Source organism: Astyanax mexicanus, chromosome 2 (assembly GCF_023375975.1).
Source record: "Astyanax mexicanus isolate ESR-SI-001 chromosome 2, AstMex3_surface, whole genome shotgun sequence".
NCBI classification, from domain to species: Eukaryota; Metazoa; Chordata; class Actinopteri; order Characiformes; family Acestrorhamphidae; genus Astyanax; species Astyanax mexicanus.
This window is the reverse complement of record NC_064409.1, coordinates 44,841,284-44,961,620: the sequence shown is the minus strand read 5'-3', so window position 1 is coordinate 44,961,620 and position 120,337 is coordinate 44,841,284. Positions and strand designations below refer to the sequence as shown.

The 120,337-nt window shown below is 37.8% G+C and overlaps 6 protein-coding genes and 2 long non-coding RNA genes across 13 annotated transcripts in view; 3 read left to right on the top strand and 5 right to left on the bottom strand.

Annotated features, from left to right (window-relative positions):
• Nucleotides 1–3,444: 3,444 nt before the first annotated feature.
• LOC125798984 (uncharacterized) lies at nt 3,445–18,785 on the top strand. 2 transcript variants are annotated; one of them, XR_007437771.1, is made up of 2 exons: nt 3,445–3,684; nt 18,693–18,785. It is a non-coding gene; the product is annotated as an uncharacterized LOC125798984 (long non-coding RNA). The 2 variants fall into 2 exon arrangements; XR_007437772.1 differs by lacking the exon at nt 3,445–3,684 and adding an exon at nt 5,390–5,591.
• A 6,085-nt stretch (nt 18,786–24,870) lies between these two features.
• Nucleotides 24,871–34,879, bottom strand: fbxo7 (F-box protein 7). Its single transcript, XM_007235056.4, has 10 exons — nt 34,782–34,879; nt 32,577–32,699; nt 32,142–32,385; nt 30,248–30,544; nt 28,589–28,733; nt 28,403–28,486; nt 27,854–27,949; nt 26,734–26,910; nt 26,221–26,267; nt 24,871–25,528 (listed from the first exon to the last, which is right to left on the bottom strand). The coding sequence occupies exons 2-10, from the start codon at nt 32,696–32,698 to the stop codon at nt 25,211–25,213; spliced, it is 1,530 nt and encodes a 509-aa protein (XP_007235118.3). The 5' UTR covers nt 32,699; nt 34,782–34,879; the 3' UTR covers nt 24,871–25,210.
• Nucleotides 34,880–35,955: 1,076 nt separating this feature from the next.
• On the bottom strand, nt 35,956–37,900 carry LOC125798983 (uncharacterized). Of its 2 annotated transcripts, none has more exons than XM_049474355.1 (2): nt 37,406–37,900; nt 35,956–37,237 (listed from the first exon to the last, which is right to left on the bottom strand). In XM_049474355.1, exons 1-2 carry the CDS (start codon nt 37,883–37,885, stop codon nt 36,554–36,556), a joined length of 1,164 nt encoding a protein of 387 aa, XP_049330312.1. In that variant the 5' UTR covers nt 37,886–37,900; the 3' UTR covers nt 35,956–36,553. The 2 variants fall into 2 exon arrangements, with proteins under 2 accessions (XP_049330312.1, XP_049330311.1); XM_049474354.1 differs by having other exon boundaries at nt 35,958–37,405; nt 37,574–37,900.
• A 2,702-nt stretch (nt 37,901–40,602) lies between these two features.
• On the bottom strand, nt 40,603–51,374 carry LOC111189722 (uncharacterized). The gene is made up of 10 exons (XM_049474352.1): nt 51,290–51,374; nt 49,311–49,415; nt 46,828–46,908; nt 46,533–46,643; nt 46,229–46,339; nt 45,924–46,031; nt 44,587–44,694; nt 44,175–44,389; nt 43,770–43,929; nt 40,603–40,934 (listed from the first exon to the last, which is right to left on the bottom strand). The coding sequence occupies exons 4-10, from the start codon at nt 46,606–46,608 to the stop codon at nt 40,837–40,839; spliced, it is 876 nt and encodes a 291-aa protein (XP_049330309.1). The 5' UTR covers nt 46,609–46,643; nt 46,828–46,908; nt 49,311–49,415; nt 51,290–51,374; the 3' UTR covers nt 40,603–40,836.
• A 5,155-nt stretch (nt 51,375–56,529) lies between these two features.
• Nucleotides 56,530–62,837, top strand: LOC111190872 (uncharacterized). Of its 3 annotated transcripts, none has more exons than XR_002649240.2 (3): nt 56,530–56,815; nt 58,549–58,633; nt 62,555–62,837. It is a non-coding gene; the product is annotated as an uncharacterized LOC111190872 (long non-coding RNA). The 3 variants fall into 3 exon arrangements; XR_002649239.2 differs by having other exon boundaries at nt 56,757–56,845; XR_002649238.2 differs by lacking the exon at nt 56,530–56,815 and adding an exon at nt 56,898–57,035.
• A 6,389-nt stretch (nt 62,838–69,226) lies between these two features.
• rtcb (RNA 2',3'-cyclic phosphate and 5'-OH ligase) lies at nt 69,227–81,742 on the top strand. The gene is made up of 12 exons (XM_007235055.4): nt 69,227–69,429; nt 70,532–70,610; nt 70,706–70,773; nt 71,109–71,208; nt 71,375–71,531; nt 73,322–73,478; nt 73,611–73,770; nt 74,963–75,138; nt 76,487–76,675; nt 79,248–79,358; nt 79,554–79,673; nt 81,284–81,742. Exons 1-12 carry the CDS (start codon nt 69,337–69,339, stop codon nt 81,389–81,391), a joined length of 1,518 nt encoding a protein of 505 aa, XP_007235117.2. The 5' UTR covers nt 69,227–69,336; the 3' UTR covers nt 81,392–81,742.
• A 2,733-nt stretch (nt 81,743–84,475) lies between these two features.
• xpot (exportin, tRNA (nuclear export receptor for tRNAs)) lies at nt 84,476–106,686 on the bottom strand. Its single transcript, XM_007235052.4, has 25 exons — nt 106,552–106,686; nt 103,562–103,718; nt 102,228–102,310; nt 101,593–101,649; nt 100,669–100,738; nt 100,358–100,576; nt 100,085–100,269; nt 97,883–98,051; nt 97,552–97,788; nt 97,426–97,464; nt 97,271–97,333; nt 95,766–95,890; nt 95,492–95,636; nt 95,243–95,362; nt 92,906–93,000; nt 92,723–92,792; nt 92,388–92,626; nt 90,227–90,512; nt 89,622–89,811; nt 89,231–89,347; nt 88,559–88,674; nt 88,416–88,463; nt 87,686–87,757; nt 87,502–87,558; nt 84,476–87,382 (listed from the first exon to the last, which is right to left on the bottom strand). Exons 2-25 carry the CDS (start codon nt 103,649–103,651, stop codon nt 87,356–87,358), a joined length of 2,919 nt encoding a protein of 972 aa, XP_007235114.1. The 5' UTR covers nt 103,652–103,718; nt 106,552–106,686; the 3' UTR covers nt 84,476–87,355.
• Nucleotides 106,687–116,509: 9,823 nt separating this feature from the next.
• Nucleotides 116,510–120,337, bottom strand: part of pthlha (parathyroid hormone-like hormone a) — a 15,598-nt gene continuing 11,770 nt past the window's right edge. For both annotated transcript variants that reach the window (XM_007235053.4, XM_007235054.4), the window contains exons 3-4: nt 118,167–118,694; nt 116,510–117,323 (exon numbers count right to left, since the gene is read on the bottom strand). In XM_007235053.4, coding sequence (XP_007235115.2) covers nt 118,190–118,694 — 505 coding nt within the window. In that variant the 3' untranslated portion in view covers nt 116,510–117,323; nt 118,167–118,189. The remainder of the gene's footprint in view (nt 117,324–118,166; nt 118,695–120,337) is intronic.

The following is a 120,337-nucleotide window of genomic DNA, read 5'->3' as shown; positions in this document are numbered from 1 at the left end:
ACATGGCATCTCAACATATGAGCTAAATGTGGACCATGCATTGTGAGCCTTATTTCTAAGCAACCGACAAGAGGAACGAACTGCAGTCAACAAGCCATCATGGTTGCCAGATTGTTACATTGGTGCCCAGCCAAAACGTGTTTTGAATCAATCCAAAATGGCATAGAAAATCATTAACTAAACAGCCGATGTTCAGCCTGGCAACATTATATGACTGATTTCAGTATAGTGCTTATATCCTAAATTTGTAAAAATCAGTAAAGATACAAATAATATATATTTATATGTTATATAAATATTAATATATATATATATATATATATTGCATTTTCTAAATAAAAATAAATAATGACCTTTGCTACTCATACATAATAACTAACAATATCACCAGTGATAGTATAGTTACTTTAAAAAGTAATCTGATTACTGATTACCCCTTTAAAAAGTAACTTAGTTACTTTATGGATTCCTTGATTAAAAAAAAAACTAAGATACTTCTTAAGTTACTGCCACCTCAACATAACAGTTTGCCAAAACTCACTTCACTGGAAACTTCGCTCCACTTGTTGACGTTGTGTTTTCAAAGCTAGGTAGTACAGAGTCGCAGCACAGGGTGAACAACCAATTCATATTGATCATCTTTAACCGAGTCAAGTAGGGCTTTGGATCCAATCACATTCTTAAAGATTATGCATGTGAGGTTTCAGGCACCAATGTCATTCAATTGCCCAACAAAATATAAGCAGCAAGATCTAGTCTATTCTAGTCTGTTCAGAGTACTTCTGCTTAGACATTTCAAGACTGAGAGATTAGCTCTGCAACCCATGGATTGCATATACCTTTTCCTCGCTTTTAACAGCACTGCACAGCATGTGGCTTGCCATTAGGCTCTTTGTGCAATCAGGCATTGGAATTTTTTTTTTCACTTTTATACATATTCTTTTTAGTTTTGCAACCCATGGGTTGCAGGGAGGAATGTCCGGCGCGAACAGAAGGCCAAGTGTTTTTCGGCCAAACTTTTTTCCCCTTACTTATCTCTACTTTAAGCTGCTTATTTCACAAAAAAAACCTACATTTTGTACATTCTTCAACACTTTTGCGTCAGCCCCTGTAACCTATTGGTTGAAAGAAAATCCTGCAATACTTAACTTAACGTCCTCTACAACATATCTTGCTATCAGGGAGGTTTATTAAGTTTTCAGAAATGTACAGCTGTTCAAATGTGGCATGGCAGGCCGCATTTACGGGTCTGTATATCTGGTTCCTCTAAACCAGGGGTGTCAAACTCATTTTGGCCGAGGGCCACATTGGCATATTGGCTGTCCTCCGAGGGCCAGATGTAACTTATAAATGTAATAAAATGTAACCAAATGTAATATATGTAAATGAATGTAATTACTCCTTAATGTTAAATAACTCTCAATATATTATTTATTCAATCAAATATTACAGTTGCATGGAAAAAATGTTTGCTTGTTGCTCTATTAACATAAATCCTTTTAATTTGTCATGTCATGAAATCCAAAAACTCCATCAATCAAGAACCAAACTATTCAAGTGAATAGAAATGACATCAAGTTATATTAACTTTGAAATTATTAACTGAAATAAGGCTTAATAAATATAAAATCAAAAATTGTGAGCTGTTAAGAACATAGCATTTCCTCAGATTTAGCAGTTCCTCATCCAACCACTAGTGGGAGCTGCAGCAGCAGCACCACAAGTCCGCAGTCTTTACTGAGTCAGAGCTACAGCCCAGCCACGGGCTACAGGGCTCAGCTCAGCCAGTCTGGAGCGTTTTTAAAATTTTTAAGTTCTTCTGTGTATGAAATAAAGATTTTTGTAACCGAATAATACAGCTCTCTACAGTTCATCTTTCAGCCCAATCAGCTAACAGCAGCCGTTTAGAGCATGAGTCACTGCTGGGATTACATTATAAACAGGTCAGTTATCGCGCTGCTAACCTCAGGATGTTTATAACTACGGAGTTTAGTGGACACACCACGGCTGCAAGGTTAGACTGTTGAAGGCTACTGAAGACTATTAAAGGCTATTGGAGGTTATTGAGGGCAGAAATTAGTAAAGGCTGGTTAGATAAGTGATTCACGTCCTCGTACTTTGCTGCGGTGAAACTGCGACTAGCGCTGTCACAGTGATGTTTATTAACGTCATTAAAACAGATTTTGTCAGCTATTGTCTTATAAATGTTTACACAGAACTTATATCTCTCCTAAAAAGCGTTTATTTTGGTCAGTAACACTCTTCGTAACACAAAAGGCATACCGGTCTTTCGCCTTGAAGCACAGCCGTCCGTCTGCATCAACTTTTCTTTTTCTGGACATTATGGGATAAACATTTATATGTCTCAATTCCACCCGCGAAGTTACACCTTCCCTCCGGCAGGGTTTCCACATCAATGACTACACTGCCGTGTAGTGTCAGTAAGCCGTAACTTTGCGGGTAATACAATCGACAAGCATTGTGGGAAATGTATTTTTTGGTCAAAGAACGCTTCTGACTTATTTATTATAGACACTAAGATCTTACAAGCTCTCGCGGGCCACATAAAAAGACGTGGCGGGCCACATTTGGCCCGCGGGCCTTGTGTTTGACACATGTGCTCTAAACCAATAAAGACAACCAAGGTGGCATTGGAAAGCCCTTGAATTCTTTTAGAACAAATCCTGTAGATCACGACTGTTTATATGCGGTGGAAAAGTGGCGTTCTCTGGACGCCTGTGGTGCACTATTTTCAGATGCAATTTTGCAGAATTTAGGGGTCTGTATCTCGGGTTCTACCAAACCAATAAAGGCAATCAAGACTGAGCAGGCAGTGTCTTCATTTCCAGCTAGAAAATGCGAATCTCTCTCTTATTTCTCCAGTTTTTGTGTCGATGTGTGGTGTTACGTGTGTCGTATAGGCCAAACTTCATTCCCTCAGACACAAGAAGAAAGTAGAAATACTGTAGTGAAAATATACTTTTTTTTTATTAGCAACACACAAAACAAAACAATATACAATAATACAAACTCTTGTAGAGAATAATATAGCTACAATTTAGAAGCTAGGGGAGGCATACACAAACAAACAGAACAGAGAAGCAAGGTTATACAATGATAAACGTAGAACAAAAGGTTACTAGAGATCTGGTGTGAGATGATTCTAGCAAATTTCCAGTTTTTAATTTAACTAATGAAGAATAATACGACTTAAATTCGTTCATGAAGCAGGTGAAAGAGCGCTTATTACCCTTCTATTTACTGCAGTGAATGTGGTATTTAAGTAAAATTATATTTATGGCGTCAGAGTCATCAGTTAAGTTAGTGAAAATATACTGTAGATGTGTGTGTGTGTGTGTGTGTGTGTGTGCATGGAGTGTATGGAGTGTATGTAATTCTCGCTGTGTCCTCCAGGTGACAGTATATAGTGAGTGTAGTTCTGGTGGTTAAACGTGCTTCAGATCCGCTCTGCTCTCGCCGGGCGCAGTGGCGCGCGCCTGTAATCCAGGCTACTGGGAGGCTGAGGCTGGCGGATCGTTTGAGCTCAGGGGTTCTGGGCTGCAGTGCACTATGCCGATCGGGTGTCCGCACTAAGTTCGGTATCGATATGGTGCTCCTGAGGGAGCTCGGGACCACCAGGTCGCCTAAGGAGGGGTGAACCGGCCCAGGTCGGAGACGGAGCAGGTCAAAGCCCCGGTGCCGATCAGTATTGGGATCGCGCCTGTGAATAGACGCTGCAGAGCAGCCTGAGCAAGATAGCGGAACTCAGTCTTTTAATACTTACAGAGCTCTCAACTCATCAAATATACATTCTGTACATTACACCATCTTCTACACGCCTCCACCACCTCCATCTCCAACTCTTTATATTACAATCAACTCATCAAATATACATTCTTTACATTACACCATCTTCTACACACCTCCTCCATCTCCAACTCTTTATATTACAATCAACTCATCAAATATACATTCTTTACACCATCTTCTACACACCTCCACCACCTCCATCTCCAGCTTTCTCTTTATATTACAATCAACTCATCAAATATGCATTCTGTACATTACACCATCTTCTACACGCCTCCACCACCTCCATCTCCAACTCTTTATATTACAATCAACTCATCAAATATACATTCTTTACATTACACCATCTTCTACACACCTCCTCCATCTCCAACTCTTTATATTACAATCAACTCATCAAATATACATTCTTTACATTACACCATCTTCTACACACCACCTCCATCTCCAACTCTTTATATTACAATCAACTCATCAAATATACATTATTTACACCATCTTCTACACACCTCCACCACCTCCATCTCCAGCTTTCTTTTTATATTACAATCAACTCATCAAATATGCATTCTTTACATTACACCATCTTCTTCACACCACCACCGCCTCCATCTCCAGCTTTCTCTTTATATTACACTCTATAAAACACACACTAATTAAACCAACCACACACACGTCTTCTCCTCAGCAATTCTCACAGAGTACATTTAATCACCTGGATTTAGGATTTTTTTTGATAAAGGAAAATTATCAACTCTAGAAATGTAAACGAAAACTTAAAAACTCTATGAAAATTTAAATTAAACTGATCAACTTTATACAAATATAAAATAATCTTATGAACTTAAGAAAAATGATGAAGTAAAGTTATCCGTAAAAAAAACAGATATATAAAAGTGAATAAATGAAGGATACAGGTGAATGAGATGCTGTATTTTTGTTAAAAAAGTAAAGTTTTATTTCTTTTCGGATCCTGGTTCAGTTCCCCAGCTGTACTCAGTAGAGTCTCCTCAGAGGGTTCTGAAAGTGTAGTGCTGTGTGAACAGTGCTGAAAGGGCTTCTGTTTCTACTCCATTTCAGTATTTAAAAACAGGAGCTTCATGTTTTTACCGTGAAGAAGAACAAGACAGTTTGGCCTGGAGAAATGGGAGTGGTGCGCATCCAGCCAGTCAAGGTAGTTCAGCATCTCCACCTCTGAAAAATACCCTGAAAAAGACATAATGAGAAAAGCACTGACAGACAATTAGTGAAAATCAGTGAAAAGTAGTGAGAATAAGTGAGAATTAGTGAGATTTAGTATAAACAACACATTCAAACCTGAATTATCTTCAGTGATAGAAAAAATTGTAAAAAATCTGTTTTTGTCTGTAATAAAAACTCTAATAACCTGCTATAAAACATGTATAGCAAATAAATCCAATTAACTAAAATATTGAATATATATTTTTATTTCCATTGCATTGGAATGTGTGTGGAGTGTGTGTAATTCTCGCGGTGTCCTCCAGGTGTCAGTATATACATATAGTCAGTTTAGTTCTGATGGTTTAACGTGCTTCAGATCCGCTCTGCTCTCGCCGGGCGCAGTGGCGCGCGCCTGTAATCCAGGCTACTGGGAGGCTGAGGCTGGCGGATCGTTTGAGCTCAGGGGTTCTGGGCTGCAGTGCACTATGCCGATCGGGTGTCCGCACTAAGTTCGGTATCGATATGGTGCTCCTGAGGGAGCTCGGGACCACCAGGTCGCCTAAGGAGGGGTGAACCGGCCCAGGTCGGAGACGGAGCAGGTCAAAGCTCCCGTGCCGATCAGTAGTGGGATCGCGCCTGTGAATAGACGCTGCAGAGCAGCCTGAGCAAGATAGCGGAACTCAGTCTTTTAATACTTACAGCGCTCTCAACTCATCAAATATACATTCTTTACATAATTAAACCATCTTCTACACGCCTCCACCACCTCCATCTCCAACTCTTTATATTACAATCAACTCATCAAATATACATTCTGTACATTACACCATCTTCTACACGCCTCCACCACCTCCATCTCCAGCTTTCTCTTTATATTACACTCTATAAAACACACACTAATTAAACCAACCACACACACTTCTTCTCCTCAGCAATTCTCACACAGTACATTTAATCACCTGGATTTAGGATTTTTTGATAAAGGAAAATTATCAACTCTAAAAATATAAAAGAAAACTTAAAAACTCTATGAAAATATAAATTAAACTGATCAACTTTATACAAATATAAAATAATCTTATGAACTTAAGAAAAATGATGAAGTAAAGTTATCCGTAAAAAACAGATATATAGGTGAATAAATGAAGGATACAGGTGAATGAGATGCTGTATTTTTGTTAAAAAAGTAAAATTTTATTTCTTTTCGGATCCTGGTTCAGTTCCCCAGCTGTACTCAGTAGAGTCTCCTCAGTGGGTTCTGAAAGTGTAGTGCTGTGTGAACAGTGCTGAAAGGGCTTCTGTTTCTACTCCATTTCAGTATTTAAAAACAGGAGCTTCATGTTTTTACCGTGAAGAAGAACAAGACAGTTTGGCCTGGAGAAATCGGAGTGGTGCTCATCCAGCCAGTCCAGGTAGTTCAGCATCTCCACCTCTGAAAAATACCCTGAAAAAGACATAATGAGAAAAGCACTGACAGACAATTAGTGAAAATCAGTGAAAAGTAGTGAGAATAAGTGAGAATTAGTGAGATTTAGTATAAACAACACATTCAAACCTGAATTATCTTCAGTGATAGAAAAAAATTTAAAAAATCTGTTTTTGTCTGTAATAAAAACTCTAATAACCTGCTATAAAACATGTATAGCAAATAAATCCAATTAACTAAAATATTGAATATATATTTTTATTTCCATTGCATTGGAATGTGTGTGGAGTGTGTGTAATTCTCGCTGTGTCCTCCAGGTGTCAGTATATACATATAGTCAGTTTAGTTCTGATGGTTTAACGTGCTTCAGATCCGCTCTGCTCTCGCCGGGCGCAGTGGCGCGCGCCTGTAATCCAGGCTACTGGGAGGCTGAGGCTGGCGGATCGTTTGAGCTCAGGGGTTCTGGGCTGCAGTGCACTATGCCGATCGGGTGTCCGCACTAAGTTCGGTATCGATATGGTGCTCCTGAGGGAGCTCGGGACCACCAGGTCGCCTAAGGAGGGGTGAACCGGCCCAGGTCGGAGACGGAGCAGGTCAAAGCCCCCGTGCCGATCAGTAGTGGGATCGCGCCTGTGAATAGACGCTGCAGAGCAGCCTGAGCAAGATAGCGGAACTCAGTCTTTTAATACTTACAGAGCTCTCAACTCATCAAATATACATTCTTTACATAATTAAACCATCTTCTACACGCCTCCACCACCTCCATCTCCAACTCTTTATATTACAATCAACTCATCAAATATACATTCTGTACATTACACCATCTTCTACACGCCTCCACCACCTCCATCTCTAACTCTTTATATTACAATCAACTCATCAAATATACATTCTTTACACCATCTTCTACACACCTCCACCACCTCCATCTCCAGCTTTCTCTTTATATTGCACTCTATAAAACACACACTAATTAAACCAACCACACACACTTCTTCTCCTCAGCAATTCTCACACAGTACATTTAATCACCTGGATTTAGGATTTTTTGATAAAGGAAAATTATCAACTCTAAAAATATAAAAGAAAACTTAAAAACTCTATGAAAATATAAATTAAACTGATCAACTTTATACAAATATAAAATAATCTTATGAACTTAAGAAAAATGATGAAGTAAAGTTATCCGTAAAAAACAGATATATAGGTGAATAAATGAAGGATACAGGTGAATGAGATGCTGTATTTTTGTTAAAAAAGTAAAATTTTATTTCTTTTCGGATCCTGGTTCAGTTCCCCAGCTGTACTCAGTAGAGTCTCCTCAGTGGGTTCTGAAAGTGTAGTGCTGTGTGAACAGTGCTGAAAGGGCTTCTGTTTCTACTCCATTTCAGTATTTAAAAACAGGAGCTTCATGTTTTTACCGTGAAGAAGAACAAGACAGTTTGGCCTGGAGAAATCGGAGTGGTGCTCATCCAGCCAGTCCAGGTAGTTCAGCATCTCCACCTCTGAAAAATACCCTGAAAAAGACATAATGAGAAAAGCACTGACAGACAATTAGTGAAAATCAGTGAAAAGTAGTGAGAATAAGTGAGAATTAGTGAGATTTAGTATAAACAACACATTCAAACCTGAATTATCTTCAGTGATAGAAAAAATTTTTAAAAATCTGTTTTTGTCTGTAATAAAAACTCTAATAACCTGCTATAAAACATGTATAGCAAATAAATCCAATTAACTAAAATATTGAATATATATTTTTATTTCCATTGCATTGGAATGTGTGTGGAGTGTGTGTAATTCTCGCTGTGTCCTCCAGGTGTCAGTATATACATATAGTCAGTTTAGTTCTGATGGTTTAACGTGCTTCAGATCCGCTCTGCTCTCGCCGGGCGCAGTGGCGCGCGCCTGTAATCCAGGCTACTGGGAGGCTGAGGCTGGCGGATCGTTTGAGCTCAGGGGTTCTGGGCTGCAGTGCACTATGCCGATCGGGTGTCCGCACTAAGTTCGGTATCGATATGGTGCTCCTGAGGGAGCTCGGGACCACCAGGTCGCCTAAGGAGGGGTGAACCGGCCCAGGTCGGAGACGGAGCAGGTCAAAGCCCCCGTGCCGATCAGTAGTGGGATCGCGCCTGTGAATAGACGCTGCAGAGCAGCCTGAGCAAGATAGCGGAACTCAGTCTTTTAATACTTACAGCGCTCTCAACTCATCAAATATACATTCTTTACATAATTAAACCATCTTCTACACGCCTCCACCACCTCCATCTCCAACTCTTTATATTACAATCAACTCATCAAATATACATTCTTTACACCATCTTCTACACACCTCCACCACCTCCATCTCCAGCTTTCTCTTTATATTACACTCTATAAAACACACACTAATTAAACCAACCACACACACTTCTTCTCCTCAGCAATTCTCACACAGTACATTTAATCACCTGGATTTAGGATTTTTTTTGATAAAGGAAAATTATCAACTCTAAAAATATAAAAGAAAACTTAAAAACTCTATGAAAATATAAATTAAACTGATCAACTTTATACAAATATAAAATAATCTTATGAACTTAAGAAAAATGATGAAGTAAAGTTATCCGTAAAAAAACAGATAAATAGGTGAATAAATGAAGGATACAGGTGAATGAGATGCTGTATTTTTGTTAAAAAAGTAAAGTTTTATTTCTTTTCGGATCCTGGTTCAGTTCCCCAGCTGTACTCAGTAGAGTCTCCTCAGTGGGTTCTGAAAGTATAGTGCTGTGTGAACAGTGCTGAAAGGGCTTCTGTTTCTACTCCATTTCAGTATTTAAAAACAGGAGCTTCATGTTTTTACCGTGAAGAAGAACAAGACAGTTTGGCCTGGAGAAATGGGAGTGGTGCTCATCCAGCCAGTCCAGGTAGTTCAGCATCTCCACCTCTGAAAAATACCATGAAAAAGACATAATGAGAAAAGCACTGACAGAGAATTAGTGAAAATCAGTGAAAAGTAGTGAGAATAAGTGGGAATTAGTGAGATTTAGTATAAACAACACATTCAAACCTGAATTATCTTCAGTGATAGAAAAAATTGTAAAAAATCTGTTTTTGTCTGTAATAAAAACTCTAATAACCTGCTATAAAACATGTATAGCAAATAAATTCAATTAACTAAAATAACGAATATATATTTTTATTTCCATTGCATTGGAATGTGTGTGTGGAGTGTGTGTAATTCTCGCGGTGTCCTCCAGGTGTCAGTATATACATATAGTGAGTTTAGTTCTGATGGTTAAACGTGCTTCAGATCCGCTCTGCTCTCGCCGGGCGCAGTGGCGCGCGCCTGTAATCCAGGCTACTGGGAGGCTGAGGCTGGCGGATCGTTTGAGCTCAGGGGTTCTGGGCTGCAGTGCACTATGCCGATCGGGTGTCCGCACTAAGTTCGGTATCGATATGGTGCTCCTGAGGGAGCTCGGGACCACCAGGTCGCCTAAGGAGGGGTGAACCGGCCCAGGTCGGAGACGGAGCAGGTCAAAGCCCCCGTGCCGATCAGTAGTGGGATCGCGCCTGTGAATAGACGCTGCAGAGCAGCCTGAGCAAGATAGCGGAACTCAGTCTTTTAATACTTACAGAGCTCTCAACTCATCAAATATTCTTTACATAATTAAACCATCTTCTACACGCCTCCACCACCTCCATCTCCAACTCTTTATATTACAATCAACTCATCAAATATACATTCTGTACATTACACCATCTTCTACACGCCTCCACCACCTCCATCTCCAACTCTTTATATTACAATCAACTCATCAAATATACATTCTTTACACTATCTTCTACACACCTCCACCACCTCCATCTCCAGCTTTCTCTTTATATTACACTCTATAAAACACACACTAATTAAACCAACCACACACACTTCTTCTCCTCAGCAATTCTCACACAGTACATTTAATCACCTGGATTTAGGATTTTTTTTGATAAAGGAAAATGATCAACTCTAAAAATATAAAAGAAAACTTAAAAACTCTATGAAAATATAAATTAAACTGATCAACTTTATACAAATATAAAATAATCTTATGAACTTAAGAAAAATGATGAAGTAAAGTTATCCGTAAAAAACAGATATATAGGTGAATAAATGAAGGATACAAGTGAATGAGATGCTGTATTTTTGTTAAAAAAGTAAAGTTTTATTTCTTTTCGGATCCTGGTTCAGTTCCCCAGCTGTACTCAGTAGAGTCTCCTCAGTGGGTTCTGAAAGTGTAGTGCTGTGTGAACAGTGCTGAAAGGGCTTCTGTTTCTACTCCATTTCAGTATTTAAAAACAGGAGCTTCATGTTTTTACCGTGAAGAAGAACAAGACAGTTTGGCCTGGAGAAATGGGAGTGGTGCGCATCCAGCCAGTCAAGGTAGTTCAGCATCTCCACCTCTGAAAAATACCCTGAAAAAGACATAATGAGAAAAGCACTGACAGAGAATTAGTGAAAATCAGTGAAAAGTAGTGAGAATAAGTGAGAATTAGTGAGATTTAGTATAAACAACACATTCAAACCTGAATTATCTTCAGTGATAGAAAAAAGTGTAAAAAAAAATCTGTTTTTTTGTCTGTAATAAAAACTCTAATAACCTGCTATAAAACCTATATAGCAAATAAATCCAATTAATTAAAATATTGAATATATATTTTTATTTTCATTGCATTGGAATGTGTGTGGAGTGTGTGTAATTCTCGCTGTGTCCTCCAGGTGTCAGTATATACATATAGTCAGTTTAGTTCTGATGGTTAAACGTGCTTCAGATCCGCTCTGCTCTCGCCGGGCGCAGTGGCGCGCGCCTGTAATCCAGGCTACTGGGAGGCTGAGGCTGGCGGATCGTTTGAGCTCAGGGGTTCTGGGCTGCAGTGCACTATGCCGATCGGGTGTCCGCACTAAGTTCGGTATCGATATGGTGCTCCTGAGGGAGCTCGGGACCACCAGGTCGCCTAAGGAGGGGTGAACCGGCCCAGGTCGGAGACGGAGCAGGTCAAAGCCCCCGTGCCGATCAGTAGTGGGATCGCGCCTGTGAATAGACGCTGCAGAGCAGCCTGAGCAAGATAGCGGAACTCAGTCTTTTAATACTTACAGAGCTCTCAACTCATCAAATATACATTCTTTACATAATTAAACCATCTTCTACACGCCTCCACCACCTCCATCTCCAACTCTTTATATTACAATCAACTCATCAAATATACATTCTGTACATTACACCATCTTCTACACGCCTCCACCACCTCCATCTCTAACTCTTTATATTACAATCAACTCATCAAATATACATTCTTTACACCATCTTCTACACACCTCCACCACCTCCATCTCCAGCTTTCTCTTTATATTGCACTCTATAAAACACACACTAATTAAACCAACCACACACACTTCTTCTCCTCAGCAATTCTCACACAGTACATTTAATCACCTGGATTTAGGATTTTTTGATAAAGGAAAATTATCAACTCTAAAAATATAAAAGAAAACTTAAAAACTCTATGAAAATATAAATTAAACTGATCAACTTTATACAAATATAAAATAATCTTATGAACTTAAGAAAAATGATGAAGTAAAGTTATCCGTAAAAAACAGATATATAGGTGAATAAATGAAGGATACAGGTGAATGAGATGCTGTATTTTTGTTAAAAAAGTAAAATTTTATTTCTTTTCGGATCCTGGTTCAGTTCCCCAGCTGTACTCAGTAGAGTCTCCTCAGTGGGTTCTGAAAGTGTAGTGCTGTGTGAACAGTGCTGAAAGGGCTTCTGTTTCTACTCCATTTCAGTATTTAAAAACAGGAGCTTCATGTTTTTACCGTGAAGAAGAACAAGACAGTTTGGCCTGGAGAAATCGGAGTGGTGCTCATCCAGCCAGTCCAGGTAGTTCAGCATCTCCACCTCTGAAAAATACCCTGAAAAAGACATAATGAGAAAAGCACTGACAGACAATTAGTGAAAATCAGTGAAAAGTAGTGAGAATAAGTGAGAATTAGTGAGATTTAGTATAAACAACACATTCAAACCTGAATTATCTTCAGTGATAGAAAAAATTTTAAAAAATCTGTTTTTGTCTGTAATAAAAACTCTAATAACCTGCTATAAAACATGTATAGCAAATAAATCCAATTAACTAAAATATTGAATATATATTTTTATTTCCATTGCATTGGAATGTGTGTGGAGTGTGTGTAATTCTCGCTGTGTCCTCCAGGTGTCAGTATATACATATAGTCAGTTTAGTTCTGATGGTTTAACGTGCTTCAGATCCGCTCTGCTCTCGCCGGGCGCAGTGGCGCGCGCCTGTAATCCAGGCTACTGGGAGGCTGAGGCTGGCGGATCGTTTGAGCTCAGGGGTTCTGGGCTGCAGTGCACTATGCCGATCGGGTGTCCGCACTAAGTTCGGTATCGATATGGTGCTCCTGAGGGAGCTCGGGACCACCAGGTCGCCTAAGGAGGGGTGAACCGGCCCAGGTCGGAGACGGAGCAGGTCAAAGCCCCCGTGCCGATCAGTAGTGGGATCGCGCCTGTGAATAGACGCTGCAGAGCAGCCTGAGCAAGATAGCGGAACTCAGTCTTTTAATACTTACAGCGCTCTCAACTCATCAAATATACATTCTTTACATAATTAAACCATCTTCTACACGCCTCCACCACCTCCATCTCCAACTCTTTATATTACAATCAACTCATCAAATATACATTCTTTACACCATCTTCTACACACCTCCACCACCTCCATCTCCAGCTTTCTCTTTATATTACACTCTATAAAACACACACTAATTAAACCAACCACACACACTTCTTCTCCTCAGCAATTCTCACACAGTACATTTAATCACCTGGATTTAGGATTTTTTTTGATAAAGGAAAATTATCAACTCTAAAAATATAAAAGAAAACTTAAAAACTCTATGAAAATATAAATTAAACTGATCAACTTTATACAAATATAAAATAATCTTATGAACTTAAGAAAAATGATGAAGTAAAGTTATCCGTAAAAAAACAGATAAATAGGTGAATAAATGAAGGATACAGGTGAATGAGATGCTGTATTTTTGTTAAAAAAGTAAAGTTTTATTTCTTTTCGGATCCTGGTTCAGTTCCCCAGCTGTACTCAGTAGAGTCTCCTCAGTGGGTTCTGAAAGTATAGTGCTGTGTGAACAGTGCTGAAAGGGCTTCTGTTTCTACTCCATTTCAGTATTTAAAAACAGGAGCTTCATGTTTTTACCGTGAAGAAGAACAAGACAGTTTGGCCTGGAGAAATGGGAGTGGTGCTCATCCAGCCAGTCCAGGTAGTTCAGCATCTCCACCTCTGAAAAATACCATGAAAAAGACATAATGAGAAAAGCACTGACAGAGAATTAGTGAAAATCAGTGAAAAGTAGTGAGAATAAGTGAGAATTAGTGAGATTTAGTATAAACAACACATTCAAACCTGAATTATCTTCAGTGATAGAAAAAATTGTAAAAAATCTGTTTTTGTCTGTAATAAAAACTCTAATAACCTGCTATAAAACATGTATAGCAAATAAATTCAATTAACTAAAATAACGAATATATATTTTTATTTCCATTGCATTGGAATGTGTGTGTGGAGTGTGTGTAATTCTCGCGGTGTCCTCCAGGTGTCAGTATATACATATAGTGAGTTTAGTTCTGATGGTTAAACGTGCTTCAGATCCGCTCTGCTCTCGCCGGGCGCAGTGGCGCGCGCCTGTAATCCAGGCTACTGGGAGGCTGAGGCTGGCGGATCGTTTGAGCTCAGGGGTTCTGGGCTGCAGTGCACTATGCCGATCGGGTGTCCGCACTAAGTTCGGTATCGATATGGTGCTCCTGAGGGAGCTCGGGACCACCAGGTCGCCTAAGGAGGGGTGAACCGGCCCAGGTCGGAGACGGAGCAGGTCAAAGCCCCCGTGCCGATCAGTAGTGGGATCGCGCCTGTGAATAGACGCTGCAGAGCAGCCTGAGCAAGATAGCGGAACTCAGTCTTTTAATACTTACAGCGCTCTCAACTCATCAAATATACATTCTTTACATAATTAAACCATCTTCTACACGCCTCCACCACCTCCATCTCCAACTCTTTATATTACAATCAACTCATCAAATATACATTCTTTACACCATCTTCTACACACCTCCACCACCTCCATCTCCAGCTTTCTCTTTATATTACACTCTATAAAACACACACTAATTAAACCAACCACACACACTTCTTCTCCTCAGCAATTCTCACACAGTACATTTAATCACCTGGATTTAGGATTTTTTTTGATAAAGGAAAATTATCAACTCTAAAAATATAAAAGAAAACTTAAAAACTCTATGAAAATATAAATTAAACTGATCAACTTTATACAAATATAAAATAATCTTATGAACTTAAGAAAAATGATGAAGTAAAGTTATCCGTAAAAAAACAGATAAATAGGTGAATAAATGAAGGATACAGGTGAATGAGATGCTGTATTTTTGTTAAAAAAGTAAAGTTTTATTTCTTTTCGGATCCTGGTTCAGTTCCCCAGCTGTACTCAGTAGAGTCTCCTCAGTGGGTTCTGAAAGTGTAGTGCTGTGTGAACAGTGCTGAAAGGGCTTCTGTTTCTACTCCATTTCAGTATTTAAAAACAGGAGCTTCATGTTTTTACCGTGAAGAAGAACAAGACAGTTTGGCCTGGAGAAATGGGAGTGGTGCGCATCCAGCCAGTCAAGGTAGTTCAGCATCTCCACCTCTGAAAAATACCCTGAAAAAGACATAATGAGAAAAGCACTGACAGAGAATTAGTGAAAATCAGTGAAAAGTAGTGAGAATAAGTGAGAATTAGTGAGATTTAGTATAAACAACACATTCAAACCTGAATTATCTTCAGTGATAGAAAAAATTGTAAAAAATCTGTTTTTTTGTCTGTAATAAAAACTCTAATAACCTGCTATAAAACATGTATAGCAAATAAATTCAATTAACTAAAATAACGAATATATATTTTTATTTCCATTGCATTGGAATGTGTGTGGAGTGTGTGTAATTCTCGCGGTGTCCTCCAGGTGTCAGTATATACATATAGTGAGTTTAGTTCTGATGGTTAAACGTGCTTCAGATCCGCTCTGCTCTCGCCGGGCGCAGTGGCGCGCGCCTGTAATCCAGGCTACTGGGAGGCTGAGGCTGGCGGATCGTTTGAGCTCAGGGGTTCTGGGCTGCAGTGCACTATGCCGATCGGGTGTCCGCACTAAGTTCGGTATCGATATGGTGCTCCTGAGGGAGCTCGGGACCACCAGGTCGCCTAAGGAGGGGTGAACCGGCCCAGGTCGGAGACGGAGCAGGTCAAAGCCCCCGTGCCGATCAGTAGTGGGATCGCGCCTGTGAATAGACGCTGCAGAGCAGCCTGAGCAAGATAGCGGAACTCAGTCTTTTAATACTTACAGAGCTCTCAACTCATCAAATATTCTTTACATAATTAAACCATCTTCTACACGCCTCCACCACCTCCATCTCCAACTCTTTATATTACAATCAACTCATCAAATATACATTCTGTACATTACACCATCTTCTACACGCCTCCACCACCTCCATCTCCAACTCTTTATATTACAATCAACTCATCAAATATACATTCTTTACACCATCTTCTACACACCTCCACCACCTCCATCTCCAGCTTTCTCTTTATATTACACTCTATAAAACACACACTAATTAAACCAACCACACACACTTCTTCTCCTCAGCAATTCTCACACAGTACATTTAATCACCTGGATTTAGGATTTTTTTTGATAAAGGAAAATTATCAACTCTAAAAATATAAAAGAAAACTTAAAAACTCTATGAAAATATAAATTAAACTGATCAACTTTATACAAATATAAAATAATCTTATGAACTTAAGAAAAATGATGAAGTAAAGTTATCCGTAAAAAACAGATATATAGGTGAATAAATGAAGGATACAAGTGAATGAGATGCTGTATTTTTGTTAAAAAAGTAAAGTTTTATTTCTTTTCGGATCCTGGTTCAGTTCCCCAGCTGTACTCAGTAGAGTCTCCTCAGTGGGTTCTGAAAGTGTAGTGCTGTGTGAACAGTGCTGAAAGGGCTTCTGTTTCTACTCCATTTCAGTATTTAAAAACAGGAGCTTCATGTTTTTACCGTGAAGAAGAACAAGACAGTTTGGCCTGGAGAAATGGGAGTGGTGCGCATCCAGCCAGTCAAGGTAGTTCAGCATCTCCACCTCTGAAAAATACCCTGAAAAAGACATAATGAGAAAAGCACTGACAGAGAATTAGTGAAAATCAGTGAAAAGTAGTGAGAATAAGTGAGAATTAGTGAGATTTAGTATAAACAACACATTCAAACCTGAATTATCTTCAGTGATAGAAAAAAGTGTAAAAAAAAATCTGTTTTTTTGTCTGTAATAAAAACTCTAATAACCTGCTATAAAACCTATATAGCAAATAAATCCAATTAATTAAAATATTGAATATATATTTTTATTTTCATTGCATTGGAATGTGTGTGTGGAGTGTGTGTAATTCTCGCGGTGTCCTCCAGGTGTCAGTATATACATATAGTCAGTTTAGTTCTGATGGTTAAACGTGCTTCAGATCCGCTCTGCTCTCGCCGGGCGCAGTGGCGCGCGCCTGTAATCCAGGCTACTGGGAGGCTGAGGCTGGCGGATCGTTTGAGCTCAGGGGTTCTGGGCTGCAGTGCACTATGCCGATCGGGTGTCCGCACTAAGTTCGGTATCGATATGGTGCTCCTGAGGGAGCTCGGGACCACCAGGTCGCCTAAGGAGGGGTGAACCGGCCCAGGTCGGAGACGGAGCAGGTCAAAGCCCCCGTGCCGATCAGTAGTGGGATCGCGCCTGTGAATAGACGCTGCAGAGCAGCCTGAGCAAGATAGCGGAACTCAGTCTTTTAATACTTACAGAGCTCTCAACTCATCAAATATACATTCTGTACATTACATCATCTTCTACACGCCTCCACCACCTCCATCTCCAACTCTTTATATTACAATCAACTCATCAAATATACATTCTTTACACCATCTTCTACACACCTCCACCACCTCCATCTCCAGCTTTCTTTTTATATTACACTCTATAAAACACACACTAATTAAACCAACCACACACACTTCTTCTCCTCAGCAATTCTCACAGAGTACATTTAATCACCTGGATTTAGGATTTTTTTTGATAAAGGAAAATTATCAACTCTAAAAATATAAAAGAAAACTTAAAAACTCTATGAAAATATAAATTAAACTGATCAACTTTATACAAATATAAAATAATCTTATGAACTTAAGAAAAATGATGAAGTAAAGTTATCCGTAAAAAACAGATATATAGGTGAATAAATGAAGGATACAGGTGAATGAGATGCTGTATTTTTGTTAAAAAAGTAAAATTTTATTTCTTTTCGGATCCTGGTTCAGTTCCCCAGCTGTACTCAGTAGAGTCTCCTCAGTGGGTTCTGAAAGTGTAGTGCTGTGTGAACAGTGCTGAAAGGGCTTCTGTTTCTACTCCATTTCAGTATTTAAAAACAGGAGCTTCATGTTTTTACCGTGAAGAAGAACAAGACAGTTTGGCCTGGAGAAATCGGAGTGGTGCTCATCCAGCCAGTCCAGGTAGTTCAGCATCTCCACCTCTGAAAAATACCCTGAAAAAGACATAATGAGAAAAGCACTGACAGACAATTAGTGAAAATCAGTGAAAAGTAGTGAGAATAAGTGAGAATTAGTGAGATTTAGTATAAACAACACATTCAAACCTGAATTATCTTCAGTGATAGAAAAAATTGTAAAAAATCTGTTTTTTTTGTCTGTAATAAAAACTCCAATAACCTGCTATAAAACATGTATAGCAAATAAATTCAATTAACTAAAATAACGAATATATATTTTTATTTCCATTGCATTGGAATGTGTGTGGAGTGTGTGTAATTCTCGCGGTGTCCTCCAGGTGTCAGTATATACATATAGTGAGTTTAGTTCTGATGGTTAAACGTGCTTCAGATCCGCTCTGCTCTCGCCGGGCGCAGTGGCGCGCGCCTGTAATCCAGGCTACTGGGAGGCTGAGGCTGGCGGATCGTTTGAGCTCAGGGGTTCTGGGCTGCAGTGCACTATGCCGATCGGGTGTCCGCACTAAGTTCGGTATCGATATGGTGCTCCTGAGGGAGCTCGGGACCACCAGGTCGCCTAAGGAGGGGTGAACCGTCCCAGGTCGGAGACGGAGCAGGTCAAAGCCCCCGTGCCGATCAGTAGTGGGATCGCGCCTGTGAATAGACGCTGCAGAGCAGCCTGAGCAAGATAGCGGAACTCAGTCTTTTAATACTTACAGAGCTCTCAACTCATCAAATATACATTCTGTACATTACACCATCTTCTACACGCCTCCACCACCTCCATCTCCAACTCTTTATATAACAATCAACTCATCAAATATACATTCTTTACATTACACCATCTTCTACACACCACCTCCATCTCCAACTCTTTATATTACAATCAACTCATCAAATATACATTCTTTACACCATCTTCTACACACCTCCACCACCTCCATCTCCAGCTTTCTCTTTATATTACACTCTATAAAACACACACTAATTAAACCAACCACACACACGTCTTCTCCTCAGCAATTCTCACAGAGTACATTTAATCACCTGGATTTAGGATTTTTTTTGATAAAGGAAAATTATCAACTCTAGAAATGTAAACGAAAACTTAAAAACTCTATGAAAATTTAAATTAAACTGATCAACTTTATACAAATATAAAATAATCTTATGAACTTAAGAAAAATGATGAAGTAAAGTTATCCGTAAAAAAAACAGATATATAAAAGTGAATAAATGAAGGATATAGGTGAATGAGATGCTGTATTTTTGTTAAAAAAGTAAAGTTTTATTTCTTTTCGGATCCTGGTTCAGTTCCCCAGCTGTACTCAGTAGAGTCTCCTCAGAGGGTTCTGAAAGTGTAGTGCTGTGTGAACAGTGCTGAAAGGGCTTCTGTTTCTACTCCATTTCAGTATTTAAAAACAGGAGCTTCATGTTTTTACCGTGAAGAAGAACAAGACAGTTTGGCCTGGAGAAATGGGAGTGGTGCGCATCCAGCCAGTCAAGGTAGTTCAGCATCTCCACCTCTGAAAAATACCCTGAAAAAGACATAATGAGAAAAGCACTGACAGAGAATTAGTGAAAATCAGTGAAAAGTAGTGAGAATAAGTGAGAATTAGTTAGATTTAGTATAAACAACACATTCAAACCTGAATTATCTTCAGTGATAGAAAAAATTGTAAAAAATCTGTTTTTGTCTGTAATAAAAACTCTAATAACCTGCTATAAAACATGTATAGCAAATCAATCCAATTAATTAAAATATTGAATATATATTTTTATTTCCATTGCATTGGAATGTGTGTGGAGTGTGTGTAATTCTCGCGGTGTCCTCCAGGTGTCAGTATATACATATAGTGAGTTTAGTTCTGGTGGTTAAACGTGCTTCAGATCCGCTCTGCTCTCGCCGGGCGCAGTGGCGCGCGCCTGTAATCCAGACTACTGGGAGGCTGAGGCTGGCGGATCGTTTGAGCTCAGGGGTTCTGGGCTGCAGTGCACTATGCCGATCGGGTGTCCGCACTAAGTTCGGTATCGATATGGTGCTCCTGAGGGAGCTCGGGACCACCAGGTCGCCTAAGGAGGGGTGAACCGGCCCAGGTCGGAGACGGAGCAGGTCAAAGCCCCCGTGCCGATCAGTAGTGGGATCGCGCCTGTGAATAGACGCTGCAGAGCAGCCTGAGCAAGATAGCGGAACTCAGTCTTTTAATACTTACAGCGCTCTCAACTCATCAAATATACATTCTTTACATAATTAAACCATCTTCTACACGCCTCCACCACCTCCATCTCCAACTCTTTATATTACAATCAACTCATCAAATATACATTCTGTACATTACACCATCTTCTACACGCCTCCACCACCTCCATCTCCAACTCTTTATATTACAATCAACTCATCAAATATACATTCTTTACACCATCTTCTACACACCTCCACCACCTCCATCTCCAGCTTTCTCTTTATATTACACTCTATAAAACACACACTAATTAAACCAACCACACACACTTCTTCTCCTCAGCAATTCTCACACAGTACATTTAATCACCTGGATTTAGGATTTTTTTTGATAAAGGAAAATTATCAACTCTAAAAATATAAAAGAAAACTTAAAAACTCTATGAAAATATAAATTAAACTGATCAACTTTATACAAATATAAAATAATCTTATGAACTTAAGAAAAATGATGAAGTAAAGTTATCCGTAAAAAACAGATATATAGGTGAATAAATGAAGGATACAGGTGAATGAGATGCTGTATTTTTGTTAAAAAAGTAAAATTTTATTTCTTTTCGGATCCTGGTTCAGTTCCCCAGCTGTACTCAGTAGAGTCTCCTCAGAGGGTTCTGAAAGTGTAGTGCTGTGTGAACAGTGCTGAAAGGGCTTCTATTTCTACTCCATTTCAGTATTTAAAAACAGGAGCTTCATGTTTTTACCGTGAAGAAGAACAAGACAGTTTGGCCTGGAGAAATGGGAGTGGTGCGCATCCAGCCAGTCCAGGTAGTTCAGCATCTCCACCTCTGAAAAATACCCTGAAAAAGACATAATGAGAAAAGCACTGACAGAGAATTAGTGAAAATCAGTGAAAAGTAGTGAGAATAAGTGAGAATTAGTGAGATTTAGTATAAACAACACATTCAAACCTGAATTATCTTCAGTGATAGAAAAAATTGTAAAAAATCTGTTTTTGTCTGTAATAAAAACTCTAATAACCTGCTATAAAACATGTATAGCAAATAAATTCAATTAACTAAAATAACGAATATATATTTTTATTCCCATTGCATTGGAATGTGTGTGGAGTGTGTGTAATTCTCGCGGTGTCCTCCAGGTGTCAGTATATACATATAGTGAGTTTAGTTCTGATGGTTAAACGTGCTTCAGATCGGCTCTGCTCTCGCCGGGCGCAGTGGCGCGCGCCTGTAATCCAGGCTACTGGGAGGCTGAGGCTGGCGGATCGTTTGAGCTCAGGGGTTCTGGGCTGCAGTGCACTATGCCGATCGGGTGTCCGCACTAAGTTCTGTATCGATATGGTGCTCCTGAGGGAGCTCGGGACCACCACTTCGCCTAAGGAGGGGTGAACCGGCCCAGGTCGGAGACGGAGCAGGTCAAAGCCCCCGTGCCGATCAGTAGTGGGATCGCGCCTGTGAATAGACACTGCAGAGCAGCCTGAGCAAGATAGCGGAACTCAGTCTTTTAATACTTACAGCGCTCTCAACTCATCAAATATACATTCTTTACATAATTAAACCATCTTCTACACGCCTCCACCACCTCCATCTCCAACTCTTTATATTACAATCAACTCATCAAATATACATTCTTTACACCATCTTCTACACACCTCCACCACCTCCATCTCCAGCTTTCTCTTTATATTACACTCTATAAAACACACACTAATTAAACCAACCACACACACTTCTTCTCCTCAGCAATTCTCACACAGTACATTTAATCACCTGGATTTAGGATTTTTTTTGATAAAGGAAAATTATCAACTCTAAAAATATAAAAGAAAACTTAAAAACTCTATGAAAATATAAATTAAACTGATCAACTTTATACAAATATAAAATAATCTTATGAACTTAAGAAAAATGATGAAGTAAAGTTATCCGTAAAAAAACAGATAAATAGGTGAATAAATGAAGGATACAGGTGAATGAGATGCTGTATTTTTGTTAAAAAAGTAAAGTTTTATTTCTTTTCGGATCCTGGTTCAGTTCCCCAGCTGTACTCAGTAGAGTCTCCTCAGAGGGTTCTGAAAGTGTAGTGCTGTGTGAACAGTGCTGAAAGGGCTTCTGTTTCTACTCCATTTCAGTATTTAAAAACAGGAGCTTCATGTTTTTACCGTGAAGAAGAACAAGACAGTTTGGCCTGGAGAAATGGGAGTGGTGCTCATCCAGCCAGTCCAGGTAGTTCAGCATCTCCACCTCTGAAAAATACCATGAAAAAGACATAATGAGAAAAGCACTGACAGAGAATTAGTGAAAATCAGTGAAAAGTAGTGAGAATAAGTGGGAATTAGTGAGATTTAGTATAAACAACACATTCAAACCTGAATTATCTTCAGTGATAGAAAAAAGTGTAAAAAAAAAATCTGTTTTTTTGTCTGTAATAAAAACTCTAATAACCTGCTATAAAACCTATATAGCAAATAAATCCAATTAATTAAAATATTGAATATATATTTTTATTTTCATTGCATTGGAATGTGTGTGTGGAGTGTGTGTAATTCTCGCGGTGTCCTCCAGGTGTCAGTATATACATATAGTGAGTTTAGTTCTGATGGTTAAACGTGCTTCAGATCGGCTCTGCTCTCGCCGGGCGCAGTGGCGCGCGCCTGTAATCCAGGCTACTGGGAGGCTGAGGCTGGCGGATCGTTTGAGCTCAGGGGTTCTGGGCTGCAGTGCACTATGCCGATCGGGTGTCCGCACTAAGTTCGGTATCGATATGGTGCTCCTGAGGGAGCTCGGGACCACCAGGTCGCCTAAGGAGGGGTGAACCGGCCCAGGTCGGAGACGGAGCAGGTCAAAGCCCCCGTGCCGATCAGTAGTGGGATCGCGCCTGTGAATAGACGCTGCAGAGCAGCCTGAGCAAGATAGCGGAACTCAGTCTTTTAATACTTACAGAGCTCTCAACTCATCAAATATACATTCTGTACATTACACCATCTTCTACACGCCTCCACCACCTCCATCTCCAACTCTTTATATTACAATCAACTCATCAAATATACATTCTTTACATTACACCATCTTCTACACACCACCTCCATCTCCAACTCTTTATATTACAATCAACTCATCAAATATACATTCTGTACATTACACCATCTTCTACACGCCTCCACCACCTCCATCTCCAACTCTTTATATTACAATCAACTCATCAAATATACATTCTTTACACCATCTTCTACACACCTCCACCACCTCCATCTCCAGCTTTCTTTTTATATTACACTCTATAAAACACACACTAATTAAACCAACCACACACACTTCTTCTCCTCAGCAATTCTCACACAGTACATTTAATCACCCGTCTTTATGATTTTTACCCTCAAAATATAAAAAAACACAGTTTATGAAGCAGAAGCTCTGTTTAATCTTACTGCTGTTTGTTAACCTGTTCTATAAGATTAAATCTGTCTGTAATTTACTGCCTCCTAGTGGAGAAAAACAGAAGTTACAGACCTTATTCAAACAGACTCTTTCACCAGAAGGAGGCGCTGTTTTATCAGTTATATATTTATCTCCAGATTAATATTATTTTTAATATCCAAAGCTTTCCCTTTTTATAAAATTCTATAAAATAAATTAAAAACGGGTATATTCTTATTTGTTTTCTATTTGCACTACACTTACACCTATCAGTCATTATATACTCAATGACAGGTAAAAAAAAAATAATAATATTCATTATCTCAGTGATTTTGAAGGGCCAGATTGTGAAGACTAGACAACTGTTTCTGAGTATCTTCAAAACCCCCAGATCTTGTAGGGTTTAGATCTTGTTCTTGGTATCTACTGGTTATTTGGGCACCAAAGGGCCACTGAAGTGAACAGAGGTTCCACCTCACAACTTACAGAACTTGTTCAAGGATTGGTGTCAGTTATTTACAGGACATTTTCAGACATCTTGTGGAGTTTTTGCCCTGGTGGCTCAGAGCTGATGTAGCAACACCAGCAAGACCACTGCAGAATTAAGTAGATTTAATGTAATGGCTGACTGGAGTAGTTAGAGCTTTAAGAATGGTTACTGGATTGAGAAAGACAGAACTGAATTGAATTTGGATTATTTGGATAGGTGTTTTCCCGTAATAATTTAAAATCATGATTTTCCATTTTTACTCAGGTTATATTTGTCTGATAAAGTTGGTTAAGTTGAAAAATGTAAGTATGACAACTGAAGCAATAATTTTAGTGCCTAGTGCTAATGCATGTTAGTAATATAAATGTTATCTCCAATGTACAGCACAAATATAACAAGAAAGTATAGATTTTTAGTCTTTTTAAGTTTTTATTATATTATTTAAGTGTAGAAATGGAAAAAGTACACACTTCGGAATGCCTTTTCAAAGTTGCAGGGAAAACAGTTAAATGTGTTTTGTGTGAGTGGAGCCAGATCTAGGAATAAGAAAGACTTGTATAGACCAATGTTTTTATATACTGACCAATACTATTGGCAGATGATCCATATGTGGCTTCCTTCTAAATCAATACTAATACAGAATAAAAAAAATATATGTGGTGTGTTACCCAAGTAAATACACAGACTAATGAAGAGAAATGTATAATTTAATATTTATTAGTTGGTCATTTGTCTGTTTTTATATGCCAATAAAACAATTTCTGCCACACCCCTGCTAATCCAGTGAAAACCTGCTAACAAATACAACAAATTCTCATTTTCAGCTGGTATATCTGCTCTGCTTGCTGATTATGCTAATCTGTGGTTAACAAAATTACATGACCTATCTGTGAAGCATGTGTAATGTATCAAATGAAACCAGGTACTTTGTAGGTTGTGACTTCAGGCTGTTGTTTGTTTGCTTTAATATGTCATAAGTGCTCATTACTGTCTTTAAGACGTAAAGCAGAAGCCATTCAGTTGGTGCATTCAGATGAAACCTCTCCTGATATCTGCTGGTCGAATCCCACTGGGTCTATGTGAACGTCGGCCCATGGGAATTCCCACACCCGGCTCATGACCCGGCAGAGGGCCAATAGGGTCGTAACGTGGGCGGGGGAAGATGCCTTGTGGGATGGAGATTCGCTCGTCGTACTCTCCTCCGATGATGCCGGGAGGGTGGAGGGGAAAGGGCACAGGGGGTGTTGGGGCTGGTGCCAGAGGGAAAATGGGTTCTATGATGTAGGGGTAACATCTCATCCTGCATCTGCTCAGATCCTTCTTCTGCTTATATCTCTTTTTGTAAAGCTGGGGGAAAAATAAGAATAGTAATATTATTGGGATTAACAACCTTTTTTTTATTAAAAAATCTAATCAATGTAAATGTCTGGGTGTCCAACCGGGCGGTCGATTGCTGAATATTTCACACTGTAGATAATGTATCGCAGATACCTTCTGTTAAATGGCCCTGAAGTTCTGCACTCAAGTAGATAGCCTGGCCTTGAAGTTCACACAGAAGGTGCTAGGTGCATTAATGGAGGTTTTGTATACACTATGCAGCATTTCCAATTACAAAACCCAAACAGTTATTATTCCTGTACAAGAACTACTGGGGGTGTATGTCTGTACACCATGCTAAACTTATGAAGTGATTTTGTATTTAAATTTTTTTTTTTTCAGAGAATGGTAATTTATTCCGCTTTAACGGAAGATTACAACACTCATTATTAAGTCCATGGGCACTTTTTGTGCATTTTGTGTATTCACATTAAAAATGGTTTATGTGTTAAGTGAAGTTATGTTCCAGAGGGAGTATACATTTTTACAATTATTACCTATCAAATTAGTTAAATCTAGTGGCAGCTCAGGTTTATGCTTATTGTTTGATAAAGACTTATTTCTTTCAATAGTTTTTTTCAATATGTATTCAGCCACTTCTGGTTCCTGAGCCATATTTTTTAAACACATTGTTTTTTACATTTATAGCACTGTGTCCTCACCTCCTTCCAATCCGTGTCTCTTTGCTCACTGTCAGGTCGAACACACACTAAAAAGAAAAAGTCTGTATTAGTAACATGGCAGTTACACATACAGTAGCCTTCATCTACCATCTATCTTATCCAGTACTTTTTAATCACACTACGATTTATAGTTAAAATAGTTTTTAATTTCTTATAAAAGTTTATAAGCAGATTTCTTTACAATATTCTCATTACAGCAGTTGTTTTTACACTGTAAGGCAAGTATGTTCACTAACAGGTTTAAACACAAAACAGGCTGGCTGATTTGTTACATTTGAGTTAACTGACAAAGGCTTACAACAGATGAGATCATATTATGTAATTAGAGACTAAGTATGAATGCCACTATTTGGACTACTAAATGCTTGTCCTAGTTGTCAGCCCTGACATTGTTTTAGTGGGAACATAAATTACAGGTCTGGAAAAACTCAAAGAAAGCAGATACAAAAGACTGACTGAACTATGCAGCAGGTGTATAAAGTGTGTTGGTACCTCTGAAGTCACGGTGCAGAAGATGCCTCCAGAGTATGGGATCTTGTGTGGCAGACTGCAGTTGAGTGCACACTGCAGACACTGAGAGGACAGAATGAGCGTCCAGCAGCCGCAGGATCCTCAGCAGGAGCTCAGGAGGCAGCACAGCCAGACCGAAGAGTGCAGGCAATCCCAGTGCTGCTCCAGCAGGAGAAAAAACAAGAAGTGTTCAATAATAAACACACAAAAGAGTCTGCCCATATTGAGATCTTCAGGGGTCCTTACTAGATCTTCTGTTGGTTCATACAGTCTACAGTCTAAAGAAGAAATCTGTGAAATGGACTTGGGGTGTTGTGAAACATGATAACGAGTTCAAACTATTGTTGAAGAGCCCACCTCTGTTCACACCCAGCATTCTGAAATATGCTCCCATGCTCCAATGCTCCCAACAGACTTACAATAGGGGCATTGCATTGCCCACGTAAATAAGTTTTAACGCTATATTTACACAATTAACAAACTCAAAAACGAGAACTCTGAAAATGCATACCTAGTTTATACACTCTATGTAACTATATGGAAAGTGAGTCACAATAATTCAACTGACAAACAAAATTACAGCTCGTATTAGTTTTGGATTGGAGATGGCCCGAAATGTGTTGGCAAATATAAAATATAATATATTATAATATATTGCATGTTATCTAAATTAATTTTGCAATCTGTTCCTGAATCCTACCTATTTGTACATGCTTGTTAGTCTTTTTGAATAAACAAGATTTTACTTTAAACATTCTCAATGCCTTGTTTTAAATGTCAGGGGCCTCTATGTCAGGGGCCTGGATTCTACCCATGAAGTGTGGAGAGATTTCTTGACATACAGAATTTACAAACTTTCCATTCTTAACAGATTTAAAGCTATTAATATAAACTAATTTTGTCACCATTTAATGCAATTTTTGTTTTACTTCAATTTTTATTGTGTTTTACTGCAAGAATTATGGTGAAGAAGAATTTACAAATATTAGATCTTTAGAATTTTGCAGAATGTCCATTTCATGTAACTGGATATCAGTCTACCGTGTGGAGTGTCTATAGAGGTTTCCATATTACTAACACTAAATTTGAATTTAGATCGTACCTTCTCTGGCTGTTGCAATAAGTGGGTAAGCCAACTGGTCCTTGAAAACACGAGACAACTTCTGCAGTTCTCTATAGGCAGTTCCAGCTTGTCCCCCTACAGTATAGAGAACATATTTAATCACAGGGGGTTGGAAATACTTTAGTTTGCATATATAAAATTAGATGTTCTACAAAACAATATACACAGTCACAATATTATGACCACCTACATGTTTCTTTAATCATTTTTAGTCCATTATATCAGCTCTACTGATCTTATAGGAGGACTTTGTAGTTTTATGAATACAGACTGTAGTCCTTCTGTTTTTTTCTGCATAGTTTATAATCTTATTTTCACCCTTTTCCTTAATGGTCAGGACCCCACAGGACCACTGTTACACACTAACACACCAGCACAACATCACTGCACTGCTAAGTCTGACCCACCATCCCAATCAATACCTGCTCAGTGGAGCTGATAAAATGAACAGAGTGGAGGTTGTTATAATAATGTGACTGTGACTGTGACATCTGTTACAGTGTTTTTTTAATTTTAAATGTTCTTGACCTGCCCACTCCTCAGTCACATATGCCTCTGGTTTCAGCACCAGCTTTCGTGTGCTCTCCAATGCACTGCTTGTCTTCAGTACAACTGCAGGGTAAACAGAAAAAAGACAACATTCAAACAAATACAGCAATAAAAAGTGCTTGTTCAATGCATGTAATATCAACTATATTTAACTGGCGGGTATACCATTAATGACGAGAGTTTGGCCCATTGGAACGGCAACCACAGATGCCAGGCAGTTCTCGCAGTGTGGATGTGTGTACTGAAGTCTGTAAACACCTCCTGCTGTTCGCCAGCCCCCAGGCATCTCTCCAGCCCTGACATCACCACCCTGTACACATTGTATAATAAGCCATACAGAGTAAAGGGATTTAAAATATGATAGTATGGAAAAACAATACTGATAATTGCAGCTTTGTTCTGCATGCTGTCCTACAGTTGTGGGGGAGCCTTATTTTAGCCCCAAAAGGCACAGGATCACCACTGGAGCACCAATGATCTAGAAGGTATGCTCACTTACTGCTTAAATTTACAATTCACTTTCATATTTTTATTATTTTTTACGACAGAAAAACTTTTCAAAGCAGCAGTTATAGCTGATGAAACGTAGCTTATGTTTATAAATATATAATACTGCCAAAAATATCAGATCACCTAATCAAATAACTGAATATTAATCACTTCCATGGGCACAGGTGTATAAAACCAAGCAGCTAACGGTGCCGTCGACTCACCCCTCTAAGAATTAGTAATTTTTTTTTAGGCTAAAGTACAGCTAAAGACCAAGCTTTATTACAAGATGTTCACAAATTAATGCATGGAGAAATTCTGAGCTACAGTCAAACATACATTTATTTTTATACATTAAATTAACCAATAACATACCTTGTGGGAAGGAAAAATTATTAAATGAGCCAATAACATATCTTGTGGGAAAGGGTGAATTAGAGAGCAGTGCCCTTAATAGGTGGGGTTTCCCTGCTCCTTCTTTTTTTATTATGTCAACTTTTTTTTTATGGATTTAATGGCGACCAATGCTGCAAGTTTTCTTTTTAAAAAGAAAAAAACTGACTACAACCACCACCTGGCTCTATCTTAACTAACACAATGAGCTCAATGTGTCTTATCTTATATTTCTGATACATTTGCAGCTAGCAGTCCCAGACAACCTTGCGCAAATCAGCTTTTACTATTAACACACCGCAGGTGCCTTTCACAATTCTAACATAAGACCCATTTTATGTGCTGTCTAAGGCACCTACAGTTCTCCAACTCATCCTAGGTCAACAAGTTTGTGCTTCTGTCTTTAACTCTCAAACTACCACAACTACTAAATATTTCACATTCAACTGACATTAGTCAGTGATATTATATCAATGTGGTCACCAGCTTTTTGGAGAATCAATCTCTCAGAACACCATGTATCTTTCAGATCAGCTCAAGAACAATGTTTAGAGAGCTTCATAAAATGGATTTCACTAACCGAGCAGCTCCATCCAAGCATTACATCAACAAACGCAAGGCAGGGAGGAGAATACTTTTGGCAATATATATTGTAATTGTAAATATATAAGGAATATATTGTCCTGTAAATTTTGGCCACATCGTCCAGCCTTATCTGGTCAGTAGCTGAACTCAAACTATGCATTACTGACCTATGTTATGGTCACTTATTAAATTTGAAATATTAGTCAGATCTTACTATCTATGGTCAGTTTGAATTCTTTTACATTTATCTTACACTGCTTGCGTTGTATAGTGTTCCCTATACCATACGATATAATGTATGAAAAAGGCTAGCATCACAGCCTCCGTGCAGTGAATGTGTTCTGTGTGAGCTCTGACCTGTGGCAAGAAGCCTGTTTCCAGCAGCAGTAAATGTGCTGCCACCAGCAGGCAGTCTGTGGGGCTGTGGCACTGTGCAGCCTGGAAGAGCATCTCCAGAGAGTGAGGAACCTTCCCCTCCTCAGCTTCACAGCACAGCATAGGCTCAGGAACAAAAGGCCCCACTGCCTCCTCTTCATTCTCCCCTTTCTCCATCCTTTCTTTTGCTTCTGGCTTATATGTGCTATCTCTGCCCTTGTGGATGCTGCTGCTGCTACTGTTGCTGCTGCTGCTGCTGCTGCTGTTACTGGAACCTGCCTGAATGAGTAAACACAGTTGAATAGCCATGCTGTGGTGTTTGCAAAGCTAAGACGAATAACAACTGGAGAAAATGCACAAAATATTGTTTCAGCATCGCCATTGCAATGTGCATATGTGCAAAAGTCACATCAACGTCACATATGGCAAACTAAATCATACACATTTTGCTTCTTTTTGATGTTTGATACGTACAGATGATACATTGCAGAACAACAAAATATCTAAATGTCAGATTTTTTCGATATTGTGCAGCTCTAACAACAACTTAAAACATTTTGGTCAAAACAGACTCAAAGTTTAAGCAAAGACCTTGAGTTTATTTCATCCTTTAGTTTCTTGGCCGTACCTGGTACGGACAGCTTGCCCTCAGTTCAAAAATAAGCATTTAATATTTTTTTTTATAACAAGGGAAAGTTTGGACATTATGGTAGAAATATTTGATTAATCACTCCTGTGCTGAGGAGGGAGTGATAATATAAATAGTATAATAGTCAGCTGTGAATTTCTGAGTGTTACTGTGTGCATGTTGCAAATGTTGTGTATATCAGAATGGGGTAGTCTACTCTCAAAACCAGAACATCTTGTCCTTTAGACTACTGCAGCATGACTGTAAGACAAAAGTCATCAGAAATATTACAGTAATAGACATTAATTAATACACAAAGTGAAAATGCTGTGCTCTGATTTATGGGAAAGCATCACAGCTGTGTCAGGAGTTCTACAGAAGCAAAGTAATTCCATGGATTTCACTTTCATTTTAGTAGAACTCTTAGCTTTCATTCTTCTCTAAAATGAGTGAGTGTATAATACAGCTCTGGAAAAAAAGAGACCACTTAACATTTTTTTTGAGTTTACCAAATTAAAAAAACTCTGGAATATAATCAAGAGGAAGATGGATGATCAAAAGCCATCAAACCAAGCTAAACTGCTTAAATTTTTAAACCAGGAGTGGCATAAAGTTTTTCAAAAGCAGTGTTTAGACTGGTGGAGGAGAACATGCCAACATACATAAAACTGTGATTAAAAAACAGGGTTATTGCACCAAATACTGATTTCTGAACTTGTTTTCTTTGCATTATTTGAGGTCTGAAAGCTCGGCATCTTTTTAGTTTTTTCAGCCATTTCTCATTTTCTGAAAATAAATGCTCTAAATTGACAATATTTTTATTTGGAATTTGGGAGAAATGTTGTCCGTCGTTTATAGAATGAAATGTTCATTTTACTCAAACATATACATATAAATAGCAAAATCAGAGAAACTGATTCAGAAACTGAAGTGGTCTCTTAATTGTTCCAGAGCTGTATGTATAATTTTGCACATAATTTGGTTACATTAACACTGTACAGATGATTATATTTTACTCATTCAAAGTTTAAAAAGTATAAAATATATTATTTACATATAGTCAAGTGCCAAGTTTTACCAGATTCCACAAACCACATATTTGATTCAAATCTAGAAACACTTTAACCTGACCCACATCTGTCAATTGTTTAAATGCCTCTTTAATGTGGACAAATCTATATCAGAACATGTAATAACATTACACAGATTTGATTTGATCATATCTGTCTGACAGATAACAGTACTCACCACTTGACTGGAGCTTTGCATGGCTGATACAGTGTGACTCTGACTCTGCTGTTTGTTCAGCTGATCTGTTGCTCTGTTGTGAGTCTGAGAAGTAGAGGGCTGTGGCGGGGCGGAGTCAGCAATGCTCTGAGGCAAAATCACACTGATCATGTCTCCGGACACCACCCCACACGAGGACAGCGTCTGCCCAGTGTCCACCAGCGACTCCTTCCCATTCAGAGACAGACTGAACTCTGTATCAGCACTGCATGAAGAATGAACATGTGCATGAATCAAAGGAGCTTTATACTCAGCACTTATGCAAATGACTGTGACCTTATGAAACTCCGTTCAGCAGCCAATGCATTTTGGTCATATCACACAATCAACAGTATATCTACCATTTAAAAGACAAAAACATTGAAAATGTTTACTGTGGCTATAAAAGGCACTTACCTGAAACCGATTGAGGGCAACAACACCTCCTTCACTTGGATACTGAGCTCAGTCAGTGTGGGCTCTGCTTCTTCCAGCTCCACACGGCTGGTCTGCTTGTTAATTCTCACCCTTAACTTCATACTGTACAAAGGAAAATTACATTAAAGTCATTGACAGCTAAATTGAGAAGACAATAACCATTTTTTATCAATATAATCACTTACACAGTACCAATCAAACATTTGGACACACATGTGTTTTCTTTCTTTTCTATAACATCTGAAATTATTTTGTAAACAAAAATGGTTAAACAAACCAGAATATGTTTTATACTTAAGATATCCTAAATATCCATATTTAGCTTTAAGTACAGATTTGCACACTTTGTTTTTTTATGTTATTATCAGTGAATTTATGAGGCAGGGTTAGCTGGAATCGTTTTATAAGCATCTTGAAGGAGTTTCTGGAGGTGCTGAACAATAGTTGCTGCTTTTGTTCTCCAGCTCATCCCAAATCATCATCTCAGTTAGGTTTAGGTCAGGTGAGGCCAAACACTTTTATTGTTTACCATGTAATTCCATATGCGTCTCTTAGTTGTTTTAATGTTTTAATAAGAATATACACCTTAAAATTAATGAGAATGTGTGGCCAAACTTTTGACTGGTACTGTAAATGTATTATCGCCTCACTTAAACCTTATTCACCCTAAGTGCAAGACTGAAGACTGTAGACTGAAAACATTTAAATTTGACACTAAAAGATTAGAGAGAAAAAAATCTACATTTTAACTTTTATTTCCAAGTATTTACATCTAGATCTGGTACATTGCATAAATATTATCCATAGCCAGGACAACTTTCCTGCAGAAGAAGTCATCACTGGTGTACTAAACAACATAGGATAAACAGGTAGAACAAGCAAAAAACACAGCAGTTGACGGAAACATTTAGAGAGCTGTAAAGACAACCACTTAAAGAAAACCTCTAAAACAACCTTTAGTGACATCAGCAACAACCTCCAGAGGGCGGAAGTGAAGGTATCACAATTTACTGTTCACCGAAGACTTTGTGAACAAAAGTATTTAGGCATCACCAGATAATACAAACCACTATTAATTTGTTATTTACCAAGCAGTACAAAGACACTCCTATGGACTGATGAAACAACGATTAACCTTTACCAATGTGATGGAAGGCTAGTGTGGAGAAAGAAAGTATCTAAACATGATTCCAAACATACCAGCTCATCTGTAAAACACAGTGGAAGTAGTGTCATGATTCTTGTTCATTGATGTACAATTAAATCAGAAGTCTACAGAAAAATGTTAATTTAAAGAAAGATGAAACCAAACTGTTTGGGAGAACCTTCATTATGCAACTAGATAATGACCCAAAATCCACTGCCTGGAAAGCGAATGATTTGCAACCTAACATTAAGTATGTTTCACTTTAATTGACTTTAAGTTTATCTGTTCCAATATTTTTGCTCACAAGAAAAATGTGTGGGTTCAAACAGAAGACGCTATCTTCTGAACTGTGTACTGAACTGTATACTTGTGGAGGGCACTGTATATAAAAGACATTAATGAACACATATGCAGTATACATAAAAAGACCCTTACACAAAGAATTTTTTTGTTTGTCTAACACGTTTTGGTTTGGAAATAATGGAACTCAAAAGAGTGAAGTTGGTGGGGTGTACCCAAAGAGACACAGGACGTCCTACTAAACTCAAGGACAATAAAATGTTAGCTGTTTGAATTCAATGTGATGTTTCAATGTTTTCTAGTAAACAAATACTGTAGAATTAATTAACTATGTAACGCTAGCCAATGTAACTAGCTAACCCTAGCTTAGCTCATTTGAGAAAGTGGAGTAACGTTAGGCGTGTGGAGATGAGCTTTCCTTAGGATTTGTCTGAGTATCACACAACACATACAGCAGCCTTGCTCTCTTTTACCAATGTTTTATCATTGTTATATCTGAAGTCCTGTGTGGTCTGCGTTATTCTTGTCGTTCTGTAAAGACTGACATGATTCTGTCACATTCACTTTACACAGCAGCGGGGGTTCACTCGATAAACAGTTTTTTAGCTAAGCTAACTAACTAGCTTGTCGAAGTTGCAGCAGATTGATTAGCTAAAATTGCGCCGTTCTGTCCGAATAGACCTAAAACTCTGTTACTCGGGTAGATTTACTGTATCGCTAACATTAGTTAACATTACCTGAAGTGTGTTGATACAGACGTCACTGTGCTGAGAGCCTGCAGGCGGAGATGGTTTTGGTTTTGTAAGTAACCGGTGTTTTTCAAAATAAAAGTCCAGCGTCGAGTTGACGTACGTGGACAATGTGTCAGCAATATTTAATGACGTTCAGCTCTGGAAAAATAAAAGAGAGCCATTTAGTTTCTCTGATTTTGCTATTTATAGGTATATGTTTGAGTAAAATGAACATTGTTGTTTTATTCTTTAACCTACGGACAACATTTCTCCCAAATTCCAAATAAAAATATTGTCATTTAGAGCATTTATTTGCAAAAAAATGAGAAATGGCTGAAATAAAAAAGCAGAATTTCAGACCTCAAATAATGCAAAGAAAACAAATAACTCTGGTTTTCGATCACAGTTTTCATGCATCTTGACATGTTTTCCTCCACCAGTCTTACACGCTGCTCTTGGATAAATTTATGTCACTCAAGTCACTTTTTTATGAAAACTGGAATCATTTTATTTTAGTTGGTCAACTACTTGAATCAAATAGTAGACCATACAGTTATATTGACCTAATTAATAAATACAAAATTGACAAGTACTCTACAGTGATAATACTCTACAGTGATAAATGCTATACCAGTTGGTGCAAATTTACTGCTGAGAGGTGTAAACTTTCCTTGTCACTCACTTGTATGCTTTCAGCTAAACACCAGCAAAATAATAAGCTGATAAGAGAATTATTTCAGAAAGACATTGCTACAATTCCTTAAGTAATATCATTTTGGAATAGTATTATATAGTAGAGTGTATAGTGTGGTCTTTACCTTTAAAATATTTAATTTCTAACAAAGTGAGAGAAATTAGGCTGAAATTAATATATAACATTTTCTTTTAAAGATTTTCTTTTAAAATATAAGTGTGATATGGAAACTGACCGCTAATTTTGTAAACGTGCTTCTGAAGATGTTACTTCTTGTTGCTTGCTATGGATATTTCATATCCATAAATGATATGTAAAAAAAAGTTTGGGAGAAGGACCACACCCAAACTCCACGCTCTAACTCCACCTCTTATCAATAAACCACCCTATAAATACCTGCTCTAACTACCTACTTTTCGTGACAAAAGTTTGCATCCCACCTTCGCCCCAACAACCTCCTGGTTGCTCATTATCAGCCTTTGTCTCAGCTTCTGTAGCAGTTACATCTTTTACCTTAGTTTCCTTCCTCTGTCTCTGCTGGGTCAGTGTCCAGTAGCAGGTTGGAAGCGTTTGATGCCTCATCCATAATGTGAGAGGCCTGATCTTCCTGAGGGCAGTGAACTCCTCCATCATCCACCAGTGTTTGGCAGCTTCTGATGCCTCATCCACAATGAGAGTGGCCTGGTCTTCCTTTTGGGGGCAGTGAACTCCTCCGTCTTCCACCACCAACTACATCACAATCGCGCAGAGTACAGGCTCCACTATCACCTCAGCTTCAGCCAGGTTGTTATGGTTGTTTTTTATGTAAACCTTTTTTATTTATTTATTTATTTTATTTAAGGGTATTTTTGTTTGTTTTTTTGTGGTTGATTTTTTATGTAATATTTTTTTGCTTGTTTTCTCATATTTAATTATTTTTGAGGTTGTTTTTTTTATTCTTTTCTGGAGTGTGCTACTGTACTTCACATACAAGACTTCAAAAGGACTAAAAGACCTAAAAAAGACCCCTTACACTGTAAATTTTGATTTATGCAGATTTATTTCTATTTTGCGTTGACACAAATCCACTTATTCCTACACTGTCCTACTTATACAGCCTCTTTCCTCGTTTTCCTAGTCTTCCTCGTCTTCGTAGTCTTCCTAGTCTTCGTAGTTTTTGTGATCTTCCTCGTCTCCCTCGTCTCTTATGCTTCTTTTTGGATTCAGCTTCGGGTCTGCATTCAGCCTCCGTCTCGGCTTCCTTAGTCTCTGCTGGGTCAGTGCCCAGTAGCAGGCTGGGAGCTTCTGGTGCCTCATCCATGATGAGAGTGGCCTGATCTTCCTCTTGTGGGCAGTCAACTCCTCCATCTTCCTCCAGTGTTTCCACCACACTCTCACAAAGCTCTGTATTAAAGGTCACCTCAGCTTCCTCTGACTCTGTTAAATAAGTGACCTGTAGCAGGCTGGGAGCTTCTGGTGCCTCATCCATGATGAGAGTGGCCTGATCTTCCTCTTGTGGGCAGTCAACTCCTCCATCTTCCTCCAGTGTTTCCACGACACTCTCACAAAGCTCTGTATTAAAGGTCACCTCAGCTTCCTCTGACTCTGTTAAATAAGTGACCTGTAGCAGGCTGGGAGCTTCTGGTGCCTCATCCATGATGAGAGTGGCCTGATCTTCTTCCTTGGGGCAGTCAACTCCTCCATCTTCCTCCAGTGTTTCCACCACACTCTCACAAAGCTCTGTATTAAGGGTCACCTCAGCTTCCTCTGACTCTGTTAAGTCAGTGACCTGTAGCAGGCTGAGAGCTTCTGGTGCCTCAACCATAATGAGAGTGGCCTGATCTTCTTCCTTGGGGCAGTCAACTCCTCCATCTTCCTCCAGTGTTTCCACCACACTCTCACAAAACTCTGTATTAAGGGTCACCTCAGCTTCCTCTGACTCTGTTAAGTCAGTGACCTGTAGCAGGCTGAGAGCTTCTGGTGCCTCATCCATGATGAGAGTGGTCTGATCTTCCTCTTGTGGGCAGTCAACTCCTCCATCTTCCACCAGTGTTTCCACCACACTCTCACAAAGCTCTGTATTAAGGGTCACCTCAGCTTCCTCTGACTCTGTTGAGTCAGTGACCTGTAGCAGGCTGAGAGCTTCTGGTGCCTCATCCATAATGAGAGTGACCTGATCTTCTTCCTTGGGGCAGTCAACTCCTCCATCTTCCTCCACCAACTCCATCACAGTCTCGGAGAGTACAGGTTCAACCATCGGCTCAGCCTGCCTCTCCTCCACCGTTTCAGGGTCTCCTTCCACTGGAGTGACCGTAGTCTCCTCCGTTGTCGTCGGCTTCTGTGTTCTGGATCGGTACAGGTAGTAAAGCGATCCACCGGCAGCTATAGCTAGAGCTGCAAGGCTGGCTGCTCCTAGTATCCCTCGAACTGCACACATGTTGTCGCTGCGAAGATCCGTTGACGACTGAAGTTTTTCGTGCTGCTGAGCCTTTTATAGTGTTGAACAGTGACGTCATATTTATATCCACAGCAGTAAAACTGTGATGTCATTGACATGAACGTTCCAAAGTAATAGCAATAAGCCAACAAACAATAAAAAAAAAACACATCCAAGTCCAAAATCTGATTAAAAATATCTACCAACTTTTTTTTTTATTGTAATCTTTTATTTTTTTGTTTTTAAAATGTAAATATTTATGTGGTTATTTTTTTGAGGGGGTGTTTTTTTATGGTTGTTTTTTATGTAAACTTTGGTCGTTTTTTAATATTTATTTTTTGAGGATTTTTTTTGCGGGTAGTTGTTTTATTTTTAGTTGTTTTGTGGATGATTTTTCATGTAATCTTCTTATTTTGCTTTTTTAATATTTGATTATTTTGTGGGGGGGGGGGGGGGTTTAGGTTTTTTTTATTGTTGTTTTTTAACGTAGTAGACTGATGCCAACTATGTTTTTTCGCTTTTTAAAGTTTAATTTTTTTGTGGTTGCTAAAACTATCCGGTTTATTTGTATTTTTCATAATTTAATATATCTATTTTTTATTTTGTTTAGATTTTTTAAAGAATCTTTTTATTTTTTAATTTGAATTATTATTATTTTTTTAAAAAAGCTCCAAATCTTTTTAACTTTAAGAGGACAAATCCGTTTCCATGTTGATTAGAATAAAAAAATAGATTGAATATTTTTATAGTTGATAAAAAATAAACAACAAACTGTGCTGAATTCCTCACTACTGCTGTAACGCGTTTTACTTCACACATGACAACAGTTTAGTTTTAACTATGTGTAACTATAAATAAATAAAATTTAAATAAAACAAAAGAAATGCTTTTCCCAGCTAACTAAAAAAGGTTCGCCAAAAAGTTGCAAGGGACGTTCTTATTGAACGTTTGTAGGACCACCAATAAACATTCAGAAGACTATTATGCGATGTTTAAACAAACATATTTAAACGTCTTTTATGGTCTTCCGTCCTTTAAACGTCTCTAATAATGCTAAGTTAAATTCTATCGTTTATTAGATTGTGGCATATAATAAACACAAGTAGATGCTGCAATCTGCTGTTTTTATTAAATATGAAAAGACATATTTCTCGTGTATTGCGATCAGGGCCGCCGCTCTGCATACGCAGACAACGCAGCCAGCGTTAGGCCTCAACCATTTTGCAGTTGCAGGGAGCCAAATTGACTGAGAATGAAATGTGTTGAAATTATGACATTATTAAATTTAAAACCCAATGTGAATTATTAATGATACGCTCATCTTTTTTGTCTTTAAACATTGCATGGGGCACCTACTCTACTACTTAAAAGCGGCACGTTATTATTTTTGTGCATAATATAATGCCCCCACCCCTATTGCCTGAAATGGCACGGCTCGGTTTGCTCTGTTGGTTGTTGCCAGATGTCACATTGCCCAGTCAAATAAATAATCAAAAATGCATGGAGGCGCTAAATCTTGCGCATGTTTAACAATTTTTAAAGTGTATGTGGCCATTCTATACAAAAACTCGTCCAGTGCAATATTTGTGTAAGTTAAAAACTTAAAATAAAATAAACAAATAGGATGAAAAATCGTAACTTATCTGGCAACCTTAGTCCTGACTAAAGTAGCAACGCTACTTGAGTTTGGCAGGAGACAAGTTCACCGCGCGAAGTTGCTACTAAATGGTAATTCAACTATGAAGCGACGGTTTGAGTCTGGAGCTGAGAAGAAGAAAAAGAAGCAGAAAGATGAGGCCCATGCATCCCTTTCTGGTAAGTAACTTCGATGATAAAGGTTTAAATACTTTTGATTACTTCATGTTCAGTGGTGTTGCCTGAGCTAGTTACGTTGGCTTTGCTGATTTGGTAGCTTTAAACGCTTAACTAGAAACTAATCTTGGTATTGCAAGGCACGTGGCACGTTTGCAAATAGTAGTAGTGTAGTTTGAAGATTTTTAGTGACTGATTAATAAACAGAGTAGCCTACCTATTGACTAATGCCGTCAGTGCACTATCCAAATGGTCTGTATGACAGCAGGATCAGACAGCTCTATAGATTTTGACAGGCTGATATAAATACACCACGAATATAAACGATAATTTCATAACCTTTAAGGCTGGCTTGTGTAAATGACGTGTCCACTGCTTAAAATAGACATGCATTTGTTGTTCATTGTATTTATTTTATTATCATGAAGTCTTTATCCCTGATAGCACACATGCATCTCTAAGACGTCTCTGGCACATAACCGTGTTGGTCTCGACAACGTATTTAAAAGAGCGTTTGCTCATCTGCACTAAATCTCTGAGACGTCTCTGGGTGGTCGTGGGTTACCTTTAGCCGCTGCGTTCCAGACCGACTCTTACTACGTCTGAATCTCGCCCGCGTACCAGAGACGCTTATGCGATGTGTTCCAGACCATTTCATAGAGCGTTTATTCATCTTTAATACGTCTTTCAAACATCGTGGGTGGATGCAGAAAGGACGTTTAGACGCTGCACTCCAGACATCAGCTGTGTGTATGCGTGCCTGTGTGTGTGTGTGTGTGTGTTCGTCGCGGCATACATCAAATTACTATAATAGGTCAAGTTGCTTTAATAAGAATAATGGTTATTAATTAAATATAATAAATATTAAATAAAAATACTCACAAAATAAACTGAAAATCTATATTTAACAAGTTTATTAAATGCCAATTTAACAATAGAATAAATAATATGATGAACACAAACAGAAAAAAACAATAACATTAGATATTAAACAAATGAATGATTAATTGTCATGAAAAATAAAAATTAACTTTAAACTAAAATAGTGATTATCTGTAAGAATAATTTAAATCAACTTTAAACAAAAATATTTATTAACTGTAAAAATAATTAAAATGAATTATAAACAAAAATAGATATTAACGCCTCCCTGGTGCCAGCCGCAGGTAGTCTTTTAAACATTTTTCGGCATCTGCCTCAGTCGGCGCTGGTAGAATTGGGTTTTTCATGGCTGCACCTGTATATGAAAAGTATAGCTTGTTATTAAAAACACAGTGTTAGGAGACACAAAGTAAGTAACGTTACTACACTTGGCTCTATATGTAAGTTTTAAAAAAAATCAGTCGGACCTTGTTGTGAGAGTAATATTTATTTCTATGAGGAAAATAGAAATTGTAACTGACATTGTATTTTTTCCCCCTAAAACATTACACCCATTTTAAGTAAAATTGATTTTGAAAAAATATATAGACATTTTTATATGTGCCTTTAATACATATGAAAACTTGTTGAAAGTAAAACTTATGACTCAAGGCAAGCATGAAGATGGAAATCAGCTTTCAAAATGGCGGCTGAAGTTGGAGAAAGGTAGGTTTCTATTTGTATAAGTATTTGTAATTATTATTTTTATTATTATTATTATACTTGTATTAAACATCAAACTATAGGTATAAATCTATGTGAATGTAGTTTGAGCAGGTTAGTGCCATTTTCAGGCTAAATAAGCTGATGCGTGATGTTATTTACCAAGTAAGATAAGCTTAGCAACGTTGTTACCACGTGTAAATGGTTGCAAGACTGTAGTTTAAATGAAGGTGGGGAAAACATTTATTGTTCTGATATTTATTTTTACTCTATTATTTGGAATAAAGGAATTGTTACCAGATTTTCCCATGATATAATTCACATTGTGTGTGTAGGGCTGGGCTGTATAATGGTAATACGGTATGCCACTATATTAAACTTGTTTAAAAATTGTTTAATAATCTCCAAAGAAGGATGGAATTTAATGAATATGACGTGGCAAATTTCAACTCTGTGTATAACAAAGACCAACATAGCTAATTAATCCATATGCATTTGGGAAGGCCACAGCATGGGGGCGCTCTCTTAATACCAGTAGTAGAGATTGACACAAAGGTTACGTATACAGACAGACAGACAGACAGACAGATATGAATTCATCACAGAGCATGTAATTAATTCGGTTACATTTTTTTATCAACTAACTGCACTACTAAAGGCATATGCAGCTAGTTTATATGCAGCTAGTCTTAGTTGTAAGCTGTTCTTAAAATGTGTAAATATATATATATATATATATATATATATATATATATATATATATATATATATATATATATATATATATATATATATATACAGTGTACAGGCCAAAGGTTTGGACATACCTCATTCACTGTGTTTTCTTTATTTTCATGACTTTTTACATTGTAGACTCTCACTGAAGGCATCAAAACTATGAATGAACACATGTGGAGTTATGTACTTAACAAAAAAGGTGAAATAACTAAAAACATGTTTAATATTCCAGTTTCTTCAAAATAGCCACCCTTTGATCTGATTACTGCTTTGCACACTCTTGGCATTCTCTCAATGAACTTCAAGAGGTGGTCACCTGAAATGGTTTTCAGGTGTGCCTTATCAGGGTTAATTAGTGGAATTTCCATCAGTTGTGTTGTGCAGATGTCAAGTTACTACACAGCCGACAGCCACATTTGCCCAACTGTTAATATTCATATTATGGCAAGAACCAATCAGCTAACTAAAGAAAATCAAGTGGCCGTCATTACCTTAAGAAATGAAGGTCAGTCAGTCAGGAAAATTGCAAAAACTTTAAATGTGTCCCCAAGTGGATTCGCAAAATCCATCAAGCGCTACAACGTAACTGGCACACATGAGGACCGATCCAGGAAAGGAAGACCAAGAGTCACCTCTGCTTCTCAGGACAAGTTGATCAGAGTCACCAGCATCAGAAATAACAAGTTAACAGCAGCTCAGATCAGAGAACAGTTGAATGCCACACAGAGTTCTAGCAGCAGACCCATCTCTATAACAACTGTTAAGAGGAGATGCAGCAAATCATGCTCAAATAGCTGCTAGGAAACCACTGCTAAGGAGAGGCAACAAGCAGAAGAGATTTGTTTGGGCCAAGAAACATAAGGAATGGTCATAAGACCAGTGGAAATCTGTGCTTTGGTCCAAATTTGAGATCTTTGGTCTAATCGCCGTGTCTTTGTGAGATGCAGAAAAGGGTGAACGGATGGATTCCACATGCCTGGTTCCCTTTGTGAAGCATGGTGGAGGAGGAGCTGTGATGCTGTGGGGGTGTTTTGCTGGTGACACTGTTGGGGATTTATTCAAAATTGAAGGCACACTGAACCAGCATGGCTACCACAGCATCCTGCAGCGACACACCATCCCATCTGGTTTGCATTTAGTTGGACGATCATTTATTTTTCAACAGGACAATGACCTCAAACACACCTCTATGCTGTGTAAGGGCTATTTGACCAAGCTGCAGCAGATGACATGGCCTCCACAGTCACCGGACCTGAACCCAATCCAGATGGTTTGGGGTGAGCTGGACCACAGTGTGAAGGCAAAGGGGCAACAAGTGCTGAACACCTCTGCGAACTCCTTCAAGACTGTTGGAAAACCATTTCAGGTGACCACCTCTTGAAGTTCATTGAGAGAATGCCAAGAGTGTGCAAAGCAGTAATCAGGGCAAAGGGTGGCTATTTTGAAGAAACTAGAAAATAAAACATGTTTTCAGTTATTTCACCTTTTTTTGTTAATTACAAAACTCCACGTGTTCATTCATAGTTTTGATGCCTTCAGTGAGAATCTACAATGTATTTAGTCATGAAAATAAAGAAAACGCGTTGAAAGAGAAATTATTTTTGTGCTCTACTGAGTTTATGTTCATGCAGCAAAAACTGCATGAACATTACAAAAACTGTTCTCTATTTGCTGTGTTGCTAACAAAATATCTGCCTTCCTAGGAACATTGTAAATCTTCTAAACATTATGTATTGTTTACATGACTTACCAATAATCATTTGTCCAAATAAAGTCTTCTTTAGACCTCGCTTGTTCCCCCTGCCACACCAGTTCAGGTTTTTCGCCAGGTCAGCGGTTAATAACTTGCTGGCAATTCTCCAAATAGTTTTTTGCATGGAAGCTCCTCCACTAAGTGACAGCATGCTAATCTGAAATATTGCAGAGTAGTAGAAATGTATTAATTACCAAACTGACCTTTTCATACCTTTTGTATTTACTATTGACTAATGAGCATTTTATGTTAAGGTTTTATTTTTTTAGTTGAGTAATGCATTTTCCAGTCAAACCAATCACATGCTTACATATATAATCAACAGGAAATGTTTGTGGACACTTTGTGAATCCATTCATAGTCTTATCTGATGGAAAACTGTAAATAATAATAAATGATTACCATCCTTTGCCTCAGTTCATTGTTCTGAAGTCTTTCTTCCATATTTTCAAGGTCTTCAATTGAATTTAGAGGAATAAAATTAACCTCTTCTTCGCCTGCAAGCTGTTGTGGGGGCAGAATCCGGCGGCCACCAATGAATGACTCAACAAGTGATGTTAAGTAACCTATTTTGAGGTCGATCTCCCGCAGTGCCTCCAGGACAGTCCTATCTACAGCTGCAAAATTAATATTTTTTATTTTAGGTCCTTTTTCTTTTCATGCTTATTAGATTGTATGGTTTATTTAAATTTAGCATTTTAGTGACCTAGAGAATTGTCCTACATATTATATTTATGAATTAATTGTATTAATGCATTTTATCTGAAACCTTTGATTCCTGCTTCAGTAAGATATTTTCTCCTTCAGTACTCACCACTGACATGAGGAAGGACACCTTGGGCATGTCCTGTTCCCTGAGAGGATTCTGCCCATGTGGACTGGTTGGACCTGGGCCACTGTAATGTTTCTTTTACGGTAGGTGCTGTTTACAGAGAATAAAAAAATGCTGTGAGAATACTTGACTGTGAAGTTTTTAGGAATAATATTCATGTGAAAATACGTTTGAGTTTCTATGAATGATTTTTAAAAATTGTTTGTAGAAACAACACTACACAATGACCAGCTAATGCCTGGACCTAACTCAAAAGGAAGTAATTTAGTTGTTGATTACAAACAAGTAAGAATGCTAAAGTTTTAATAACAAATTAAAAATGCTTTAAACATACTGCACTTTTTCTCAAGTAGCATACATCTACTGTAGTAGACTTACCAAATAACAGGCAGTACTAAATTACACATTACTGTGTGTGGGAGCCTGATTTAACAAATGACCCAGAACTCACATTTGTAAAATAATTTATTGAAAGACCATGTACTTGTGATAGAAAATACTGAAAGTACACTGCACTTTGTCAGATTAAAGATAGACTCACCTAGGTATATACATTTTTTTCTCAGCTGCTCTGGAGCACTCTCAAATCAGAATTTAATTTCCCATAACTATTTGTTCATCATCTAATCACTTGTGCACATTGCAGAAGCTGTTTCTCAACATTTTATACAAAACAAAAGAGTGTGCTGAGTATGATTTTAGAAGACGTTCCTTTATAAATGTGTAAAATATGTCTATCTCTATATACCCATACAGATCTATCCAGCAATGTGAAGTGTTAGTATACAGTATTAAAGTACAGAGTGCATTGTTTGAACATCTGAATTATTGACCTCCTAACATTTTCAACATGCTCACCCAAAAAGTCTAATAGAAATGTATAAAATCTGCTTCACATGTCTTGACCACTGGTTTAACTAACTTCAGTGTAAGGATGTAGTGAACTAATGCCTAGATGTTTGGTGGGGTAAGAGAGTGAAGTATTACATTACATGCATTACATTACATTACATTTAGCAGATGCTTTTGTCCAAAGCAACTTACAATAATGATGTCCATTTACTTATAAAAGACATAGAAGTTTAAGTAAAGTAAAGTAAAGTGATTTATCATTTGGGAAACAGCAGTGTGTTGTACAACAGAGTGTTGTACAAAATAATTTGCAATATAGGACTTATTTGCAACAAAGCATTTACTATTTGTATAAATTAGTTTTGAGAAAATAAAAAATTGATCTAAGAAATGCTCAAAAGCAGCTGAGAAAAATTGTAATGTACTGATATTCAACTAAATAGTTGCTTTTCTCCTTCAGTACTCACCACTGACATGAGGAAGGACACCCTGTCCATGTCCTGTTCTGTGAGAGGATTCCACCCATGTGGACTGGTTGGACCTGGGACACTGTAATGTTTCTTTTACGGTAGGTGCTGTTTACAGAGAATAAAAAAAATGCTGAGAGAGTAATTGACTGTGAAGTTTCTATTACTAATATTCATGTGAAGATGTTTTTGTTTTATTCATGTGAAGATGTTTTGGACTTTAGTTGTTTGCATTTCAGCGTCTTACCTGTATTATTAATGAGTTAATACTCAACTAAAGTGCTTTTCTCCCTCAGTAAACTCACCACTGACATGAGGTAGGACACCCTGGGCATGTCCTGGTCCCTGGGAGGATTCCACCCATGTGGACTGGTTGGACATTGGCCACAATGACGCTTCGTGTTGTACGGTAGGTGCTGTTTAAAGGGAATAAAAAACATTGCTGAGACAATACTTGACTTCTGTGAAGAATATTCATGCAAAGATACTTTTGAAAATGCCTGACTTTAGTTGTTTGCATTTCAGTGACCTAAGTTGTTATTCATACCTGTATTATTATTGTGCTAGTTATTAACTTTAAAAAATGCTTTTCTCCCTCAGTAAACTCACCACTGACGGGAGGTAGGACACCCTGGGCATGTCCTGGTCCCTGAAAGGATTCCGCCCATGTGGACTGGTTGGACATGGGCCAAAATGACGTTTCGTGTTGCACGGTAGGTGCTGTTCACAGGAAATAAAAAACATTGCTAGAATATTCATGCAAAGATAATTTGAGAATTCCTGCATTTTAGCGACCTAAGGTATCATTCTTACCTATTTTTAATATACTAATACTAATTGTAATCAAATCAAATCAAATCATTATTAATGTACTAAAATTGCTTTTCTCCTTAAGTTAACTCACAATAAGCTAGAACATGCTGTCCATTTCCTGTTCCCTGAGAGGGTTCTGCCTGTGTTGACTGGTTGTCTTGTATGTTAGGTGCTGTTTACAGGGAGTAAAAAAATATATATATATATGTATAGTTAAAAAATATAGACAAGAGTTTTGTTTTGACAAGACAGAAGTCGACTGTTTTGGTTATGGTGACTACGCCCAATCCTGCATGTCCCTAAACGTATCTTGTTGTAAATATCAATAGGAATAATTTAGGAATTTGTGTAGAACTATATTTAACAACTTGTGCATGTGGCTGAATGGTGGACGCTGTTAAGAAATTCAAAAATGTCGCTACAGCAGGGGGCATGCCTGAGAATAAAAACAATAATGCTAAGAAATCAATCCCACAATGAAAGCAGGAGTGGGTTTTCCAAAACATTCGTAACTCTTAAGCAATTCAAACCTTGTGCTTAAGCATTCAGTTCTACTGTGTTCAGTTTTAAGCCTAATTGTATATAGCACCTTGACAAGGCTAACCTAGGTTTCTCAGATTCAGGTAGAGATGCCTCTTGAGTTCATGTCATTTGTTTATCTGACTACTCAGAAACTGAAAATTCAGACACGACTCCAGATTTCCAGATTTTAATGGCAGATTGTTCTAGTTGGTCAAAGGTGTAGGCTATTTAGCAATAATAACAAGAATTATAAAAAAGCATTAAATCACTCATTAATAATAATATTATGCAATTAACCCTTTCAGACCCTGTGTCCATTACAGTGGACAATTAAGGCTTTTGGCTTCTGCTCATTTTCTGTATAAAACTATTATGAGAGCATGTCCAATTGTGGATATTAAAGAAATTCTGAACATCTGCACAGGAACTGAGAAATGTATCACAAGTCCTAAATGTACGCAAGTCCTAAAAGTAGATAAAGAGAACCCAGTTAAACAAATGAGACGAACATATTATACTTGGTCATTTATTTATTGAGGAAAATGATCCAATATTACATATTTGTGAGTGGCAAAAATATGTGAACCTTTGATTATAGTTAAGCAATAATACACGAGAGGGAGTGCTATAACGGGTAATATTGGCACTGGTGTGTTGATCTACGGTTCCGGTATGACAGTCTTTTATTCGATTTTAAGATAAAGAGGACAGGAAAAATACGATCTGTGTGTTTATCAGCCTTCCGCGAGGTAAAATAGTTCCATTCACCCCGGACTCTCGGCTCTACACGCCGGCCAGTGAACGACTGAGCGCGGCTGTTTCACCCTGGAATCTCGGCTCTACACGCCGGCCAGTGAGCGACTGAGCGCGGCTGTTTCACCCCGGAATCTCGGCTCTACACGCCGGCCAGTGAACGACTGAGCGCGGCTGTTTCACCCCGGAATCTCGGCTCTACACGCCGGCCAGTGAGCGACTGAGCGCGGCTGTTTCACCCCGGACTCTCGGCTCTAGGAAAAATAGTTCCATTCTGTCAGACGGTCCGCTGCTAACACCAGACTATAACAACTATAACTTATAACTATAACTCTCGGGTCGTTGCTAAGTTACGCGTGTGTGGCGAAGTGATACACAGAGCGCTTCGGTTACAGTGCATTATCGTGTAATAATGGCACTCCTACAACGCCTCTCAGCCAATCACATTGCAGGGTCGGAACTAACTGTGGTATAATATCTGGTATGACCCCCCCTTTGCAACAATAACTGCAACTTAACATTTCCAGTAACTGTTAACCAGTTATGCACATCAGCTTGGAGGAATTTTAGCCAATTCTTCTGTACAGAACAGCTTCAGCTCTGGGATGTTGATGGATTTCTTCCTAACTGCTTGCTTCAGGTCTTTACACACCATTTAGATTGAATTATGGTCAGGAATTATGGTCAGGACTGTATTCTTCCTTACCCATTCTATAGTACAACGATTTGTTTATTAGGGTGGTTGTCTTGCTGCATGACCCACCTTTTCTTGAGATTTAGTTCTGACATCTGTCTGAATGTGGAACACTTTAGTGATGTTTTTTTAACCTTTTCCAGCCTAATGCGCATGTGTTGTGAAGAGCAGAGTTTGATAGATCCCTATCCTTTAAATATAACAAGCTCTATCCTCTCACACCGGATTGTCATCCTATTAATTGGGAAGACACTAATTTCACCTTTAAATGAACTGCTAAGTAGGTTTGCCACTCACAAATATGTACTACTGGATAATTGTCCGTAATAAATAAATGACAGAAGGATAACGTGTCTTATTTGTTTAACTGGTCTCTCTTTGTCTACTATTAGGATGTGTGTGAAAATCTGATGATGTATGAGGAAATATTTATGCAGAAATATCAAACAATTTACAAGGTTTACACACTTTCAAGCACCACTGTATGTACACACAGTATATATACATACACAGACAACCCCTTTTTTATCATTTGCATTTCACCAACCTCAAGTGTCATTCTTAAACAACTAAAAATTGCTTTTCTCCCTCTTCAGTAAACTCACCATTGAAATTAGGTAGGACACCCTGGGCGTGTCCTGGTCCCTGTGAGGATTCTTTCGATGTACAATGGTTGTACCACCTTGATGTGTCCTGTTGTATGGTAGGTGCTGTTTACAGGGAATAAGAAATATTGTAATATACTTTGTAATTTTACAGTTTTGCCATAGCACCACCCCTAAACTGTATTCTTTTTATTTTATTGTGTTTATTTATTTATTTGTTTACTTATAGGTTATTGTGACCAAGCATTATGAGACAATTAGCTTGGTTATGACAAAGTAACCTGGGTCAGTTACTTATTGCTTCCAATTGCAGTAATAAGATTGTCTTAACTAATAAGGAAATGAGTTAGTGTGATGCAGCAGTTAAGATTGGAACACTGATTTGACAATCATATTCATGCTCTGTGTAGATCAGGGTGGAACAAACCGTGATATTTTGTACTGCAATATATGTGGCTGGTGAAGGTGGTGTTAAATTGGCCCTAGGCAGTTCACCTAAAAAGATAACCACTATGGCTGTCCAGTCAGAATCTGGGATAGATGCACTCAACACCTGTATTAAGGGTGTTTATTGTAATACATATACACAGTTTCCTGTATTAGTTAATAATCGTTGGATTGTCTCAAGTTATTCTTTGCCTTTCCTATAGTCTGATGGCAGAGAATTAAAAAGTTAGTTTTGCCATATGTGTGTAGTGCTTTGTCATTACAGCCCCATTCGATTAAATACAAGTGTTGATGTTTGCATGCTGGCATTTATTTTTCTGAAAAGTCCAAAATAGATACTAAACAAAGTCAAAATGTAGGTTCAATTTAAGGCTCACTCTGCCCTTGGTAACACCAATAGAAGGCCTTTCACTGGTGAATTGAGCAGCAGCAAGCCGACCTGCTTCATACCGCAAGTGTTAGCACAGCACAGCATTGCGAGACTACAGTTTGAGAGCCGCTGATTTATTGTAGATGCAGATGTGCACATTCCTTTTAAGGTAAATTGAATGGATTTCAGAAGGGTAAAGTCACTATGAATTTCTGTTGATATAAAGCTTGTTAGTAAACCCAAAGTCTTTGTTTTAAATGTTGAGTAGTGTATAAAATCGCAAATTAAAATGATGAAGCTGAATTTCCCAGTAATCTTTGGTCACTGAATGAAAATTCAGGAATGCAATGTCATTTTGCATAGTACAATTTGCAGTTTGCATATGCCTATACTTCCCATAAAAACACACTTTCTGAACTGGTTCTGATATCCACGGTCATCATTACAATGCTTTTTATCTGATTTGTATTTTTTTATAGAGAATAAATAGCTCTGGCTGAGGAGGTAACCTGCAGATTAAAAGTGTTTGTCTAAACTAGTCAGCTGAACTACACACTAACAAATGTAAGTTGTTGTGATTTAGTATACGTACTACACATTAATTGTCAAGAGCTTTTGCTTACGTTTTTATTTAGACATCTGAAGTACTCTTAAGAGGTGAGTTTTTCCAAATATTTTCCCTTAAAAGGTGAGTTTCTTTTATTTCATTTTTTCTTAATCATGTCCTCTGTAAATAGGTTAATTCAACATTACAATAAGGGAATAATGGATTTTTTTTTTTTTTAATTTACAAGAAAACGTACTCTGCTCTCAGTTAAATGTAGGCCTTGTGGTTAACTGACTATTATCCACAATGAAACTGATACACAGATAAGTTAAAAAGTTTTGAAATGTTCCATTAAATCTACCTTTAGGAATGTTTCAGACATTAAACCTTGAATATCTGACAGATTGTTACACCAATCCTGCTTTGCTCTTTTAGGCTGAAAGGTACTGGTAAGTTCTAAGAATTCATAAAAGTCTTAATTCAGAGCTTTTATAGCTAAGGGTGTATCGATGCTGTCAAATTATTGAAAGAGGATATACACTGTGGTTGTTTCATCCATAAATATGTGTCTTGTATGTGTGATGGTATCCATTTTGTAAACATTAAATACAGTACCATTGTGTTTTGAACTGTGTTGTTTCTGTCTTTGAGGTGGGGCAGGGGGTCTTGGTGCATTTGGCAGTCTTTTTTTGACAGGTGGGGTTTCTTCCTCCTCCTCTTCTTCTGATGATGAGTATGATTTTTTTCTACGAGAGTACAATAATAAATAAGCAATTGCTATACGCTGCTAAATTGTTTTAAATTATTTATAACACGTTATACACAGCTTACTTCCTGACTCTCTTTCCCAGAATTTCTTTTCCAGAGTTTCTTAACTCAGTTTCTGAGTTAAGATCTGACGTGTAGCAAGACTTCTTCCAGTTGGTGACAATGGTGTCAAATGATTCTGGGTAAGCAAAATAAAGAATGCATTATATTTATATGTGTGTGTGTGTGTGTGTATGTATATATATATATATATATATATATATATATATATATATATATATATATATATATATATATATATATATGGTCACCAAACTTTTCTAACCTGATTCATGAAGTATTCGAACACTGTGCTTGCTCCACCCTTTTTCAGGCTGTGGGACCTCTGCTTTCCTAACACTTTTTAGGAGTCGTTTTTCGTCTTTGTAGGGAGGCCACCACGAGAAGCCATCCTCATACCAAGATTTTGCCACTGGTCCTGTTTGCTCCTCCCCAACAAACTCTACTATGAGATACATTGCTGGAGCTGCACCATGCCCCAACACCCCGCCAAATGAATTTTTTGAAGGTTTTGTAATTGAAAAATCTCATAAGTGATATATACATGGTCAAGTCAGAATATTATGTCCACCTCCTTGTTTCTACTCTGTCTATTTTTAAGCTTCACTGAGCATAGAGGAGCATGTTTTACTTTTGCTTCGTTGCATACTTTATTGTCCTCCTTTCAACCTGTTCTTCCATGGTCAGGACCACCACAGATCAACTATTGTTTAGGTAGTGGACCATTCTCAGCACGAAGTAACACTGGCATGGTTGGGTTTGTTCTGGTGTGTGTTGCACTGGTACCAGCAGTACACAGCAGTGCTGCTGGACAATAGTCCACCAACCAGAAAAAAATAATAATATCCAGCCAACAGGGTCCTGTGGGCAGTGTCCTGGATGGTGACCAACGCAAACTATGCAGCAACAGATGTTCTTCTGTCTTTACATCTATGAGGTGGAACAGCTACGTAAGAGTGTGTAATACAGTGGACAGTGAGTGGACACAGTGTTTTAGAACTCCAGCAGCACTCTGTGTCTGATCCACTCATACCAGCACAACACACCCTAACACACCACCACCATTGCCAGTGTCCCTGCAGTGCTGGAAATGACCCACCACCCAAATAATTGCAGCTCTTTGGTGGTCCTGACCATGAAAGAACAGGGAGAAAGTAGAATAATAAAGTATGCAGAGAAACAAAGACTACATTCTGTCAATTTAGAACTAGAAAGTGATCCTATATGCTTAATGGACCTGGATGTAGAAACAAGAAGTGGTAATAATATTCTGACGTGACTGGGTGGATAGAAGTACTAATAAATGATCGGTTTAACATATGTATTACTGTCAAGGTTGGAATCAGTTCAAAATATGTCATTGTAATATCAGTCAATATTAATCTAGTACAACTGTATGGGTTTCAATTAGAAAGCTGCCAATGTAGCAAAATGTACTGTGTCTGTGTTGATCCATGTTGATTTAATTTATTCAGTATTTTGGGATGTTGACATAAACAATTTGTGATACAAAGTTTCCAACTTTTAAAGTCAAATTTGAGTTTTATATGTAAAATATTTATTATTGCTTGTGATTCCAAACTGGGCGGTAGTTTCTATTTATTGTGTTTTTGTATGCAATAGTGGAATTGACACAAATTTGTGTTTATATCGAATAAGGAAGGCCTTCCCCTCTATCTGATCTGCTTTGCAGAAATGCATCGTTTGACCGAGCCCATGGACCAAATATATGTTGAGCGTAGATGACGGCAGTGGATAATCAAAGAATGATTCTTGCTGCTCAAATCTGCTGTATGCCAGAAATACCTCATTCCTGCTAAATATTATATTTCTGACCTTTACAACATTTCCCTCAAGGTAAATGTAACTGTTGGCTTGGTCAAGCTTGATGGTGAACTGTGGTGTCACCAGCTTTTTGTGTTGGGTTGCTCCATAAAATGGAGGAGGGAGTGGACCAGATATGGTTGGTCCCAATACATTGTTTGTCTTTTTCTCTGGACATTCTCTCTGTGGTACTTCTGACAGTCTTTTTACAATTTGACTGAGTGGGCTGCTAGGTTTTCTAATCATTCTTTTCATTTTACTCAGGTGATTTTCGTATTGGAAGGCACTGAAGCTGTCAAGAGTGCCATGATTTTGAACATCTTGTGCAAGATGCGCTAGATTGTGAACATTGTACGATACAAATTTAGGGCCATACAGCTCTCCAAAATGGCAAACAAAAAGACCTAGGATGTTGTTGGCATATTCAAGATAGTCCTCGAGAAGAAGTCTGTTGCTAAGGATGAAAATTCCCACAAACAGCAGTAGAAAATTGTGATACACTTCAGTGCTCAGTACGTCTTTTAGCAAAACAGGGCCAGTGTACAACAAAAATTGACGAAACTCTGTGGCTTTCCACCGGTCAATTTCTCTCAGAGCCCTTGGTCGACGTGCAAACTCGACAGGAACGTAGCTTTGGGCATCTAGCAGCTTTTCTGACAAGACATTTACCTGAAAGCCAGACAGCCTACAATTGAGCGGACCTAGTTTAAGCCAAAGGTGAACAAGGCGCCGCATGACACCTAGGCAAACAAGGTGCATATAATCAAGGGGAAAACCAGATACCATTCCCAGAGCTGTTTTTTCAAGAGCTGAAACGCCATGGTGGTGATCCAAATCTGTCTTTTCCTTGAAGCTTTGATCAGTTCTTAATGGCAGGTCTGCTCGAGGATACGTCATCCTACTGTCAATGTATACACCTTCCTGTGTGCATTTCTCACACCCGTGATACCCTGTGTGACCTTTGATGCACTTGATAAAAGCACGGGCTGGAGCATCACAGACCATTGAGGAGAGCTGCACAGTGTACCTGATGCCGTCAAAGTCAAATCCTTCTGCAAGTTTAGCTACCTCAACTGCAAAGTCATCAAGAAAGATGTTTGGGCAATTAGGCTTTTTCTCTCCACAAAACAGCCCAATTGTGACTGGCTCATGATGTGGGAGGTTAAGGAGAGTGCCAAGGATAGGCCACAACTGTGTTGTTGAGCTTTTGAAAAGTGGTAGCCCATCAATATTGACTTGAAGTTTGAGGTCTCTTGTATTACTCAGTAAACCCTTATTTTTCTGCAGTATGGGTGTAATTGATTGGAGCACACCAAAGTAGTGGTACTGACCACCAGCCTTCTCTTGAATGGAAATATCATTTGATCTTGCTGTGCTCAACAATGTCCTGGCATCTTTTGGCAAGATTGGATGATGCTTGCCAAGGACATCTAGTAGTGCATTTACTGCAGTGTGTGTGATGTGGTGTTGAACTGCCCATTTTGCAAGTTCATCACGCAATGAATCCTGCTCAGATTCTGACTCTGATCCCGAATCTAAGTCATCACAAAATATCAAATCATCAGTATTGTAACTGAGGTCATTATCACATACAGCAGATTGGCAATTCGTGGACTTGTCGCTATTATTTTCATCAAGTTCAGCATTGATTTCTGTTTCTACATCAATCATCTGTGCTCCCTCTGCCTGAATTGTCTCTAAGTCTCTATCCACCCATAATTTTGCTTTTCTCCTAAGTGTCCAGTATGATGGTTTTCTGCATGACATTCTATACGAAAGACACAAAACAAAATCATTGCCACATTTAATACATTCAGTGCATCAATAATATAAACAAAATAAACAATTTCCGTTCAATACGTACCTTTCTTATACAGCTCTTTTCTTGCAGGTAAACCTGAAAACAACAATACAGCTGTGAGTATTTGAATGAATCAATACTCATTTAATAAGGGTACACTCTTAAAATGATAAATCTTTAGTGGTTCTTAAAGTAAATGAGACTATTTAGTGCCATGGGCATTAGGACCTTTGTGGAATAGAGAATACACACACACACACACACACATATGTATGTATATATATATATATATACATACATATGTGTGTGTGTGTGTGTGTGTGTGTGTCATTTTAAGCTGTCTTTGTATGTATATATATATATATATATATATATATATATATATATATATATATATATATATATATATATATGGTTCTACAAAGAACATTTTTGGAGATGGTTGATAATAGCATCAAAGAGTGTTTGTTGCAATGCAATGTAAGCCATTGTGGTGCTATATACAAGCATATACAAAACCAATTCACCTATTAAGAATAATTTGATTCTGTTATATATCTCATTCTTTAGTAAAATCATTTTACTAAAGAACCTTCAAAGAACCATTTTAAGGTTTATTGGTGGATCACATGTTTTTTAATGAATAGTATCCATCAACATTTTTGTTTTGTAACTTTTTTTTAAAAGAGTGTACCTTGATTTGTTGTTGTGTAATTATGTTTATAACATTTAAACAGTTATTTTGATTGTAAAAGATTCAGTTCTAAAAAATTAAATCACTTTCAGTTTTGAAAGTTTTGTCAGTTTAATCAGTTTACAAAATTTACAACCTTGTGCACTTTTTAGGAGACTTGTGGATTTAAGTCACATAATTAACAAAAAAAAAAGCACTGCTTCTGAAGTGAAATGGCCTTGTATTACAAAAATATGTTTGGTCTATTTTAGCATTTTCTGTGCAGAACCAAAACAGAGTGCAGTATGTTCATTAAATGAATACAATCTATAGGTCAAAAACATTAACAAACATGTATATAAAACTAGCAAGAGAGCAAACCCTGACACAAACCCCTGTCCAAGTAGATCAATTGTTTATGATAAACATAGTTTATCATACAAAGACAGCTTAAAATTACATTACATAATTTTCTATAGAGCTGTCTCTGAAGCGTTTGAGCTGAAACATTATTTAACACTTTTTAAATTTCATAACAATAAACTATGTCTTGTGATGCACAACAATGGTATTGCAGTATCATTTTCATTTTTTTTGTTTTAACTTAATGTGATAATGAAAAATTATTTAATCTCAGTTGTATATGTAGCTAATTTATTTTTGTTGTAATAAATACAAACTTTACAACAATGTATAAATAATGTAAATATAAAATAGTGTAATTAATGTTAAATATTAAAATGCTGTTACATTGGTGACTTGTTTAAGACTCTGACTTGACTTTCAAGACTTGGGACTCATGTCAGAACAATCAAATGTGCTCATGTAGCTTTAACCTAAAAGGAAACCGCCCCTTTTATTTATCTGGCTGAAACCTCCAACCAGCCATCACAGCTTTGAATGGAGAGGCGTGACTAAAACGCTCACAACTGAAAAGGAGGAGTTTGGTCCTAATACAACCTGTCGCCTGTAGTGCTGCTGTGCTGTTAGTGCTTCAGAAACTGTGGGTTCTCACGTAAGTGTGGTGGAATAGGAGTGCAATTGGGTATGTTTACTGCTTAAATGCGCCAACACAGGACTTATACTAACACTCAGTAACGTTAGTATTTTTACTGCTTAAATGAGCCAACTTGGGTACACTAACGTTTACATTTTATTAGTATGGGCATGTTTCATAGTGTTGGCTATAGCTAGACTGGTTAATGCTAGCAGGCCAGATCGTCCGTTCGTCCGCGGTAAGTTAAGTTAGCCGTGACCACACGGTTTATGTTAATGATGTAAATTTGCTATATTATGCGAGGTTAAGTAACACTGCAGTTTGTAGTCGGTAGTGCGTCTATATTGAGTTGATATTGTGGCTAACCAGTTCATTTTTATTAATAATATAATACATTGACACACGCCAGTGCGTTCGTGAGGCGGTATATAAGTTAAGCGGTGACGCTACGAGTTACGTTATTAATGTAGCGTTAGCTAGTTAGCTAAGCTAGCATTTTGAAATCTTCAATACCATATTGCTAAGTTAATAACTCAACTAGCCTGCTGTTTTTATACAGCTGTAGTAATAAATTTATACATTGCTGGCTGTAAATACCTAAACTATTTTAAAATTATGAATTTAGAGCAGGTAGCTAATGCGTTAGCTGTCTTGCTAACTTGACTACCTGACGTCAGTTAACGGTAGCAAGTTAGCTAGCTAGCCAAGTCCCCCTGTTAGCTAGCTTTAACCTACTTACTTTAGTTAAATTGTGTGTCAAAATGTAGACAAAGAAAAATAAAAAGCACTATAAACAAATACAAGTTAACTAGAATTGGTTGGTCGGGTAGGATAGGAAGGTCATTGGTGTTTCATAAGTTACTTCACAAAACCGTCGAGTGTCCGCTAACCGGCTAGCTAGCCTTTTTAAACCGCCACGAGCTGTCTGACATAAGCTCGCGCACATCAATGTCACACATAAGCTCGCGCGCATTACTGCCTCGTGCTTAAACACATTGGCGCTCTAATGGACATGCTTTGCTCTGGTAATGTAATGTAAAATGTGGTATGTACAGGGATATTGGTCTCTAAGGGTAGAATGTGCCTTTTCATATTCTCTCCCACTGATTTAAAGTAGAATGCTTTAAGTTAGCCCATACGTCTAATTACAGTCTTATGAATGGTGTGAATGTAGATTTTCACATCAGTTAAGCAGAAGCTGGTTCCAGTTGGTCTCATTGAAATTTAACTGGTAGCAAGGAAGGAAAATCAGATACGCTTTTCTATGACTTTGAAAATGCAAACCTACAGCTACACTGCCCCTGTGAGCATAACTGTCTGAAGTGTTTGCATGCTTATTGTGTGGGTCATGTTTTTATTTTATGTATTTAAATTTTGTTATTTATTGACAAACATGCATTTCTGGTAAAGAACAAGCTCTTTTCTGTGCTTATCATCATGATATTTAAATGAAAGTTATTTCTCTCATATGATCCTATATTATTCAAATTAAACATCCTAATGAATATGTTCAATTCAATTGTATTTATATAGTACTTTTTACAATACAAGTTGCTGCAAAGCAGCTTTACAGAGAAAATGGGTCCACGCCTCTTATGAGCTAAGATGGACCAACAAAAACAAAACTGTTGATCAGCCTTATTTCATTTTTTATTAGCAGTCAGCAGCTCACTTTACTTGTGATAATCAAATGTCATGTTTTCTAATGCTCAAACCATCATGTGTGCAATTTTTCTGTGTCCTGTTTGCAGAATTGAAGTGTTTATGGAGGCCTTTTCCAGACGTCTTTCAAGTAAACAGACCTCTCAACAGAAGAGAGAGAACCTGGCATACAAGGTGCATGCATATAGTATCATTCAAATTCGATTTTGTGTTGAATATAGAGTAATGCTAATTGATTTATGGATCAGTCTGCTCATGGTTCAATATTTCAGTCTCTATTGGGACACAGCAGAGCTAACCAAAACCGTGGATTTCTGTGTGACATTTCACAGGCTCTCTCAACTGGTGCTTGGCATTTTGCATGTTTTTAAATGTGTTTGATAGACAATGTATGCCACATATAGAGTGCCAAACCTGGCAAAAATGTATATATTTTTTAAACAAAAGGAAAATGAAGAACGAAAAAACTATTTAGGAGTATAAAAACACAAAACCTAGACATACGTTTTTATTCATCTAACATAGATATTGAATATTAACTAAGTTGTTTTATTTAGGTTTTTGCTGATAAACGTTCAATAATTTATTCATTTACATTTTATTTGAATGTTAAATAAAAAATAAAATAGACTAATTTTAAATATAAATACATGTGTGCCGTTGTCTGGCCCAAAATAGTCTCAGCCTGACATTGTCAGTAATTAATGATGCTTTAATTTTTGTCATTTATTACATGTTGTGTGTCTATAACTGATTTTGCTTATAAATACAGTACTGTGCAAAGTTTTTAGGCAGATGTGAAAAATGTATCAATTTCCAAAAAGCAAAGTGAGCAAACAAAAGAAAAATCTTAATCAAACCAATATTTGTTGTTACTACCCTTTGCCTTCAAACCAGCATCTATTGTTGTAGGTATGTTTGCACAAAGTCAGGGATTATAGTGAGCTGTATGATCAAAAAGTTATACCAAAGTAGGTTAAAACAGTCATTAAGTGAAACAGATACAGCTGTGTAGGAGGCTTAAAACTGGGTGAGGAACAGACAACTCAGCTACCAGGGTGAGGTTGTGAAAGACAGATTCATGTCACAGGTCATACACCATGGCAAGACTGAGAACAGCAACAAGACACAAGGTAGTTATACTGCATCAGAAAGGTTTCTCCCAGACAAAGATTTGCAAGCAGACTGTGGTTTCAAGATGTGCTGTTCAAGCCCTTTTTTTTTTAGAAGCACAAAGAAACAGGCAACGTTGAGGATCGTAGACGCAGTGGTCGGCCAAAGAATCTTAGTGCAGCAGATGAAGGACACATCAAGATTATTCCCTTCGAAATCGTAGGATGTCCAGCCATGCCATCACCTCAGAACTGGTGGAAACCAGTGGTACCCTGGTACACCCATCTACTGTACGGAGAAGTCTGGTTGCAGCCAAAAAGTCATTCCTCCGATGTGGAAACAACACCAAGCGACTCAACTTTGATTTTAAATGGGAAATATTTAGCTGTAGCAGAAGTCAGTTTGTTTGCTGAAAGGCTGTAGTGAAACATGGTGGAGGCTACTTGCAAGTTTGGGGCTGCATTTTTGCAAATGGGGTTGGGGATTTGGTCAGGATAAATGGTATCCTCAATGTTGAGACATACAGGCAGATATTTATCCATCATGCAATACGATCAGGGAGGCGTGTGATTGGCCCAAAATTTACTCTGCAGCAGGACGACCCCAAACATACAGCCAATGTCATTAAGAAATATCTTCAGCATAAAGAAGAAGTAGTCCTAGAAGTGATGGTATGGCCCCCTCAGAGCCCTGACCTCAACATCATTGAGTCTGTCTGGGATTACACGAAGAGACAGAAGGATTTGAGAGAGTCTACATCTACAGAAGATCTGTGGTTAGTTTTCCAAGGAACAACCTGCCAGCCAAGTTCCTTCAAAAACTGTGTGCAAGTGTACCTAGAAAAATTGATGCTGTTTTAAAGGCAAAGGGTGGTCACACCAAATATTGATTTGATTTACATTTCTCTTCTGTTCATTCACTGCATTTTGTTAATTGATGAAAATAAACAATTAACACTTTCATTTTTGAAAGCATTCTTAGTTTACAGCATTTTTTCACACCTGCCTAAAACTTTTGCACAGTACCTTATTTTGGAAATATTTCCATGAATCTTTTGCATTTGATTTTATGCAAAAGTTATTTTATCAAGCCCTAATTGTTTTGCATAAATGCAGGAATTTTCAGTAATTAAATTAGGCGACACGGCAGATGTTTCTCTATGCTTCTTTTACGGATTTTAAATGCTTCAATATGAATATGAAATGTGTTTTTTGCTTGCTATATAATCTATATGGCTAAAAACATTGTTGTACTGGATCTGCAAATCCAGTGACCAAATTCTGAGTTATATACAGCTCTAAAGTAAAACAAAAAGTATATTTAAATATTAGTATTATTAATGTAGTAATATTAGTATTAGTATATATAATTTCTTACCAGTATTAGGATTCACTGTTATCCTTGATTGGTCTGCTGAGATAAAGCAGATCACCTAAATATGACCATGAAGGACATGTGGGGGGGACTGGGTACTTTATACATTTTTAAGGACAATGTTGTTTATTGCAATAATTCTAGTGACGATAAGCGTTTGTCTGAATTTACATTAATGCCCAAGCCTACTGTCAATTTGTTCTGCACTGAAGACTCTGCTTTTCCTTTTTCTGTCAGTTAGTGTGGGTCTGCAGTGGTTTATAATCTATTAGCCCTGAAAATAATAATCATATTTTTAGAAAATACATACTTTTATGGTCACCTGGTAACTGTACAAACAAAATTAGGGTTGTCCTATCACCTATCATCATCTCATTTGGCAATGCAGTTAAATAATGTTTAAATGATTCAGAGGAAGCTGTTTGCACATTCAAACTCAATATCATTCTTCTAACCAGTGTTAATTTCGTTGAGGAAAATTTTTCGTCATAGTTTTCGTCAACAAAGCTTTTTTTCAAGACGAAAACGAGACGATAACTAAATAAACACCGCATAAAAAAATAAAATGAGATGAAATTAACTGACATTTTCGTCAACGAATAAAAACGAGACGAAAATGTTTGGCAGGGACGAAATCCAATCAGAACTGATTTCGATATATTTCTCCTTTAACGTCGCGAAAAACAAGATAACGTGTAAACCGTGTGGAGCTACTCCATCTCCGGTAAAACACCACTAATCTTTCAGACTTCTGCAGACCAGAGTCACATAGATCACGCAAAGATCAGCGTTTTAATGCTAATATTGTTTCATGAGCTGATGGTGTGTTTAACTTGGCTGTGTACTAAAAGACTCCACTGCTGTTCTGTAAAGTTAATGTTACTGATACAGATTAACTCACTCATTAAGATCAGATCATCTGTTTAGTCTCACAGTGGGAAACATAGCTAATGTTAAAGCAGGAACAGATCAGAAAGAAACTCAATAATATAACAAAAATATAACAATAAAATAAGTGAATATATGAACCCAAAAGTCTGTGTAAAGTTCCTTACAGCACTTTCTCATCAGTTTCTCACTTTAACTCATGAAGTCTCTCAGTACATCCTGAGAGCATCTCTACAGCACAGTGTGTTAATGTGTGTTTTTGAGCTCATTTATAGAATGTGGCTACAGTAGGTGTGCTGGGTTAGTGCTGGAGATAAAACTAGATCCTTTAAAAGCTGTGTTTTTAAATCTACAGCTCTGTTCAAACTAAAATTTAACTATTAAAATGTTTTATGACCTGATTTCTAGAACAAAATTTTAAATATAAAATATTTATAGTCACATACCTACAATAATAATATACATTAAATCATATATAAATATATTTCACATTCAAACATTAACAATATTACACAACTGGTTTATAAATGTGTACAAAACCCAAATGAGAAACAAATTACAGTATATAAACAGCAAAATGTTTTTTACATTCACTTTTATTTGCTAAACAGAAAGGTACAACAGCCAAAGTGTAAGATTAATGCATTCCCAAGTAACAAAATGGGAAAATGTGAATTGGACCTTTTTGGGTTAAGTAAATCTTGTTGTTTCTGTTTTTAGGTGTACAATACAAACTGTCTGGATCAGCCATGCCTGGATTGTTGTACTGAAGGTCCCTGATACATAGAGTGTGTGTGTGTGTGTGTGTGTGTGTGTGTGTGTGTGTGTGTGTGTGTGTGTGTGTGTGTGTGTGTGTGTGTGTGTGTGTGTGTGTGTGTGTGTGTGTGTGTGTGTGTGTTGAATATAAAAAAAAATATGTATGTATAAATATATATGTGATTCATCTGAAGACATTTAACTAAGCTACTACTGTTATGCTTGAATAAATCAACTTATCTTTAAAGGTCTTACTCCATTTTTTTGCATTGTTGAACATGGGTTCATTAATCTCCAGATACTAGTAAATTTCTTTAATGTAATTGAAAGGGTATAAAGTAGCCTGGTTGCCCTTCACCCTTTCCCGGATTCAGTTATCCCCTACCCTGGTCTGGTTCTTCTGCCACACCCTAATTTAACCTCGAGGGAGATTGAAAGGATCACACACACACAGTTGCTTCCCTTAACAATCTAACTTTATTCAGATTTTACACAGTTCTTTATAGCATTTAGTACGTGCATCCAGCAAGGGCCGGTCCCTTGAAGGTGTGAAGATTACAGAGTATTTGCTCATCCCAATGTCTAGACTAAAATGTCTGGTAAGATCACACTGTACAATGTGTCTCAGCTCATATCACACAGAAGAGAACATATGCAAATTAGAGTTCAACACTTCTAGGCTTCTTGTACAGGCCAAAGAATCAAGCCATAAAAAGACAAAAGGAACAAAGAGTCTATGTGTGGTTTATCAAAAGCAAGCGAGTAGAACACATATAGTAGTATGTAAAGCAAGCAAAAAACTTGTGCTGCCATCAATTTCCTATTCCCACTGCACAGGACAATAACATAATTAGGCAAGAACAACAGCGGAAGGATGCCTTGGAAAATTGAGCTGTCGGGACTTGAGCAGAAAACAAAACTTTTGTAGTAAAATATACTTTGCAAGAAAAAGAGAATTGAACCTAAAGAAATCTGCAAGTTTTTCCAGATGTGCATAATTCTTATCTAATGCTAATTTAGAAAAGTAAGCATGAAGTTTCCAGGTTGTGCTGAAGTACACAGTCATAGTTTATCTTCTGGAAAAACACTGGTGTCATGCATGTTGAAGAGTTTTGTTAATGTAAGAGTTTTATTGTCATAACAGGATTTCGTCCTTCTCCAAAGGTAGGTCACGTTTTCCTGCCTATATAAACGGTTACTACTGCCCCCCCCCACCCTGCGTAGTTGAGTGTGAGTCAAGGGATCCTGTGTGTAATTCTAGTGAGGTGCTTTGCTTGCTACAGTACGAAACTCAGTGGCCACATTTTGCATGTCTCAGCCATGTGGCGTATAATGATGGTAGCATCTGAACTGGCGAATTAATGTAAGACTAAAAATCTAAGTCATTTGGTTTTGGTTGTGACAGTTTGTACAATGTGTAACATTTGTATTGAAGTTCAGTGTTTCTGACTGGTAATTGGTGGAGGCTGGAGAGGAAAAAAGGGGGAGGAGAGAGACGAGAGCGGGAGGCTGCGGCTGGTGTTCGGAAAAGAAAGAATATAAAAGTATTAAGCATGAACTTGTTTGTGGGTCCTTGTGTTTAATTTCACCCACGTCCACGCTACCTACACTCCTAAGACGGCATTAACATACCAAATGTCCTGCATAACGCAGACGTGTAAACGACGTATCTGCGACCTAGCAAATTAACATACCAAATTTCCTGCATAAAGCAGATGTTTCAGCGACGTATTTAGGGGTGCGTTCGGCCACTGGAGCACAGCGATGTTAATAAGACCAATATAAGATCTATTCAAATGAGGGGCGATGCATTTAAGATGTTCGGACCTTTCCAAGACGTCTTGGAGACGTACGTGTGCTATCAGGGATCATATTAATATCATGATGTCTTTATTTATTTGCATAATTATTTGTTCATAGCTCATTTTGTTTGGAATCGACAGCATTTTTATTTAAGTAATTTCTAATGCTGGTGTTAAGAAAGTTATTTATTATTTATACATTATAAATAGTACTCTTGTGCTGTTCTTCACTGTTATTGGCCTTACTTATAACGTTGTAAATATTCACAGTTACATGTGTAATTTTAATAAATAGTAAAATTTTGAGTAAACCTTTTGTGTTTGTGTGTGTGTGTGTGTGTGTGTCCCTGACCAGTTATGCTTAGGGCCTCCAAAACCTTAGCAGCGGCCCTGATTGCGATCAATGATTTTCACGCTTGTCCCAGCGCTGTTTCAGTGCTCCTGTGAAAGAGCCTAAAAGAATGTTAACATTCAATGTGTTAATCTCCAGCGAGTCAATACTTCAAGACCGTTTTTTATTCATTTGTAGTTTAATTATACACGTATATGAGCTTACCTGAGATTAATAAATCTATCTACAGTGCTGTAAAAGCGCAAACTCCCCTGATCTCCCAGAGTTCTGAATCCGGTCTAAACAACGCTGCGTCTTCGTACAGGGAGGCTGTTACTGGTAATGATCGCTAGATTGCGCTTCTTTAACGTGTCATTCCATAGATCGGATTATATGATATATTTAAGGGATAAGGAATTATATTTACTCATAAAACTTCTAACAGGTGTGAGCTGTGCTCTAGGCCTGAACTATATTTTAGTTTTAGTTTAACAGTATAATAACACAAGTATCCTACATTTAAAATGGTAAAAAGGTGCACGAAGTAACTTTAAAATGCGTTTTATTTTTAAGCATAGTGTCTGCGTTAACTTAATTGCAAAAGTAAGATATGAAATTAAACATAGAACACTAAAAACTAAGCATTTGTTACCTGTCCCCTCTCTAACTATAAATTATACCATGAAATATTATTAAAATCCTTCAGACAAGTAATTTTTTGAATTGTGCATTGTTGTGTGAATGCAAATAAAAAAAAATCATAATAAATTCATAATAAATAAGTTAAAATACACATTTTAGTTGTGTTACCGGAACACATTACCCCATCTAAACAATCTGGAACATTCTACAAGTCACATCTACAACAGGAGGTCAACTCAGTTGGTTCTTCTGAAGATCATGAGAAGAACAACATTAAGTTTCCTTATTTGTTTTTCAGTATATTTGATCTAATTGACTATGACTAAGAAGGCCACTGCTCTTACCTAAATTAATTCTTTAATATTACTTGTTTATTTTTAAAATAGAAATTTTGGCAAAATCAGTAGAATGTGCTCAGTGTCCTCATGCTATTAGCATAGCCACCATTTAGCTATTTTTCATGTTTTTGCTAATTCTATGCTAAAAACTCAGTCATGTTACTTTCAGTCCGGTACTTTTAACATAATAACAAGACTGAGTGCCAGTAACAGGAGTGAGTTCCAGTGATAGGAATGAATGCCAGTAACAGAAGTTATTTTTAAATGTTTTTTGTTTTACTGTTTTATTTTTTTGTGTGCACATTTATGCATGTAATTTCCTGGGGACAAAAATATATATCGTCATTATAATCTTATGTATTGCAATTCAAATGTTTATTATGTAATTGTAATTTTACAGCTTAATATTTTATACAAAAAACTATATTTTTTATAATTTTAATAATTATTTTTAATTAACACTTTTAGGTATTATTTATCTGCTGAAAGGCAACAATTTAAAAACACCAACAATAAAAGTGTGGGGAAAAAAATACAATAAAAAGTCAGGTTACAAAAGTGATTTTATACATCCATATTTCTGGCGAGTAAATTACGTGTGATGAATAAAGTGTGAAATTATTATTTTTTCCCATAATCATACCATCAAAATGTATGATTGTTGCCTCTCAAATTGTCCCACTGTTCTTATGTCCTGCATCAATATATTTTTGTCAGGTGATAGTAGAGATGCCGAAGGAAATTTCTGTCTATAACAACTTTGTATAATACGAAGACCGGGGAGATTCAAGATTCAAGATTCAAGATTTTTATTGTCACGTCACAGAGTACAGGTGTACATGTGAGTGAAAAACTTGGGTGCAGATTCCCACCAATGTGCAAAGAATAATATTTACAAGAGAGTAATAAAATAATATAAAATATATAAAAATAGGACATACAGATAACTTACAGTATAAACACTATTTACAATACACTTAATTACAATAAACATGATAACTTACACTATAGACAAATATTGCACAGAACAGATATGCACAGATGTAGATATGCGGATAGTGTGGAAGTAGTCAGTATGTGACAGTATAGCTATGAGTAAGTGCAGGTAAGGAATGAGTTGAGTGGGGAGTGCAGGGGGCAGAATGCTGTATAATATGGGAAAGTCTGATAGATGCAGTGTAAAGTAAAGTGCAGGGTGCAGAGTTTGTATGGGTGTCAGTGGGGTGGGTTGGGCAGAACACTGTTCTACTGGCTATTCCACAGCCTGGTTGCTTGGGGGAAGAAGCTGTCTCGGAACCGGCTGATTCTGGTCTTCAAGCTTCTGAGCCTCCTTCCACTCGGCAGCTGTGAGAACAGGGAATGGCTTGGATGGAACGGGTCCTTCATGATCTTTTTGGATTTCCTCAGGCAGCGGTTGGTGTATAAATCCAAAAGGTTTGGGAGCTCAACCCCAGTGATGTACTGCGCTGTGCGCACAACCCTCTGCAGGGATTTCCGCTCCAGGGGGGCCGTGGATAAAAAAAATGTAATCGAGTGAACCATATAGCAGTCCGTGCTCAAGATTTCTGTAATTCGAGCGAACGATTTTTATGCGCACTAAGATAAGAAGCTTGGAGGGAAAGGAGCATTTTCCGCTCTTGAGCTACTACAGGGATCAGTGTTACAGTGTTTGAACATGCAATGTAGAATTGTGTTTATTAATTTCTTATTTTCATCAAAAATATCAGGTAAAGAGGTATTATTTTATAAATATACAGCTAAAAGATTTAGCTCCAAATGTACAATGTAAAAGAAAATAAAGATAATTGATGCAATGTGTGACAGTAGAGCTGTTTCAAATCTGTAACACTATATCAAATCAAAATAGCTGGTCTAAAGTCTAATACAATGTTTAAGATGTTTAGTGAATAGGCAGTTCATATAATAATTTGGATCAATTTGATCATTTATTCCAACAGTGGCGTGTACAGACATTTTGGGGGGCAAGTGCACACACACACAAACACACACACACACACACACACACACACACACACACACACACACACACACACACAGCCTGTTATAGTAGTGCTTCACACACACGCACACACACACACCCAGAGAGTCTTATTCTATTGGAAACATTTTTCTACATGGACTGGATAAGCTGTGTGTGTTTGTGTGTGTTTGTGTGTGAAGCAGTACTATAACAGGCTGTGTGTGTGTGTGTGTGTGAAGTAGTACTATAACAGGCTGTGTGTGTGTGTGTGTGTGTGTGTGTGTGTGTGTGTGTGTGTGTGGGAAGCAGAACTATAACAGGCTGTGTGTGTGTGTGTGTGTGTGCGTGCGTGTGTGTGTGGGAAGCAGTACTATAACAGGCTGTGTGTGTGGAGCATCTGTAACTGTAAATAAAAAGAAAATGTACAAGTCAGCTTTGGTAGAAAAGTGCTAACAGTGGGGAACAGTCAGTTTTCCACTTTGTTAGTGCAGTGCTGGTACAGGGTCGTCTGCCGTATTTGAGCCAGTTCACACCTGTGTTCAGAGAATCAACAGGTCAGGTGCGTCAGTCGTTCACCAGCACCAAAACGACTGCTCAGTGACACTGATGTAGAACACTCAGAAAGTGACACTGGGCCAGCTGTGGGCCAGAAGTATTTTTCTGCTTGCGACTCTAAACCAGCAGTGCCGACTTAGAAACGAGTCCGGGCCAAAGTCGCTGGCTATCTGGGTCCTGGTGCAAGGTTCTATTAATTCAGCTTGGTTTGATGGCTTGTGATCATCCATCTTACATTTGATTATATTTCAGAGATTTTCAATTTGGTAAAATCAATAAAAAATTTCAATTAATCATTTTTTTAAGTGGTCTCTAATTGTTTTTTTTTCTCCCAAAGCTGTAACTAGGTCATATCTCTGGCAGCAAAGAACATTAAGTAAACATTAATTTTTTGTTTGCATTACATCTTTTAAGATTAATAATGAAAAAAAAAAAAACAACTTTAAAACAACTGTATTATTTAGCTTTACTCAATAGGTATTGGGTAGTGTTAAAATTCTGACATTGAATAATCGTTTATTTAAAGGTTCTGAATAGTTGGGCTGAGCTCTTCTACACTACCACTGCTCAAATGCGAAAGGTGCTCCACACAAATAATATTAATAATTATTATTTAAATGTCAGGTTCTACACTGCAAGAATACAGTACAGATTATAAGAATAGAATACAAAAAAGATAAACATATTTAATGTAAAAAATAAATTCTGCCAGTATTTTCATAAGTGTTATTGATACCTATATTGTAAATTAACGTTGTAAATTATGGAGGTACCCGTGTGTTATTATAAAGTGAATAGAAAATGTGTTTCACCAGAATATGTCGTTATATTTTATATTATTTAAAATAGCAACCTTTTGCTTTGATGACAGATTTGCAGCTTAATTGGGTAACAAGCCACCTAGGAAGGGTTTCCTGGGTGATTGTGGAGGTTAAACACTTTTCGCTACCTAATTTCCCTCACAGCAGTAGAGGGCGCTGTAAGGTTTACCCCACAGTCTTTAAACACGGGGAAGAGGAGGAAGCGCAGCGCTCCGTATGAGAGAAGCGAATAGTGAATAATATTAATTGTATCTGGTCTAAACTCTGAGTATCAGAATGAGTCGCTCCTATAACGATGAGCTCCAGTATCTGGATAAGATCGACAAGAACTGCTGGCGGATTAAGAAGGGCTTCGTACCAAACATGCAGGTAAAGCTGACCGGCTGCGGCCAGAAACGTGGAATCGTTTAGAGAGGAGATCCGTCAGTTCAGCTCTCAGAGACCACACTCTGGCCACGGCAGCAGTTAGTTAAACGTGTTAACTTGTTCACATACATTTATAATCCTCTTAGAACCAGATATTAAGAGTCTCTCCTGCTCTGTTTATCCGCACTGCTGGAATATGAACCTGTCATAAAGCCTCGGAGCCTCGTGAAGTGATTCATTTAGATGTGTCTGATTTGTGTTTGTGTGAAACACTCTTCATATGGCTGAATTTAAATAGAAACATCATGAAACACAGCCTCTATATCTAGTTATGTTTTTATAAAATAGAACAATAAGCAAACACATTTAACAACTTCGGTGTTTCAAAGACCCATATTTGTTTTTACAATTTTCAGACATTGATCAAATCAGGCATGGGAAATATCACCAGTCTCATAAAATGTCCAAGCAATAATTCACTGACTCTTCAAACCTTTGAAAGAAAAGAACACCTTACCATAGCATAGGCTATGATATAATAATAATAATAATAATAATAATATAACATATACGGTTTGTTTGAGTAAAATGAACATTGTTGTTTTATTCTATAAACTACGGACACCATTTCTCCCAAATTTAAAATAAACAGATTGTCATTTAGAGCATTTATTTACAAAAAATGAGAAATAGCTGAAATAACAAAAAAGATGCAGAGCTTTCAGACCTCAAATAATGCAAAGAAAGCAAGTTCATATTCAAGTTCAAGTTTTAAGTGTTCAGAAATCAATATTTGGTATAATATCACTGGTTTTAATCACAGTTTTCATTTAGCAGTCCACATCTACAATTAGGCAGTAGACAGAAATTGTTTGGTCTTTAAAAACTGAGATAATCATGTGTGTTCCTCCAGTTTTGGTGTCTTCATTATTAATCTACATTAGAAAATAGTAAAAAATAAATAAATTTAAAAATAAAATATTAAATGAAAAGGGGTGTGTCCAAAGTGTTGTAAGTCCAAAGTCGTGTACTGTTGACCTGATGAATAGTTCCTGAAACTGTTACTGCGCCTTCTCTAATAAATACTGTGTGCTGAAATCCACAGGTGGAGGGTGTGTTCTATGTCAATGACTCACTGGAGAAGTTAATGTTTGAGGAGCTGAGAAATGCTTGTCGTGGAGGAGGTACAATTCGTTCACAACGCATTCATACAAATAAACTTAATACTGATATCAGATGGCACTAATTTGATTGTTTATTTTACATGTTGTACCCACAGGGTTTGGAGGATTTCTGCCTGCTATGAAGCAAATTGGAAATGTGGCAGCCCTGCCAGGAATTGTACATGTAAGCATGTCTATCTATTACATGAACATATTCTTAACATGTTGGTTCTTAAACATTTTGTATGTAGGCAGAGAACCATACTATAGGCTACCATAACTTGGCAACATCAGTACGTGATTACATACACAGGCATTTACACTGTTATATTGTTATCACAATTATATTGTATCAAACGGGGAAAAAAATATTGTGATTTAGATTTGCCCAGCAATAATTAAAATGTAAAAAAAAATCTTTCCCTGTGAAGTATTAATTTTGGACATAATGTTTTTTTTGTGTGATTGTGATAGGTATTTGTTTTTATGTAATGGTATTTACTAAACCATGTGCTGTAGAAATCTATAGGCTTACCCGACGTTCACTCTGGATATGGCTTTGCTATTGGAAACATGGCTGCTTTTGACATGGATGACCCCACAGCAGTTGTCTCACCAGGTAAACTAAACCCAAATGTCTTTCTTATTTTGGCTGACAGTGATTAATTTTATGATGGATAGAAAAAAAATCTTCAGATTATTGTGTAAAAATTGTTCCAAGGGCCATTATGTACTTCTGATATAGATTGAAATTATTGGCTCTAACATTGTTCTTTTTCTATAAGGTGGTGTCGGGTTTGACATTAACTGTGGTGTGCGTCTGCTGAGGACTAACCTGGATGAAGGAGATGTTCAGCCGGTGAAGGAGCAGCTGGCTCAGGCCCTGTTTGACCACATTCCTGTAGGAGTAGGATCCAAAGGCGTGATTCCCATGAGTGCCAAGTAAACAATTAATAATATCAATGAATAATTTATATGCTTCATTAGCCAAGATCATATAGATGAGTTAGTGTAATACCTGTTTAATGTGTTTGCGTCTGTTCCGGGTGGATCAGTATCTTCCCCACCTGGGTTTCTAAGGTTGTTCTTCGTCTTGTATTTGAAAGAGTTTTTGACTCTTTCTTGTATTTTTTTTTTAACAAAAATTACTTATTTACTTATTGATCAGCGCTTTAAAGTGGAATTCCAGTGTTTTTATAATTTATTGGTAATTGTCATTGAAAAACACTGAAATGATGCATTTAGTACATTGTTACCAATGGTAGTAACAAGAAACTGACTTACAATATATTTAAATATTTTAATTTAACATTTTTAATGCAGTATCAATTATAGTAAAATACAACATTTTGTGTTTGATATACCAAACAATTTCATTCATATCAGCATTAGGGCTGTACAATATATTGTTTTAGCATCGTCATCTTAATGTGCACATACACTGTAATTGTGCACAGGGATTGCAATTATTTGCTGTACACTACAAACAAAATACAATAAAAAAACTGTTCTTATTTTTAATGACTTCACTACCAGAGGCAGAATATATTTACCTAATATTAGGGATGTTTGATTTTGTTCGGTTTCTGCCAAACTTTTATTAAATTTTTTTCCCCCAATACAATTTTACTCCAATCTTGCATACATATGCATGTGCAAATAAAAACTGTAACATTTATATATTATGAACTTCTGTTGAAATGTGGCCTCAGTTGCTCAATCCTGCCGCTTTGCGCTTTATAACATCAGAAAAATTTGACAGTTTCTGACGCAACAGGCCACCCAACTCCTGGTACAAGCAGTCGTCATCTCACGCTTCGACAACTGCAGTGCCCTACTAACTGGCCTTCCGGCCTGTGTTATAAAACCACTTCAGATGATCCAGAATACAGCAGCACGTCTGGTCTTCAACCAGCCAAAACGGGCACATGTCACCCCGCTGCTCATTGAGCTCATTTGGCTACCAGTTGATGCTTGTATCAAATTCAAAGCTTTTACAATCACCTACAAGGTGATGACAGAACAGCTCCTTCCTACCTGCACTCGCTCCTGAAGACTTACGCTACCTCCCGGCCGCTGCGCTCCTCCAATGAACGTCGCCTCGCTTTACCAAACAAACATTCACACAAAACAATCCAGACTGTTCTCATACAGAGTTCCCCAATGGTGGAACAAACTACCTTCTACTACCAGATCAGAAGAATCTCTCGCTATCTTTAATGAACTCCTGAAGACAGAGCTTCAAAGAGCACTTACTCTCCTAACACCTCTAACACACTAACTACTTCCAACCTCATTTCCTTCCTCCCCTCCTTCACTCCTCTATCCCATTATTTCCCTTCGACCTCCATTAAGCCCTATCTAAAGATGTTTTTACCTTTAACTTTTATTACTTTTGTACTTGACTATTGTAAGTCGCTTTGGACAAAAGCATCTGCCAAATGTAATGTAGTGTAATGTAATGTACTGCAATGTAATGTAAAATCTAACACAAATCTAACACAATGTATAATGCAAAAAGAAAATCTATTGCAGTGTCAGTTTTTTTCCAATATCCTGCAGCCCTAATCAGAATGATTTTATATCTTTGCTTAGAGCGAGCTAATTACATACTAAAACAGATTGGTTTATTTGGAAAGTCATGAACCCAGTTGTGTATCAAAACTCCACTGTGTTAAATGGGATGGTAAAGAGACTGTTCTGTAATTACTTGGTCGTGTTTATTAATGCAGAGACCTGGAGGAAGCGCTGGAGATGGGGGTGGACTGGTCTCTGCGAGAGGGCTACGCCTGGGCAGAAGATAAGGAGCACTGTGAGGAGTATGGCAGGATGTTGCAGGCTGACCCAAACAAGGTCTCCTCAAAAGCAAAGAAGAGAGGACTGCCACAGGTACACACATTATACTACTTCTCCTGTTTTGTAAAATCTCTGTAATGGATTACTGTTATGTAGGAGTAAAAAGAGGTAGACTGAGACTACTTCTAAATCTTCTTCTTACTGTTTTAATGTTTTGTGCTGCAGTTAGGAACATTGGGGGCTGGTAACCACTATGCTGAGATCCAGGTGGTAGATGAGATCTACAATGACTATGCAGCCAAGAAGATGGGCATTGATCACAAAGGCCAAGTGTGTGTGATGATCCACAGTGGGAGTCGTGGTCTGGGCCACCAGGTGGCCACAGGTGAGTGCCATCTTAACTGTTAAATCTATATTTAATTCACTAGTGACCTTTATGGACAAGCTTTCAGTATTTTTCAAAAGATAATTTAATATTCTGTGATTCCTAAGATCTTTTTATAGGTTTATACCTTAGATGTCAAAATATTCTGGCATATAGTAATGTAAGTTTTTATGTCAAGAAATTGATCAATAAATTAGGTTTATTCATAGTAAAACACAATATTTTGTATTTGAGGAACAAAACATTTTTCATTTCAGAATTGGGGCTGTAAAACATATGGTTTCAGCATCGTTATTGCAGTGTGCACATATGCAATAGTCACATCACAGGGTCTGCAATTTTTTTTTACTGCACAGTAAAAAAAATAGAAGTTAAAAAAACAGTCCCTGTTTTCTATGACTTTGCTACCAGAGGCACAATTACTTAGTATTAGGGATGAACAGGTATATTTGGCAACCGGAATTAACTAAAGGGAATGAATTCATACCAAACAAAATAATCTGCATGGTTTGTACATTTTTTGAAGAGCTACGAGACGTCTGTAATCTATTCTCCACCAGGAGGCAGTGTAGAACCTCAAACTTTTTTGTTTTGGTCAAAGTTTTATCTAAACCAGTTTATATGGAGCAGTTTATGCCTATTCATGCCTACATATGCTAGAGGGCAATTCCTTTATTTTTGTAAAGGTGATTTTTCTATTCCACTAAAACAGTTTAAACTTCATTCATAAGACCATGTATATTGGTTTTAAATATTTAAAAAGTAAAACATGTTAAAATTAATGATATTCCCTATAACAAGCCTTTGACAGTGTTCTATTTCTTTTACATAATAATGCAAATAATAGTAGCTGTAGCCCACTCACAGATTGCAGAATTATTAGCAGTGGCAACACATTTCCACATTAACACCCAGTAGCAGTGCTGTAGTGGGGAAAAGACAAAAAATGTGTTAATATGCTCATTTAAATGATAGTTAAAACAGATGAATGAAGAATAAGGAAAACATCACAGGAGTGTATGTTAAGCACAGAGTTGAAACTTAAGGTTTGTTGTATCTAATAACCCGGTCCTCTCCAGTTCAAACCCAACTGAACCATCTAGTTAGATTCATAAGCTCTGTAGAGTCCTGATCACTTCAGTAAAAGAGCTTTGATCACAGACATGTGTGCTGTCTTTGTGGTTTTGTGCAGATGCATTGGTTGCCATGGAGAAGGCAATGAAGCGAGACAACATTGTGGTAAATGATCGTCAGCTTGCCTGTGCTCACATCACTTCCTCTGAGGGTCAGGACTACCTGAAAGGCATGGCTGCTGCAGGCAACTATGCATGGGTCAACCGCTCCTCCATGACTTTCCTCACACGTCAGGTGAGCTCAACAAGTGTGTCTCTCTCTCTCTCTCTCTCTCTCTCACTCACACACTCATGCACACTTTCAGATGCATAATGGCCACTTCAAAATGACCAAAACATAACCCAAAAGCTAAAAATGCAAATCAGCATGTTACAAAAACATTAAGTGCAGCTGAGGCATCACACAAATGTCTGTGTGGTGATATCAGCAGAACGTTCCTGTCTCTTGGGAAAAAGAAGAGGCGCTACAAAAGACAAGATTGTAGCCAATCAATTACTGATCTTAATAGTTTATATTACAATAAAACGTATTAAAATGCATTAAATGTTACAGAATGTTAATGTTACATTCATGCGTACCTTGGCTGACACCAGTACATGAGCCCCTTTACACTTGTTTATGTTTTATATGTGTAGAGTAGTGCTGGGCGATATGGGAAAAATCATATATCACAATATGGAATTTTTTATATCACGATCACGATATATATTATGATATACCACATTTGAGTATGTTTTCAGTTATTCTTTGAAAAATATGACAATATAATATTATTGCTTACTTACTTATTATATTTATTTATAAATAAATTAACAAACACAAAAATGAGGGTATTCAATCTGTAATTTCGGTTCGTTTTATTTTTTTTTATTACCGTTTTTTTATAATTTTCAGTTAAGGAGAACTTTCACTTTCAGTTTTCGTTATTTTGTTCATTTTCATTAACAATACTACTTGGTTACTTATCTATATGGTAATTATCATGCCATAGCTTTATATAAAATAAAAATAGTATTAAAAAACAGATGAGTACATCACAGACTATTTCCTGAAGCCAGACAGAAAAATAAAAGTCAAAGTATCCTGCTATTTAAAAGAATGGAAAATTAATAACAATAATAATATAGTTCTGCATACTAGAGTTTAGATTGTCTGCTTGAACCCGAGCCTGAACGCGAGACTGACCCCATGCCCAAATTTGCTCAAAATGCCAAAAGAAATATAATCCAATGAATTCTAAAAGAGCAAAACGAAATTGTGAACACACAGATGTGCATGAATAATCGATTAAATTACTGCAGAAACCATAGTGACGATAAAAGGTGAGGAGCTTGATAAATACTTTTCTATCATCCCCACGATATTAATCGTCATATCACACAGCACTTGTGTAGAGGTTTAATATATAAATATTTTCCACTTCACTTCCTCCAACTGTGAAATTCATACATTCCACTATTTATTCATCCACAGCCATCTCTCCTCAAACCTGTGAGCCCAATCAGAGCGAGTTACCAGATCTTAGCTGTGTGTTGTGCTGTGTTGATGCTGGTCGCTCTATTCCTGCCTTGTTTTTTTATAGGCCTTCTCTAAAGTGTTCAGCACCACTCCGGATGACCTGGACATGCACGTGATTTATGACGTGTCTCATAACATCGCTAAGGTGGAAGAGCACATGGTGGACGGTAAACAGAAGACACTGCTGGTGCACCGCAAAGGCTCCACAAGAGCTTTCCCCCCTCATCATCCCCTCATTGCTGTCGACTACCAGGTAAAACACAATAGACGTGTACAGTATGGAGGTATTCCCTAACTTAGTTTTGCACGAATTGCTGTGTTGCTGTTAATGTTGAGTTTTAAAATGGTTGATTACCGGCATTTTCACACAGTGCACCTTAACTATGAATTTTACCAGTCAGGTTGTATAGAGCAGTAAAGCCAGTAAAGATTCTCCACCACCAAGGCTGGAACAGTATAAGCATTGGCCGCTAACCACAGCACTAACTCTTTCGTCGTTCAGATGGGAATATATCAGACTCTATCCTGTGTGTTTACTGCCTTAAGAAAAAAACTACATGGGACAATCCGCTAGCTGATAGCACCCTGGCTTACCAGAACACTCAGGGTTCCAAAGTGTAGCGCTGTCGGATGGCATTTACTAGAGCTAAGCGCTGCTAACCTCGGCTAGCGCTGCTACTAACAATGCTAAATTCCTGGAAATCTAAGCTTACTTTAAGTATATAGAAGCGCTTTACTCAACCAAATAAACAGTTTTCAGGAGAGAAATATGTGTGAATTAACATCAAGCGCTCGTTTGGCTTTGAAAGAAAATGTTTTTTGCTTGAATTAGAAGGCGACATGGTGACACCCTTGTTCCTTACTATTGTCGCTTAAAATGCACCATATGTATGAAAATAGACCAGAAAATAGATTTTCATTATTCATAAGTTAAAGGCGTTAAACACTTTTCATCCTCCCTTGGGTTAGTTACTACACCAATGCATTTCACAACAACTTATTCTAAATAGCATTTAAATTACGCAAAACTTTGAGAACAAATGGTTGGATTTTTTTTGGTCTGATGTACAGTTTGACAAGTTCTATTTCTATTTTTACTCATAATAGAATCATTATAGAAAATACAGTGAGTCCAAGGAGTATTTGATCCCTTGTTGATTTTCTTCGTTGGCCCACTAATAAAGACATGATCATTCTATACTTTTAATGGTAGATGTATTCTTACATGGAGAGACAGAATATTAAAAAGAAAATCCAGAAAATAAATCTAAGGAATATATATTAATTGATTTGTATTTCATGGAGTGAAATAAGTATTTGATCCCTTAGTATTCATTAGCAGTTCTGGCTTTTACAGACCAGTTAGACACTCCCAATCAACTTGTTACCTGACCTGAAGCCACCTGTTCTCACTAATCACTTGTGTGAAAAACACCTGTCCACAGAATCAGACAGATCACACAGATTTCAAGTCTCCAACATGGGTAAAACCAAAGAGCTGTCACAGGACCTCAGAGTCAGAATTGTTGACCTTCACAAAGCTGGAATGGGCTACAAAAAGATTAGTAAGGTGTTGGATGTGAAAGTAACAACTATTGGTGCAATTATCAGAAAGTTTAAAGAGTATAACATGACAATCAACAGACCTCGGCCCGGTGCTCCAAAGAGGATTTCGCCTCGTGGGGTGGCAATGATGCTGAGAACGGTCAGAAATCGTCCTGCAACCACTCGGCAGGAGTTAGCAAATGACCTGAAGGCAGCTGGGACCACAGTTTGCAAGGAAACAATTGGCAACACTTTGCGCAACAATGGATTCACATCCTGCAGTGCCCGAAAGGTACCCCTGCTGAAGAGAGCACATGTGGAGGCGCGCCTCAAGTATGCCAATGATCATTTGAAAGATGAACCAAGTTATTGGGAGAAGGTTTTGTGGTCAGACGAGACCAAAATTGAACTTTTTGGCCTCAACTCCACCCGCCATGTGTGGAGGAAGAAAAATGCTGCCTATGACCCCAAGAACACTGTGCCCACCGTCAAGCATGGAGGTGGAAGCATAATGTTTTGGGGGTGTTTCTCTGCCAAGGGTACAGGGCTACTTCACCGCATCACTGGGAAGATGGATGGAGCCATGTACTGCACAATCCTGAGGGACAACCTCCTCCCCTCTGCCAGGGATCTGAAAATGGGCCGTGGTTGGGTCTTCCAACATGATAACGACCCTAAACATACAGCAAAGGCAACAAAGGATTGGCTCAAGAAAAATCACATTAAGGTCATGGAGTGGCCCAGCCAGTCGCCAGACCTCAATCCGATCGAAAATCTATGGAGGGAGCTGAAGGTCAGAGTTGCCAAGCGACAGCCCACCAACCTTCATGATTTAGAGAGGATCTGCAAAGAAGAGTGGGCCAAAATTCCCCCTGGTGTGTGTGCTAAACTTGTGGTTAACTACAACAAACGTCTCACCGCTGTGCTTGCAAACAAAGGCTTTGCCACTAAGTATTGAGTGTGTTTGGCAAGAGGGATCAAATACTTATTTTCCTAATTGAAATACAAATTAATTAAAATATATTCTTTAAAATTATATTCTGGATTTTTGTCTTGATATTCTGTCTCTCCATGTTAGAATATATCTACCATTAAAAGTGCAGAAGGATAGTGTCTTTATTAGTGGGCAAACAAAGAAAATCAGCAAGGGATCAAATACTTCTTGGACTCACTGTATGTAGTAATACAGTAAAAAAAACAGCTATAATGCAGTATTATTACTTTTGTACTGAAGCAGTGTAGGCTGAAGAAATAAACTCTCTCTCTTCTCTGTTCTCTAGCTGACAGGTCAGCCTGTGCTCATCGGTGGCACGATGGGTACCTGCAGCTATGTGCTGACGGGCACTGAGCAAGGCATGACCGAGACATTCGGCACAACCTGCCACGGCGCTGTGAGTAAAGAACACGTTTTCCTGACCCTTTAAAGAAAAATGTTACACAGCAGCTGCTGGCTGAGAATATACATATCTCAAATAAGCGTTTGATGAATTAAGCAGATTCCAGGACTGAATCTCAGCCAGAAACCAGTCAAATAACTCATGAATGAACATGCACGTGCAACCTTAGTGTGTATTTTTCGATTTCAGGGTCGAGCACTGTCCAGAGCAAAATCCCGCAGGAATCTGGACTTCCAGGATGTTTTGGATAAACTAGCTGACATGGGCATTGCCATCAGAGTGGCTTCACCCAAACTAGTCATGGAAGAGGTGAGCAACACAATGAAAACAGAATTCTGTCAACATGTGTGTTTTAAAAGAGGTGAATAATCACAAATATTCACCAAACTCAATTGTAGTCTTTCAGCCATTACACATTTGGTATTTGGTGATTAGGTCCATCACCGTAGCAGTTTTATTGTGGATGATATGCTGTCCTAGAAATTATTTAGATATCTAATATTATTGTAATTGTAAGACCAACATAATGATAATATAATAGCATAACCAAGCAATTACATACTTTTAACAACAAATTGTAACCTACATCTAACCTTTTTTAGTCACTTTTGCATGTATGTAGTTGCAGTTATTAAAGCATAGGTCCTTGTGTGACTAGCTATATAATTATATATAATTATATAATAAACACAGTGGATGATATCACGATTATCAAATATTATTGAGGTTATATCCATTTATTGTCTGATAAGTTGATAACGTAATTAAAGTCACCTATATGTGATATGCTTCATTGGTATAGAAATGCAAATCCAAGGCTAATGACTAAACCACCCAAAACTACAACTACAGTTGAAAGTCTAGGCATGTTTTTAGTTGTTTGAGTTTGATTGGTGACTATCTAGTGTTTATGAGCAACACTAGCCTTGGGTATCCGGTTCTAAACTGTAAAAGCAAACTTTCAGATACCAAACATGAATTGACTAATCAACTGCATCAGAGATCAGTAAAAAAAATGTTTGTTATAATAGTGTTTTTGATTTGGACTGTTTATGGTTAAGGGTAAAATTAATATATTTTTTTCAGGAGTAATACATTGGAAATTTTTATATGTCATATAATGTTTAATTAATTGCATTGCATTCAGGGCTATTGATTTATATGCATCATGCTGAATTAGCTCAGGTTTGGTTACTTTAGTTTGAAAGCTTTATAGGGATTGTAGCAGCTCAAAGACTTAATGAAAATAAAAATTAAAAAAGAGGTGGTGTGCCATATTGTGAAACAAAATTATTTTAAGCCAAAATAATCCATGTAATGAAAATAGTTCTATTCTGTTTGAAAGTAGTCTATTTAGTTTGCTATTTACTGTGACAGTCTCAGGGTATTTGTATTGTTTGTTTGCAGTTTATATGCTTGCATTTAATATTCTGCACTCCACTATTTTGGTCTTTGGGATTTTTACTGCTAAGTGTTTTTACAAAAGTACCCTGAAACTGATATTATATGTCTTTATATATAGAGCCTACACGCTTTACAACTTTATAAAACATTCTTACTGTGATTCAGAACTTTATAAATACCTCCTAATGTAATTTAGAACTTTACATGTCCCTTTTTCTGTAATTGAGAACTTTACAAACCTCTCTTCCTGTGATTCAGAACTTTATTAATCCCTCCTACTGTGATTTAGAACTCATACACTAAGCAATCAAACCCAAAGGCAAACATTAATCAAAGCCTATAAGAGAGCCATTATAAAACTAATTTATAATCTGAAGGCAGTTGTTTTTGTATGATAAAATGTTCTTTATTCAGATGTAATTTTCTGAAAATTAAACCTCCTTAATTTGGGTTTTGACAAAGCACATTTGTGTTAGACCACTGTTAAAAGCTATTCGTTTTCTCGTTCCTCTCAGGCTCCTGAATCCTACAAAAACGTGAATGATGTGGTCAACACGTGCCACGACGCCGGCATCAGCAAGAAGGCCATCAAACTCAGACCCATCGCAGTTATTAAGGGTTAAACATGAAAGCCTCTCAATCATCACTACAGGGTTAAACCTGAACACTCACTCGAGCCATCATCAGAACCTACAGAGATGAGTAGGTGTATATGCCAAGCACTTCAGAGGACGTGGAGTAAGCCCTGTCCCAGAGCCCCTGCTCTCTATTTACAGGGACTGGCCTTTCAGAATGTGTGCAGCAGATTCTGTGCACAGAAAATCTAAGTTCGAGCTGAATAAGTTGTTATATTTTTTGTTTACGTTGAAGCTTTGTTCTTGCACAGGCGTGTGGCTAATATTTTTTGTTGTGTGATTAAAGAAGCAGTTTGTGAAGGGTAAAATAAAAAAAAATAAAGACAGCAATAATATCTACTGCTCTGCTACTCTTTTGGGACTTGTAATGTTGGGCTGTGTTCACATCATTAACATGCGTCCTGTATGATCTGATTACAAATGGTTGCCATAACAAATAGCTGTTTTAAACACTTTGTTTAAAGGGGACATATATTTCTTTTTTAACTAGAATATTTCTATAGACTATACAAAAAAAGTTTATTAAGTTCTTTGCACAAAATCACTCTCACATTAAGAGATCTCACCAGATCTATTCTTGCACGTTTCTTTACTTTTCATATTCATTTCATTTTCATAATGAGTTGTTTAAGGGCTCTGTCACTTTAATGCAAATAATTTGTCACTGTGTATGCTAAGTGCTTACTACACGTTATGTTGTGCTAAATGGCAAAATCAAACAATCTTTCATGCCTAACTGTGATAAAAAAAACTTAAAAAAATTTTAAAGGACTTGCATCTCCCTCATTTGCTGACTTGCCGCAAACAGTAGGTACAGATTCTTCAGTCAGATAAAGTCTGCTGGGTAATTCTGCTGTGTATTGTCTGAGTTTCTCAACAAAAATGACTAAAATGCTGGATCTTCAACTGATCTAGTGGGTGAAGCTCTGGTGGGGGTTGACTGATGAGAGGCGGTGCCAGGGTAGTTCTATGCAGGTGTGACATCACAATAATAGAGCCATCCAAACAGCTCATAGAAGCATATGATTTTTCAACTGATGCACAGCAAAGAAATTAATGAATTCCTTTTGCGCTTGGGAGTGTTTAGGAGCAGTCAAGACCCAAGTGGAAATACAAAAGCACTATTGCATAATATGACTCCTTAAAATGTGTATTCTGTGCTCCATTTATCATTGAATTTCTCCTATAATTTATGCCGGAGGAAAGTTCAGATTATGGTAAGAGTTTCCAGTTTTCTTTTCATTGAGCCATCAACCCAAATAAGGATAAGGTAACATGTTTAGCTTGCACAAAATTATAACCTTTAGTCAATATTTTTTTTGAAAATAAAAGATCTCATTTTCTCACCAATTTGGAAGGGCAATTACCCCACCCCACTCATTAAGACACCCCATATTACTAGTAATGCCCCCAACACAAGGAGGGTGAAGCATTGCATATGTCTGCTCCAAAATATGTGAAGCTTGCCACCACCTCTTTTGAACTGCCACTGATTTAGCATCTCTGGCTAGCATGCTCAGAGGAAAGCCCAGTGACCTGGCTTGAAACATCAGCTAAACAGTTTGTACTGACCAAAATCACACTAGTGCTCTCAGACTGTGGCTGCTGATGGCGAGAAGTGTGATCCTAGAAGCTAATGTCTAGTTATCACTGATGAGTATTCCCCAAGATTAAATATTAGGTCATTTGTGGCCCTGTGTTGATGATTAGTCATGTAGTGTGAAAGCCACAACAATTGAAAGACTTGCCATTACACAAAAATCAACACAGCAACATGACTTAATAAGTTGTGTATAGCTTCAGTTTCTTTCATAATTAATTGTCAAAGAGCTCAACTTTTGTTTATTTGACCACAGCCCCTTGTCCCAATCACTCTCAGAATCATCCAGGTATTCATTGGCAAACTTCAGACGGGTCTGCACATGTGCCTTCTGGAGCTGAGGAACCTTGCAGGCACTACAGGATTTAATCCATTACAGCGTACAGCGTAATGGATTTCTTGATGACTGTGGTCCCAGCTGCCTTGAGATCATTAACAAGTCCCCCCTTGTGTAGTTTTAGGCTGATTTTTCACCTTCCTCATGATCAAGTATACCTCATGAGGTGAGATTTTGCATGGAGCCCTAGGTCGATGTCAATTGACATTATTTCTTCCATTTTCTTACTATTGCACCAACATTTTTCTCATTACTCAACATCTAACTTATGTTTGAAATAAATTTATAGAAATCTTACAATGTCATTTTCTGGATTTTATTTTTGATAATCTATCCCTCACTGTTAAAATTAACCTACCCTTAAATTATTAAATTTGGTGTAACTGTGAGTTGAGTGATTGAATTATGAGTCCTTGAAACTTAGGCTACATTCACATTACCAGGACATTACAAGTGACTCCAACCAGATTTTTTGCTCAATGTGGCTCAGATCTGAATATTTCATGGCTGTGTGAACGTGCCAAATTTTCAAATTAGATTTGAGTTACTTTCATATGTGGTCCTAAATCGGATACGTATCCGATCCATGGACATGAATGTGAATCATCAAATCCAAACTACGGCCCGCGGGCCATTTGCAGCCCGTTTCCTTTTTTGGAGCGGCCAACGAGGCGCTTTAGATATAAAATGAAAGTTGGCCGCTATTAAGCAGGTTTTCATAATGTGAGATTCAACATTTGAACACTAGGTGTCGCTATGACATAAACCCAATCTAACGCTCCTCATCTCTTTTCCTTCCTTTATGCCAACATTAATGTTCCTGAGCTTTTGGGAGAAGATGGGAAACACATTGGGAAAATAACACTTCAGAGGGAAGTGTGAATGTTTAATATGTCAGGAATCAGTTGTTGGAATGAAGGAGTATTATATTAATTATATACATTATCAAACGAAACATCAATTTTAAATGTTAAAAATCTTGCATGTGGCTTGTAATGTGAATGTAGCTTTATTGTACCCAGTTCCCACCTTTACTTCATGCTAGCTCCTTATGGTCAGATCACTCAGGATATACATCAATATTAGGTGTGAATAGGGTCTTAGAGGTACAAATAAGAAGCCATTAAACAAAGAGTTTACATTAGATACACTTTATTGGTAGTGACAAAAGACTGACAGGGGTGTGAGGGAATATCAAAAATAACTTTCCAACAAGGATCTCTCCATTCAAAATATAATGAAATTGCCTTCTGTCGTATTTGGTGTAGAGTACTCTGAGGTCCTGATCTGCAGCTGAGGGCTATGCTGCCAGTGTCATTCTGAACGCAGGCTGAATGGTTGTTCAGCTGTGTTCTATCTGAAGTGCTGTTTAAATTGGACAAAAGGAGCTGTTATGGTAAATATCAACAGACAGCCCGGGCTAAAGGAGATGCAGCTCATTTCACACCATACTGCAAAACAACTGATATGAATACAAGTATTCAAAAGATACTGAACAGGTAGGTAGGTGTGTTGAAGATTTAGCAGAACTAAGCAAGAACACTAGGCATTGTTCACACACATTTGAGAATTCTGCTGTCTTTTGAGACAAAGGCGATTTTAAGTACAGCATGTTGTGGCACATGGTTAGAATGAACTAGACTGAGACCAATAGCAGTCCTTCACAGAATAATGTTTTAAAAGCAGTTCATTTCATAATTTTCAGATATTTGTGAAAGAAAACACATATTTGTATTATACATGAGTTGTTGAGAATTGCATGTGGCTTTCATAAACAGCATAAAATCACCGTTAACATATTTAATGCATTTAATGAACAGACTCATTTATTGTAACTGTCAACCGAGCTTAAGAGCTGCAGACCATATTTATATTAGAGCATCCGAACAAATCAAAACCTTGGGATTGTCACCTCTACCACCCTCCAATTTATGTTTTACTGTTTTTGACCTGACCTTTTCCAATTTCCCTTATGAAACAAAAAACACAGTCCTGGAACACTAAACTTATTTTGGACAGTACTTTTTTTTGAGAAAAATCAGGCTGACCTTGAACTTCTGAATACCTGAAGCATTTCAGCAAACTGCATGTTTTTAAATCAATTGGTATGCATCAAACCTAATCTTTGTACAAACCGTATTCGTTTGCAAACAGAGTAAACTGACCATCTGCTAAAATAAACTTTGATTCATCTTTATTGTTACAGTGATACCACTTTAAAATAAGGCTCTTTCATAAAGAGTTTATGCATAGTTTACAAAGGAGTTTATTGATGGTAATTAATTAGGTTTTAAACCATAAACAAGCAGTTACAACACTTAAATATGAAGGGCAACAGTGGCCTGTCATGTAACAAATAGCGATTCCACAATAATGTATACTGCTAAACATCATATCTTACTAGATTCTTATCTTACTTTGTCTTTTCCATCAGTTTAATATTAACATTTCTGTTAATAACATTGTTCATTTAACTATAATAACATTAAACGACTAAACTGACCTTCTATATTATTTTATAAGATATGTTAAAACATTTTTTTCCTGTTGTAATTTCTATGTAGGTGTTGCTTATTTATGTTTTTAGAGTATTTACAACCTAATCTATAACTATTAATAATCTCCTTTTATAACCCATTTATAAACCCTTTATAAAGGAGCCTTTTTTAAGCGGTACCATTACAGTTTTAAACCATCTTTGATTTAATATAGCCCTACTGCACTGAGCCTCTGTTTTCACCATTGGGCAGTTTTAATATGCAGCTTTATAGCTTCATTCATATTACTAAAGTGGAAAATGACAAGAGTTTTCCTTTGTTAACCTGTTCATCTATAGCATTAAACTGCCTGCCTAGCCAACACATTAATGTCACCCTTAGTTCTAGCACCTTAGATTTCACCTAAAGAACTGTAACCATAGAGTGTCAAGCCCTCAGACCGAAAGTCATGTTTTAACCATTACTTAAAAAAAAAAAAAACACAAACATTGCATAATTGATAGGGTTGAGCTCCTTTAACATTGGATGTTAAAATACATATCTGCATACCATGATTTCCATACAGCTAATGTCAGCTTCACTATGCGTTGTTTAGTGTTTCGATGTTAAGGAAAGAGGTCTAGCTGCATTAAGACAGGATGGTGAGGGACTGTACAGCTTAGGTGGGTTAACAATGCATTTAACATGCCATAAACAAAACAAAAAATATTTATTTTACAAATCAGAAAGAGAAGCAGATTCTGATCATTTAACTGTTCACATCTGACAATGAAGATGATGCAAGGGACAAAAGAATGTTTCAGACCCAGAAGGCCAGGATCAAGAGCACTTTCATATTTCTCCCAAAAACATCAAAATAAAAACTAAACGCTTTCATCCTGTAACATAAAAGGAAAAATCAATTCTATCATTAAATAAAATTGTGTCAAACCAGCCCTTCTTTTGTTCCAATTTATCAGTGAAACCTCGTTTCAACCACTCAAACAAAAATTATCACCACCAAATATCTTCAAATGCTCTACAGTTTCTTTTTTAAAAACTCTACAGATTTTTAACCAAGAACTCTCTCACAAATACAAAATATTACTCAGATCATTCCATATTTTCAAGCGCCAAATGCTTTTTTTCCCCCTCGTTTAGGTGGGAAAGGGTAAACTTAGGACAGACTTTTCTCTCCAAATCAAAGCCCCTCCCACAAACTCCCATTAGCTTTCCACCTCATCACGCTGGCCAATCACACATCCTTCCCCATGGCTGGAGGTCAAATCCACATGAAGAGCACGACTGATTGGGCCTAGGTCACTGGAGGGCTGTGGTCACCGTTGCGATAGCTCATCCTTGTGAGAATCCTGTTTCGGCACCATTTCCCTTACACCAGGAATGGGCGTGGTTAAGCTTCTCTCTTTAAGTGCAAAAGCAGCCTATGCTAAGCTCTGTCTTTGAGTTGAACTGTATGTGGCACCGACAACTGCTGTCCTCTTGGACGGGAGTTTCTGAACCCCGCGTACTTCCAGTTTTTACAGTTTGGCTTGCTGAAAAAATACCTGTGGATAGACAAGAGAAACATAGGCCAAAGGTTAACATGGACCAATGTAAAATCTATATATAAAAAGAGGCTAAAGGGACAAAAAGAAATTATTTGGTGAAGTAGATGGGGTAATACCTTCATGCAGTTTTTCAGAACCTTGGTGTCTGGCTGCTGAAGCACTTGACAGAGTTCCTGAAAAGAAAACATCAGTACAATTCCACATGAAGAACAGGGTAACATAATAGATAATAATCAGCATTCTTTTGATCTAAAGCAAAGATGAGACAAATGAGGGTTTTGGAGGATCTTGTTTAAGTACCTGTGCAATCTCAGGAGAGATCTGCAGAGAGGGCAAGTACTCCTGCTGCAAGAACTGAATAAACTCTGGACCCTGAAAATATAGAGAAATGCATACTTGATTATTGTTTTAGATAAGTAGCACATAAAATAAAAAGCTGAAGTAAAAAACAATATATGTTACTATTTTACTCAATTATTGCAACTAACCTATAAGAGCCCAGACCCATTTCTGAATATTGATACCGAATTTAAATTTAAAATCAGATGAATTGAATAAGCAGCTCATTTATGTTTCATCATTGTGGGCACAAAATATTTTAAGCATAATCCTGATGCAACACACATGCCACAATAACAATTTCATAACTTATATTATAAGAGTTTGTTCTAAAAATTGTACCAGAACTAGTTAAGTGGAACCTAAAACATTTCACTAAAACATTTCCATTGTTAAAAAAATAGAAAAAAATGGTACTAGCAAACATACATTCTGTAAGTAAGGTCAGATGAACAAGCCCACATTCACATACTGTCCTGTGATTTCCTTAGGATGTTCAGGTACGTCACTTAGGGACTTCATTATTTTAAGTAAAGTAAAGCAGAGAATAAAGGGTCTGTGAAACATGCGTCACCATGGGTACTTTTGTGTTAAATTTCAGAAGTATGACCTTTACACACCTTTACACCTAGAACACTTTGCACTACTAGCTTCTAAGCAACCCAAAACAAAACAGACAAGTATGACTCACCCTCTTGAGATGAATCATTTTCAGAGTAAGTGTACACTCAGACAGCGTCTGAAATACAAGAGTTTGTAATGTCATTCACACAAATCGGCACAGAACTGTGATTTCTGTTTGGTCAGTTTTTATGAGATCCAACAGGGACTTACCAGGATAGTCTGGGCATCTGATAGGTCAAACGTTGGTTTGAGAGGAGCCACAAAGCATGCTGGGACAATGTGCTTGTAGATGAAGTCTGGAAACCCAACTAAACCATCTTTACCACCTGAAAAAATGAATGAAAAGATAGCATTATACACTTGTCAAGATTACTAAATTTCTATAAATCATCTAGAACTTGGAGGCCGGCTGTGTGGATGCTAAGTGCCCCTGCAGACACCAAACCCATGACCCAAACTGGGCTAACTGTGGGGGAGGGAAAGGAAAAAAAAAAAAAAAAAAAACTCTCAAAGAAAAGTTACAGAGCCTTCAGTTCGTGTTATCCGGCAACACTATCACTATTTATGACACAGCCGAATCGTATATTAATAATAAATAGACATAAATAAAATGTATATACAGAAAATATACAACAAAATAATATTTTCCTGTGGCCCCAATCTTGAGAACTTCTGCATTATGGCATAGATTGTGACTTCTGAAACAACAATCTGAAGCATGCATCTTTAAGCAGATAACCAGGTGTCGTCATGTGGTTTGTGTCCGAGATAAAACCAATAAAATTCATAAAATGAATCTACAGTATGTAAATAGTTTTACTCTTCAGTCTTAGACTAGTTTAAGACTGACTTGGGATGCTCAGATAAAAATGTTTTCAGTACCCCATAGCTCCACTAGTTTAGAGAGGATGATGAAACAGGTCTTCTGGGCGACAGGATCAGGAAAGTCCACGGCTCCCTGGATGATTGTGAACAGCACACGCTCAATATTTTCAGCACCTGTCAAAAATACAGTTAAAATAATTGAAAAAATTAAAAGCTGTGAGTGAGTTTTGTCTATTTAAAGGAAAATGATGCATGGCTTCATAGAAAGCTTGTTGAATTAGCAAATACAGACAAACATGGGACGACAAGCGAAATGCAAGATCAAACAATGTGTACTTTAGACCATGGAACCATACAAGCTTACTAGGAGGAAAAAATGTGTGCCTGTTAAATAAAAATGCATGTTGGCATGTTGGCAGGTCTGCTCATGCTTGACCATGATTCTCACCTTGGTTGGCCATGACTTCATTCATGCCACTACTGGCCATGGTCTGGACAAAGCTGAAGTAGCTCCTTCTGAGCATCTGTTTCTCAAGTGCTGCAGTTTGGTCATTGTCCTCTGCAGGCCGTGACAACACCTCAAAGATTGCCAGCACCAATGGCATGAATACTTGCTGCAGGAAGGGAGACACCTGGTTCTGCAGGTACAAAAACAGTGTGTTAAAGGAGAACACAAGATGGTCCATAATTCAGTCCCTTTTCCCCAAAATACACTGTTTAAGCATAACAGCTTCACAGAGTGTTTAGTAAACTTTGTACTTCTCCAATTTTCAGTTTCTCTGCATACATTATTATCTTCCTTTCACCCTGTTCTTCAATGATCAAGACCCCACGGGAACACCACAGAGCATGTATTATTTGGGTCATTTTAATCACTGCAGTGACACAGACATGCGACACTGGTTATGTCTGATCCACTCATACCAACACAACACACCAACAAACCAAAACCGCGACAATGTAACTGTGGGCTCCTGAACATTGAAGAACAGGGTGAAACTAAGATGATTTTATTCTTCATCTGTAATAAAATGTATCCATCTCCCAGCACACCTTAAACTTGGCTGTGATCTGGCTGATGAGAGGGATGAATTCCTGAAGGTCTTTGGGCTCACAATCCTTCAGCATGTGCTCGGACGCTGCTGGGATGAAGGGCAGTACCTCCTCTTCTAGGCAGATGATCATGCGGTGGAGAAATGAGCGCACAGCACTGCGCAGAGTGCACCGCTGGACCGGGCAGCTCAGTGCAGGAAGAAACGTCTGCAGGCAGTCCAGGTACACCTCAGAGCAGCCACATAGCTTCACAGTCTGCTTGTTACTAAACGCCTTACTGGTGCGACTGTCAGGAAAGAGACACACATGAGGAGGAAGAATAAATACAATAGTATTCATATTTAGTATCAACAGATTTGTAAGGTAATGGTCATACAATTCATCACAGTGGATCTGAAACAATGACTAGGCTTTAGTGTAAAACATGAGTTTTAATTAAAAGCATACCCCAATCAGCCATATCATTAGTATCAACTGCCTAATATTAAGTAGATCCCACTTGTGCTGCCACAACAGGTCTGACAAATCAAGGCATGGACCCCACAAAGGCCACTAAAGGCGTTCTCCGTTATGTGGCACAAAGACGTTAAGAGTTGTGTGGTATGTCCTTTATGAATCCCTTCTACAAGCCTTAGCAGCGCAAGAGCCTGACAGATTCACTGATCTTTTTTTTTTTGAAAAATGCTTGGTAGGTATTTACCACTGGATACAAGGAACACTTCACGAGACCTGAAGATTTTCTGACCCAGTCATCTACAATGTGGCTTTTTTCAAAGAAGATCAGATCCTTACGTTTTTTTTTTTGTTTTTCCTGCTTGTAATACATCAACTTGTTCTAGAAATTCTACCTCTTGACAGATGCCACTGTAGTTGAAGATGTTTAAATGTTTTTAATAGGGGTGTGACGAGACACTAATATCATGAGACGAGGCGAAACACGATACTGGGTTCACGAGAACGAGACGAGATTAAAAAATAAAATTTTAAAGAAAACGTCAAAAATGAAAAATGGTTTGAAAACTAGTTTTATTTGACAAAATCATATAACGCACACTAACAGACTGGTATTTCTCACACATTGATTCTATAAGAAATAGAAATAAGAATAAAATAAAATAAAAATAAAACTTTTCTAGGTCTTATAGAATACAAACAATAAGTGCAAAACCACAACCAGTCATATTAAGCCTATGGTTTGTGTTTTTTACTCCTAAATTTCTTGTAATTTAACTATGTATAGTTAACCTACTCACCTACTGTTGCGCGTAGCTTTTTAACTGTACCGCGGAGCTCACACACTGTCACGTGGAACTTTTTAACTGTACCATGGAGCTCACCTACAATAAATGCGTTTTTCTTTGCAAGGAAAGCCTCTGAACATATTCCTGTCACGATAGCTGCGTTATCGATTTATTGCGCAATAATTTATTTTTTTTCAACCATGATCTTTTGTGCAGACTTTGATAATAGCCATTGGGTTTCTATGTACGTTTGATTTCAAAAGAATGAACCGCAGCTAGATTTCAGCGAGTCTCACTGTGCTGCTCTCTCACCGGCTCTCGGCGAATCTGTCAGACAGCAACATCTATTGGTTAAGAAATCAGTGTAGTGCACCCAGAGCTTATGCAGTAATGACGGCGCCTCCAAACACAGGCACACATACAGCACAGACTGAGTGTGTTGAGATGTGATAGCTTGTGAACATATATTTGAGGCTAATAGGACTTTTTAAAACTAAACAGCTTTAGAAAACGTTTAGAACATTTAGAGTGGTCCAACCCAGATGGCTCCAGTGTGGGAGTATTTTGGCTTTAAGCCAAATTAGCTAGTGGAACCAATCAAGGTAAACTTGACTATGTTTTAAAATAGTGTCAACAAAAGCTGCCAATACAACGAACCTACGATCCCATTTAAAGCACAACCATTTAGCCCAATTTTCCGAGATGAATATTGAACATGAACATGAATATTAACATGAATGCTAGCACTACAAAGAGCATTTCTACTTAAAAAGAGTGCATTTGCTTTATTATAATTGTTTATTAGTACATCACTGGCATAAAACTGTTTTAAACGTCATTTGTTACAAGCGATGGACCTAACGGCATGTTGTCAATGAAGTTTAAACGTTTGTGGAGAAGTCTGTGCTGAGTGTGCGTACCTGGCAAACCCCACAGCATGACTGAGGCAGTCAGCGAGGGCTGTCTGTCTCTCCTCATCAACCTCTTGAGTCAGTTTCGCGAGAAGCAGACGGAAAGCCTCCATCAGCGGGGTAAGAAGACTGCGCATCAGAGCCTGCTTCCTGTCTGCTGGACTTTCTCCGTTCACAATCAGCACCCCCGCTGTTTCGAACATAAACAGCTGGTCATCGCTGCTCAACAGAGCCGGGAAGCCATTTTCCTGAAGAAGTAAAAGGAGTGTGAGTGTGAAAGAGAACAACGTGCGTATGTGTACAACATTTTTGGGAGTTCTTTATGTCAGGATTCTGTCTCTTACAGGAGGAGCTAACTCCAGCAGGTCCTGTATTCTGGTCAGGATGTCCTCGATATAGGCATTCATGTGTTTACTATCCAAAAACACAGAGAAATGAACATCAGATATCACAGCACATGGTTTGAATTAATAAAATGCAATAAATATCAAATCATTAATCAATCTGAAATACATTTTTGTACTTACTATAAAGTTTTGATGAACCTGGAGAAAAGGTAAGCCACCCTGCTTCTGACTTTTGGACTGCTGTGCCTCAGACCACGATGGTCCAGAAATGCCATCTGCATAGGTTAAACAAATAGGTTTGGTCATCCAATAAAATGCTGTACGAGTCAGTTTGCATTTAGATTTAGGTTATAATCACACAGCAGGTAAAAGTGACCCATATTTTCCCACCAAAAGGACATCTGTAGTTTGGCAGTTAAGGACAGAAGCACAAACCTGTTGACCTAGGATGGGTTGGAGAACTGTAGGTGCCTTAGACAGCACATAATAATATGGGTCATGAGTTAATGAAGAATTTAATGAAGCAAACCTTTGCGGTGTGTTAATAGGATAAGCTGATTAGCATAAGGTTGTCTGGAGACTTCTGGCTGCAAATGTTTCAGAAATATAAAATAAGACACACTAAGCTCATTGTGTTAGTTAAGATAGAGCTAGGTCCTGGCCGTGGTCAGTTTTTAAATTTAAGTAATCAAAATTAAATCGGGAAACCCCACCTCCCTAATTCACCCTGTTGTTGGTTAATTTAATGTATAAAAATTAATGTATGTTAGCCTGTTGGTCAGAATTTCTTAATAAATTTGGTTCATTTGTGAACATCTCGTAATAAACCTGCCTGCAGCTTCCCTAGGAAGGGAGTCCACAGTAGAGGTCTGCGCGGGACTGTTTTTTTAAACCCGCTCCCGCCCGCTCCCGCGTCTTTTTGTCCCGCTCCCGCCCGCTCCTGCAAAAAAATCACTTCTTTTAATCCCGCTCCCGCCCGCCACATACACATTCCCGCCGCTCCCGTCCCGCAGTCCTAATATGAATTGAATTAATTACATTTAGTGCTTCAAATTTACATATGTATTTATTAAAACAGCAATTCAGTTCGCAGTCCAAACACATGCCATCAGGTGCATCAAGAATCCTAGAAGTGGATTAGAAGTGGATCTATATTATATAAAATAATAAATGTAAAAATATATAAAATTTAATTCAATTAGTTTAATTAATATTTGTATTATTATTATTAATAATAATAATAATAATAATAATAATAATAATAACAATAATAATAATAACAATAACAATGTTATTGTTATTATTATTATTATTATTGTTATTATTATTATTATTATTATTATTATTATTTTGCACCAGTATAGTAAATGTCGTCCTTTAAATTACACACCCCCCTCCCCCCCCCCCTCCTCTGCACACGCCTGCTGGAGATGCTGAAAATGTGTGTGTGTGTGTCCATCCTCCGAGAGATTTTTCTTGTGTTTTTTTGTTGCTTGCATGGGAATCATAGCGTGATTATTATAATTTTCTTAACTATTTATCAATTTGCGGGAGCGGGACCACATGTTAATGTGGTCCCGCTCCCGCATGGCCTGTATTGATTAAATTACCGCTCCCGCCAATAACAATTCAGTTTTGTCCCGCGCCGCAACATATTCTGACGGGTCCCGCGGGTCCCGCGGGACTCCCGCGGGAGTGCAGACCTCTAGTCCACAGCACCACTGAGCACAAACACATTTTTCCAAATATTAAAAAGTCTTTTTTTTCTGCCACTGATGATCTCACTCAGTGCTGTCATCCATTTTCCCTTTTTCTCACAGCCCCTCTCCTCGACTTAAAACCTTCACGACTTCACGAGAGCTACACAAATTCTGATCTATGTATGGGACTTCAAAAACAGATCTTATGTTTTTCGGTATACTACGGGTGGGCAATCTGGCACTAAAATAATATCACGATATTTCATGGTATTATCGCGATAACGATACTCTTGGTGATATAATTTTTTTTTTCAAGAATACACTACTGCAACAAATTGAAAATTTCATTTTATTATTGCATACGATTTATGTCACACCCCTACCTGAGATATCAAAAAAATACAAGAATTTAATCAGATTTGTAACAGAAATCAATGATCCAAAATGTCATAATGACTTATAATGCACTCTAAATATCTCCATGTAACAAGGACTAAAGTAAAATACATGATACTGGACAGATATAATCTGCCTTCAGTAGATATATAATAGAAAATGAAAACAGTGTGAAAAAAGTAGTACTCTGATGTCATAAGTGGGGGTGGGTGATATGGCACTATATTTTAAGAGTATAATATCGTTAACGATAATTAAAAATGTTGGCGATATTATCACGTACGATGTGATATGGCACACCCCTACGGTATACACACTGCCACACAAATGAAAGGATCAGATCTGGGGGACTTTTACCTGCTGCGTAAGTGTAGCTTTAAATGTTATGTCGGCAGATGATGGCATGGAGTTGAAAACTCACCAGGACGATTGGAATGTGCTGTGGTTCCACAATGAAAAACTTGTCGTAGCGTACAACAGTCTCAAAGAACTCTAGTGTGACCGAAGAGTGCCGATACTCGCTTACGCCACTGGAGATGAGCTACAGAGGAAAATACACAAAAACAATCACATTTTAAAACTAAATTCTCTTTCATTTCCTTTGATATCTTCTTATACTCTAAATCAAAATATTATGTTATTTCTCAGTATGGTGTTGCATTTCTCTCACCGTCCTCATCATGTCCTGAAGAGTACTGGCTTTTGTAGCATCACCAGTAAAATGAGCCCCGTGTGATGCAGGCAGTGCCTCTCCCAACATGTAGAACAGCCTTATTGCCACTTCCACCTCCATGAACCGTGTCGTTTGCCAGTTTCTGGACACACATATGCACACACACACACACATTTAATTATCTGCAGCATTATCAGCTCAAGTATAGCTCTGGTGAAGAGCTCAGTTTTATGTAATATTTTTTATCCAGAGAGTACAGGTTTGGACTTACTGCATGGTAGTAGTAAAGACTCTGCGCACAGATTCCAGCAGGAGCTCAGGAGAGACCTGTGCCAGGCGGTCCAGCAGCATCTTTAATTGCTTCCTGTACTCCACAAACATTGCCTCATCCTCACCCTGGAGCAGAACACATAGTAAAAAAAAGTTAACCATATTAACATCCACTTCTTAACTTTTAATAAAAAATAAAAAAAACATTATGTATTTACAAATAATTATGCAAATCGATTTAAGTGTCAGAATTGTGGTTTTGTTTCTCAATTAAACTCATGAATGGTATTGTGTCTCAGGAACCTTATTAAGCAGGCCACAGGTTTCAAGCAACATGGGAAAGAAAAAGGATCTCTCTGCTGCCGAAAAGCGTCAAATAGTGCAATGCCTTGGACAAGGTATGAAAATATTAGATATTTTAAGAAAACGTAAGCGTGATCATCGTACTGTAAAGAGATTTGTGTTTAAATCAGACAGTTTCGTGCAGATAAAGGCAAAATGAAGAGAAGTTTCTGCCAGGCAAGTTTATTGGATTAAGAGAGAAGCTGCTAAAATGCCATTACAAACCAGCAAACAGGTATTTGAAGCTGCTGGTGCCTCTGGAGTTCTTCGAACCTCAAGGAGTAGGATCCTTCAAAGGCTTGCTGTTGTGCATAAACCTACTTTTCGGCCCCCCTAACCAGAGCCCACAAGCAGAAATGTCCCAGACATACATGAACACTAATTTCCAAACAGTCTTGTTTACTGATGAGTGTCGTGCAACCCTGGTTGGTCCAGATGGATGAAGTAGTGGATGGTTGGTGGATGGCCACCGTGTCCCAACAAGGCTGTGATGTCTGCGAGTAGTGTTTTGGAATCATGGGAAGAGAGCGGGTAGCCCCTTTAGGGTCCCTGAAGGTGTGAAAATGTCCTTAGCAAAGATATAGAGCTTCTGACTGACCACTTTCTTCCATGGTACAAAAAGAAAAAAAACATGCCTTCAGGAACAAAATCATCCACCATGGCCACCATCTTCCCCTGTCCTCAAGATATCTATGATATTGGGAGGCAGTTCACATCAAAACAGCAGCTCTGAGAGGTTATTCTGACATCATGCAAAGAAATTCAAGCAGAAACGCTCCAAAAACTCACAAGTTCAATGTTCAATTCAAGAATTGTGAAGGTGATATCAAAGAAGGGTTCCTATGTTAACATGTACCTTGGCCTGTTGGGATGTTTTTGATTAAAATAGCTTTTGATTTCAGTTAATGTGACCGCCTAATGCTGCAAATTCAACAAATGACCATTTTCAGTTCTTTACAACCTATAATATGTTTTGAAACAGTGTATTTTGAGTTTGTTCAAAAAAATTCAATTTATACTCTAACGGGCGATGACTTTTATTACACTGACTGTCATTTGCATTGACCGTTTAGTAAAATCTGGGAAAAATATTATTTGCATAATAATTTGAAACGTGGTGTAATAATAACTGCCAATGCTATTGAAGATGAGTTCTGTCCTTACCTCATTCTCAAAGTTGTACTCATCATCATATGTCAGTTTTTTCATAACAGACAGCATAATTGCCTGCAAAAAAAACAAAAAACAAAATAAGATGTTACAGAACACATAAAAGTATAATTACTGCTGAAAATGGTAAATCAGTGCAGATATATTACCTCCACATTACTCTTTTGCTGATCAGTAAGGACAGGAAGCTGCAAAAAACAAAAACATACACATGTTATAAGCTATTAAGGTGAGAGTGGAAGAACACGAGCGCAAGTGAACGTAAGAGTATATACCTGTTTGAGTATATGCAGATAGTCATAACAGAATCCCACTATGTTTGCTGAAATGTCATCGTCCTCATGGACCAGCAGTTGTAGCATCAGGGGAACCTTAGACTCCAGCGCTCGCAGCGTTTCTGTAGTGACCTTCACATCTCCGGTCTTACTAAGCTTGGTCCAGCTTAGCACCAGAGCCTGGCCCATCCCATTCACCAGCCGCGAGAACTTTGCCAGGAAGTCAACATCCTCTTCCTGACACAAAGACACAATTATTAGTAAGCACCCAACCTGTAATATGAAACAGTGTGTGTGACTGTGTATGATGTGTCTGAGAGATCACGCATACCTGCTCCACATTAAAGAACCCAGCAGACTGCAGAACCTGACAGAGTGACTCCACCAGTTTGGTTTTGTCCACCGGGTCCATGCCTTTATTAACAATCTCAAACAGACAGTCACAGGCCTCCTCTCGCAGCTCCTCCACTGACATGTGGCTCAACAACAGATTTACAAACCTGCGCCCAGACAAACACAAAGAACACACACACAAAATCAGTGACTAAGTTGAACAAACACTGTCTGGTCAGTGTTAGCGCTATCAGTGATTTCATCATCTTTATCAGGTTGGATAAAGTTAAGTATACACAATGATTTTATAGAGCTTATACACTTATTATAGCATTCCACTTCTCTCTTCTCTGTATAATGTATATATAAACACATTTGTGTCTCAGAAATCCATTAATTAATCCCTAAAAAGACTGTGGACCACTTGTTAACTCTCCCTTATAGCACCTCATTCAACAGTAAAATGTTTAGATAAATACCAATTTTTAAATATTATACTGAAATTTTAAATAATGACACACATGGGCCTTGTCCAATTCATAAATCAAAGAGACTTCACGAGAAATAAGATTCCACAGCCAGAATACAAAATTACATGCGAATTTCCCGTCATTTCAAATTCAAATCTCAGAAGAGAGCAAGTTAAAAAGAAACCAAAAGAGAAAATTTCCTTTAACCCAATAGAAGCACTAGTTGCACCAGTTACATTCTTCACTTCATAATTTGTACATTTCATAAGATACAACATGAAGTTGCCACATGAAAGCTGGTACTATCCTTTTTCCACTGTAGATCATTTACATTATATAATATCATAATTACACTATATATTTCCAATTAGATCACAGTTAGTTCAGACCCTGCAATTTGATTGGCTGAGAGGCGTTTTATGAGTGATGTTATCAGCCGGTAATGCCCTGTAACCGAAGCTCTTTCTGTATTACTCCGCCGCATACAGGTTACCTAGCAACGATGCAGCTTAAAAACCAAACACCGCAGCTACAAACAGAGCAGCAAAGGAACTATTTGAACTCGGCGTGTTTATAACCAAATGGATCGTATTGTCTCATCCTATTTAACTCAACATCATTTAAATAACAGTTGTAATGGAACTGTATTATAATCGCAATAATACATGAGACAAAGAGCTATAACGTGTAATATTGGTACAGCTGATATTGCCAAATGTATTCGCTCTTCTGACTTCGCATGCATATCACTACTGTCCAATGAAAACCTTTTCATTTTCATTAACTGCTTAATTTGAACACTGTCCCTTACACAGTCAAATTTGAGTAATGACTGGACCAACAGAAGTTATCAAAAAATACCTCAAATAAACTCCATTGACTTCCACTGAAATTTTAGGTTCTCTCCACACCAAACTTGCTTATTCATGTCTTTATAGACCTTGCTTTGTACACTGGTGTGCAGTCCCACTGGAACAGGAAGGGGGCAGCCCCAAACTCTTCCCACAAAGTTGGAGGCATGAAATTGCCCAAAATCTCTTTCCTTTTAATGGAACCAAGGGGCCAAGCCCAACATTTGGAAAAACAACCTCACGCCATAATCCCTCCTCCACCAAACTTTAGATCTTGCACAATAAAGTCAGACAGCAAGCACCAAACGCAGACTTGTCCATCGATGTGCCCGATGGAGAAGCATGATTATCCTGTAACTTATCTTTTGAATTCTATATATTCTATAAATTATAATCCACTATTCCTATAACATAGCCCATGAAAAAAAAGCAAGGGGCTCTTATTTTAGCTTGAAAGGAGAAACTCAAGCTTTCACTTAAAATCTATATTTAGGGTGTGGTCTAATCAGAAGTGAAAAACATGGTGCGCAACAGAGGAGTCTTTGTACAGAAGCAAATGGATGTCCACACATGTAAAACAGACTGCACCTTAGAGGTTGAATACTTTTTTTCTGGTAGAGGATTACAAAGAATTCCTACATTTTTTAGGGCATTTCGAAGCAAATTGGAAGCATATGGAATCATTTTTAATTAGTACATTAATTTGAAAGGTTCTCAAAACAAACAAACAAACAAACACCAACAGTTCACATTTATTTCATGCACTTAAGCAAATAGTCGTTAAGACTTGGCAAAGGAAACTTAAGTAAAAATCAAACAAATACCCAAAAGCATAAGAGATTAAGCTGAAACTTATTTACACAATGCAACTGCTCTGACCTGTCATTGGCGATGAGGTTGAGGTCGATCCAAGAGACGTAGGCTCCCACCACCTCAAGACACTGACATGTCAGCTCACTGTGGCTCTGCTGGTACGTCTGCAGAATCTGATACCAGGACTCCACCAATGCTGGGATGCAGTCCTCCCGCATGCTGTCTTTAATTATTGTGTTCCTTCGCGTCTCCTAAAAATGAAAGCGAATGTTATAAAACTTGTCTGTGTTTCAGTTTCCCACTGCAAAAACTTCATCACAAACTTTGCCACAAACATACCTCAGGTGAGTGCAAGATATCCCTGTCCACCACCTCAGCATCGATGGCCATGAGCGTGCGCAGGTAGATGTCAAGACCGTTAGGGTTCAGACCCACCAGTGAGAGCAGATCAAAGAAGAACTTGGGCCACACAGTTGGGTATTCCATGATGAAAGTTAGGGAAAACACCTGGGCAGCCTTGTTTTTGATGAAGGGTTTCTCCGACTGCGTGCTCATCAACTACACACAAATAGAAATATATCAGCGACATTACTCTAACATATCCAGCAGATTTAAAGGGTTTTAGAGAAATAAATTAGTGACATTCCCACCTGCATCTGTAGCCATTTCATCAAAGTCTCTCTAATCAGCAGCTGCTGAGCTCCGTTGAGGCTCCCGTGCCTGTCAGACAGAAACACACACATACAACAGTTTGTTATTGCACTGTACTGGGTAACTGGACAAAAATGTTTTTCTGCGTCTTTATGAGATATTATCTCTAGGGCTGCAAAATATATTGTTTTAGAATACTCATCGCAATGTAGACGTGAGCAACTGTCTCATTGCAGGATGTACAATTTCACATAAGAAAAAACTTTTTTTTACCTTACCTTTCTTTTACCTTTACCTTTTTTTGCTGCTTGCTACAAAAGTAAATTTAATTTCTTTTCCTCAAATCCTAAACACCCAGACAGCACTATTATTATTTATTTATTATTGTGAAGACTAGCACATGCCTCCTCCGATACATGTGAAGTCAGCCACTGCCTCTTTTCCAACTGCTTGCTGATGCAGCATTGCCGAATAGCCAGCGCACTCAAAGAAAAGCGCAGCCAATGGATTCTGAAACATCAGCTCACAGGCACCTTGTGCTGAGCGACATCACCCTTTGAAAGGATGTGGGGAGAGGGCACCATCTACCCACCCAGAGAGAGCATGACCAATTGTGCTCCCTCAGGATTCGAACCAGCAATCTCCTGATCACAGTGGGAGCGCTTAGCCCACTGGACACTCGGAGCCATTCCCATAACTTACATTTTTCAATATATTTCATGTCCATTTTTCCTAAAATTGTGCAGTCCTAATTGGCCAATACAGAAAGCCTCTCAGCCAATCACACTGCAATGTTGGAACTTCCTGCTTCTGTCTAAAGGTAGAACAGGTTAATTAATTTTATCTAAAGTTCTAGAGAAATGTCATGATCAAACATCCACATTTCTGACAAAGACAGGAGATAAACTTCTTTATGGTTTTACCTGTATTTGATCTGATGCTCCAAAACTTGAAAGCAGAAGAACTTCACATGGTCATCACTGGTGGATAAGCACAAAACATGACTGTTAAATTATGAAGTAATGCCACCTACCTGAACAACAGAGAGCGATGGTGGATACATTTCTGTTAAGATATTTGGTCTGAAAGCTACTATGAATGGACCTGTGGTTACAGATGAATAAAATTTTGTATTTACTGTTTATGCGACTTTTCGTTAATTGTCTCTGCACAGCATAGCAGTCAAAGTTGTTGGTAGAATGACAAAGCAGATTTGATTGAAGTGCAGCCACAAGGAGAGCTTCATACTCCGTGTGAATTGCAATCAGCTAATAAGATCTAATGACAATTCATGACCTGCCTAACAAGTATTAATGGTGCAATTGAGGCATAATGATTTAAGCTGAGACTAACTTTAAGGGTATCATATCTTCTGTACGTGTTGCGTTGCGCTAAACTAATACAAAAAAATAGGCAAATGTGTAGTCACTCACAGAATTACAGAACCTTCCAAAATGTTTACTTCCAATTAGATACTGCTTTTTTAGGAGGTCAATAGCTTTTACATCTATTAAATTAAACATTTAAGGTGAGAAATCATGAAACACCATTGGCTTACCTGTAAATGCCTTTAGCCAAGGCCTCCGCACAAACCTCCCAGCCATCTTGAGATTCCTTCAACTGCTCAAAATATGCCAATGCCTTATAAAAGAAAAAAGAGGTGGGTTTTATTACCACAACCAAACAGGAGGCAAACTCTCCTGCTTGTTTTCACATTAGATAATTATCAAGAAACATATCTTTCAAACATTTACAAAAAGACTAAATTCTATAATAACCAACATCCTAAATGAAACTTGATTATACCAGCCCAAAACCTTGACCGATTTAGCTGGAAAAATCACCATTTAGATTACTGTCAATAAAGAACAGGTCCAGCAAGAACTAGGAACTGGCGAGTCACCTCTTTGTCATTGTCCTTACTCTGCTCAACTGATAACATTCTCTCAGTATCACAGCAGGATACAAATACAGGTAGATTAAGTGATTGAGACTGACACCAATCAGCGGCCAGTTCCCTTACACTATCTGTACCTTCTAAATCACATGATGACATCAGCACTGAAAGAATTTGTTCAAAACTCTGTGATGCTTCACCAGGTCATTTTAAACTGCTTGTAAAATAGAACTGAACTGCTAAACTCGGACCTGATCACGGACACACAAATCAATCTCAACTCAGTTCAGATCAAATTAATAATCACATTATTTTTGATTATTGCATCAATAAATAATAGAGCAAGACTCAGTTTACAGGCCTAAAATAAGTGGTGACTCTTGGGCGTCTGACGAGTGACTCAGCATTCAGAGAACTGACAGTCCTAAATCCTGTGCCAGTGCTTGACACTGTGAGTACCAGTTCTCTTCTATGACTTATGATGAAACAATAACACAGGATCATTGTTTTCAGAAAACTGTATTGGTAATGGCTAAGAATATGATACCAAGCTGCTCTTCCAGTTCTGAAAAAGACTCAATATTGTTTATTGATGTAATACCAACACAGATGTCCTGACTTCCATATTGAACCCTGAATTATAGTTATTTTTATGTATTTTTCAATTACATACATAAAAAGTCATACCTTAATTCAGGTTCTAAAAGGGGACATATTTGCAGATTAACAAAAGACACATTAACAATATTTATTACAGCCAACCTGTACTTTTTGTTTGGAACAGACCTACTACTCTACCAATTCACCAGAACCAACAGTACCAGTGAATTAGTACTGAATTCTGATACACAGTCCAACATGTAACAAGAAATTGAGAATGCATTTTAGATTCAAGACCCTTCTTAACTGATAAAGAAAGCGTTCTCTATCTAGTAATCTTTGGCCTAAGATCAGTATCGTCCAACTGATCTGGGGTGGGGTATGTGGTGTCTTACTCTTTGCCTGTAGCATGCATCAGCATTGGGGTTCAGTCCCATGAGGGCCTGCTCGTCCATGATGGCAGGTAAAGCCGACTCGCAGGCCATGTGTGGGTTAGCTTGTTTCCAATATAGGATCACTCCAATCTTCTACACAAATGTAAGATTCGCACATCTGTCGAGAGAGAGAGAAAGAGAAAGAGAGACAAAAAATAGAAAAGAAAGAGGTCACAACATTATTGAAGTGACAGTGATATAGGTGGACTAAGTACAGGTAATTTTTCTTGTTTGTAGCAACTTAATGAAGAATGTAACTCATATCCATCAAATCTATTATATCTATATTTTTGCTTTTAAAAAGGACAAAGCTGGTGTAAAATGAGGTGTAGTGAAACATAACAATTACGAACTTTTGTTGAATAGCCCACCTCAGGTTGCCCTCAACATTTCTAAATACAGTGCTTTTAGTCTATGCTCCAAACAAGCTTTCAATAGGCATAGCATTGCCGCTGAAAAGAAATCGCTATTTTTACACCATTAACTTAAAGCAGTTTGACATTACATTGGTAGAATTTTGAGGGCCCTAACATTTAAAACAAGGCACCAAAATATTCTGCGTTTGCCGACATCTTGATTTTAAGTTACGAAAATCCATTGACGACCTATGCACAAGGCACATGCCATGTTGTATGGTGCTTTTCATTCTCATGAAGACAGTCACCAGATATTATCAGCAACAGCTGGAACTCATGCATTTCCACTGAATTAACTTGGCTGTTGGTTCCCCTATACTACCTATTCGATTCTGCCCATTAGTCAACTTGTGTAGTGACTTAATTTCAAGATGGCAGAGCCCAGAGAACTACCGCAAGGTACTGTGTGTATAAACAGTCTTTTTAATAAACTACCTGTGCATTTTTAAAGTTCTCAGTGCCTCGTTTTAAATGTCAGGACCCTCAGAGCTACTTTGGGTTTGTTAATGGCATAAATTGTGATTTCTTTGCATTGGCAGAGCTATTGGGAGCGCTGGCTTAAAGTGCTGTTTCTGGGATTACTGGGGGCAAATGTAGGTGGGCTATTCAACAAAACTTTGTGCTTGTTATCATGTTTCACCACACCACACTTTCTCCTTTAACTACACCATAGAGCACTACACAGCTCTGGAAAAAATTAAGAGACCTCTTAAGTTTCTGAACCAGTTTATCTGATCTTGCTATTTACAGGTATATGTTTGAGTAAAATGACAATGCAAAGATAGGTTCACATTCATAAAGTTTTGAGAGTTCAGAAATCAATATTTAATGGAATAACACAGGTTTTTAATCACAGATTTCAGGAATCTTCACATGTTCTCCTCTCCACCAGTCTTACACACTGCTTTTGGATAGCTTGTCAATCCTGTTGCAAAAAGTCAAATCGTATAGCTTGATTTGATGGCTTGGGATCATTCATCTTCAGGTTTTCAATTTGGTAAAATCAAAGAAACTCATAATTTTTAAGTGGTCTCTTATTTTTTTCCAAAGCTGTATAATATGTGACTTTTCTACTTCAACTATAGGAATCTGACCTCTTAGAAATGTAGAAATATGTTAAAATACTTTTGTCAATTTAAATGTGTAAATGAGTGAGTGAATGCCTAATAAAGCCTGACGTGCCTTCAGGTCTGGCTGAACGTGGTTAAAAGAGAAAACATAAAGGCATTACAACAACAACAAAGTTTTAACATATGCCTTTAGTGAAGAGCTGAGAGAGAGGCCCAAGTCAAATCACCGCATCAGCACAAATAACTCAACACAAAACCTGCCACAGCGGGACACCCACACAACACAAACAGCCCAGTCCAGAGCGGACTACTGACAGGTGAAAAGAGATCAACACAACACCACCAGGTCCGGTTCAGTCCAGCTGCTTTCACTGCTTTGTGACATGATGCAACATGGCTACAATATCTGCTCTACACACACACGTTACTATGTCGTTAGCGAACTTAACTGCTGCCGGTGTTCTGTCGATTGGTGCTACCCAGTAAAACCATGCTCCCCTAGTGTATATTTAAATGTAAAAATACAATAGAAGCACCCTATTATGGTACGCTCCCAGTAGATGTAGTTAGTATATTTGGATAGAATAAATCACTTTAAATCATGATAAAGTTATGGCAATGAGAGGTCATTACAAGTTGCTTTTGAGTTTTTTTATAATAATTTTTGTATTTATTATTATTATTATTATTATTATTATTATTATTATTATTATTATTTTCCAGTTACTTTTTGCGCAATGGCAGTAAGTCCATGTTGGTTAATGCACAAAAAAGAGAAAGAAAAAAAGATAATTTTTAAAAGTGTAGGTCGGCCCATGCGCAGTGCCTTTAGGAAGCACATATCGACGGGTAGCACAACTCGACAGAACACCGGCCACAGAAACACACAACACAGCCAGCTAACGATACTAACCGTCACGTAATGAGTCATGGATAATAGTTAGTTGAAACATATTGTAAAAATACTACGAGCTGAAAGTTTTCTAAAGATTTAGTGGTTAACTATGAAGCTACAGGAGCCTGCACTCTGTAAGAGTTAGCTTAGCTAAGCTAGCTAGCGGTGGCTGTAGCTATAGCTATAGCTTGACTGTGCTAACCCGCTAGCGTTAGCTAACCGACTAGCTCCTCACATGCGTTAGGGCTCTCAGTAACGTGGCAGCTGCTGAGAGTCCGCCGGCCCCCGGCTCACCCCCCAACAACAACAAGACCAGCAGCAGATCCGCTCCTCCCCAACACCCACACACCCCGCGGCCCGATCCAGGCAGGTACAGCCCGGTGGCGGAGCTCGATACCGGTTCAGAGTGGATCTAGGCATCGCTCAAACACACGCAGGCAGGGCAGTGGCCGTTTCAGCTCGCCTCAAGTTCCCTTCACAGAAAAGCTGTCCGCCAAAGTTCCCAAAGCCCTCCGTGCTAAGGATCGCCTTTCAACAGCACTACGTGTGGACAAGCCCTGATTTCCTTACCTTACTGTTAACCTCAGGGCTCCATCGCGGTCTCTAGAGGATCAAGAGCTGCTCAGAGATCCACCGTTTCAGGCAGAAGCGGCGTGTCGGAGCGGCCGGACGGAAACGCTGCTCATGTGGGTCGCGGCAGCAGGAAGGAGTTCATGAGCGGGGGCACCATAGGGGAGGAGGGGTGTTTACAGTTGTTTCACTGTTTAAACACGTGGCTGTAAAGCGTTTCTTTCCATCCGGATTCTTCTCTAGAGGTGTAAACTGATTTTACAAAAGTCCAGCTACAGTAATATCAATCAATCAGCCTTTTTACATTGTCACTCGGGAATTAATTCAGGGTAACCATCGGTTTTAACGCAGCCGTGCTTTTACAACTTAACTAACCCCTTAACAGGCCAACAATTTTTTCTGCCTTATTTTACACATATAAATCTTGAAAATAAATATTAAAGCATTACATAAAAAGGTTTTAGGTTGGATAATAAACGTTACTACACATTCTTATTGTAATTGTAATAGAAACTTTATAAATATAATAATAAATAAATAAATAAAATAAATAACAATCATAATTGGCACTTTCCTGAACTTAATTTTAAAATCAGTATTTACCTAAATACAAATTTCGTTTTGTTACGGTTGTCTAGTTTATAGTCTGGTAGTCCTTGTAAAGTCCTTAAAAGCCCTTAAAGTTTTCAGAATGTGAATAAGTTTTTTTACTGCAGAAAAAAAAGGGTTTTGCATCACCTACACCTGTAGCCTGTATATGGGACAAGGCATTTTAATTAGAGACTGAAAAAAATAAAATTAATTTAAAATAAAGTTTTTAAAGGGTTAAACTAAAGTAAAGAACTACTAAACTAACTATCTAACTATAGAAAAGAATAGGTAATAGTAAAGGCATTAAAAAAGCAAAAAGCATTAAACATAAAACATTACAAATCACAATACCAGCCAATAGTTTCATTCTCATTCAATGTTTTATGTATTTCTTTATTCAACTGATTTTCTACATTGTAGATTAATATTAAATACATGATAACAATTAAGGGACACATGCAATTATGTAGTAAGCCTCCACAATCCCTGAGCTAAACTCGAATGAGATGATGAGGTGGTTTGGGAGGAGCTTAAAGAAAGCATAAAGAAAAGCGGTAACCATTGTTCAGCCCCTAACGTTTTAAGGACGCTGAGGAAACTCTTCCAGGTAAATCTACCTAATAAAGAAAATGTGCAGATCTGTCCTCAAAGCTACATGTGGTACTTGGAAAAATCTAAAATATCACAATTTATAATGTACAAAATCATAAAAAAAGAAAACACACTGAATGTTAAGATGTGTGTCCAAACTTTTGACTGGCACTGTAGGTAATTAGACTTATAATAAATATTTTACAAAAAAGAATAAACTAAAAAGCTTAAAAGATATAAGAATAAAATATAAGGAGCTAAACATTATACTACAATTACAATTAAAAATGTCAAATAGAAAATAAAATACAGGGGTTGGACAATGAAACTGAAACGTAAGGTGTCATGTAGAGTGACAAAAACAAAAAAGAAGTTTCCTTTTGGCTGCCATTGTGGGGAAAAAGTGATTTAGTGCCTGCTAGTGTGCCCTTTTCTGCCATAAATTAGAATGATGTGCCCTCTTTGTATCTCACCAAAGTAAGTATACCCCTTAAGATGTGGCATTTTAATAGAATGTAAAGTAGTCATAGTACAGCTTGTACAACAGTGTATATTTGCTGCACCCTTAAAATAACTCATTAATGTCTAAACCTCTGACAACTAAAGTAAGTACACCTCTAATTGAAAATGTCATCAAATTGTCATTATTGCCATGGATGTACACTCCCCAGTATCATGTGACTTGTCAGTGTTACAAGGTCTCAGGTGTGAATAAAGAGCAGGCCTGTTCAATTTGGTGTATCACTGGTCACTGAAGGTTCAACATGGCACCTTAAGGCAAATAACTGTCTGAGGATCTGAGATCTTTTTGCTGCTATACATAAAGATGGCCTAGGCTGTAATAAGTTTGCCAACACCCTGAGACTGAGCTTCAGCACATTGGCCAAGACCATACAGCGATTTAACAGGACTGGTTCCACTCAGAAAAAAGCCTTGCCATGGGTGACCAAAGAAACCGAGTGCACGTGCTCAGGTTGGCTTTTTGATGTATGGGTGCTGCCAGCATTGCTGCAGAGGTTAAAGGGTGGGCGTTAGCCTGTCAATGCTCAGACCGTACTGCCCACACTGTATCAAAGTAGTCTACATGGCTGTCTTCAAAACTGGGATCTACTGTGCTGAATGCTTCAATGTGTATTTTACAGGCTGATTTTCCACATGCCTTTTTCAACCAAACAGCGTAGCACACCCTTGTAAACCTTCAATAATACTGATATCTAATAAGATTATCTATCACAAACATAAAATCTGAATGGAAACAGTTTTCCTTGTGTAAAATAAAGTGGCTGTAAAACCTTTTGCAAACAAGCAAAGTTTCATTTTAAGATTTATTTGCAACTTAATTTGAATAAAAAAATGCTCTAACCAGGGTCACAAACAAGTTTTCTTTAATAATACTGCATATCATCGCTGTCCATTGAAAAACATGTATCTTAAAAACTGCAACTTTACAGGACAGTAGATAAAACCTTAACTTTTAATTGAAGTCAACGTAAAAACAGTTTCCTTCAGCTAATTTTAGAGAATTTCTACTGGTCCACATCCACAAAGTTTGACACAGTGTAAGAGTGTGTATCTTCAAATTTTGAAGTAAATTTCAAATCAACAAAAATGGAGATACTTGTTTTTCATTGAACAGCAAATATTCTGTATATTCTATCAGTTATGTTGGCATAGGTAGTCCTGATAGTTTTCTGCTGTTGTACTGACTATTTGCCTGCAAAGGGTAGCTACATCCTACAGGTCAACGCTAGCTACACTTGCAAGAAAAAGTATGTGAACTATTTGTGATTACATGGATTTCTGCATAAATTGGTTCTTTTCTGATCTTTATCTAAGTCACAACTATAGACAAATACAGTCTGTTTAAACTAATACCACACAAACTTTATCCTGTTAATGACGGCAATCCGTCCAGGCCCTGAGGCAGCAAAGCTGCCCCAAACCATGATGCCCCCTCCACCATATTTCACAGTTGGGAGGAGGTTTTGATGATGGTGTGCTGTGCCTTTTTTTCTCCACACATAGTATTGTGTAATCCTTCCAAACAACTCAATTTTGGTTTCATCTGTTCACAGTATATTTTGCCAGTAGTGCTGTGGAACATCCAGGTGCTCTTTTGCAAACTTCATTCTTGTTTAATGTTTTCTTTATTGTAGATTTACTATTGTAGATCATTGTAGATTATTGTAGATTCAGCTCTATTCAAAAAAGGTGTGGTAATTGTATAAGGGCTGGGTTACACCTAGCTGGGGTAGGATCAATCACTGTATGGGTGGGACCATAGACTGTGTAAGCTCTGTGGATGCAGCCCTCAGGGGTGGGTTTATTCAAATGCCTATCTCCCTCCTCAGGTCTCTACTGCGCAGACTCGGGTTTCAGAGTCGCCAACATGGCAGAAGATTTTGGCTTTGTTGAATGAATGGGAACAGCGACATGGCGTCCATCTTTTTTACAGTCTCTGCTTTTGCCATTGAAACCTATGGGGATGAGTGTGTGGATACACAGCTTTCTGCAACCGAACCTCAGCGGGCGCCCAACCTGTGGTTGCTCACTCTGTCCAGCTATACACAGTCTATGTTTTTTGTGTATTTTAGAGCTGCTGTAGAGAGATGTACTGCCGCGCAGTCCGCTCGCTCAACCACGCTCTCATTTCAAATTCAAATTTTAACGGAAACATTGAAAGATAAACGCGCTCGCTCGCGGTTTCCAGTCCGCCGCTGCCGAGAAATACAGCCTAATTAAGGGCCTTCTTCATCCCCACAGTTATTATACTGAAAATTCTCAAAACTTATGTTAATTTATCGTTATACCGCAGCGTTAACATCTGACAAGTCCTTCAGAAATTGGTCCTTCGACATAATATGTGGAGTTTCCCTACCAATGTTCACAGAGGTTGGTAAATAGCTAAGCGGAGTTAGCTAAAACTGTTAAAAAAGTGAAGTGTTTTGTCAGTAAATGTAACGATAGCTGTGAACTTTAGTCAAGCTTAATTTAGTAAACGTGTTTGAAGTTGTCTCCTTATTGGAAAGTTTCAGATTTTAGTGTATCTTGTGTTTAGGAAGCTTTCTAGCTAAGTGCTAAGGGGATAAAGTTACTGTAAGGTAGGTAAATTAGATTATATGATAAACTAGCTCAGATAAAAAAAAAAACACACACACACAAATAAGGCTGCTACAGCCCTCCACAGAGGACACAATTTCTGTACCAAAATAAGTTTTGGTATAGCTAAGTACAGCTCTGGTAGTAGTTACTTAAATAATTTTCCTTTGCTAGTCTTGAATTTCCAATGTTCCAATGTTTCTTGAAATGCTGTGTTTTTTATAACCGTTGTGGCTTCTACAATACAGCTCTGCAAAAAAATTGAGACCACTTCAGTTTCTAAATCAGTTTGTCTGATTATTCCAGAGCTATAGATTAGCTAGATAGACAGACAGACACACACTTGATCCAGGACAGGACCGGTTCTAGCCAATTGGGTGACCTAAGCACAAATGCTTCTACACTGTTCTACAAAAAGGGTTCCAAATTGTGTTTGTTGTGTATGGTATATTTATTGATTAGACCGTGTTAAATTATGTTTATTGCACTGTAGAACTTGCACATGAGAAGCACAAGCAGCTTTTCATCCAGCTCCGCTGGTGTTAATATTGCACAACAAATATGTTACCTTTGTATTGCTTATATGTATTAACGTGCTTTACGTATATATTTTTAAATATGTTATTATAACTATTGTTATTATTATTATTATTATTATTATTATTATTATCTTGATTAAATGTTAAAATCCACTGGAGTTAGCATTATATAGCAACAAATACATTTCTAAAGGAAATGCAGGAAAATAATTTAAATGCAGACATTTAGCACAATAGCTTGGTGTCACTTGGTGGCAGACTCTCAACTCTTCTAGTATTAGGCATAAAAGGCCTGTTGTGCGAGTCAGTTAAGCAACATGTTTTGTTGCAACTGTACAAAACATTGTTCAGTAGGACTTTTTCCAGTAGCATTTTCTTTCATTTGATGGGTGTGCCAGCAGTGTTTCCCGTTTAGAAGTGAGTCAAAGCAACAACAACATTAAAAAACGGATTTAAAAAAAGTTCCGCCACAAATGAGGCTGCTACAGCCCCACGTTGTTACTTTCCCTTGCATGCCCTCTTGTGGTCAGAGTCTTGAATTTTTTTCACTTCTCTCATATACCCCAGTTGTCCAAGAAATTTGGAATCACGGACAAAATAAGCTTTTCTTCTTTGAGATTTGATCACCGATTTTGAAATCAGTTTCCCTCTTCATGTCGTGCAGATTAAAGTAATGTTAAAGTCATCTGCAACTCTTCTAGATATTTCTTGAAATGCTGTGTTTATTACAGCTGCTTTGCAGCTTCCTACAGATTTTTTGAAACCTTTGAAAGCATAAAGAACTAAACTACTGGGAACATTTATACATATATCTACAACCAAACAACTTGTTTGGTATATTGTTTTTCGTTTTTCTTATTTCTTTGATTATGGTAATTCCTCGTTTGTGGTATACACAGTATGTAGAGTTGTGTTTAAATCATAGACAGTTGCATTTTGTAAAGTTAAGTTTTTATCAGTCTTTCTGGGTATTTTTTTATGTGTTTTTTCTTCTGGCAGATGAGATCACAGACTTCGAGTACAATATGATAAGCAGATCAACACGGATCCTCCATGGTGTCATTTTTTGCATGCAGGTAGGCTTTTGTATTGATTTTCAACATCTGATCGCAGTTCAGTAAAAATAACTGAAAACTTGTAATAAGGGACCTTTTTGCGGAACCTTTAAATAATCGTATTTGCCTGTAAATATCATTGCTGATTTTGATGATTTAATTTGAAGTTGGGTGCTATAAAACAGGCAGAGAGTAATATTTTTGTACTTCAGAATATGATATATTTTACTAATAAAACATTTCAACAAATGTAAGGAAATTCACCATTTATTGCACCCCCTCATCAGTGTCGTTGCTATTTCACAATGCCAGCCAATGTTGCTGTGCCTGACACATGGTACAAACTACTTTGCCGCTACTGTGTCACTTCCTTTGAAAATGTTCTCCCAATCAAATAATATCTGAACAATAGTCTTTGTCTGAAACTGACCAATAAAGGGGTTCATGCCTTCATTACAACCAGCCATTGTGCCATTACTGTATATCTGTACTGGTGAGTATACATGCTGAATATGTTCACATATGTTGACAATGCATTCTAATGATTATGATATGAAGATACATTATATATATGTAAAAGGGCAGGTTGATAAGTTGATAAAGTGAGTAATCAATGGAACCAGTCTAACCATGTGCCTGCTCTGACTAGCTATGTGTATTTAGAGTCCTTTAACTGGGTTAAAAAAATTCACTCAACCCACTTTGTTTGCAAAAGATTTAAAGCTGGGCTTGAGAACACAACCATGGGAGCCATAGCCACATTTCTTTTCTGCCTTTGTTGGTATAAGCTCGTTAGTGTTTATTTAAATTGAAGGCTTTTTCATTACAATCCATAGAATCTTGTTGAAAACCAATCTGCTCACACTACCTCATTTTTGTTCAAACCACTACACTTCCCACAGAGCAGCCGAACCCAGCTTCAGAGGGTGTTAAAGAGATCAGGGAGCAGGGAGGCGGGCAGGTACACTGAACGAAGCAGCTGCCTTGGCAGGACATACTCTGAACCAATAATCCCAGTAATTTTCATGGCTTGGGGAGTAGCCGCCCATCTGAATTGCACAGATGTTTCCCACGCTTGCAGTCCGATTGATTTCCCTGCTGGGGAACGTAATTGTCCGATCCAGTTCTCTCGGACACTTTCCTTTGGTAGATATGGCTCATGTAGATATGTAATACTCATGGCTCCTTCATCCTTAAGTGAAATCCCAGCCAGAACGCCAGGGACTTTTCTGATGAGAGATAAGGCTTTGGCTCTGTAAACATCAGCTTTCTCCTTCCCTTTTCTCATTTATTGCTTCAGTTAGATTAACACATCAGTGCATGCATGACAAAGGCTTATAGCCACTGTCTGAGCTTCTCAGTTTGTACGACAGTAGAGCTTAGTTTTTTTGAAATTGTGTTTCATATTCTGTTGTTATTGTCTCCAGGCATGCCATCTCACTGACCATTGTGCTGAGGTCAAATCTGATTTAATTTGCCAGCTCTTGCAATAAAGCAATAAGTTGTAACAGTATTTCCAAAATCTGGTTGTCTTTTGTAGCAGTGCTACATTTATGACTTAGCTAATTCTGTGTTTTCTTTGTCTGTATTTCAGAATCATTATGTTCTTTTACTCCAAATGCATTTACTGCTTTACCGGTGGAATTTCATTTTGTCCTGATTATTTATCTCTCTCTAGGGGAGAGAACTGAGTTGTCTGAACACTTGCCAACTTAGAAATTTGGGTCAGACAAGGCCTGTGTGAGACACGTTTGTGTTTTCTATCTTCTGTCTTCTGCCTGTCAAACCAGTGGATTTCTGTGGCAGAAAATTCTATCAAGAAGCATATAAGTCAGCCTTCCTCTCTCTATTTGAAATATCTTGCATTGCTAAATCACTTAGCCTCTCAATAAAATTAACTGACAACTGTTGTTCATGTAATTGGGGAGTGAGCCAAATCTAGTGGCTATAGTCCTGCAGATTATGTTAATTTGTTAAGAGACAGTTTTTTGAGTTTGTGGTTCACTTGGATAGTCTGCTTATTGCTGATCTGATTCCTTTCCAAACCACTGTCATGTTATAAAAGCCTATGAGTGTGTAATATTCATGAACCTACACATTATCATATTAATTAATAAGTCACTAGTTTTAAATGAGTGATATTAATTGCATAGAATGAAAATGTAGTAGTTGTAATGAACAAATGCTTTGTGTTGCCCCAGGTTATTGACTGTAAAAGATCTTGTTATAAAAGTGTTTGTCCATACAGAAACTTTTGAAAGAGATGACATAGACAGGAATGTTTAGAACCTTTTAAAAGGTATACATACATTTTTTCAGTCTGTCAATCAATTTGTCATTTTTGCGTTAAACCACTTGAGTAAGTTGGGGTGACTCATTGATGCAATCAGCATGCAATTAGCATAATTTGTGGTGATAAGTGTATAAAGTAAAGTACTTAAATGTTTGTGATGCAGGCATAGTGGTTTGTGCAAGCAGCGTCTTAAAAAATGGCAAAAAAGGCATTACAACACATGATGAGGATGCAGTGCTTATAGTGCTAGCAAAAACACATGTAGTTGAGGAATCCTGCACAGTTTTGTTTTGCTGATCTGACTGCATGCTCTAGGATATTGCACAAAAGTTTACATTATCACCATAAACACTTTTTGTTTAGCACCTTAAACATCTTGATCACTCTTCATTTATGCTGTCTGCAGTTTCCCAATCACACAATTCCTGAACACCCAATCACACAATTGCTCCAGTGCTGTGATGGTGAAGACTACCTTGTACTTTCTCAGAGGAAAATAAAATGAGCCAATCACATCTTTTCATGATGCTATTAATGCAATGCCATGGAACCTTTACACATGCTTGGGGGACAAAGGTAACTGCATCTAAGCTAACAGATGACTGTACTAACAAGCATTAGTCTTGGTTTTGTAAGGGAGGATTTAAGTATTGATGTTGTGTCATGTAATTCACTCCCTTGATGTTATATATTTATATAAATAATGATTATATTTATATAAATATATCCCAAATAAGAAAAACTGCAGAAATTCAGCTAAAACATCTGTATGACAGTTTTGGATGATCTGATAAGAGTGCTGTTAGTACTGCAAAAGCAAGTAATGTGATAATAAACAATTAAGATAATGTTGTATGATGCCATGATTTAAACTGAACTTCTAAGCTCAGTGAAGTAGAGCTTTCTAGTCTTGTAAAGGTCAGGCGTGACAGTGGAGAATGAAGAACATTTGGAAAGTGGGAAAAGCCAGCATGAAGCACTGCTTTATTTTTTGTAGCTGTGGATAGGTGGCCATGCCACAAATGATGTAAGCTGCAGTTAATTGGTGTAATTTGCTTGTGTGACTTTCATCAGGAGTCCTCGGTAGTCTATTAAATGTCAGAGAATTTGAGTCGAGTCACTACATGAGATTCCATACAGAAGAGCCAAAGCCCCCCTGTTGTATGGAAAAGCTGAGCAGTGTCATTTTGTGTGTGTGTGTGTGAGTGAGAAAGAGAGAGAGAGATTGGCTCCAGAAGAGGCTAGAGTGTACTGATACACTGTGTGCTCATGTTTATGTGCAAAAGTGACTCTGTTTCTGCTTTAGCACTCAGCTCTTAGTTATTACCTTGTCTTCACAGGGTCATGGGGTGCATTTCCCTGGCACTCTCATTAGCACACTTTCTTGTGGTTGAAGACAAGCATAGAGACAAACAGCCTGAAGGTATTGGTGGATAAAATACAAAAAGGAATAATTATAGTACCGTGTAGAAAGCTATCAGCCTTGTGTGAAAGTGTAAACGGCTCATCCGTGGCTTAGTTTTGTTTAAACATGGCAATCTTTGTAGAGTGTTTCCTAAATCTGTTTGTGTTAGTACAGCCTGTGTGGTCCTGACTGGTTACTGTCTTACTACACAAGGCTGATTTTGGTAGATGGCATGTTTTTTGTTGAGAGTGGTAGTAAGGTTTAATACAAGTCAGTAAACAAAACTTTGTATTGTCAAAATCTCAAACCTCTTTTCTTGTAAATGTAAAAAGATGACACAAACAGACACTCACATGTACAAGCACACACAGGAGGCATGACAATGCAGGATGACTGTCAGATGTTTAATCCATTCAATACAGGATTGTTCACTCAGTGCAAGTGCCAAATAACAATATTTCAGTCAATAATGTGTGTTGTTTATGTACAGGTTGAGTCGTGGTCCAAACAGGCAGGGCACAAACAATGCATCTAGTGTCTTGAGTGGAGGGTTGATGGGAAATGAAACCATTTACATAGTGTTCTTAAGACTGAATTTGTGGATGACACAAGGGCCATCTAAGTCAGCAGCAAAGAAAGAGAAAACAAAAGTATAATAAACAGTAAACACAACCAAAATGGACGCCAAAGCGAGCAAATAAACAAACAAACAAACTAAGAGAGAAGTGGGCTAAAACATGAGGAGGGGTCTTTCGGTTTCTTCATTCAAATAACCACAAAATAAGTCAATTAACAAACTTACTTGTATATAGATTTATATTTATATATCTAAAGTGCATTATGGTACAAAAATATAGAAGGTCAGCAGCACCTTGATACATTTACAAAATAAATACACCATTCAAACAAAATAAATTACTGCAAATCTGACACTGATAATTGGCATAGTCCTAACAAAAAATATATATCAAACAAAAAGAAAAAAACAACAAAGAAAAAGCGAAGTATTCACAAAGATCAAAATCTGTTGCCCCACAGAGCACGAAATGATGTTTTATCATTATCTTTTCATATTTGTTTATTCATGATGAATATTTACAAACAATAAATATTTCCCTAACATTTTCCAAACAATCACTATTACAGTGAGTACTGCAACATGAGCATTTAGGTGTCCATTTTAAAATGTCCTTATTGATCTGAAAGACAGAAAAATCACAGTAGATTAGATACAGGGATAATATTTCACTGTTTACTTCAAACTAATTTATTTGTTGTTCAGTAATACAAAGTAGTTTCCACATGTCAAGAAAATAACTATAGTTTTAAACCTTATACACAGTCTTTATATATATATATATATATATATATATATATATATATATATATATATATATGAGAGTATGTATATTGATTTTGCTGAAGCAAAATGGCTAAATTGGTAAATTAGTACATATGTTGGCAGTTATGCAACGTGTTTACAAATGTATAAATAAGCACCCCACTAAGCGGGTGCTAAGCATCAAACAACTTATAGTTCCCCTGTCTGGGTTCATAAAAAAATATACGTAACGAAGTCTGGTAAAAAAAAGATGTGTGTAGACATCTTTGATAAATGAAAAACAAGAATAGGTAATGAGATTAACAGCACCAGTGTGGACATTTATGGTTATTATTAATTTAATTCATCCAGTTAAGTTAATTTTAAGATTATCATATAATATCTGGCATTAAAGTAATGTGTAAGCTGTGTAAGCTTGTGATGAATAAAAGGGAGGACCATTCAACGTTTCAAGTAAACTGACTAGTCATCAGTTATTTGTGTTTTTTTTCATACCTTGGGTGCAAATTGCCATGTTTTGTTATGTCAGATAATAGCCACCTCTCTTGGCTAGTATCCTACTTAGGTTTCAGGTAGAATCTCATGATCTCCCATTTAATTTTGAGATAATGTTTTAATTTTTTTCACAGGAAAATGTCTATATATATATATATATATGTCATATAAATTCAATTAAGATATAGTAAGATTGTTTTTTTACCGTTGTCAGAGACTGACAGTGTTCTAGTGCAGCACTCCTCGCTGGCCTACAAGCGGTCGCCACTCCAGGTGTAGACCACTGCCCAGCTCATCCACCAAAGCCCAGCTAAGTGAACGGGCTCTCCGTTTCCTTTTTTCCCCTTCTTTTCTTTTTCCTCCACGTCCTTTCTTCTTCTTTTTTCCTCCCACCTTCATGGCACTGTCTTTGTATGGCTGCGACTTGTTGGTTTCCTGTGGCAGGTTGGTGCCCTCCTCATCATCTTGGCCATAGATAATTGGCAGGTTTTTGGTTCCACCGGCAGGCTTTGGGTGAGCAGTGCCTGGGCTCACACTGATGCCAACGCCGATAGGAACACCCACATTTACTGCTCCACCTCCACCACCACTGACTCCACCCCTCTGCTGCACTTCACGGATTTCTGCAGTGTGGACTTCGTGCAGCAGCTCCTGCAACCACATACGCCTCTTGAAGTCTTGCAGCGTCCGACCCTTATCATGCATTAGCTGGGCATGGGTTACTGACCGCTTCCTAAAAAAAAATTGAAAAAAAGAATATAACAAATCAATTCTGCTTTTGAAAAAAAAAAACAATGCTACTTAATATAATTGTAATATTTATTACAAAATTGTAGACTTGCTATCTCACGCTCCAGGAAGCATTGGTGGCAACAAGTCTTATTTTGTTTAATTACAGCACTGCCGCAATAATAATCATTAAATATTAAATTATAGAAATAGAAATCAATGGTATCTCTAAAGACAAGACCACTGAACAATGTTAGCTTTAAAAATTAATTATTTGATTGATTGCATGTTTTCTAACCTATGCATGCTTCATAGAAAATTGCTTGTGAATTTGTAGTAGTTTGTTTCGTCTTATTTTGACCACAGCATCAGATTTCTTTCAACTGTAATCACTTTCTAGCAAGATACTCCTGTGCTTAGCCCCAAAACACAACACTGTGCATTTCCACTCAGATCCATGCTGATGATCAACCCCTTGCCAAGCCCCCCACCCCCCTTTTCTTTCAAACCAGCTCTTGGGCTCAAGGCCTTGCTCGTTCTGCATTTCCCCAAAAGACTCAACAGTTCCAGTTCCCTGCATCTAACCCAAATAAATCACTGAGTGATGATGTGAAACACCTTCAAAGAAGGCACTGGCCCATGAAACGTCTTGTCAGGGGGTCCACAAGTTTTTTTTACTGTTTTTAGACACACTTCCATGCTTGACTCGGGAGTTTTTAAACATAGTACATCAGGACTGTCTTAAGCAGTACATTCCTGTGCAACAGCAAAAGCCAATAATCACACTGGACCATTCATTGGAGGAAAGATGATTAAAATGTCGACAGGCTAAACTCGTTTTGCAGTAATTCTAATTAATGGTGCTATTGTGTCCCACTTTAAATCATTTGGAGGTCCAAGTGCCTGAACCTTTGACAGTTGACAGCTTCTGCAGTCAGAAAGCTCTCTGCTCTCGTATGCAGTTTTGGATACTGGGCACACAGTCCAAGTGTCTTGAAACAATTACACATATCACAGAGCTGGTGCCTTGACTGTGCCAAAGTAAAGCATAATTCAGTGCTATTTCAAAATATTCACTCTTTCACTCTTGAGAGAACGGTGGTGGGTCTGAGACCCACTTTTTACAGCTGCTGGGGAGGAACAGTAATGCACACATTAAACCAACCAGCAGGTGGCAGTAAAGTATGTCAATGAAAAAGTTGGTCACATCAGGACAAGTTCAGTCATGTCTTAGCAAACTGTTGTACTGTTGTGTGTTTTTACTGTTGTTTTATGAGGAATAATCACATTTACACTGAACTAAAAAAACAGCTAATTCATACAACTAATAAAAAGTCTATTAAAACAGAGTAAGCTTGTTTTAAAGATTCTAGTAGAATGCCATTGACTGTCCATTACTGGACTGTCTAACATATGCAGTCTCAGTCCATTTCAAGGTGGCACAAATCTAACAGCATAAACATTTTTTTCTTTTTTTTAAATATGCAATGGTGACTGAATTATTTAAAATTGGCTGGAATTGAACAAAAATAATTTGCTTTTATTTCCTGCAGCCCTTTGTATCATTACTAGTGAAAAGGCCAATATCACGCTAACAAATAATCATTAATGCATGATACAACTCTTTGTTGAACTCAGAAATTAACT

Excerpts from the sequence above, each read along its gene's own strand:
- fbxo7 (XM_007235056.4), bottom strand. The coding sequence starts at position 32,698 with ATGAAGTTAAGGGTGAGAATTAACAAGCAGACCAGCCGTGTGGAGCTG. Across the intron at positions 28,734-30,247 it reads AAACAGGCTTCTTGCCACAG|GGTGGTGATGTCAGGGCTGG; the intron begins GTCAGAGCTCAC and ends CAATGTGTACAG. Across the intron at positions 26,268-26,733 it reads TCTGCACCGTGACTTCAGAG|TGTGTGTTCGACCTGACAGT; the intron begins GTACCAACACAC and ends TTTTCTTTTTAG.
- LOC111189722 (XM_049474352.1), bottom strand. The coding sequence starts at position 46,608 with ATGTCCAACCAGTCCACATGGGCGGAATCCTTTCAGGGACCAGGACAT. Across the intron at positions 46,032-46,228 it reads TGTCCTACCTCATGTCAGTG|CACCTACCGTAAAAGAAACA; the intron begins GTGAGTTTACTG and ends CTCTGTAAACAG. Across the intron at positions 40,935-43,769 it reads ATTTGGACAAATGATTATTG|GTGCAGCCATGAAAAACCCA; the intron begins GTAAGTCATGTA and ends TTTCATATACAG.
- rtcb (XM_007235055.4), top strand. The coding sequence starts at position 69,337 with ATGAGTCGCTCCTATAACGATGAGCTCCAGTATCTGGATAAGATCGAC. Across the intron at positions 69,430-70,531 it reads GCTTCGTACCAAACATGCAG|GTGGAGGGTGTGTTCTATGT; the intron begins GTAAAGCTGACC and ends TGAAATCCACAG. Across the intron at positions 75,139-76,486 it reads TGACTTTCCTCACACGTCAG|GCCTTCTCTAAAGTGTTCAG; the intron begins GTGAGCTCAACA and ends GTTTTTTTATAG.
- xpot (XM_007235052.4), bottom strand. The coding sequence starts at position 103,651 with ATGGCCTGCGAGTCGGCTTTACCTGCCATCATGGACGAGCAGGCCCTC. Across the intron at positions 95,891-97,270 it reads AGTACAACTTTGAGAATGAG|GGTGAGGATGAGGCAATGTT; the intron begins GTAAGGACAGAA and ends GTTCTGCTCCAG. Across the intron at positions 89,812-90,226 it reads AGATCACAGCCAAGTTTAAG|AACCAGGTGTCTCCCTTCCT; the intron begins GTGTGCTGGGAG and ends TTGTACCTGCAG.
- LOC125798983 (XM_049474355.1), bottom strand. The coding sequence starts at position 37,885 with ATGTGTGCAGTTCGAGGGATACTAGGAGCAGCCAGCCTTGCAGCTCTA. Across the intron at positions 37,238-37,405 it reads AAGCTCTCAGCCTGCTACAG|GTCACTGACTTAACAGAGTC; the intron begins GTCACTGACTTA and ends AGCCTGCTACAG.